This window comes from Panicum hallii, chromosome 9 (assembly GCF_002211085.1).
Source record: "Panicum hallii strain FIL2 chromosome 9, PHallii_v3.1, whole genome shotgun sequence".
NCBI classification, from domain to species: Eukaryota; Viridiplantae; Streptophyta; class Magnoliopsida; order Poales; family Poaceae; genus Panicum; species Panicum hallii.
In genome coordinates this window covers 54,417,542-54,557,216 of record NC_038050.1, presented here as the reverse complement: position 1 = coordinate 54,557,216, position 139,675 = coordinate 54,417,542, and the positions used below count along the sequence as shown (strand labels likewise).

The window sequence follows — 139,675 nt, the reverse complement described above, 5'->3', positions numbered from 1 at the left end:
AGAATTGAATTCAGAGTAGCTGACGGGTGGACCCGTCGCGTACCTGGCCCACGTGCGAGTGACCTTGAAATCAATTCCTCTGCCTGCAGTGCTAGCACAGAGGGGCCTCCGGAGAGGATTTCTATCCGTTCGATCGGCGTGGGCGTGGTAGCATGGCCGCATGACTTTTCCATGAGCACACGCCTCGTACACTACAGCGTTCCGTTCCGTTCCGTTTCGGAGGAAGCTAGCAGTCGAGAATGCGCTGTACTACTTGAATGTGTTTCGTGAAATTCTCTGTCCAGAACCTGTTGCTGTCGCTTCCGAGAGTGGGGTGCTGCAGGGAGCGAGCGTATCGGCACGACCCATATCGTACGCGGTGACCGGGACGGGATTTGTTACGTGCTACCCTCGGTCGTACCTGCTACGGATCGTCGAGAGCGGAGCGCCCCTCCTTTTGGTTGGGATGAGGGTGATCTGTGGATAGCATGTGACAGCGCGGCACGTCAAAAGCGCTCGAGAGCAGGGGTTGCGGCCTAGGCGACGGGAGCTGCTGCGACCTGCGAGCTCGTCCCATCCCGTCCCAACGGTTCCGCGCAGAGCGGCAGAGTCGCGGACAGGACGTGCCGGTCTTTGGTCTCTGTCTCTCTCTCTCTCTCTCTCTCTCTCTCTCTCTCTCTCTCTCTCGCGTGTGGAGAACTCACCTGCTACTGCTAGCCTGCATGCTGGTCGGAACGGCCTGAGCCGTGAACGCCAGACTGGCAGCTCCCACCCCCCTGCGCGTGGGCCCGGGGCGTTGACCTTGACCTGTGGGAGGAGGAAGTCCACGCTGGCGCTGGGGCGGACGGACGGACGTGGACGGATGGCATGGCAGTCGGCAAGATGGCATCGTGCTCGTCCGTTCGACCGTTCCTGCCTGACGTACCTGCGACGGCGATCGCGCACGGATACGACAGCCGCCGCGACGCTGGTTTTTGTTCTCTTCTCCTTCCTTTGGGTTTCTTTCCTTACGTCGAGATCTCTTCTCATTTGGAGATCGTAATAAGCTAGCCAGAGGTGCGCGCAACGTGCGGTACGGCACGGCACACTCGGCGCAAGCTCCGGCTCCGGCTCCGGGCACGCGTGCTCCATCAGCATAACTAAGGGCTCGTTCGGTTAGATCAGAACGAGGCCAGGAATCCTTCCAGAGAGTTGAAGCTTATATAAATTAGATAACAGTTCCGGCCTGGAATCCTTCCATCGAGTCATTCCTGGAGAACCGAACGGCTCCTAAGCAGGCTCCAGGCCGGACCCGATCGATTTCATTTGGTGCTGGTCCGACTTCCGAGCTCGATCACCAGAACAAAACTGCATGATTGCATGTACTGCGTACCAGCTCGCCCTGTGCATTAGTTACCCGCCAGTATCCAAACCATGCACACGCAGTCAGAACTTGAGACTCGCTCCACGCAAATGCAATGCATGATCTCACACTCAGTATGCAATCAAGGCGGTAATTAACTTTGCGCAGCCGATACGAAATTAAGGTAGTTTTTGCGCGGGGCCGTACCTGATCTCGGATTCGCACCGTTCTGCCACGTGTACGTGCGCGCGTGAGCAGGGCAAGCAGTCCGGCGTAAATGCGTGTGGCCCCACCGTTTTACTCACGCCACATGCGTGTGCGTGGTGACGCCGCCCGCCCCTCTCGTAAATGCGCTGCCTGCCTTTTGCGCTGGTAGGCACACGTACAATACATACATGCACGTACGGTACGCGCGTACGTCGTCAGCCGTATGCAGGGCCCCGGCTGCCGGCATGTACGCCCTGAAGGCCTGAAAGTTGAATGCGCATGTGTACGCGGCGCCGGGGTCTGGCCGGTGCTGGTGCGTCGTGCCGTCGTCATGGCAATGCCATCTCAAACAACCAATGCAGTACAGGATGGCAGGTGCCGCGCAGCCATCTCAAACAACCAATGCAGTACAGATGCAACATATGTTCCACAACAGATGCAAAACACCATTAGGATTCAGAAGACATCAGCAGCAAACACCATGACGCCAAATCGAAACAGGGTCCTCTGGGGATCACAGAAGAAAGGTGGATGGAAACCAGATGTTTATAGACCTGATAACAGGGAAAACCATGACATATTATAACTTGCTGATCTGCTTGAATTCTTATACATACAGCTGCACGGCAACACAAGATACATGACAGCGCAGCGATATGCTACTTGTTGCAACATAGTGTTACAATGTCAGCTAATGCAAGGTCACATCTAACTTGTTATGTAAAGCTGATGAATGTGCTCAAGACTTTATCAAGAACAAACGGAGCGGGCTAATTACAGTGGTTCCAAGATCTTTGAAGAGGCTGGGCTGGGCTCAGGTTCACAAAGATTCCACCTCCAAAGCCATATCCTCCTGAGTAAATTAGAACCAAAAGCCTAACAGCTAAGAAAAATCTACAACAATTACAGCAAAGTTTCTCTTTCCTCTAACAACCCCGCATTGTCGTCATCGGGATCAATCCATGAGTATAGTCCAGTGACAGAATAACACCATGCCCAAGTTCTACATTGCAGGCACCTCTGAAAATAAATGCAGCATTCCACATGATTAGCAACTGCGAGTAACAAATCAAACAGGTCTCAAAAGACACAGCAAAACTACTTACATGCTCACCGCAGCCAAGTCCCTGCTAAGTATCTCCTTCTGAGCCCTCATTGCCATGATAGTTGCTTGTATGTAGATCTTTCTGTGTCCCAACTGCCATCAGGTTCCTTCCTCTTTATTCCTACAACTGGCATTTGGTAAATTCTTCCTTGCTCCTCGGCAAAGCCATGTGGGGGTGTGATCAAATTTTGTCTAATTGGTAAAGGTGCCCGTTCATCCTTTCCTTCTAGATCTATACTTCCAGGGCCTGAGTTAAGATCAAGGCCCTGACTTTCCCACTTACGATTATTGTCGCGTCCACTGCTGCTGCTGCCCTCAGCAAGATTTATTGCATACTGCCTTGAATGATGGGCAGGTAATGCACCTGTTGGCCCAACAGGTGATGGAGAAATGGTTGGAAAATACGGTACTCCTGCAGGTGCAGAATTGGTAAATGTTGCTGATCCAATTGAAAATGACGGTGTTTGAAGGTGAACACTGGGAGGAAACGCGAATCCTGCATACTGATATGCAGGTGGATGAAAAACCATTGTTGGAGACGATGAAATAACTGGAGCCCGGCTGGGATCACCTCCAAATTGACCACTGTCAGCTGTAGGCGCAATAATCCTCTGGGTTCCAGGTGCTGCCTCAATAGGGTAAGGCTGTTCTCTAGAAGGCAAAAACGATTGTATTGGTACTGGACCACAAGGGTTGGCAGAGGCAAACCATGGTGATATATTACTCATGGCAGCATTATTCATCCTAACACCAGGAACTTGTGGTATGAATTGGATACTGCCTGTATTTTTAGTAGGTAGGTTCTTTGGTGTGGGTTCAGTGCTAGCATCATCAAGGCATGGTCCACTATTAAGATCAAAGTCTCTCGAGCTATTCTTGCCAGCATTAGAGAAGACTCCAGGTAACGATCTTGCTGGTAACAATGGGACTTCAACTCTGTGTGAAGCATTTGGTACAAATTGGCCATTGTCTGCAACTTCATCAGTTCTGTTCAGATCAAGCTCAATGCCAGCACTTCGTGAAGAGCCATCACGACTTCTGGTATTTCCAGATTCAGAACAAGTAGTCTGTGCAGAACTCTGTGGGACATCCTCCTCGAGAGCCTGGTCATCTGCAACATTCAAATCAAAGCCAAGCGTGGGACGAGACTGCTTCCCAGCAGCATGAGATACTGGAATGTCACGTGTGGTGATGGGCATATCCAAAACCTTCCTCGGTTCAGCAGGACGAAATGCACTTGTAGCTGCTGAACCTTTCCACCCGATCTCGGGCTTTGCTCTTAGTAGGTTTTCAGGAGGAACAAAGGGTCCTTTAGCTGGAGCAGCTACTGTTATTGGAGCTGGCTGCAGTCCACTTGTAATAGGTGAAGTGAATGGTGAAAGCCCAGGTAAATGGATCGCTGAGGTACATATAACAGGTGAGACAGCTGGCTCAGATTGATGCCCATCATCCCCAGGTATCCCTTCATTCAAGTCAAAGTCAAGCTTGGCTGTAGCATTTGACTTTGTGTGAGCGGCTAGAGAAGAACCCTCATCTGATGAGACTAGGTCTTCTTTTCCGTCCTCTTTTCCACACACACCATCACTGGATTTCTTTGAACTCTGCTTCGCACTATGCTCAATTAGCTGAGAATTAAGACCTTCAGATTTTACATGACTATTGGATTCACTGGAACTGTCTTTTGTTTCTTTCATTTCCTTAATCACATTTGCCACACCAAGTGGGGATGCTGCTTCAACTAGTTTGGTAACATCAGCCAAAGAGGAAATAGCATGTTCCTTCTTTTGATCCTCATTCCGCACTGTGCTACTATCGCCTACAGCATCAGCTTTCCTCACCTCTCCAGCCATCAAATCTAATTTGCCTGCAATACTGTCACGTCTATCAAAGGCTCCTGGGTGGTCTGATACACCAGGAAGCTGCTTATGATTACTTGACTTGAACAAACCCTGGTCTTGTTTATCAGCAGCAGACAATGAAGATTCCCCAGCAAGAATCGATCTTGAATTTCTATTGGAAACAACCAGGCTACACTGGCTGCCCAAGGCAGATTCAACAGCGCCGTCCTTGTCCGCACAGCCATCTTCAACTTTCCCAGGGACAGAACAGGCATCCAAATTTTCACCTGCAGATGAATTCATATTAGACATATTGGCAACTTTAGTATTAACAGAATGGCGCAAGCTCTGATCATGTTCACCTTTGGAATCGACTGAAGCAGGTTGAGAGTTACATTTGTTTGCACGCCCTTCATGGGTTTCAACTTTGGCTGAAGATCCAACTGCTTTAGGATCCGCTAGCTCAGGAGATGGCACAGTTTGGTGTTGCTCCTCCTTCACAACCAAACAAGCATCATTTTTCACTTCCTTCCCCACAATGACTTTCTTAGCATCTGTTGGCCCTGGATCCTGTGATGGATCCACATCACTTTCTACTTTAAACTTTCCAGTACTGTCACCCTCAAGGACCAATTTCTTTGCAGATGAACTTCTGGGGGAAGAAGATGGGGAAACCAATTCAGATTTAGATATTTCTCCTGCCACACTAGCAAGAAGATTCATAGCCGTGTCATCTCCAGCTTGCAAGGAATGACTAGCTTCAGAGTACTCAATCAGAGCGTTCATTGGGCTGAATGAGTTTCCCGCCCTGGTTTCACTTGAGCAGACACCTTTTTCATTCACATATGAACATGCCACGCGTGGTACATGTGCATCCTTAACAGAATCATCAGGTGTCCTGCTGTTGTCATCATCTAACATAGCACAGGGTGATTTATCACCTTCCTCAGAACCTGCAGCTTCTTTAATATCATTGCTGTGCCAAGACTCTGCATTAGCATCAGAAGGTAAATGAGGACGGGAACTTTCGGTCTTCATTTTCACTCTGCGATCAGTCTGCTCATGTCTATCTCCGACCACAGGAGATGAAGCTCTACCCCCAGTAACAGATGGGTCCTCGAAAGATCCCCCACTTGCACTTCTAGCAGGACTACGACCAGGATTTGGAAACCGAACAATCAATCTATGACTGTTTAAGTGATCAGATGGCATATCAACTCCTTTTTCAGAAGCCGTTTCAGTTTGAGATGATTTATCCTGCAGCAAAGATCGATCAAGGGAGACAGATCTTCCCGCGGAAGCTTCCTTCAGGTTTCCTGAAACAAGACCATTGTTTGCCCTTCGATGGCTCCACGAAGAACTTCCAGAAGGTTTACTTGCACCACCAGAAGCAGCAGTTGAACTTCTTGCATCCTTCGATGGCTCACTAGAGCATGACTGGCTGTTGTTCGGAGATTGGCTTGAGCTGCTGCTTTTCTCCTCTCTCACAGTAGGCAGCTCAGAACCACCAGTCCCACCAGTTGATTTGCAGGGCTGATCCTTCAAGTTGGTGGTGACATTTGTTGGTTGCACATGTTGTAATTTTGATGAGGTAGATACGACAGGACTCAACTTCGCAGCTGCATCTGTGCCCCCAGGTTTATCAGTCAAAACTTTTGACGATGAAACAGTGGGCACTGGATTTTTTGGACTGTTCTCACTTGAGCCACCTCGTTTGTTTCCAGCAATTGAAATTTCTTGCAAACCTGCTTTTCCTGACCAGGAGACAGCTTGACCTGAGACTAAAGGCTTCGCATCACTTGACTTCATTTCAGCATCCACACGTTTCTTCCAGTTCTCAACAAGACACTTGGCTTTCTTCTGAATGTCCAAATGTTTATGGCTGCGCAGATGATTGACAGATTTCCCAATACTACAGCTTTGCAATGCACTGAGATTAATAGGCAATTTAGCTAGTGCACGAAGCAGGGCCAAAAGAAGATCGTCAATAGGTTTATCTGCTTCTTTAGGACTACTCCCATCACCGGACTTCCCTTTGTGGGCCTCTTGAAGCCAACTGTCCAACATGGGAAGGCCCCTTGATTGCACAAATCTGCCAAGGCAATCAGAACTCTCAGTAGCAGCAATAACATCAACAAGTACAACCCGGCCAGCAAGGTCAATCTTTTGCTCAGTCCGATCAAGTTGCATAAGATGTACAAGCTTTTCAACTGCTTCTGCATTTGGAAGTCCACCTTTTTCTGTTATCTTTGCTACCTCGGACTTTATATCTTCCAAGTTAAAGCTTCCAGGCTCACTGTCATCGACCTTAACAAGACAATCACGATCCCACTTAGCTGACTCAATTCCCTGTTCACCTCTCTCTCTCTTCTTCCCTTTAGATAAACCACCATTCTGAGTACCATCCGGAGCGGCCTTCGGTTGTTGGGAAGCTGATGGTCCATTTAACCGCTTTGGAGAGCGTCCACCTGACTGCACCGCGGCACGCATTTCTAACCTTGTTCTGTGTAGAAGCCGATTTACTTCTTCCTGTCGTTCCTGGTCATAAATTTCATATGTGAAGCAGAATATATGAATGTATAATAGATAAAGACAGGAAAGAATTAATGAACCTACATTAATGTAGTCCTGGTCAGTAAGCCACCATAAGCACTTATTGTCTATATCGTATACACGCAAACATACAAATGAAGAAATTCCAGCTGGTAGCTCGACACCTTTACGTAAAAAGGCAACTTTGCAAGGATGCAGCAGGGAAACAGCAGATGTTTCGTCCTGGTGGAAAGAGTAGAAGATCTCGTTTGGTGCAGCGTTGAGTTGAATGCCCTTGTTAAGCTTCACATCGGCAGGTCTATAAAGCCAACTAACACGTAATTTCGGATAGCCTTCTTCTTTTTTCTCAATCCAACGTATCAATCCAATGAATGGAGGAACACCAACAGCCCGAAAAAGAGCACAATCGCCAACTCGAATCTCACGACCGTCCTGAAAATTAAAAAGTAATTTATTATCTGCTTGCCCAGCACAAAACATCGATCGTGTTGCTCCATTCTCTTATTAGTTTGGTGTACAACCTTGACAATTACAACCTCCCTGTGCGCATTACATTAGCAATCAAACAAGCAAATGGACAAACAACAGTAAATTATGTAATTGCAATGGAGACAAGCACAAGCAAGGTATGTATTGCATCATTTGCAGCAAGTAATGATACCACTGTAGCATGAAACTAAACAATTTGTTACCCCTTACACACGTATTCACTGGAAGGCACTTTTCCATGATCATTTGTTTAAAACAAAAGATTGAAATTCAGCAGCGGTCCTTAAACTTGTCCCACATTCTATTTTTTGCAAAGCAACCGCCGAAAAGGGCAGGGAGTTCCTGTTATTCACTATAGGTAGAAAAAGAATTGGCCCAGTTCATGAGGGAAACCGGGCCAAAGAACCATACAAGCGCGCAGTTTATTGAAGGAAAACCGGGTTCTCATCCAGTCCACACACTCTCAAATTGTATATTTGGGGCCTTTAACTTGTCCGGGTTTTAAGGTGGTCCGAAATAGCCCAAATGCTCATCCTAGAGCCAAAACCTCCATAATAACAATTCCTCATTCGTAAGCTCACAAGCCTGCATGCACTAATGCACACTGCTTGTACACAAAATTGATCAAAATTATAGAACTGCAGAACAGATTGATCCGTCGTGAACCCATAGGTTCAAAGGATTGAGCTTTTTGTTGTTTCAATCATTATATTTATATTAGTTCTTAAGCTTATAAATATCAAGTTTGATCTTGCTAAATCAATCATTTTTTGTACAATACTAGCTCGTTCGTTAATAACTCAATAAATGTTACTCCCTCAGGTCAGGTTAAGTTGACTGATAGAACTAATTGGAGGTCAATTTGGTTGTTCAAAACGTCAACTAAATCCACCAAGAGTACTATTAATGATGGCAGTTTCATCAAACCCCTTTCAAGTGATGGGGTAACGCTTTGTGAAACTTCAATTTTCTACTAGATGTATTGTGGCATTGGTTACAATAGAAATATGTAACAACTATATGTCATCCTAACTGTTCTTTCACCGATGGTTAAATTATGCTACTTAAATTTTGATAGTCTCAGCTGGATTGAAGTTTAACCCCAATACTTGTCTTTTTTTTAACAAATTCCTTAAATGTGACTTTCCACTAAATACTAGATGCAGGTATGATTCGCATGACCACCAAGCCACGCAGGGTAGCATGCCATGTAGGCACGCCAGCACTGATTTGGACGGGTTCGGACCTACCTGAAAACATGGGAGAAGTATAAAGTCACAAATATGCCATTCTGCCGGAGCTGCTACAGTTGCTTTAGCGGGAGCTGCTGTCGGTAGAGTTGGTGGAGCTTGATGAGAACGCAGGACAAGTTTAGGCGCTGATGATGAAATTCACTCAAAAAATTAAATATTTCTTTTCCACTCCTCAAACCAGTAAACCTTTTTTCGCAAGCATGCAAGCAAGGAGATCCTTACATATAGTATTCCAAGATTGATGATTTGGTAACAATTCACAGAATTCAATACAACCATGCCAAAAGGAACTCCATTTGACAATGTACATATTAGCATGTTTGCCGTTGCTAGTACGAAGTCGAAACTCAATATAGTTTACTCAACAAAAAACTTCATAACAAGTCTCAGCCTTTCGCTCCGGTACACCACCTAGGCTGGGAAATCTAGTGCAGAAACTTCATATAGCAGGTATTGCCCAAGTGGAAACGAAAAGGAGGAAAGATGATGATTTGATAAGGTTAGCATCCTCAGCTGGATTAAACCCGTGAAGGTTAGCAAGCGAATTCCCAAGCGATACCAAACAAAAAACGCACCTTTATAAACGAGTCGGGTGACACTGGGCGAGGGGAATCGACGAAGTCCTGCTTCCGCGCCGCCGATTCCGGCGGATAAGAAATCGTCCGAGACGGGGGAACAGATGAGCTGGAAGGGGAAGTAGGTGGTCCTTGTGCCGGTGGTGGTGGAGCTTCTGCCTCTACGCGAGCGGCTGGCCACATCAGCCGGAGACGCCGCCTCCTGCCGTCGCACCCCTCAGCGCCGCGCCACCCATGCATATCCGGCTCGCTGCATCTTCTCCAACGGCGGCGCCGATCCCTCCACCTCGCCGAGCTCCGGCGCTGCGCAGCGCCACCATCACCAGATCGCCGGCGGCAACCCTAGATCCGCGGGCCTCCGCTGTGCTCGCATCCGGAACGCCCGAATTCGCGTCCAATCGGCCGATTCAGGCGGACCGCCTCACCGGCGGGGCTCGAATCCGGCGGAATCGACGGGCTCCGGTCGGGGCCGATTGGGGATTTGGGGGGATTCCGGGGCTGGGTCAGCACATTTACAACGCGATGCGAAAGTTAAGGCACCATATGGAACACGGCTTGTGATATGACACCAGTTAGATTTTTTTATATTTTTTAAGAACCTTTTTATTTTAAATATTTTAATTCAGCCTATACCGGAATATACATTCCGTAAACCAACTATTTTAGTCATAGCGTCTGAAGGTTAACAAATTATACTACTATAGCAGGAATACAATCACTCAACCCATTTTATAAAATCTAATCTTGTCATGACAACCAAGATGGTGTGATAAAGATGGTGAAATAAAATGTGGCACGATACAATTTTTTCCCTCTCATACCTTAGATCGAAGTAGTAGTTTCATAAAATATAGTATGGTGAGCTAATATTAAATTATTAGAATAAATAGAAAGTGTTAAAATTACCCAGTTTTTGCACTAGTTAGCCAAAAATTAGCTGCGTGGTATTTTTGTGAGAAAAATAGAGGTTCTATCTTTTCCTAAAAATGAAGAGGTTCTAGCAATTGTTGGTGGAGAGTACCTCCGGAGCGGAGAAGCATCATAACAGATCCGAAGGATTACACCGACACGAATGGAACTAAGCAAGACCCCTTCGGAGTAGGGACACAATAAACTATTCTCTCGAAATCAACTGTACCGTCAGTTACATACCGTCAGTTATAGGGACATTTATAGGGGACTATTTACCTGCCCCTCCGTAATTACACCTTTTTCCCCTCAACGGCTATCTTCTTCTAATATTCCAGAGGTATACAATAATTTCCTCTCATAGCCCACTTTACAGCTCAGTACGCCCCATGACTAACTCCTGCGCAAGAGCCTTTGGCGCTCATCTTTCGGTATTCGTGCTTCGCCAGATCTCATCCGGCTGCGGTCCTCGAATCGTCCTTCTTCAGGGCTTCGCCTCTTGTTCCCTTTGGGGCGAACCCCTTCGGGGAAGCCACCGACGTCTCGCGCTCTTGGGTCGCCCGCCTGAGACATCTTTCTGGCCTTCGGGCTGGTGGCCTTCGGGCCTATCCGAGGGTGGCGTTCCCAATAGTAGCCCCTCGAGGAGGAGGGCTTTGCTTGCAAGACCCAAGTCCTCGACATCGACGCGTGCAACGCGGCGCGAAGCGCCACCCTTTGGAGATTGCCACGCAGCCTCGACCTGTGGAAAGATCCGAGGGAAAATCTAACAGCAAAACATTAGATTGGAAATAAAAATAAAAAAGGTAGCTGGGGGAAAAGACCAGAGAAGCCCCTCGTTTGCCCATGTAAACTTGCTGTCTTTTGATATGAGGGATATTCCTGCAAGAGCATTTTAGTCTTTACGCCGCAAAGGTGCGTCTTAGACTATATAAACCTCACACTCCGTCACGATCGCTATTCTTTTTGTTGCTTGACCCCCTTCGGAGTTCCCCGTCTCCCTAATGCCTCTGCTTCTCTCTTTCTTCGCGCCCTGTTGTTGCTGCACCGAAGCGCCACCTCCGCAACCACCCTTCAGCGCCGATGGCTCTCAAGGTAGATCGCCCGAGGCTTCTTCCCATGACCATCCTTGGGCCTAGCAGCATGACCGAAGGTTTGATCGCTAATATGGTGAGCTTGGGCATGCTCACCAAAGGCGCTGCTCGAGCTCCTCCACATGATGAGATCTCAGCCCATCCTGAAGATGACGAAGTCGTTGTCTTCCGCGACTTCTTCGTTGTGGGTCTTCGGTTCCCGGTGGACCCCGTGCTAGTGGAGGTTCCTCGTTTGTATGGTATGTACACTCATCAGGTGACGCCGAACTCGTTCGTTTGGTTGAACCTGTACTTCTGGTTGGTGAAGACTCTGCATTTCCAACTGTCTGCCGAAGGCTTCGCTTTCATTCATAAGGTTCACTTTCAACCGAAAGCTGTGCTCGCAACCAAGAACGCGAAGCTCAGTACGGTTGCTACAACTTTGTCTACCGCGACTTCGTCTTCTGTCCGGTGACGGCGTACAGAAAAAAATGGGAGGACTGGACTTGTTATTGGTTCTATCACAAAGTCCCTCTTGACTCCACCACCGAGACTCATCCCCTCGTGGTGAAGCAGATCCAGAACCTACCTTCAACGACCCCCAGTGTGAATGTTGAAGAATTCCCGGAGCATAGGGACTTGGTGGATAGGCTTCGCGAAGTGTCCAAAGTCTTCAACACTCACGTCACTATGGATGAGTTTGTCGCCTGCTGTTGTTGGCCCGTGTGACGCCCTGAAAAATTTCCGAGTCAAATTACGCGCTAAGACATGTTTGTTCGAAGCCTTTTCGTCGCCGAAGCCCGCTCAACCCGAAACCCTAATCCCCGAGCCGACACCGAATCCGGCCGCGGTCCCACTCCTCGCGCTGCGTGCGAGCGTCGCGCGCGCGTGGCCGATCGGCCACGGTCACCGCCGCGAATCCCGCCGGCACGCGTCATTCTCCTTTTTCATTTCTCCTCTTTTCCCCATTTTCTTTTCTTTCCCTTTCTCCTTTTCTCTTTCTCTTTTCCCATTTCTTTCTCCCCTTTTTCTTTTTCTATTTCTTCTCCCCTTCTCTTTTCCCTCCTCCCTTCTCCTCCCTTCTCTTCTCCCCTTTCCCCTGCTCCCGAGCACCGCCCGGCCTCCGGCTTCCGGGCCACGCCGCCCCCCTTCTTCCCTCGCGCACGTGCGCGCCTGCTCCTGGCCAGCCACACCCGCGCCGCGCACGCGCGCACGCCCTCGCGCCCTCGCGCCCTCACCCTGGCCGCGCACCGGCCCTGTCCGCGCCGCGCGCGGGCCTTGCCCCGGCCGTGCCGCGACGCACGCGCACGCGCAGCGCGTGGCCGTGCGCCACGCCGTGCCCCCCGTCGCCCGCACCCTGCCCCGGGCCCGCACCTCGCCGCGCCGTGCGCGCCCCCTCCCACGCGTGGCCGTGCTGCACGCCGAGCCGCCCGCCGCTGCCGCAACCCGCCCTCGCCGCTCGCACTGGCGCCTTGTGCTCGCACAGCCCTCCCCCACGTGCCCGACGACGCCTCGACGCCCACGCCCTCGCCGCACGCCGCGTCGCGACGCCAACAAACGGCCGAAGCGCCATTAATGGCGCTCCGCACCGGCCACCGTCGCGGCCGCCCCTCCACCACCTCATCCCGCCTATAAATAGGCCCCCGCCCCGCTCCCTCTTCCCCCACGGCCTCCACCGCCACCGCCCGCCGCCTTCCAAGCTCCCAGCGCCGCCGCGCCAAACCTCCAGAGCCGCCGCCGCCCGCTCCCGTCGACCGGCCTACTCACGCCGCCCCGGCCCGAGGTGAGGACGGGAATCAAATCCCCTCCTCTTCCTCTCCCTTTTCCCCCAATCCCGAGCCGCCGTCGAGCTCCGGGCCGCCGGAATCGGCCGGCGCCGAGCGCTCCCACCCCCTCCCCTGTTTCCCATGGGGAGAGGAGGAAGAAGGTGGCAAATTGCCACAAGACCCCCTGGCCTTTCCCTTTTTCTCTAAAATGAGGTCCCCCCTATTTACTCCCTTTTTGCAAAAGAAACCCTGCCCTTTCTAGCATTTCAAACCAAACCCCTCCATTACATAAACCTAAATATACCCGACACCCTTTAGCATACCCTGAGTATTTCTAGGGTTCGCAAATAGGCCCTTACTCCCTCTAGATAATTATGAATAAGCCCCTGGACCCCTGTTTAACCCCCGAACCCTCTTTAACTCGTCATTTTATGCGTCAAACGACCTCCGATCGACCTGAAACTTTACCACGCCATTTCTAGTATAGTTCCAACCATGCCATTACGAAACCACCCAAAAATATTACCCCTATCTCCGTAACTAAATTATTTCCGATTCAAGCTCAACGATGAAAGCTTTTAGTTCTTTCGCTTGATTGTGTGTTTGTTTGTTTGCGCCGTAGGACCCGGAGTGAACGAGGAAGGTCCCGACTGTGACCAAGCGAACGAGGACCAGTTCTGCGACCCCGAACCCGAGGGACAGTGCTTCGATCAGGACCTCCCGCAAGGATTTGATGATGGCAAGTTCAATCCCGCCCTTTGATGCATGTTTCTGTCCTAATTTTTATAAACACAACCCCGTGGCCTGTTTTATAAAATTGCATGGTTTTGCTTGCTGAAAACATGGTAGGATAGCCACCCTTGCTTATGATAACCATACCTTGACCACCTGGTTTTATAAAGAAAGTGTGTGTGTGGGAAGGGATAAAATGTGGTTTTGAAAGACGAGTCAGACGGGATGGATGGCATTCCGGTGTGAATTGCCGTTGGTATGCTCGTACCTGTGTGGTTGAGCGAGGAAGGGAGATATCCATCTTGTCACCTCTAAGGACCGAGTTGATGTGTCATCTCACCTAGCTTCCTGTCGTGCAAACCACTTGACCGTTGTATGGGCAACGGCTTAGCATAAATCCCACTAGTTAGTCTGATAGCCATCAGGACAGCTGAGAGCAACGGGTGATCAAGGAAAAGGGATAAGCTCTGTGTGACTTATGCCCCGGTTAAACCTCGGAGATAGGTCGAATGACCCCTTGATGGACCCCGTGGTGGCTAGTCAGGTCTAGCTAAGGTGGGTAATGGCTTTGTTGGGATCTGCACCGACACTAAGGTGTTCGTGCTGTGGTACCCCACCTGTGGGAAAAGTTGCACACCTCTGCAGAGTTAAAATCTATTCGAATAGCCGTGCCCACGGTATTGGGCAAGTTATGGTGTGGTCACATAACTAGTATTTCTCTCTGGGAATGGTTAGACTGGTGTGGGTTGTTTGGAAAAGTGTCCGGCAATTGTGCCGTGTGCTACGGCGGACGGGGTGTCCGGTAGCAGCTTAAAACTTGGATTCTGTGTGGATCAACACCATGTGCTCCTTGGTATTTAAAAACTTGTTTTGAAAATTATTTTAATCGAACCTTTGCATATAACCGAGTTTCCGTAAATGAACCCTGACCCTATCCTTGGACTGTCCTGTGCATTGATTTCTATTATAACCCCCCCCCCCCCCGTGAGTGTGATTGGACTTGCTGAGTACGTTTGTACTCACCCCATTATTACTTCTTACAGCAGAAGATCCAGACTACATCCCCGAAGACGTCGAGTAGGGTTTCATCCTACACCTAGTTTTGCCTGTGGTTAGGGCCACCGCCGGAGTTCCGCATGGCGCAAGACTCTGATGACCCTCTTTTCGTAGCCAGTGTAGTAGTGTGGGTTTTGGTTGTAATCTTCGCGATAGTGGCGCTTCACTGCCCATTACCACGTAGAGTTGTACGGTGATGTACCATCTGATGTAATAAAAGTGTTATCAGCCTCCTGGGACTGATAAAGTAACACTTTTAAGTCTTCCCTGATGGGGGGACGCTTCAGGTGGTATCAGAGCCGTAGGCTGGCCGTAGGACGTGACCCTAGGAGCGAGACCTTTTTTTAGGACCTAGGACGTGTTCTGATTTAGCTCTTCACTCACCACTGGTTCTTGCCTTGTTCCAGATGGCTGACAATGGATGGGTTGACGGAATCTGCCACGCAGAGCCTGGCCTTCCTAAGCTATTAATACTCAGCCTGGAATGCATCGGAGTTATGGAACCACCAGAGTATGCCTACCGAGAATACACCTCCAAGGGCACCCTTCGGTACGACATGATGGTCTTTGTAGGAAAAAGCACCCGCTACCCTGACGTGGACCCCTGGTTCATCTCCACCTCTGGCTTTCGCTTCCCTGACGCCTACCGAAAGGCCGCCCGTAAAGCCCTGCGACGACTGCGTGTGATCTACAAGCACCACCTTCAGCGGACTCCTATGGGATTTTTCCCACCTACTGAAGGAAGAGGACGCACTTGGATTTCCCGAATGAGAGGACTCGGAAGAGAAGAAGAAGACCTAGAAGATACGGTCTCCCACCTATCCATCTACCTTACCAGCTTGGATGAACTCTACCGCGAACAGGCGGCACAACTGAAGCAGCTAATCCATAGGGCAGAAAAGGCAACCCAGGAACTGGAGGAACAACAGATAAGAGCCGCACGCGCCGAGTATTCCTTAGCCGCTCTCCAAGCCCAGATGCAGGAATACAAAAGCCGCAGAGGAATAGGTGGATGGTTAGAGGAAGAGGAGGAACCCGAGGAAACCCATTGGGATAAAGGTACTCAGACCGAAGACGAGGTGATGGATCGGTGCCTCCCAATAAAGAAGCGCCCTATCAGAATCGAGGAAGAATCCCCATGATAGGAGTAGCACTCCAAGCTAGAACCCTACCCTAATAACCACGGAAACTGTACTCCCATGTTGCAATAATAAATATTATCTACTCCCTTTTATACCTGTGCTAGATTGTTTACCCTGTCCTTGTTTCAGATGGCTGAGGAAGGATGGACCCAGGGCAATTGCCAAGCTGCACCTGGCTTTCCCAGCCTTTTGATCAACGCCCTGGAAAGCCTTGGCGTTACGGAACGTCCAAGGTACTACAGCAGAGAGTACGAACACCATGGTACCCTCCGCTGCAGGGTGATCCTGGTCATCGCCAGGAGCAACCGCTACCCCGACATTCAGCCGTGGCGAGTGACTGCCACAGGGTTTAGGCACCAGGACACCTACCCCTTGACCGTCAGAAAAGCGCTCCGTTATTTATGCCGGATTTTTGAAGGACACCTCGCCGCCACACCAGTGAGGTTCTTCCCGCCGGCCATCAGAACCCCCGTTTGGGAAGCACGCATGAGAAGTCTGGAACGACGCCGCCATGAAGAAGGCCCTCTGTACCAAGTGGCTACTTATCTAGCCGCCTTGGACCAACTCTTCGATGAGCAAGCCAACCTCCTGAGGGAGCAGACCCATCGAGCCGAGCAAGCAGAGCTCACAGTGAGACTGCAACAGATCCAAGCCGCCCAAGCCGAGGCAAGGGCCGCAGCCGCTGTCAGCAGCGAAGCAGTCGCCCAAGAGAGCCTCAGGCAGGCCCGAGATCGGCGTATGCAGGAATGGACCCAAAGTGGAACACCAGTCCCCGCAATTGGAGAAGACCATGTTTTACTCGGGACACCCGTCATAGGATGGGGACCTCTCTTTGGAAACACACAAGCCCCACCCGAGAACCCTGAAAGTTCTGCTGCCACCGTTGAAAGGGATGCTGCAGTGCAACCCTTGACAGATGGGAATCCAGAGAACGGCGAGCAAGGATTACTCACACTCCCCGCCCCAGAAGAAGGCACGCCCCGCGAGTAAAATAACCGACGCCACCCTAGTGATGTGTCCCCAACCGCTTTTGCTTAAGTCGTGCCCTTAGGCCTGACCCCGGATGAGTAGTACGAGACCTAGTCTTACCCCTAAGCTGTACCCCCTTACAGTAATGAAGTTGTTTGTGCCTGTTGTTTGTGATGTTGTGTGCTGGTTTGTTGTGTGCTGCTTGTTTATGTGACTACTGGCAGAAGGTAGATTCTGCCTTATATATGAATTAAACAACTTAAACATCACATAATCGTAACCCCACTCTACCCAATCAACAGATGGCTCCCTGGAGCGTCGTGAGGGCCTCCCGTAGCCGGAACCCCGCAGCCGCTGGTGCCGAAGCGCAGCCTGTTGGACAAAATCTTCCTCAGGGAGAACAGGAAGTAAGCCAGAACCGAGGAGAAAATCAAGGAGGAGAGCAACTACCACCACCCCCACCCCTCGGAGACCTGGCACAGATAATCCACAACCAGACCCTCATACTAGAAACACTGGCCAATGCCCTCGTTAACCGGCAACCACGAGGGCAGAACATGAATGACAAGCTGATAGCCTTTCTGAGGACCAAGCCGCCCACCTTTGCCGGATCCTGCAACCCTTTGGATGCAGACGACTGGTTACGAGTATTTCAGAGGAAACTCGAACCGTTTGAATGCCAGGACCGAGACAAAGTCCTTCTGGCAGCCCACCAACTCACCGGAACCGCATTAGCCTGGTGGGAAAATTATTGTGCCGCAGCCGAGAATGCCTCTACCATCACTTGGGAGGAATTCGTGAGGGAGTTCCGCCGTTATCACATCCCTTCGGCAACCATGAAGCGCAAGGCGGATGAGTTCCGCGCACTGCAGCAAGGAAGCATGACGGTGGAGGAGTACACCCACCGGTTCATAGAGTTGGCCCGATATGCACCGAAAGAAGTGAACGACGATGACAAGAAACAAGACATGTTCAAAAAGGGACTAAACCCAGAGCTCCGGACCTTGCTTACCTCTCAGATCTATCCTGACTTCAATACCCTGATGAACAAGGCTATCCTTACGGAAAGGCCCAAAACCGAAGAGAGGAAGGATAACAAATGCAAATTCCTGGAAAGTAAGGCCCGCCAACAGGACTGTTTCCAAAAGCCGAGGAACTTCAGCTACACTGCACCGAGATCTCAGGCCCCAATGCAGTATAGGACTCAGTCTCAAGTGACAAGACCACGGGCCCCTAACACACAGCTTGGGAGCCAGAATACCATAGGGCCCCGCAGAGCAACGCAAGCCTGGTCGCCTCCAACAACAACAACGTTAGGGCCTGTTTCAACTGCCGTGAGACAGGGCATTTCATCGCCAATTGTCCTTAAGCCAAGAATAAGCCGGCTACCTCAGCCTTCTCCAACACGGTGAATGGACCCAGACCAGACCTGACCGGCGCCAACCGAGTACCCATCCGCAACAACGACAACAGTCAGCAGATGAAGCAGCCCCAGCAATCATTTGGACGAGCCCGCGTCAATCACATCGACGCGCAGGAGGCTCAAAGAGCTCAGGGCGTAGTACTCGGTGAGTACCTAGTCAACTCAGCTCTGGCAACAGTATCATTTGATTCTGGAGCGTCGCACTCGTTCATATCCTCAAGTTTTGTGGAACAACACCGAATACCTACAGTACTACTAAAAACACCCCTATTAACCCGGACGCCTGGAGGCAACATCAAATGTCAACTAGGTTGTCCACGGGTAAGGATCAATTTAAGTGGGGTAGAATTTCTAGCAGACTTGGTAGTACTTAAGGCTAGAGGAATAGACGTGATCCTTGGAATGGATTGGTTAAGCCAACACAATGGCCTCATCGGCTGTACTGACAGAGTGGTACGCCTAACAAACCCCGAAGGAGTACAAGTAATCTGCCATACCCGGGAAAGTGAGTCTAACCCAATGGTGTTTAGCATGGAAGCCAAGACCTTAGGAGGAGTCCCGGTAGTAAACGAATACCCAGATGTCTTCCCCGAAGAACTTCCCGGTATGCCCCCGGACAGAGATATAGAGTTCGTCATAGACCTTATCCCTAGAACCTCCCCTATAGCCAAGAGACCCTATAGGATGGCAGCCTCTGAGTTGACGGAATTAAAGAAGCAACTAGAAGAACTGCAACGAATTGGCTTCATCAGACCAAGCTCGTCGCCCTGGGGAGCCCCAGTTCTGTTTGTCAAGAAGAAAGATGGGAGTATGAGGTTGTGCGTAGATTATCGAGCACTGAACGAGGTTACCATTAAGAATAAGTATCCCCTCCCCAGGATTGATGACCTTTTCGATCAGCTAAAAGGAGCCAAATACTTTTCCAAGATCGACCCAAGGTCAGGATATTTTCAGCTCAAGATTAGAGAAAGTGACATCCCTAAGACAGCCTTTGTCACCCATTACGGGCAGTTCGAGTTTACCGTAATGTCCTTCGGACTAACCAATGCCCTTGCCTATTTTATGAACCTCATGAATAAAGTATTCATGGACGAGCTAGATAAGTTTGTCGTAGGTTTTATCGACGACATACTTGTCTACTCCAAGAGTATTCAGGAACATGAGCAACACCTGCGGGTAGTGTTGGAAAAGTTGAGAATACATAGGCTATATGCCAAGTTTAGCAAGTGTGAATTTTGGCTGGAGAGAGTAGCTTTTCTTGGTCACATTTTGACCGCGGAAGGCGTAGCAGTGGACCCAGAAAAGGTCGAAGCAGTTTCCAACTGGCAGCGACCGACTAATGTTAGTGAAATCAGAAGCTTTCTTGGATTAGCTGGGTACTATCAGAGATTTATTGAGGGATTCTCCAAGATAGCCCAACCCATGACGGAACTTCTTAAGAAGGAGAGGAAGTTCGCCTGGACAGAATCTTGTGAAAGAAGTTTTCAAGAACTAAAGCAAAGGTTGACAACCGCCCCAGTGCTGACCCTACCGGACATTCATCGGGATTTTGTCATCTATTGTGACGCATCCCGACAAGGATTAGGGTGTGTGCTGATGCAAGACGGGAAAGTCGTTGCATATGCCTCCCGCCAACTCAGGACTCATGAGCAGAACTATCCGACCCATGATCTGGAATTTGCAGCCGTAATGCATGCCCTGAAGATTTGGAGACATTACTTGATTGGAAATAAGTGTGAGATTTACACCGACCATAAGAGCCTGAAGTATATCTTCACCCAGCCGGATTTGAACTTAAGGCAAAAAAGATGGTTGGAGTTGGTCAAGGACTACAATTTGGAAATCCATTATCACCCCGGAAAAGCGAACGTGGTAGCCGATGCCTTAAGCCGGAAATCCTATGGGCCCAAAGATGACCATCTGCGCGAGGAAATGGCACGACTAAATGTGCACATTGTTCCTCAAGGTTCCAGCCATGTGCTGAACATCCAATCAACACTAGAGGATAGAATTAGAGAGGCTCAAAGCTCGGATCAGGAGTTAAAAAAGATATGCAAACAAACTGGAGAAAATAAAGCATCGGGTTTTAGAGTGGACGATAAGGGAACGTTATGGTACGAGAATAGGATTTGTGTACCCCAGAATGGAGACTTCCGGCGGATAATCATGGACGAAGCCCATAACTTGGCCTACTCCATCCACCCAGGATCCACCAAAATGTATATGGACATAAGGCAAAAATATTGGTGGAACAGGATGAAGGCGGATATCGCACGATTTGTGGCTCATTGTGATACTTGTCAAAGGATCAAGGCCGAACATCAAAAGCCAGCGGGACTATTGCAACCCCTACCCATTCCGGTTTGGAGATAGGATGAGATAGGAATGGACTTTATAGTGGGTCTACCTAGAACACAGAAGGGACACGATTCTATATGGGTGATAGTGGACCGACTCACTAAATCGGCTCATTTCATACCTGTAAGGACTAATTACGGTGGACAAAAGCTGGCAAAACTTTATGTGGAAAACATAATAAAGTTACATGGAGTGCCTAGCAGAATTGTCTCAGATAGAGGAACCCAATTCACCTCTAGGTTTTGGAAAAGCTTGCATCAAGCCATGGGCACCAAGTTAGATTTCAGCTCCGCATACCACCCACAGATGGATGGTCAAACTGAAAGGGTAAATCAGATTATGGAAGATATGCTGAGAGTATGCGTCCTGACCTATGGAAAGGATTGGGAGCAGAGTCTGCCTTATGCAGAGTTCTCGTATAACAATAGTTACCAAGCCAGCTTAGGCATGTCACCATTCGAAGCCCTCTATGGGAGAAAGTGCAAAACTCCCCTAATGTGGTCGGAGGTCGGAGAACGTGCCCTAGTGGGACCCGCACTTATAAAAGAAGCAGAAGAAAAAGTAGCGGAGATCCGCGAGAAGTTGAAAGCGGCTCAATCCCGACAAAAGAGCTACGCAGACAAGAAGAGGCGAGAAATAAGTTTTAACCCAGGGGATTTTGTTTATCTCAAGGTCTCACCTATTCGAGATACCCAAAGATTTCAAATACAAGGAAAACTAGCCCCTCGGTACGTGGGACCGTACCAAGTTCTGAAGAAAGTCGGAGCCGTAGCATACCGATTGGGGCTACCAAGAGAAATGGCAGATATACACCCAGTGTTTCATGTCTCGCAATTAAGAAGGTGTTTGAGAGTATCCGAGTAAGAACACGTGCCGGTGGAAACAATAGATCTGCAGCCGGATCTGCGATACCAGGAAGTACCGGTCAAGATCCTGGACACTGTCACTAGGAGGACAAGAAATTCTGAAGTACGGATATGCAGGGTTCAATGGAGCAGACACGGAGTAGAAGAAGCGACATGGGAACGCGAAGAGGCTCTAAAGAAGGAGTTTCCCCATCTATTTAGGAGCCAGCCGAATCTCGAGGACGAGATTCATTTTAAGTGGGGTAGGTTTGTGACGCCCTGAAAAATTTCCAAGTCAAATTACGCGCTAAGACATGTTTGTTCGAAGCCTTTTCGTCGCCGAAGCCCGCTCAACCCGAAACCCTAATCCCCGAGCCGACACCGAATCCGGCCGCGGTCCCACTCCTCCCGCTGCGTGCGAGCGTCGCGCGCGCGCGGCCGACCGGCCACGGTAACTGCTGCGAATCCCGCCGGCACGCATCATTCTCCTTTTTCATTTCTCCTCTTTTCCCCATTTTCTTTTCTTTCCCTTTCTCCTTTTCTCTTTCTCTTTTCCTATTTCTTTCTCCCCTTTTTCTTTTTCTATTTCTTCTCCCCTTCTCTTTTCCCTCCTCCCTTCTCCTCCCTTCTCTTCTCCCCTTTCCCCTGCTCCCGAGCACCGCCCGGCCTCCGGCTTCCGGGCCACGCCGCCCCCCTTCTTCCCTCGCGCACGCGCGCGCCTGCTCCTGGCCAGCCACACCCGTGCCGCGCACGCGCGCACGCCCGAGCGCCCTCACGCCCTCACCCTGGCCGCGCACCGGCCCTGTCCGCGCCGCGCGCGGGCCTTGCCCCCGCCGTGCCGCGACGCACGCGCACGTGCAGCGTGTGGCCGTGCGCCGCGCCGTGCCGCCCGTCGCCCGCACCCTGCCCCGGGCCCGCACCTCGCCGTGCCGTGCACGCATGGGCGCGCCCCCTCCCACACGTGGCCGTGCTGCACGCCGAGCCGCCCGCCGCTGCCGCAACCCGTCCTCGCCGCTCGCACCGGCGCCCTGTGCTCGCACAGCCATTCCCCACGTGCCCGACGACGCCTCGACGCCCACGCCCTCGCCGCACGCCGCGTCGCGACGCCAACAAACGGCCAAAGCGCCATTAATGGCGCTCCGCACCGGCCACCGTCGCGGCCGCCCCTCCACCGCCTCATCCCGCCTATAAATAGGCCCCCGCCCTGCTCCCTCTTCCCCCACGGCCTCCACCGCCACCGCCCGCCGCCTTCCAAGCTCCCAGCGCCGCCGTGCCAAACCTCCAGAGCCGCCGCCACCCGCTCCCGTCGACCGGCCTACTCACGCCGCCCCGGCCCGAGGTGAGGACGGGAATCAAATCCCCTCCTCTTCCTCTCCCTTTTCCCCCAATCCCGAGCCGCTGTCGAGCTCCGGGCCGCCGGAATCGGCCTGCGCCGAGCGCTCCCACCCCCTCCCCTGTTTCCCGTGGGGAGAGGAGGAAGAAGGTGGCAAATTGCCACAAGACCCCCTGGCCTTTCCCTTTTTCTCTAAAATGAGGCCCCCCCCGTATTTACTCCCTTTTTGCAAAAGAAACCCTGCCCTTTCTAGCATTTTAAACCAAACCCCTCCATTACATAAACCTAAATATACCCGACACCCTTTAGCATACCCTGAGTATTTCTAGGGTTCGCAAATAGGCCCTTACTCCCTCCAGATAATTACGAATAAACCCCTGGACCCCTGTTTAACCCTCAAACCCTCTTTAACTCGTCATTTTATGCGTCAAACGACCTCCGATCGACCTGAAACTTTACCATGCCATTTCTAGTATAGTTCCAACCATGCCATTACGAAACCACCCAAAAATATTACCCCTATCTCCGTAACTAAATTATTTCCGATTCAAGCTCAACGATGAAAGCTTTTAGTTCTTTCGCTTGATTGTGTGTTTGTTTGTTTGCGCCGTAGGACCCGGAGTGAACGAGGAAGGTCCCAACTGTGACCAAGCGAACGAGGACCAGTTCTGCGACTCCGAACCCGAGGGACAGTGCTTCGATCAGGACCTCCCGCAAGGATTTGATGATGGCAAGTTCAATCCCGCCCTTTGATGCATGTTTCTGTCCTAGTTTTTATAAACACAACCCCGTGGCCTGTTTTATAAAATTGCATGGTTTTGCTTGCTGAAAACATGGTAGGATAGCCACCCTTGCTTGTGATAACCATACCTTGACCACCTGGTTTTATAAAGAAAGTGTGTGTGTGTGGGAAGGGATAAAATGTGGTTTTGAAAGACGAGTCAGACGGGATGGATGGCATTCCGGTGTGAATTGCCGTTGGTATGCTCGTACCTGTGTGGTTGAGCGAGGAAGGGAGATATCCATCTTGTCACCCCTAAGGACCGAGTTGATGTGTCATCTCACCTAGCTTCCTGTCGTGCAAACCACTTGACCGTTGTATGGGCAACGGCTTAGCATAAATCCCACTAGTTAGTCTGATAGCCATCAGGAGAGCTGAGAGCAACGGGTGATCAAGGAAAAGGGATAAGCTCTGTGTGACTTATGCCCCGGTTAAACCTCGGAGATAGGTCGAATGACCCCTTGATGGACCCCGTGGTGGCTAGTCAGGTCTAGCTAAGGTGGGTAATGGCTTTGTTGGGATCTGCACCGACACTAAGGTGTTCGTGCTGTGGTACCCCACCTGTGGGAAAAGTTGCACACCTCTGCAGAGTTAAAATCTATTCGAATAGCCGTGCCCACGGTATTGGGCAAGTTATGGTGTGATCACATAACTAGTGTTTCTCTCTGGGAATGGTTAGACTGGTGTGGGTTGTTTGGAAAAGTGTCCGGCAATTGTGCCGTGTGCTACGGCGGACGGGGAGTCCGGTAGCAGCTTAAAACTTGGATCCTGTGTAGATCAACACCATGTGCTCCTTGGTATTTAAAAACTTGTTTTGAAAATTGTTTTAATCGAACCTTTGCATATAACTGAGTTTCCGTAAATGAACCCTGACCCTATCCTTGGACTGTCCTGTGCATTGATTTCTGTTATAACCCCCCCCTCCCGTGGGTGTGATTGGACTTGCTGAGTACGTTTGTACTCACCCCATTATTACTTCTTACAGCAGAAGATCCAGACTACATCCCCGAAGACGTCGAGTAGGGTTTCGTCCTGCACCCAGTCTTGCCTGTGGTTAGGGCCACCGCCGGAGTTCCGCATGGCGCAAGACTCTGATGACCCTCTTTTCGTAGCCAGTGTAGTAGTGTGGGTTTTGGTTGTAATCTTCGCGATAGTGGCGCTTCACTGCCCATTACCGCGTAGAGTTGTACGGTGATGTACCATCTGATGTAATAAAAGTGTTATCAGACTCCTGGGACTGATAAAGTAACACTTTTAAGTCTTCCCTGATGGGGGTACGCTTCAGCCCGCGAGGGACGGCAGGTTCGTGCTTTCTTGGAAGGAACCCGGCTCCGGACCGATTCCAATCCCATACTTTAGCTTGTCCTTTGGGTTGACTAAAGAAGGTGAATGGTCGCCCGAACATTCTCATTTTCATGTTTTCTTTTGCTTTGCTTTATTCTTACTAACGAAACCTTCGCTTTGAAGATGTTAAGCTTGGCTCCATTAAGCGCCATGCCGATGATATCCTCGGTCCTGAGACCACTACGGAATACAAACATATCAAGCAGAAGCTAGGCGGGACGCGCACGAACCACGTTTTCCAGTTCTTCAGGATCAATGCTCCCTCGTGGACTGCCGTTGTGAGTTACAAGAATGCCGAAGAGAATAAGAAAGGCAAGCTTCCGCCGATTGGCGCGAAAGCTTCTGAAGCTGGCGGTAGCAGTCTTGCTACGCCACGCCTCGAAAGACAGAAGAAACAAAAGAATGGAGTGAAATCTAGGGGGCGGGGGTCGCTTTGCGGAGACACTGTTCTCCATCTCTCCCCTCCAGTCTAAAGGGGATTCCAAGGATGCTGATGATGATATTCGGACTCCCATTGACACCGCACCCGTGTCTGCGGCGCCACCCCTTCCTGGCCGAAGGCCCATTGCTGTTAAGGTGAGTGCGTAGGAACCCGAGAGTGATGAAGAAGGAACCGGTCAAGTGGACATTGTTGACTCTTCGGCCTTGACTGTGAAGCCCCGCGAGACCGTTGCGTCGAGCCCCCAACCTTCCTATTCGCACTCTACGAGTTCTGGCTCGTCATCATCATCCGCCAGTAGTGGCGAAGGGGAAAGTCAGACCAATGCAGAGAAATATGCTGCGGCTGCTCGCACATCTCCTCGAGTTCCGACGGTAAATGAGGAGCTCGAAGGAAGCAGCAGTCAGTTTGAAAGCGATGCATTCTTCGTGAGCCAGGAAGACTGTTGATGCAAAAATCGAGCGGTGAACCCTACGTCGACAACACACGAAAGGCTTGGGAGATTCGCTTTACTCAGGAGCAGGTCCTGTATTTATTCCAGAGATGTGCGCGGGTGTGCCAGTCAATTTGACCTGCAATTGATAAGGGAAACATAAAACACATGAGCTGATAGGCGGTGAAGCCTTCGTGCTCACAGATGGAGTTCTTTGAATAAACACCATATACAAATAGATATTGAATATAATTATGTAGTGTAAATGACTAAATCAATTGTGGCACGTGCTACTGGCTATGTCAGCCGATAGGCTAATAAAGCATGATAAATAAATAATCAGCCATGTGCCCGATTCCATCATCTTGATGAGCATGAGCGGCTCATCGGCTGTCCAAACCATATCCACACAATTGATGATAATAAAGTATGAAAGCTATCAGCTAGAAAGCCGATAGGAAACGGAGCGCCGTTGAGCTCCTACTCCACTATGACTAGGGTCATAAGCCGATGAAGCTTAGACTAGTGTTACCACCAGTATTTCTAGATGAAACTACAACAATGCGCCCGGTAGTTGCAATCTAAAAACGCTGGCAGCAAGAGGTTAATCTAAACTTCACAAGCCGATGGATCTATCCATAATAGAACTTGATCCCAGCAGTACTTGAGAGGTAGCCGAGATTAATATGCAACAGGCCATTAAATGATCTATCATCTATTTCAACAGGATAAAAGCTAATTAAAGCAAACTAAACGGCGAGATGATAGATTAAAGGAGTATCAGCCGATGCAAGCTTAATCAAGGCTAGGATAATTGTGATTCTACCATATCTCGCAAGAGATCAAACGATGCAGCCTTACAAGACATGATAAATCTGATAACTAGTGAATACACTAGATCAAGATAAAAGCGATGCACTGTAAATCATAGATCTAACGTATACGATAACTTGCGAATAAAATAGATTATGGAAGAAGCGATGTGCCGCCAACCTAAAATCTATGTTACTCGATAACCGGTAGGTAAATCTAGGAAAAACCACAGCGATGCACCCGATAGTTAAAGCCTAAAATACCTGGTGACGGAAACTTGCAGCTTGCTGGAGATCGAAGTCGATGCAGCCCCGCTTGCTAGAAGACAACTCGTCGAGAAGCTACATTACTCCTCCTCCTAAGGTACCGTAATAGCGTGAAGCCGAAAAGGTAAAGTGAAAAGATAAATTGCGTTATATTGATCGAGAAATGATTGTTTATACCCTGAACTTCTCTAGACTTCTGCAGCCGAAAGGGCTCAAAGCTTCCTAATTACTAGACTCCTGGTAGGTCACGCCAACTGACTGATACAGATTATCCTAATTTAAAAAGGAAATCTACCTAGATACATTGACTCTTACTTCCCCTACGTAGTCTTTACTAATTAAGCTTCTTTCTCCCTTGAATATGTTTCGGCCAAGGCAATTGGATTAGGAAATAGTTCATTCCCAGCAGGCCGAACATCACCACGTGGCTGCATATGTGCTTCCTATCTTTCAAGGTTACGCGCACCCTTTCTTGCACGTATTACCATAAATGGACTTCTTTATTCTGATCACCTTCATGTATGTACGCTGGCCTTATCCTCCTGTGTGATCATCACGTACTACTTCATGTTCGTGTCGACTTGCTTTGTTAATTCTAATCCTTTCCAATTGCCAGCCGATAGACAAATCTCGGTCCAGGTACTCATTGTATTTGACACTTCTTGAACAGCATCATTGAAGGAAATATGTTGATCAACCACGTGTCTCCATCAGCTTCACCACATCGGCACATGACAGCCGGCTCTCCTCCAATCAAGATTTGTAGCGTCAAAGGCTCTTGAAGACCAAAGGCAACAGCGCTATTGCAGTGTCAAAGGTTCTTGAAGCCCAGCTTAAAAATTCTCAGGCGGAACTTGCGGCAGCTACCGAAGGGCGCCAGAAAGTTAAGGGTAAATATAATGTCCTTTGCAATGCTCTTGTTACCGCTGTGGAAACGATGCTTCGTGAGATGCCAACCTTTATGACTGCCTACGGGCTCACCGCTTCGGATCTTTCTACCGAAAGTCTGGACATGAATCAATTTTTTGACTGGCTTCGGACTTGTCTTGCCATGCTGGACGCGAGGAGTAAGCTATATGGAGATCTGAGCGCCGTTGTCACAGCGCGCATTTTGGCAGCTTCGGTGTGCAATATTTTGCCCACCGAAGCTGACAGTCCTCAAACTATCTCAAAGGCGCAACTTCACACTCTTCGTTCGGATGGGAAGAAGCTGTTCGTCCCGAGAACCTTCTCCGCTGCCGAAGAATATTGCCAAAAATTTTATTAAATCTTTTTTCAAGGATTAAGGTGCTGAGCTGGTTAGGCGTGAAGGGCTTCGCATCCGTGAACAGGTATGAATGTGTCTTTAGTTGTGCTCCATTTGTTAGCTTTGTGTTAAGTATTGACAAACGATGTCCTTCGTGCAGCTGCAAAAGAAGACGGAAACTTGCGCCGAAGACCACCTTCAAGAACATGGTCGTCTTACGTCCGAACCGGAGGCCTCACACCCTGTGGGAACAGAAGGGCCTCTCAACACGGAGACCGGACTAAATCAGGATGAGGCGGCACCTGATGATGGTGCCAACAGTGCTGACGCTTCGGTACACGCTGGAGAGGTGTGAGAAATTGATGGAACATCTAATGTTTGTTTGAATGGAGTTATAATATTCTTTTGATTCTAATTCCTTCGGCCTTGCGCAGGACCCTGCGTCGGAATCTGCGTGGGTTACCGAAGGTATTTTGCCTGTCACTGTGAATCGCGACGACTTCCACATGACTGGTGAAACTTGGGCCAAATTTCATGCTACGCATCCTTCCGTCACTTTTGTCGATTTTTGGGTCTCAAACTTCGTAGTTACGAGAAACGCAACTGTGCTGCGAAGGCCATTTTTACCGAATTTGAACGTGATCCCGTTAGACGCGCGAAGATCTTAGCTGATCGTGCACTCCGCTGTGAAATCCGAAGAATAAAAAATAACTCATCTGTGCCATATAGTTTGCCCGAGGGTTAAAGGAACCGAAACTGGAGCCCATGGATAACGAAACCAGCTCTTTGGAGTTCACGTATCGTTTTCGACGATGAGTGCAGAAATAAATATTTGGTTCCCTGACTCAGCTCTATGTTTAGGTGCAGGGATGCCTTCGGAGGACACCCTTCGTTGGATGTTCAAGGGTATATTTGATGTTGCTGTTCGAGAAGTGATAGACGAACTTGACCATATTATTTTCGACGAAAAATATTGACTTGCATTGTAATACTGTGTTTAGTGTAGCTGTCACAAGGGGCCTTTGTTATTTGTGTGATGCCCTTTGTTGTAATAAACTTTGCATTTTTGTACGTACTGTATCACCTCGTTTGTCGCATACGCCTTCAATGGACTGTCAACATGATTAAGTACAGTACTGCTGCAAAGCGCCACCCTCCTCTGCTTAACTATGGTGCAAGGTAGTCGACGTTTCTTTTAATTGAAGAGGCATCAGCTTTCAATCATTCGAACACCCTCGGCTGTTTACTCAAATAAAGGCTTCGTTCTTGTTTATACGAATGTCTTTAGCTTTTGGGTTCCAATTGTTGGTTCGGTGCTTCGACACCGTGATTGAGTATAAAGAAGAAAAAGAGCGAAGCGCCACCCCCCTCTGCTTGATCATGGTACCAGAGCAACGAAGGTGTCTGTTCTTCCTGATTCTGCGAATTGCTTCGGCATTTTTGCACGAGAAGGCTTCATCTTTAATTTTGCGAATGCCTTCGGCATTTTAGCACGAGAGGGCTACGTCTTTAATTTTGCGAATGCCTTCTGTGTTTTAGCACGAGAGGGCTTCGTCTTTAATTTTGTGAAGTGAGGCTAAGAGGGCGTCTTGTGCTCACTTATTTCCTAGCATCAATCGTATACTGCGCGCCAATAACAACCCCTCTTCGAATAAGTGGGTAGTTGCTTCGGCAACTTCACCCCCTTGGGTACGCATTTTTCTTGGGGGATCCTTTTTTATATTTCACAGGGGATTACATACGGCCACCTCGTTAAAAACCTCACACCTTCGGTGACTTTGATGGCCACCATGAAGTCTTCCCCGTGAGAAAAAGAGCACGGGTCCTTGGATACATCTCTTTGGTACAAAAGGTGGTAGAAGAAAAAACAAAATACAAAAAATTCTCCTACGAGCCCCTTCGGTTATCATTCCTCCGGTGGCTCTTACATTTTTCATATACAAAGTATTTTTGAAGCATCTCCTTGTTCCAAGAGTATGGGTCATTGACCCCATCAAGCGTTTGAAGTCTGCAGGCCTCCGGCCTTGACATCTCCGTTACCAGGAACGGTCCTTCCCACTTACTGTTCATATTGTTCTACATTTTGCCCTTCGGAAGTCGACGAAGGACAAGATCGCCTTCCTTTATTTCTCTTGGCTTCACTTTCTTGTTCTTCCACCTTCGGGTTTCATCTTGATACTTGTTTAGGTTCGCGCTGCTTGCAACTTCACTGTTTCGATTGTATCCACTGTTGGTGCCATGTCTTCATGCTTAACGTTCTCCGTTCTCCAAGAACGAAACTTAATCTCTTCGGGTGTCATGGCCTCTTCGCCATACAATAGCTTGAAAGGTGAAGACTGCGTTGTTCTTGATTTGATAGTGTTATGCGACCAGATGACCTTCGGCAACTTATCTACCCACTTGCCTCTCAGCTGCTCCATGATGTTCTTCTTGATGCCTGTGAAAATAATGCCATTGGCCCTCTCAACTACTCCGTTGGATTGCGGGTGGTACACCTAAGCAAAACATAGCTTCGTCCCCAACTGTTCACAAAAACTTATGAATGCCGCCCAATCGAACTGCTTGCCATTGTCAACTGTTACTTCCCTTGGGACTCCGAAGCTGTCGGTATTTTACTGCTACGCCCACCGAGGGATACCCCAAGGTGGTGAGTTTGTAGGTAGGGTGTCGCTGAGATCAGGAACTCGAAGGTGCAAAGAAACACAAGGTTTTAGACAGGTTCGGGCCGTTGAGAGTGTAATACCCTACGTCCTGTGTGGTTTGTATTGTCTTTGATGATGATTCTCCCCGAGAGGGTCCCTGTCTGCCCTTATATAGTCTAGGGGGACAGGTTTACATGGAAGTTCTAGTTGGATACAAACCCAGAAGTCCTACCTAGTACTTCTCGGGTAGTTTCCTACCGTGTCCGACTAGTTTCACTACTGTACGAGTAATCCTACTGCATTACGAGCAGTTACAACAGATGTAGAGCGTGGGCCATGTCCCATCCCGTATCCTAGGAGAAGTGTGCCACGTGGACAGTCCCGTGTGCCCGGGTCTGACAAGCCCCCGAGCTCTTCATAGCCGAGTACTGCAGTCGTCCGCGTACTTCTAAAATCATCTTCGAGTTCTCCCAAATTTTGTCCTGAAGGTGTCCTTCGAGTACTTCCTTGGCTGCATCGAGGCTGTGAGGTGCTCATGCCCCAAATAGTTGTCCAGTCTTCTTTATATGGGTGCGATTAAATTCGCACTCCATATGGAGTAGCCTCCAAGCCTTAGGTTGACTCGTAGAATCAGGCTGAGGATCAATTTAACCTTGAGTCTTCTGTCCTTATCTTTCAGCGGATTTGAAAAATAAGTCGCTGATGATACGTGTCCCGCAGCCCCCAAGCCTTACATCGAAATCTCTAAGTTTTGGAATAAAGGGTCCAAAGAGTCGTGGCATGCAATATATGATAGTAAAGATTTGACGGTGAACATGGGCAAATTAGTGTAGTAAATTTGAAATCCTCTTTTTTCAGGATGAGTTCCGTGAAAAAATGGTTAAACAAATGACATCCCAAAAAACACCCAAAATTACCTCTCAAATCAACTTTTGTGCCCTGAGCCAATGACTAAGTAAGTGCTCTAGATAATAAATTGAACAAACCTCTTATTTCGGAATAAAATCTCTGAAATAATGGTTAACAAATATCTACCCAAGATAACTCTTAAAAAGCCTCTTGGATTGGGTATTGTCGAGTAGGGGTACAATGTCCAGTGTTGAAACATGAGAGCTGTCCGTTGAGGCACGCTGAGTGCCTTGTCTCATCAAACCCCCGAGCCAGGTGCCAGATGACTAGCATAAAGTAGTCATAGTAGAACGGTGGTGCTAGCCCCCGAGCCCAGGCATTGGGCAAGTAGCCGCTAGAGCTTGAACTGTCGATGAAGCTATCTAGTCGGAGTCGGTCCCGACTAGGATTGTAGTCAAAACAAGTAGTCGAAGTAGTCGAACATGTGCAAAGCTAGTCGTAAACTAGTGAACTTCTTATCAGGGGAGCGAGGCTCCTTCAATAACATAGTGTACAAGTTGAAAACAAGTAACATGTTACTGGAAATAAGGGAGCGAGGCCCCTTCAGCAAACTTGCGTGTAGTACCGGTCGTAAACCAGTAAAACAACGTTGTACTGGAAATATGAGCGCAAAGGTCCTTCAGTAACCCCAGAGACTAGTCGAAAACTAGTAATTAGTTACTGGAAGTATGGAGAGAGGCCCCTTCAGCAAACTTGCGCGTAGTACCAGTCGTAAACCGGTAAAATGGAGTTGTAGTGGAAGTATCCATCTCCAGGCATCAATAAAAGATGTCCTCAGTTGATCAAGGATGAAAACGACGTAGATGCTCAATATTCCAAGAATTTGATACCTCCTGACCATCAGGGTACTGTAAGCGATAAGATCCAGGGTCCGTAACCTTGTGCACAATAAAAGATCCTCCCACCGTGAATTAAGCTTATGTAGCCCAGTATCATCCTGGATTCATCGAAGAACCATATCTCCAACACTGTAAGAGCGTCGTTGAACGTCTCTCGTGGTGACGACGAACTCCTTGTAAGTAGCTGGCCGACTAGAACAATACGTTGCATCGGATTTCCTCTGCTAAGTCAAACTCGAGATGTCTTGCAGTATCATCCTTGCCTTCTTCAAATATTTCCAGTTGTGGAGACTTCCACATCATATCAGCTGGTAATATAGCTTCCGACCCGTATAGCTTTGCTTGGTTGTGTGCGAAGCCCCCAGGCTACTGATGAGATCTCATTAATCCACTTGCTGCACTTTTTGTTGTTCTCGTCGTAGAGTCTTTTCTTTAATCCATCAAGAATCAAGCCGTTGGTGTGCTCAACCTGGCCATTGGCCCGCGGATGAGCCACCAAAACATATTTGACTTCAATAGAGCTGCATTCACAAAAATCCTAGAACTGATGCGAGTGGACATTAGATCCCAAATCTGTGATGATGGTGTTGGGGAAGCCAAAGTGGTGTAAGATGTCACAGATAAAAGTAACCACTCGATCCGCAATGAGCGTTGCGATTGGTTTATACTCGATCCACTTGGTAAACTTATCGATGGCCATCAACACGTGTGTGAAACCTCCTGGTGCAGTTGTTAAGGGCCCTATCATATCCAGGCCCCAGCATGCAAACGGCCATGAAGGTGGTATGGTGATGAGGTTATGAGTCGGAACACGGGGCTGTTTGCTAGAGAATTGGCAGTTGGTGCACCGGCGAACGAGTGCTTCGGCATCTGCCAAAGCAGTCGGCCAGTAGAAACCAGATTGAAACGCCTTGCCGACTAGTGTGCGAGAAGCTGCGTGGTTCCCGCACACGCTTTCGTGAATCTCTCGGAGTATCTCTTTACCCTCCTCCATGCTGACACACTTCATGAGTATGCATCATGCTGATCCACGCACAGATTGCCCCCAGCTAGAACATACCCTTTGCTGCGCCATAGGATGCGAGTAGCTTCAGTGCTTTTTGGTCGACGCTAGGGGGTAGTTTGTGCTGCTGGATGTAGTCGATGAAGGCCACCCTCCAGTCGACCTCGATCGTCAAGACCTCTCGGTCAGGTTTCTTGGGACCCTAAGTGATGGAACTTGAGTCTGGTGCTCTGATGGAAGGATGATGCAACTCGTGAACAAAAACTCCCGGTGTGACATTAGCTCGATCAAAACCCAGTTTGGAGAGCACATCCGCGCCCACATTGTTGTCTCGAACCACATGGTGAATTTTCAGCCCCGAGAACTTTTGCTCGAGCTTGCATATTTCCATAATGTAGGTGTCCATGGTGTCCTTGTGATGTCCCACTCCTTGTTGACTTGTTGAACCACCAGTAAGGAGTCACCGTAGATGAGTAGTCGCTTGATGCCCAAGGAGACTTTTAGGCGTAGCCCGTGCAATAATTCCTCATACTTGGCTTCGTTGTTGGAGACCTTGAATAGTATTTAAAGCACGTACTTGAGTTGTTCTCCTCTTGGGCTGATGAAAAGTACTACCGCACCACCACCACCGGGCTTGAGTGAGCCGTCAAAGTACATGACCCAATGCTCTGGCCGGTTGGTTGGGGCTTCCACTTGGTTTTTTCAACACTCCACCATGAAATCGACTAGTGCCTGTGACTTGATGGCTGTCTGGGGTTTGAAGTCGAGTGTAAGGGCTCCCAGCTCCATGGCCCACTTGGAGATGTGCCCGGTAGCGTCCCGATTGTGGAGGATATCCGCCAATGCGAAGTGGGAGATCACCAGGATATTGCATGCATCGAAGTAGTGGCGAAGTTTTCTGGAAGTGATGAGTATGCCATAAAGTATTTTCTGAATCGTTGGGTAACGAACCTTAGATTCAGACAGGACTTTGCTGATGAAGTAAATTAGTCACTACACCCTGAAGGCGTGGCCTTCTTCCTGTCGTTCCACTATGATTGCCGTACTGATGACGTGAGTAGTTGTGGCGATGTAGAGTAGCAGGTTTTCACCTGGTTGGGGAGCCGTCAGGATGGGTGGTGACTACAAGTGGTGCTTGAGATCTTGCAGCGTCTGGTTTGCCTCCTCGGTCCATTTGAACTTGTCGTGGAGCTTGAGAAATTTGAAGAAGGGTTGTCCCCTTTCTCCAAGTCGGGAGATGAATCGATTCAACGCTGCCATGCGGCCTGTGAGCTTCTGGACGTCCTTGATCATTCTTGGAGTGTCCATGGCTGTGATGGCATTGATCTTCTCCGGGTTTGCTTCAATTCCTTGGTGGCTAACAAAGAACCCAAGTAATTTTTCTTGTGGCACACTAAAGACGCACTTCGTCGAGTTAAGCTTCCATCAAAACCGTCGCAAGCTGTTGAATGTCTCCTCGAGTTCAGTGGTGAACTTGTTGTGGGATCTGGTCTTGATGACCACGTCATCCACGTAAGCTTCAACTTTGCGGTGTAGCTAGTTCGCGAGGCATAGTTGGATGGCCCGTTGGTAGGTGGCTGTTGCGTTCTTCAACCCGAATGACATTGTAGTGTAAGCGTATGCTCCAAAGGGGTTGATGAACGCCATTTTGATCTGATCTTCCTCTTTGAGAGCTATCTGTTGCTAGCCCGAGTAGCAGTCGAGGAAGGAGAGCAAGACGCAACCAGCCGTAGAGTTGATGACTTGGTCGATGCGTGGGAGCGCGAAGGGGTCCTTCGGGCAGTGCTTATTGAGATCAGTATAATCCACACACATCCTCCATTCATTATTATTCTTTTTCAATACAAGTATAGGGTTAGCTAACCATTTGGGGTGGTACACTTCTTTAATAAAACCAGCCGCGAGTAGTTTTCCTAGCTCTTTCTTGATGGCCTCCCTCTTGTTGGGGGCAAAGCATCGTAGTCGTTGCTTCTTCGGATGGGCTTTAGGGTTGACTTTTAGGCAATGCTCAATCAACTCCTTGGGCACCTCTGGCATATCCGCTGGATTCCATGCGAATATGTCCCGGTTAGCCCTAAGGAAGTTGATGAGCACGCTTTCCTATTTGTCGCCTAAGCCGCCCCCGATCAAAGCAGTCTTGGACGGATTGCCCTCTTGCAGCTGGATGGCCTTGATGCCGACGTTGCTAGGGTTGGGTTTAACCCTCGACTAGCTGGGCCGCTGGTTGGAGATCTCCATCTCTGTGTTGGTCAGTTTCAGCGCGGCAGCGAGTACTTCTGCAGACGGCTTCGGCACGCGTGAAGTCGTGGCGTACTCGATCGCCTCCTGGTCGCAGTCGTACAACTTCTTCAGGTCGCCACAGAGTGTGAGTGCGCCTGTCTTGCCTGGCATATTGAGTAGCAGGTAGACATAGTGGGGCACGACCATGAATTTGGCTAGTGCCGGTCTGCCAAGGATGGCATGGTATGACGAGTCGAAATCCTCCACCTCAAACTTGCTGTACTCGGTGCGGTAGTTGTCTTTCGTCCCAAAGGTGACTGGCAGGACCACTGACCCGAGTGTGTAGCTGCGTTACCCAGGACGATGCTGTAGAAAGGGGCTTTGCTGGGAGTGAGCATGTTGGAGATGTCCAGTCCCATTTTCTTCAGAGTACTCATGCAAAGCGAGTTGAGGCCGCTCCTGCCGTCGATGAGTACTCGGGTGAGATGTAAGCCCACCACGACAGGGTCTAGGACGAGAGGGAATTTTCCCGGCTCAGAGAAGCTGGTCCATTGATCATCCCTGGAAAAGGAGATCAGGACCTCGCTGTATCTCAGAGGCCTTGTCGTGGCCGGCTCCACAGAGAGTATTTCGCGCAGGGTTAACTGCTGCGCGCGCTTGGAAAGGAATCCAACGTCTCCGCTGAAGATGATGTTGATGATGTTCTTCGAATCCTGGAAGTCTTGAGCCCCGACTTGTCACCTCCTTCATCGTCCTCCTTGTCCTTTCGCTTTCCTGCTTGAGGGAGGGGTGGTGCATTGAGTGATTTGCGGATGGTGACGCACTCGAAGAGCGTGTGCCGCGACTTCAGGCATATCAGCTATTGTTTGTGCATGACTTTCTCATATTCTGAGTCATTGTTCCCCGACTTCTTGCCACGCGGGTTGCGCTCGACAGCCACGACCTCATGGCCTGACTTGCGCTTTCGGGTATTCCCCGAGTTGTTCCGCTGGCTTTTGTCGAAGTGGCCGTTGCCATTGCCTTGCTTGTCATGGTTGCGCTTGGGGAAGCAGTCATTTTTCTCGTCCTCCTGGTCAGCCCACCGTGCCATCATGTCACACAGCTCCATGGCAGTAGTCGGGTGGTTGTGACCGAAGTCGTGGTACGTGTTCTTCGAGAAGAGACCATTTTGGAAGCAACGAATGACATCCTCATCGGCGATGTTGGCGATGGTGGCACGCGTCTCAAAGAAACAGCGTGTGTAGGACCTCAGGGTCTCGTTCATCTCTTGCTTCACCTGGGACAGGTCGTGGCGAGTGCCTGCCCTGATCATGGATCCCTGGAAGTTGTCGATGAAGGCCCGCTTGAGGTCCTCCCACGAGCCGATGGAGTTTGGCTTGAGGTTTTCAAGCCACGTGAGGGGCGTGGACTCCAGAGCCACAGGGAAGTAGAGAGCTTTTGTAGAGTTGGATCCTCTGAAACTTCAATAGCAATGGAGTAGCATCAAATCCACTAGCGTGGGTCCTGCTTACCGTCGTACTTGGGATTCCGACTGGTTTGAAGTCTTTGGATAGGACTTGTCGGTGATGCTGGTGGTGATGGCGGGGAAGCGGTCACTGTCGTTGTTGTCGTGGCGCCTGCTGGTACGGTCCCTTCTCCTCGCTTCAATGACAAGCTGCGCGTCGCGGCCTTCATTAATCTTCCACCTGAGGTCGATCGTGGGGGCGTCGTGAAGGTTGGCCTCGAGTGGATCTTGGCCGTGATGCCTTGCCCCATGCTAGTTGCAAGTGGGTTGTTGTACTTCTTGTTCATTGTTGCCACGCGCGGACGGGTGGCCCTTGTTGCGCTGGTTGTTGTCGTTCCTCTGGCTACCGGGGCCTCCTCCAGGGGTGCGACTGACTAGCGTGGTATCACCATGGCGCTCAGAACTCGAGGGTTGATTCCGAGTGGAAGATACTGGATGTTGCCCGTCGAGTTGCACGAGCGCGCGCTGGGTCAAGTACTGCAGCCTTTGTATTTGAGGATTGGATGGGAGTTGTTGAGATAGGAGTGCTGCTTCTGCGATGGCGCCAATCGACGTACGGTACTCGCGATCCGCGACTGCTGCAAAAGCGTTGTTGAGATTCCTTGGTTCGCGGGCACGTGGTGTTGTTTACCTGCCGGATCCTTCGGTGCTCCTCGTCTTCATCTTGAGGAGCATCACCTGTGGGCTCGTCAGCTGAGATGTCCGCGAGTTGTTTGTTGCCGTACTGGGGGTCCAGCTCGTCGTCCTCCGCATTGCAAAGGGAGACCATGCAGACTTGACGATCCGGCGAGTGGTTAGCCCTAAGGCTGTACTCAAGTAGCTCTGTGCTACTTTCTCCTTCTTCTGTAATGGGAGAAAGGGGTCTACCCTCCTGGAAGAGTAGTTCCTGCGTGAAGGCCACAAGGTGAGATTCGTAATTGAGTAGTTCGAAGGGCTCAAAGCCCTTCCAGTACACGAAACGTCCTTGAGGTGTTGATGTGATGGTTAAACCTAGAAGGCTGCCCGAAAATGTTTCGGTGTGGCCGTCGGGTGGCAAGTGGTTTTCAAGGGCGGGGGCTGCCGGACAAGCGGTGACTCTCTCATCTCCGAGTCCTTTTTGGGTACGGCTTGAAGGTGTAGTACTGCGTGGGGAGTACGGTGGAGTCTGAGTGGGCGTCAAAAACGGTGGCCGCTCGACAAACGGTGGTGCCCACATCCAAGTTGGAGAGGGATTTAGATCGTGAGGTCTTTTCAGATCATTTTGAATCCGACCCGAATAGATCTATGCGTCACGAGTGGAAGTCGCGTTGAAAACGGACATCTTTTTTATCTGCTGGGCCAGATCGGGAAGCAACATATCGTCGAGGTTGTCGATGAAGTCATCGAGATCGCTGCTTGGAGTTGATGAAGAAGCTTCCGACTCCTTGGAGTTGGCTAGGTGACTGTTGAAGCCACCCAAACCGTTGGCGACGCAGATCCAGGAGCCGAAGATGAAGGTTGTGCCCTCATAGAGCACAACGCTGGTGAAGTTGAAGGATGCCATCGAATTCTCCGGTGGATGCTCGATGAACACCCCTACCTGGCGCACCAGCTGTCGATGTTTTACCGCCACACCCACCGAGGGATACCCCTGAGGTGGTGAATTTGTAGGTAGGATGCCGCCGAGATCAGGAACTCGAAGATGCAAAGGAACGCAAGGTTTTAGATAGGTTCGGGCCGCTTAGAGCGTAATACCCTACGTTCTGTGTGGTTTGTATTGCCTTTGATGATGATTCTCCCCGAGAGGATCCCTGTCCGCCCTTATATAGTCTGGGGGGGACAGGTTTACATGGAAGTTCTAGTCGGATACAAGCCCAGGAGTCCTACCCGAATACTTCTCGGGTAGTTTCCTACCGTGTCCGACTAGTCTAACTACTCTACGAGTAATCCTACTGCATTACGAGTAATTACAATAGTTGTAGGGCGTGGGCCATGTCCCATCCCGTATCCTGGGAGAAGTGTGCCACGTGGACAGTCCCATGTGCCCGGATCTAATAGAAGCGGCACACGATGTTCTACTAGAAGAATTTTTGCAAGGCTCCGGCTGTGATATCTCGAAGGGGCTTTGCCTCCACTCACTTGGTAAACTATTCCACTGCCACGATTGCATACTTGTAATTTCCTGGAGCCATTGGCAAAGGGCCAGCAATGTCAATGCCCCAACGTGCGAGTGGCCAGACCGGTGGTATGAGATTGACTTCGTCTAGGGAGAACTTCCTGTAGTGAACATGTTTTTGACTGTTTGGGCATGTTCTGACCACTTCGTCTGCATCAGCTACTAGCGAAGGCCAATAGAAACCCTCTCTGAATGCTTTTTCCTACCAAAGCTCTTGTGCCAATGTGAGAGGAGCACATGCCTGAGTGAATTTCATTGAGAAGTTGCTTGCCTTCGTCCTGGATATGCATTTGAGGAGTGGTGCACACACCCCCTTTCGATATAGGCCTTCACTGATGATGGTGTCGTTTCTGGCCCGAAGGGCCATCTTTTTTCTTCCTTCTCATCTTCAGGAATGAAATGTCCTCGGAGAAATGCAACTATGGTTGTTCTCCAATCCTCACTGGTGATTGCATTCACAAATTTTACTAGAGCTTCATCATTGTGAATGGAGCCATGTTTCAATGTCTCAAAGAAAACATCTGGTGGTAGTGGATTTTTCTATGTTGCTGCCTTCGCCATGCACGTGTTCGTCTGCATCAGCTATAGTGAAATCTTAGTCTAGTTGTGCTCCGTATAGCAGTTATTGTCCAAGCAGTAACAAAGATAATAATTATTCAACAAAAGTAGCATGTTCAAATCCACTAAATCTCGTCAAGGTTACCTAGAGAATTCCAAAGTGATTCCCAACAAAGACGCACCTTTATAAAGGAGCCAGGTGACACTGGGCAGGGAGAATCGACGCCTTCCTGCTCCCGTGCAGCCGCCGTTGCTAGCAGATAAGAAGTCGTCCGATGTGGAAGAACAGATGAACGGGAAGGAGAAGTAGTTGGTCCTTGTGCCGGTGACGGTGGAGCTTTTGCCTCTACATGTGTGGCTGGCCACAAGGGCCGAACGAGATGCTGCCTCCTGCCGCCGCTCCCCTCACCGCCACACCACCCATGCATAGCCAGCTCGCTATATCTTCCATGCTCCCGCCGCCGATCCCTCCTCCTCGCAAGCTCCGGCGCCGTGACACACCACCATCACCAGATCACAGGGAGCAACCTAGATCAATGGGCCTCTGCTCTTCGCGGATTTGGAACATACAAATTCGCATCAAATCGACCGATTCAGGCGAACCGCCTTGACGGTGGGGGCCTCGAATCCGATGGAATCGATGGGGCTCCGGCCACGGGCGGGCATGGTTGGGGATTGGGAGAATTAGGGGGTTGGGTGAGGAGGGGTTTGGTAGCGATCCGAGGTGGGGTGGAGGAGGGGTGTTAAAATCCTAACCCAATTCTGGAAACTTAGCATGGAATTAGAGGCCAATCACACGAAATGGAGCAGAATTAGGGGGCTCGGGGAAGGAGGGAGGAAGAACACGAGAGATAGTGGTGTAGAATTTGTCTATTTCTTTCGTTGATGGCCACAACAGCAAGCTAGAAGTATCTATTCGGTTACAATATTAGGCTCAGCCCAACTCAATTCAAAGCCCATGGGTCACATGCATTTGACCGAGACTTGCTGCTATGCTAGGCCTGACGTTATCCTCTTTTACACTCACACTGCCATCATTTTTTTTAACACTACTTTGCACTATGCTCACTTTGTGGAGATTTGATACCTTCAAATTTTACATTAGTATTGGATTCACTGGAACCGACTTTTGATTCTTTCTTCTTCTTACTCACATTAGCCACACCAAGTGGGGATGCTGCTGCTACAGATAGTTTGCGAACATCAGCCAAATTAGAAGAAGCATGTCCCATCTTTTCATCCTCTTTCTACATTGCGCTACTATCTCCAACAGCATCAGCCTTTTTCACATCTCCAGTCTTGCCAGCGATAATGTCGTGTCTATCAAAGGCTCTTGGGTGGTCAGATACACACAAAAGCTGCTTGTGATTAGTTGACTTTAACAAAACCCTGGTCTTGTTTATCAGCAGCAGACAATGAAGATTCCCTAGCAAGGGTCGATCTTGAATTTCTACTGGAAACAGTTAAGCTACATTGGCTGCCAAATGCAGATTCATCAGGGCCATCATTATCTGCAACCATCTTCAACTTTACCAGGGATAGTAAAGGCATCCCGATTTCACCTGCAGATGAATCCATATTAGACATATTGGCAACTTTAGTATTAACTGAATGGCACAAGTTCTGTTCATGTTCACCTTTGGAATCAACTGAAGCAGGTTGAGAGTTACATTTATTCGCACATGTTGATGGTCCTTAAGTATAAAATTCGACCGTCAACATCTGCATCATTCAATGCTAAATAACCACCAAACATAGGGATAGCGATTTAACTCTAACTATTTCCACAAGCTTTGGTTAGTTATGATATGTAGGCACCCATGAATAAATACCAAGGGAAAACATGCAGAAGACACAACAGAAATGCACAGAAGACCGCATCCTACATCAGACTTACAAAAAGGGCCCACATGGCAAGGCACACCGACGTTCAAAGGTGGCAAACAGACAATATCTAGAAGAGGACCCACCTATCAGCCAGCAACTCGAAGGCGGTGCCAAAGTGGGCCACCAGGGGGTCGGCGGACCCCCTAGGTCAGCCGAACCTAGCCTGGCTCCCGTCCAGGTGCACCTTGGCGGAAAGATCAATATTATCCTCTTGAAGTCGGTTTGCCATGTTTTCAAGTATAACTCCGCGCGGGAACCGCCCTTGGAGAGTATAAAAGGAGAAGAAGAGCCCTCTCACAAGACACACCACAAGAGAAGATAAGAGCTCCACACCAAGGCGAAGCCCTACCTCCGTAGTGCTTAGAAAATAGGGAGAGAGTGAGGGGTAGTTTTGGGGAAGTGCCGGCCTGTCGGCACTCTTCCCCGGCTTTGTATCTTGACGGATGCTTCCTTTCTTAAGTAAGTAGTCGTGATCTCCTATGGTAATGAGTCTCTTGGTTAAGTAAGTTTTACTCTTTACTTGCTTACGGGATCATTGTCCGCTCTTGAGCGGTTGTTTCTAGCTTAAGGACTTGATTTTTAAGACGGAGTCTGGCCGGAGCAAGACGCAATAATCGATAGCATAGACGTGGTGTCTAGGCCTGAAGTTACCTTTCTTTGCTACCCTTCCCCACAGTCTGTCGGGGTAGACGGCAGGTGGTGACAGTCCTGTCCGTCCCTTGTAGTCCCCCACGTTCGGATTGGACTAGAGCTAATAGCTGGATACGCTTGGCAGACTAGGTGTAAGCCGGTGCTCGAAGTAAGCAAATAGAGGTTGAACCTATCTTGAGCCATAGGAATCCTCTCTATCCTTGCCTACTTTACTCTTGTTTGTCCTTGGATGAAGTGGTTCGAAGGCTAGTAACTCCGTTCCCCGTGGAAATATGATACCCTTCGATACTCACGGGTGAAGTGCTACAGTAGTATCTCCATGCGCTTGCGGATTATTCTGTATATGTTAAGAAATACCAACAAGCATTTTTGTTTAAGAAATGCGTGTTGGTGCTAAGAAACGCCAACAGCACACACTTCATGGATTTCAACTTTGGCGGAAGATCCAACTATTTAGAATCCGCTACCTCATTAAAAAATTATGCATCTAAAAAAGCTAAAACCATCTATAATTTAGAATGAAGGGAGTGCATATTAGCATAGCATGTTAACAAGCACAACCAACGCATCAGTTACTCAACACGATTTCCCTGATACATTTCAGCCTACTGGCTCCAATTTCCCAGCTACAGTGAAATCTAGTCTAGTTATACTTCATATAGCAGTTATTGTTCCAGCAGTAACAAAGATAATAACGATTTAACAAAAGTAGCATGTTCAAATCCACTAAATCTCGTCAAGGTTACCTAACAAATTCCAAAGCGATTCCCAACAAAGACGCACCTTTATAAAGGAGCCAAGTGACACTAGGCGGGAAGAATCAACGCGCTCCTTCTCCCGTGCAGCCGCCGCTGCTTGGGATAAGAAGTCGTCTAAGGCGGCAGAATAGATGAATGGGAAGGAGAAGTAGTTGGTCCTTGTGCCGGTGATGGTGGAGCTTCTGCCTCTACGCGTGCAACTGGCCACATGAGCTGAACGAGACACCGCCTCCTACCGTCGCACCCCTCATCGCCGCACCACCCATGCATAGCCGGCTCGCTTATCTTCCACGCTGCCACTGCCGATCCCTCCTCCTTGCCGAGCTCCGGCGCCTCGGCGCACCACCATCACCAGATCATAAGGAGCAACCTAGATCCATGGGCCTCTGCTCTTTGCGCATCTGGAACATGCAAATTCGCATCGAATTGGCCGATTCAGGCGAACCGCCTCAATGGCGGGGCCTCAAATCCGATGGAATCGATGGGGCTCCGGCTGTAGGCTGGCACGGTTGTGGATTGGGAGTTTTAGGGGTTGGGGTCAGCGGAGTGGGCTGGGTGAGTAGGGGTTTGGTATCGATCCGAGGTGGGGTGGAGCAGGGATGTTAAAATTCTAACCCGATTCTGGAAACTCAGCATGGATTAGAGGTCAATCACACGAATTGAAGCAGAAGGAGGGAGGAAGAAGAACACGAGAGATAGAGGTGTAGGATTTGTCTATTTCTTTCATTGATGGCCACAGCCCAACTCAATTCGAAGCCCATGGGCCACATGCTGACCAAGACTTGCTGCTATGCTAGGCTTGACGTTACCCATCCGGTCGTCCCACGTATATGAGAGCGAGCTCATGAAATTGAAGGAAAACAACACGTCTTCACTCGGGAGTCGTGAAGAAAAGACATAAGAACGAAAAGGACACCTGTTTATTAGAAAAGAGGAATTGCGGATAAAGAAATTGATGTGTAAATAATGGTCTTTTTTTACGCTTGCAAATAATGGCATTTTGGGTCATATTAGCCATCTTAATTTACCCTCGTCGTAGAATAACGGCTACCAAGTATGGACCTGGCCCATTGGTATGCGGGCCTATTCGCAATTAGTATCAAGTGCTAGTGACTACAAGTCCCTATGTAAAAGAACAGAGGAGACTTGTCAAACAATAGATAGAACAAGCAACACATTATGGATTCGTCATCTTATTGCGGGATAACTATGAGCAAGTTTGTTTTTTGCGTTTTCAGCTGCAGCGGTGAGAAATGCAAAGAATCCCACCGAACGCATCGGTGGAAAGAGCTTCAACGGGTGCGGGTTTTTAACAACGTGATGTGAACACTGAGACGCGATATAGTATTTGCTTCTGCATGACGTGTATCCGTATGAAGCACTTGTACGCACTGCTGCTACGTACAATGACATTATCGTAAAGTGGGGTGTTTCTTATTATGATGAAACTTACTCAAATTTGAAGCTCGGTCTTAAAGGTATGAGCACTTGCATTTTCGCTTAATTGGCCTAGTATCTCGTTAGGATTTGTGTGCATGCATTCATAATGGTGACCGGTGAGTATACGTGTGTGTATATGAATATTCGTGTTGTAATGTATTTCACAAGAAAGAAAGTAATATTGCAGTCCACACGCTTGGAAGGGAGCAACAACTACAAAGCGGCCCATAATATGGGACACTATCATCGACCTCTAGCCCTATCCCCTCTTGTGTGCAGCCAATCCTAAATGTTGAGCTAGGGCTTCTCTGGTAGGGGAATGACATAAAAGTGGGCCCTTGGACGACATGCATACGGTGTTTAGCGTCCTTGTCAACAGGGTAGCTATGGTGGGACATGGAGATCGTCAATGCACTCACGAAGGAGACGGGGAGTGTTATGATGACTTCCTGATATTGCCAGTTTAAGGCAACAACGGATTTGACAGCGTGGTTCTAAAAGTACATCTAGACTCCTATGTGGGTTTTGGTGGACTGAATGGTAAAAGGGTTAAAGAGGCTAATGTGTTTAAAAAGGTGCATGCATGATCATGTGTTTAGTCCCACTGAAATTTTGTAAAGTGATGTGGTTCAAATATGATAAGGACCATGGGCTCAAACGAAGTATAAACAATTGGTTTGTTCTATGAAACTTGCATTTATGAAGAATTGGCAAGCGAAAGTACGAAGATACAGGATTGGGAGTGATTTGTCTACGAGGCAGCATACCATGGAGAAGGGCGAGCAAGAGGCTTGGTAACAAGTAACATATACAGTGGAGAAGAAGCGAGAATTTGATATGTCAAGGGACCTATATAAAGATAAAAGTAATCTCATATTCGAAGGCATCAACTGTTCTGATTATGTGGAGAATAATATTGATCACATTTGTTGATTTAGTCCAAAGTCACTAGATGAAGGTTGATTTGCTCAAGAAAATAAGTCAAAAGATGGTTGGAATCCTCGTGAACTGATAACAATCAATTATGGCATGTTGAAGACTCGCAAAGCTAAAATTATTGAGTTGTGTACTTTTTTATCTTAATTGTAGATATGTCATACTATCAAGAGGGATGCAATATGTGGTTCGCTAATAGTCTTTACTCAAGGTTTCCTATGTAAAATGTTGAGATACAGCTGAAAGGATCAAGATGCCTAAGAGAGAAGGTGAATTAGGCTTCTAAAAATTTTATCTTTATTCTATTAAGATATATTTCATGGTGGATTCAATAGTACTAATTTGAAGTTGAAGATATTGATATTATTTTAAATTTGACTTAGATAAAACTAAAATAACAAGTAATTATTTCATTTTTGCAAAATAAAATGGTAAATAAATTGGAATGGAACAAGTATTCCAGATTAATTTGCAGCTGCCATGCCAAGAATATATTCCTAGATAGAGACCTCACACGTCAGCCAGCCCACTCCACGATAACCTCAGTTTTCATTGAGCTATTAGATCATTCTTAGCATAAGTTTCACTTCATTATTTCCAATGCTGCCATCTCATATAGAATTGGATGAAACCCTAAATGAAATCATCTGTACAAGCACAGTTTCATCATTTGTTATTTCTTAAGGTACATGAGCTTCTTACAAACAGTGTACACAAGATTTTATCTATACTCTATACCACAAATAAAAAGAACTGTTTAGGTCTGCCACCCCGTGGTCCCTCCCCGGCGGGTAAAAAAAACACGCACCCCACACCTCCCTCGACCCCACTCGCGAGCCGAGCAGTTTCCAGCTCGCGCTCGCCGAAGCCGCCGCTCCGGCGTCCCCCATGCGCTCGGCGCCGCCGCCGCCGCTCGCGCCTCTCACCCCCATTCGCGAGGCGCCTTCACCGTCACCCCCAGTCGAGTCTCTCTCTCCCCGTTCGCTGGCTCGCCTTCACCCGCGGTCTCTCCCCCCGCTCGCCTCTCCCCGGCTCGCCGGCTCGCCTTCACTCCGGCCTCGCGAGCCGCCTCCGCGCCGCCAACGAAGGCTCCTTCGCGCCGACGACGAGCAGGGGGGCACGCTGCTCTCTCCCAACCCGCGGGCGGCTCCGGGCTCCCCGGCGTCGTCGTTTCCGCGAGCCACCTCCGCTCCGCCGACGAAGGCCCGCCGCGCCTCTCTCCCCCAACCCCCCGCCGGCCCTCGCTCTCCGGCGTCGCGAGGTGCCACACCCCCAACCTGCGGCCGCGGCCCTCGCTCTCCGGCCTCGCGTGGTCTTCCACGTCGCCGAGCACGCCGGGGTCACGCTGGCGGGGCTGATCGCAGATGGCCGGAACCTCTCGCGGTTCCTGCGGAACGAGTGTATCAACCACTCCGAGGCGCCGCTACCCGTCTCCAGGCTCGCGCTCAGGCTCGCCGACAAGGCGCAGGTCCGTTCCTCCCGATGCGCATCTCGATCGTGATCCCTTTTTCGTTATGGGAACCTGCATAGATAGTGAAAAGTTATGATTGCCGTACGAGTCAGGATCTGATGTGCCGTCTCCTGATGCTCTTCATGTCTGTCTGAAGTCTGAACTTCTCCCTCCCCATCTTCACCTGGTGACTTAATATGTCATTCTGATTGTAGTTGAGGACTTTGCTAGGTATGGTCCTGTGTGTGTTCACGACTCCAGGTCGAGAGGTGCTTAACTGCTTAAATCCAACTGCAGACATCAGCTAGATGTGGTATTAGGCTTTGCTAATGTTGTTGAATTTGGTAAGGTCATTAACATGAAGCTTGCTTGGCAAAGAGGCTCAGGTGTCTTGACCCTCTGAATGAGCTCAAATATGTAGCCAGCAAGGTCCTGTGCAAAGGCAATAACATTCAATTCTCCCTTAAGCGCCAAGTTTTGTACACCTTGATAGTTAATTAACATGCTCGGTTGGCCTCTGAAGGTTAGCCCTGATGTGTTGATCTTGTTTAGTAAATTACCTTAAGAGTAGCACTGTAGAAGATGTCCTGAGACGCTCTAGAATGGACTATTTTTTGACCTGAGCTACATGCCTAGGATATTGTTTCTGTTCTAAAGTTCTATTTACAATGAATGTTCAAAAAGTTATTGTTTTGGATTTGGCTGGAAGTTACTACTACAGTATTCATGCCTCTATTCGAATGCCATATCTATGAAGCAATCTATATTGATAGATAGCCAGCTCTTCCTAGAGTACTATGGATTGACATAGAAAAAATTCTAACATCCAGAAATAGGTTGATTATTGGAGCAATCAAACAATATCAAGTGTGACAGTAGTTAACATTATACAATCTTCTCTGATAGATGACATGAGTAGTTCCTTTTACTATCAGCTCACAATCAAATGGCAGCAACAAATACTTTTCTAATTTTATATCTGAGGACGCCATTTGCAGTTTTCCTTATTGCCATTTTGTCGAGCAGCTCGAGGTTGTCCAGAAATATGCCTTTGTTGTTGAAATCATCGTGCAGCAAAGCTCCGTAGAACAGCATGACGGTAGAAGAGGTGCAATGACTGGGTGTAGTAAGTCTCCTTGAACACGAGCAGCAGCGCATGAGAGAGGTTAAATGCACAACAATCTGTTACACCAAATTGTTGGAGTGTTGGACACCAGATTTTCTTCGTAGGGGGATGACGGTGCGCTGGAGAGCTAAAAGCTGCGGGAGAATGAGCGTATGGTATCCAGCCTCATCTGATTCGAGTATGCGACGCATACTGCACGGCAGCTCCATGGACCCTGCCAGCGCGAAACGACCACGCACACTACTGTTTACAAATAATTTTAGGATATGTTAAGTTATTTTTTCTGCTGCTTGTTCTAAAATGGTGTGTATTTGGCAAACCTATGGTCTTACTGTACTATAATGATGGCATATATGCTGTTGCCTTGCAATGGCCTTTATAGCGGCAAATCCCAATTCAGCACCACATAATCAACAATCCAATATCTATTTATATGAGTATACTCCCTGTTATGTTTCATATGCTCATTTTTTTTCTTTATCATCCTTTTGCACTTATTCACAATGAACTACCTGAACTTGCTTGCAACATGTCTGTATGGTTTCTTCAGAAAGTAGCATACTTGCATATAGGTGAGCAATTTAAGCCTGATGCTATATTCAGGCTATTGCATATTTTCACTTATTGCAGGAGGCGATAGGAGTGCAATTTGTTCTTTTGGTTTTATTGTGCAAGTCTTTCAAACAAATTAAAGGATTATTTCTGCTGTTTTGATTACACAATTGAGTAAATGCCTCTGCTCAACTTTGTCATGGTCAACATTATGTTCTCGAGTCCAATAATTCTGAAACTTGAGAGTTTAATATGTACCCCTTTTCCTCTTTTATTTTCCCCCGGAAGTGCCTTGTTCTCTCAATGCCATGATGCAGTTACATGGCATTGTTGACATTTGTGACATGAGAACACTAGCTGCATGAAGTATTTGTCACAACCAAGCTGTATTCTCTGAAATAGTTTGAGATTTCAGTATTTCATGGTTAAGCGGTAAAATGATATGTGTATTAGCAGATTTGGTAAATTTAAATACCCTTTTTCAAACAAAAGGAAAAGTCCCCTGCTTTTGAAGAAAGCATACAGGGTTTTTTGTACAACTGTCCAACTGGGGATGACAGTTTTAAGTAATGCACCAAGTGCTGCGATACTTCAGCCTGCTAATTGATATTAAAAAACAGACAATTAAATGTGAATTAGGGTTCACATTAGGTCCATTGGATAGAAAGTGTTACCTGCAACCCTAAATCAAATGTGTGTGAACCTAAGAAGCTGAAAGTTTGCTGTTATTTTATCAGCATACTGCAAGTCAGAGACTAACATGTTCAGTGATTGGACTATTGCTAGGGAGGGCACGCAGAAAATGATGCTGGACGTGATAACCGCGTGAGGGAAAAATCATCTTCATCTTGATCTTTTCAGGTAATTTGTCTTTCCTCGTGCTCCTTACTCCCTGCTTGATCCATAGTTGTATATATATATGGAAAACATTCAGAATTATCAAATAGCAAGCAGAACATGTTTGCACATGTTGTGAACAACCAAGCAACACATTCAGCGGCCTGCAGTTACCATGAGAAGATATTATCCGGAAGTCTCATCAGTTGTTAGGTTTGGATAGTTAGTTGATAATTCTTATCAGATGTTTCTGTGTAGTGCTTAATCCCTGGATTGGGGGTGAATTAATTAGGATAAGATGGCAAGACTTATTTCTGCACACTTTTAAGTCAGTGTTTCAGCTCAATTTTGGTTATCAGGCAGCATGTCAGTGATTTTAATGCAAACGGATGGATAGTTTAGATTTAGTTCGGTAGAGTTTTTCATATGATCTGCTCTCATTTGTCTACTGTACTGCTTGTCCTGCCTTCGCATATGCATGTTTTGCACTATGATATGTTTCTGTCAGCTTCATTGCAGCATAGGTGCCATGCCCTTTTTCCCCTCAATTCAGTATGACAGGCAGGATGCAGGTTATTTTGATGCAAATGATTTGATAACTTAAATTCAGTTCGGAAGAGTTTTTCAAGTGATTTGTTCACATTTATCTGCTATACTGTGTATCTTGCCATCCTATATGCGTGTTTTGCTCTCCGAGAAGTTTCTGATAGCTGAATAATTAGTGTAGGATACATGCCATGCCTTTATTCTTGAAATTGAAAGTTCAAGGTTTCTATTTATTTAGCTTCTCCTATTGTGCTATATATCTGTAGTCCACCACGGTGTAGTTAATAACATATTTAAAAATTGAGTGTATGCAGAATTGAATGTTTGTAGAATCGTTCTTGACTGGCAGTTTACTATTTGAGAATATTTGTGTAGTGGTACATCAGGATTGCACATATTTGAATGAAGTTCAGTTCTGAATCAATTAGTGCAATAGTACAGAATCATCCTATGCCTGTTTTATGAGTTTTTGACATGTTTTTCCATGATAATTCCTATGCTTGTTTTTTGAGCTCTACATGTTTTCCCATGATAGATCATGACTAAATATTATTTATATTAAAAAAAACTTGCAGTTTGTGCTGAGTTCTTTGATTCATGGCTTATCTGTTTTCTTTTACTCATGCCTTCTGCTGGTTGCAGCTCGGTAAATTGTCATGGTCTAAGTAATCCTTTGATACATTTGATATTATATCAGGCACTTTGAACTGAATGTGCCACAGTCTATATTTTTCATGAAAATGACTGGTGTATGGCATTTGCAGCTCTTAACAAGGACTGGCCCATCACATTACATCCAGATATTGGAGGAGCAACTACTGTAAGTTTACTACAGTAATAAAAACCTTATGGTTCAAGCAAAGTCATTAAAATATTTGCATCTTTAGCGCTCATTGTGCTTGGTTGTTATGTATTTATCAGAACCATAAAAAGGATCCCATGGAAACAAATCGTTCTTGCACTCCATTTGGAGATTTGACAAACCACACTAATGGAGTTAACTTTTCAATAAACATGATATGGCGGATTGATTGCATTAGAAAAATAGATGCACTTAGCATATAGGTTGTGCTATTTACAACGCAGGGGCTGAGAGTGTACCCAATTCACTGTCGGCAAACAATAATAATAAGCAACGTAAGCGGGAAAGGGAAAGAGCAAGGTATGCAACAATGTCTCAGGAAGAGAAGAATGCAAAAAATCAGAGGAGACGTGAAGCGCGTCAGAAAAAAAGGTGCTGGATGCATTACATATTTCTGGTGCTACAGTCAAACTGAGGAAGGAGTCTGGTCATTGGATGCATTACATGCATTTTTTCCTTTCTTTTTTGTTGTCCTTTTGTAGTTATTCAGTTCATGTTGTTGTGTGGAAGTAACAGCACTAATGCAGATAAAAGCTCTTTTAACTTAGTGTGTGGCAGGATAGCAACAAAATAGCTCATATGTAGGAACTGCTTTGATGTTCTGTTGTTGTGGTTGTATCAGCAATAAAATGGCTTCTTTGCCTTCCGCTAGATTAAGTTTTGGTTGCATGCTAATTCGTGGGGAATCTCAGGATGCCGATCATAAGCCCCTTGCATCATTTTCACCTCCAAATTTAGGGTGTTTTGTGCTATAGGCCTTCGTCAGTTTGGATGTCACTCATTCATTTCTGTGTAATCAGTTCATCTCCACTTCCATATGCCCGCTTCATTTATTTCTTGGCCATCCAGATATTTTGCAGCTCCTGACCAATGACCAGACTCTAGAGCAATTAGTTGCACCTTTTAATACTTCAATCTGCTTCATGCCATGAACTTATGTATTTTTACTTGTATTTACTATAGTGCGCGGCTAACTTTGGTTTTTGATTATGTGTGGTTTACAGAATATCAGAATCCAATGGAAACAAATGGTTCTCCTGCTCCATTTGGCGATTTGACAAACCACACTAATGGAGGTAACTAATGAATACACATGATACAAGGGATTACTTGAATTAAAAATATAGACGCACTGACTATATACGTTCTGCTATTTAAACTGCAGGGGCTGAGAGTGAATCCAATTTACAGTCAGCAAACAATAGTACTGAGCATCGTAAGCGGGAAAGGGAAAGAACAAGGTATGCAACAATGTCTCAGGAAGAGAAGAATGTAAGAAATCTGAGGAACTGTGAAGTGCGTCAGAAAAATAAAGATGCTAGATGCATGTCATTTTTGTGGTGTTACAGATACATTACATGTAATCTGGATGGGTCAATATTTCAGGGTTGTTGCAAATTAGCTGGATCTTTTAATACTTTGATTTGCTTCGTAACATTAACTCATGTATATCTACTTTGGTTTTGGAGTTTGTGTGGTTCTCATAATATCAGGAAAAGAATACCATGCCAATTAGAGTTTCTGGAACTCTATTTGATGGTGCAATTTTTAGTTGGACTTTTACTACCTTTTGTTCTTATATTTGTACAAACTATTTGTAGAGGACTCTGGTGCATTGAACGATGAAAATGTTGATCCTGATAAAAGTAATGACCGCTTCCATATCAACAATTCATATCAACCTCTCGATGCTGACAATCATGACCAATCCTTCCAATCACCAGATCTAGGTGACAAGCGTGCTGCCGAACTGTCTCCTGAAGTCTCTGGTAAAACCAGAAAAAACCTTGATTCTGTATCTCATATTATGACAAGAAAGTCAAAGAGCACGTATCAAAGAGAGTGGTACAAAAGACTGACCCCAGAGCAAAAGAAAGCTAGAAATCAGCGCGAGAAGATGGCATGGTTGGAGGGGAAGAGAGTGCAAAAGAAGACGAAATGAGTCGAGAAATAACAGACTGCACCCACGCTCCATCGCCATGGAGAATCCACGTTATATCCCTAAAAGTTTGCATCCAACTAAGAATAGTGCAGAAGTAAGCGCTGCTGATTGGACTATACCCGAGTTGACCAGGATGCCAGTCTACATACAACTACTTGAAGAACACGCACCTGATCTCGAGGCTCCAGATTTGCTTGCTGGCCGCTTAACCCATAGGCATCATGTCACACACGGAGAAAGACATTCATTATTAACGCGTCGGAATTGACAGTTTGCGTCAAACATGGCAAGAAAAGTCAGTCGGACAGTACAGGAAGATCAAGGCATTTATGAAGATAACGAAGAAGAAGAGAGTTTATCACAACCCCCGACTCAATCAGATGTTATTAATAATAGTAGTTATAGTTACTACATAATTTATATTGATACGTCTATTATAACTTAAAATCTACCTTAATCAGAAATCGTGTTATATGTTTCACATATAGTCTTGATCAGAACCAACCAAAATATGCAGCGGCTCCAACATGTACAAATGTTATAGATGATGGTAATTTCCTTATATTAAAATATTATTTGGTACACCCATGATGCCATCCATTTCATTGACTTGTGTGCCTACCTCACAGCCGAGGATGATTGTGATGAGGACGTGATATTTGAGGAGGACGAAGAAGAGTTTGAAGGATACCTCTTCGCAAGCCAAGGTACTTATATGAAGATAAATTCCAAGATGCTTTCATATCATCACTAACTATGTCTAACATGTTACTGTTTAAATACTCCACTTTAGATGATGAAACCGAAGAGGAAGTCATACTCAACGATGCAGATGATGACTCTGGTTCTATCCCAGATGTACCAGATCCATATGATGCAATGTATGCTAATACATGTTGAGAACTGCCCACATTGCAATGCCAAGAAGTTTGAGTCAGAGCCCCCTGGATGCTGTTGTCGCAGTGGGAAGATTAAGCTATCTACACCTGATACACCACCCGAGCTCATGAGGCTGTGGTCAAGTTCAGATGCTGATGCTAGGCACTTTCGTGCGAATATCCGATATTTCAATGGGCATTTCTCATTCACTTCACTGTATTGTTAGCTCGAATGTGTCACCACCAATATAAGGACCGCTGGGGTATACACATTTCGTGCGCATGGCCAAATTTACCATAACATTAGATCATTTGGTAAAGATGGTATGGAGCCTAGACACCTTGAACTTTACTTCTACGATGACGACCCCAGGCTTGAGTATCGGTACCACAAGTGCCGGGAAAAGAGCTTAGAGATGGATAGGGAGGTGATTCAGAAGTTGGTCAACATCATGCGTGGCAACTCGTACTCTGAACATCTTAGGAGTATGGGGCAGAATGACAATCTTGTAGACTATCACATGGCATTGAACCTTGACCAGCGATTAGACCAGAGAACATATAACATACCGATCATATCAGAACTAGCCGTTGTATGGATAGAAGGGAGCGAACGTCGAGGTCAATTTGAGCATAGTGTTGTCCTGCATGGGAAGGATAAGTCTATACATGGCATCCTGTCATATCATGGGTGCTACAACGCACTTTCGTACCCTCTGTTCTTCCCAAGAGGTGAACTTGGGTGGCACAACATGATTCCAAAGGCTCGTGTTACTATGGAAGAAGTAATCGTCGCTCGTGAGATACGCAGGCAACATGCTCAGGGTAATAGTGATGATGATCTAGGTAATTTGTTTTGACGTAACTCATGCAGTGCACCTCGTAGAACGTACAATCATGCTCACTAATACAATGTTCTTGTATGTATAGGAATGCTGGAAATACATGTGTGTCTGTACGTGATTACTACTGCTACAAATTTTAGATGCGGCTAGGAATATTTAACACAATACTGCATGGCAAGCATCTTTTCGAGCAGTTTGCTGTGGACACATACACCAAGATCGAGAGCTCTCGTTTAGACTACATTCGTAACAACCAGGATGAGATAAGGGATGATCTAAACCAAGGTCTTGTTGACATCCTTCATGCTGGCAAGGGTTGAGGAGATGTAGTTGGCAAGCGTACTGTGCTAGGTACGTCATTTATTGGAGGCTCTCGGGATATGAGGCGGCGGTACATGGACGCTATGGCATTGGTGTGGAAGTATGGAAGACCTAATATATTTCTAATGATGAACTGCAACCCTAATTGGGATGAGATCAAGAGTGAACTTTACCCAGACACCACAAGATCGCCTACATCTCGTTACCCAGGTCTTCAAGGCAAAACTTGAGGAACTGAAGATAAGGTTGCTCAAAGATAACATCCTTGGAGAGGTCCAAGCCTATGTATATGTTGTTGAGTTCAAGAAGAGGGGATTACCGCATGCCTATTGGCTGCTTAATGCACAGGAATTTCAAACTCATGTGCCCCGAGCAGTATGACCTTCTTATATTAGCCGAGCTACCAAATAAGAAGAAGTACCCGGAGCTGTACAAGATGGTCACCAAGCATATGATGCATGGCCCATGCGGTTTGCTAAATATGAATTGCCTATGCACGAAGGGTCGTTGTTCATGCAAGAACCGTTACCCACGCCCTTTCTGCAAGGCCACCTCACAGGGCAAGGATTCTTATCCCATTTATAGGTGACGTGATGACGGGCGTAAGGAAAAAATTTGGGGCCATGAGCTGGACAATCAATGGGTTGTCCCTTACAACCCCTACCTACTGCGGTTGTTCAACTGCCACATCAATGTTGAGGCATGCGGGAGCATTAAGTTTGTGAAATATTTGTTCAAATACATACAAGGGATATGACCGGGCGTCCGTGGCTGTGAGGGAGGCCGACAAGGCAGATGAAAAAGAAACATCGATGAGATCAAGCAGTATAGGGACACCAGGTGGGTTACTCCTCCAGAAGTGTTGTGGAGGATATATGGCTTTGACTTGAGTAAGGTCCATCCACCTGTAAAGCAATTGCAGCTTCATCTACCCGACATGCACATGGTCTCATTCCATCAACGCCAGAATATCAAAGACGTGGTTAACCGTCCAGGGGCCGAACAGTCAATGCTAACGGCATACTTCAAGGCAAATAGGTTACACGAGAATGCACATGGAATCCTCTACCATGACTTTCCTGAGTATTTTACTTGGCAATCTAATGGAAAATTCTGGCAATGGAGAAAATATGAAAACCGTAGCTAAATTGGTAGAATTGTCTCGGCTCATCCGGCTGAAGGTGAATGCTACTATCTCCGGGTTCTCTTAAACCACATCACCGGTGCTACATCATATCAGCATCTAAGGATGGTGGATGGTGTGATCTAGCTGACATTCTGAGAAGCCACAGAAAAAAGGGGCCTGATCGAAGAAGACACCACACTTGATGATTGCCTTACAGAAGCCACACTGTATCAGATGCCATCATCACTACAGAGGCTATTTGCAATAATTTTGGTAGTCTGCAAGCCAAGTGATGTGTTCGGACTGTGGCAGAAACATCTAGATGCAATGTTAGAGGACTATCGGTGCAACTGTCCTTCCTCAGCGGCCATGGAACAAATGGTGCTAATTGACCTTAGAAATATGTTGCAATCGATGGAGAAGGATATAAGGTCATTCCCTCTACCAGATATCGATGACACCTATGACATAGCAAGTGGTATCCCACGTGAGATTTTTTGAGAAGGCAAGCATCGAACCAGGTGTGGATGATGTGGCTCTATCCAAGTCCTTAAACGACGAGCAGAGGACTGCATATGATGAGATCATGTCTGCTATTGACACGGACAAAGGCGGCTTATTCTTTGTGGATGGACCTGGTGGTACTGGAAAGACTTTTCTTTACAGGGCACTGTTCGCTAAAGTACACAGTGAGAACAAGCTTGATGTGGCGATAGTTACATCTGGTGTTGCCACCTCCATCATGCTTGGTGGAAGAACTGCCCACTCACGCTTCAAAATACCCCTTACTATTGAGGATGGTGGATGCTGTAGCTTCACAAAACAAAGTGGTACTGCCAAGCTGCTACGAACAACATCTCTTATAATTTTGGATGAGGCTATTATAACAAAGAGACAAGCGGTGGAGACTCTTGACAAAAGCTTGAGGGATATAATGGATCAGTCGGAGCTGCCGTTTGGTGGAAAGACTATTGTTTTTGGTGGAGGGTCGAGGGCTCAGATAGTCGATGCTTCGCTACGGAGGTCATACTTTTGGGATTCTATGCAGCCCTTAAAGCTGGTGCGCAACATGAGGGCACAGAGCGACCCATAGTTTGCAGATTATCTCTTGCACGTCGATGGTGGGATAAAGGAGGTCAATGGTGATGGTGATATCCGTCTCCCGGATGATATTTGCGTGCCTTATACCAGAGATGGTAAAGATCTTGATAGATTGATTGAATGCATATTTCCAAGACTGAACGAAAACATGGCAAGCAAAGACTACATCCCTTCGAGGGTGATTTTGTCAACACGAAATGAGCGGGTGGATATGATTAATATGAAGATGATCAGTTGCTTCTGAGGGGATGAGATGGTTTACCATAGCTTTGACTCTGCAGTTGATGATCCGCATAACTACTACCCCCCGGAGTTTCTTAACACCTTGACCTCGAATGGTCTACCTCCACACGTGCTAAAGCTCAAGATCAGTTGTCCAATCGTATTGCTTAGGAATATCGACCCTGCGAACGAACTATGCAATAGAACAAGATTGGTGGTACGGGGATTTCGGAAGAACACAATCAACGCAGCAATTGTATTGGGGCTGCATGCTGGAAAGCGGGTTTTCTTCCCTCAGGCTCGGATACCCTTATGTCCATCCCATGATGATATGTTCCTATTCCAGTTCAAGAGGAAGCAATTTCCTATTAGGCTCAGCTTTGCCATGACGGTTACCAAGGCACAAGGGCAAACTATTCCCAATGTGGGTGTATACTTGCCCGAACCCGTGTTCTCACATGATCAGTTGTACGTTGCGCTATCTAGAGCAACCACCAAATCAAACATCAAGATCATCGCACTCCCACCTAATGCTGAGGAAGACGACGAAGAAGATAAAAAGAAGGATAAGAAGAACTCCAAGAAGAAGGACAAGAAAAAACCCAGTGTGAAGGAGAAGAAAAAAATATCTGATAACGAGAAGAAAAAGACACTGACAAGAAACGGTACATACACCAAGAGGTCCTAACATTATAGATGAGATAATATATTCATCTTTACAACATATATTATATTTGTTTAATTGTTTTACTCTATACAATATGATTGATAGGAAAGCTGCCGAAGGTATTTGTCGGAGGATTTCTCCAGCCGGGTGGCGGAATGCACCCGCCTAATCCTAGTTTAGGATGAGTTTGGGGAAGCCTAGGAACGCTTGATCAAAGGGTGGAAGAACACGGAAAGGACACGGAGATTTTAGAGTGGTTCAGGCCGCCGGGGCGTAAAACCCTATGTCCACTGTGTGTTGTATTGCTTGTGAGCTTGGAAAAAGCCTAAGGGAGCCTTCTGAGAACCTGAGAGAACCTTGGGAGCTCTGGACCTTGTGTTCTAACGCGCGCGCTCTCCCTTTTATAGGCTCAAGGGGAGTGCGTACACTGAGCGAGGCCCCGACAGGTGGGACTAGCTGTATATTAAATAATATACACACTGAAGCCTTTAATGCGACAGATACGGAGATCTTACACTCCAGCTCCTTCCTGTAGTCCTCGATCGAGAAGTTGACGTGCGTATCAACAACCAGGGTATGGTTATGTGCCGCCTTACCGGCACAGTGCCTGCTGTCAGTGACATGCACAATGGAAGACGTGCTGTCACTGTTGGGTTGATTCCCGCTGACAGGCGAAGGGGCTATGTTGACCCGCTGCGCCCTAGCTTCCGCGCACGCTGTGGCAGCGCACGCCTCAGCTCTCCTGCAGCAGATCATGATTACCCTTTGCTCACGTGCGCGGCGCTGTGTTGTGACTACACACCGCCCGCCTGCGTACACAGTGTGGTGATGCGATGCGCCGCCTCGGTAACAGGCGGGCTTACCGTGGTTTCAGCATACCTACCCAACGTGTCAGTGGGCAGCCCACGTCCTGTCACGGGCACGCACAGCCCACCTACCCGCATTTAATACGGTAGTTGGGCTGGCTTCCCGCAGAAGGCTGGCTGCCACCGAACACGTGGCAGGGCTGGCTTAGCGGCCGCTTCCCCAGGGGCACGCGGCGGCACCGGACCTCTTCCCCGGCGGGAAGGGAGGTCCGGGTCGCCAAGGCTGGCACAGGCGTGCAGGCCCCCTGGGGGTCCGGCTTCCACACGTAGGGGCCCGGACCACCCCGCGGTGGACCGGGCTGGCGGTGGCCGTTCCTGTGCGTCTTGTCCTCGTGGGCACGTGGAGGCGCCGGATCTGCTAGAGCACGGGGGAGGTCCGGAGACCGTGACCCCAGCTGTCAGGCCCGGGCCGTACGCCCCGTCACCCAAAGGCTTAGTGCGAGGTTACGGATAACCTCGCGCCCCTTGGGTTGGACACACTAGCAGGAGGTACCCTGTCTCTATGTACCGACAGTATTCTACGGGCTACATGGTTCTGCAGTACATGTCTACGTAGAAGAGTACTGAAAGCACAGAAATTTTTACGGTGAGTATACTACTTTACGTAAAAAATATTTTATTGTCTTTAATTGTTTCTATCAATCACATATGGATGTATATTTATGTGTCTGAATTGTTCACAGCGTACAATGCTCAGAACTTCATCAATTTGTTGGCATCAAACGCAAATTGTTATCAAAAACTACTTCCTGCAATCTTAAAAGATTATCTTAGCCGCATCATTGGAAGGAATATAAATTAGAATTTCTTATACATTTATTTGCATATTTAGTTGACCTTGGTGACAATGGTGTACTTATAGGTTTGATTTATCTTAATACTTTTTGTAACCACAACATTATATATGATGAATACTGTTATTTGTTGGTAGATTTACATCTTTTACACTTAATTTTTTACCTCCCGTAGCAACGTACGGTCATTCAACTAGTCTCCATAAAATTCATTTCACCTCTCTTCATTATTTTTTATCATATCACTAAAAACACTAATATGATACCCCTTCTATTCCGAATTGTAAATTATTTTGGTAATTCTAGATATATAGAGTATGTCTCACATAGTAAAATCTACGTATCTAGATTTGCCAAAATCAAAATGAACTATAATTTAAAATACAATTTGAAAAAAGAGGATCCTTTAATTAATGCTGATAGAACTTTCAAATACAATGACCTTGAATAAAATAAATAAGATGGCTACTTACACGCGACAGGCTCCCGCGATAGTCTTGTCGTCTCGAGACCTTTCAATTATTACGATCGCGGGCAGAGGCACGGCGGAGCCATCGCCCATCGGCATCCATCCACATCAATCCGTCCCGCTCGTCAAGCAGGCAGTCGTTGGGTCCGTCCGTCCATCGAGCTGACGGCCACATCAGCGCACGAGAGACCTTCACCACCACGGTACCCACGTCCTGTCTCCACCCTGCACACGTAGTGTCCATGGATGCTCGCCGACTCATCCACATCCCAGCCAAAAGACGCCAGCTATCCACATACACCTGCCTTTGTGGCTGGGATTGGTGCACGATGAAAATCGCTAGTGACGCGTAGCACGCTGCACGCCCGGTTAATAACAGCCACATAATGACCTGTATGCTTTTTATATACTTAATGACCTGTATGTTGCATAGCATGATGATAAGTAACGATACCAAGACTTGGACAGGCACTTGTTAAAAGGGCTCGTTTGGTTGTAACCTGGGGGAGAAGGTGTCTGATTTAACTTTAAGAGAGCTGCCTGTGAAGGTGTGCCTCGCCCTTGTTATTTGGTGGGGGTCCTCAACACAAAAAAAGCCTGATGCCTGGGCCAGGATGCCAATTACCAATCGGTAAAGACTTCAGATTGGCCAGCCGTAAATTAATAACTTGGAACAGGATGCAGACTAAAGATGTTATCCTCTCAGCACAGCATGCCTCATCCTTCTCGTAGGATTACGTGCACCACTATAGTAGCTTTTCCATTACGAATATGTGTTTGGACCTTTGTATCACTCACGTCAACACATGCAAGTTAATTATTTCAAAAATAGTATGGTCGTACGGAAAGCTAATATTACAGCCTGGCGTAAATTGCCCTTACTAATTAGGCCTCTTTTGGAAGAAAAAAAAGAATATTGGAGAAATTTTAGAGGATTTGAATCCTATAGGAATTTTTTTCCCATGAAGCCCTTTTCCGAAATAAATGATTAAATTTTTACTATTTCTATAAAAATTCCTATGGAATGGCTGGACCTCATGGAAAGTTTCCTTTGTATCACTCTCACCTTACCAAATTCTTGTGTTCTTCTATGCAACTTCCAACTGGCCATTCCACGATTTTCCTATGTTTCTTCATTCCATATAATTGAACTTACAATAATATTCAATTCCTATGTTGTTTTTCTATTCTTGTATTTAAAAATCCGGCGTTCCAATTAAAACCGTAGCGTTACGGTATGTTTGATTTGGACCCTGGGAAAGCAGCATGGCTCAGGCAGCAGTCCCATGTGTTGGATTTGGTGACCTAGTGCTGAATGGTGCCGGCGGGCAAACAACCAAACAAGCCTGTAATTGTTTTCCCCCTCTTGTTTTCAGACGCCCTGCCAGGGAAGTGGAGGGGCTGCACAAGAAGACTACATAATCCATAAAACATGCACAACTATCTTTACAAAAGAAATACCCAACTAAATACATGTTTGAAAATGGATTTATAATTGATAAATAGCCAACAATTTTGAGATTAACTTAGGCTAAAACTATTGTAGGGCACTACACATTGGTGGCATTTGCCGCTCGACGCTCAACTTTCTCTATTTAGCTATATGACACCGCAAAACCATGACAGTTTGCCACAGGACATCGGGACCATCTTATATGTACTTCCTAATGAACTTGCAAATATACTTACAGCTTATATGGCTGTCCTAACTGGAATTGATTCTCTCTGAAAGCTCCAGTTGTTTTGCACAGATGCACCGACTTCAAAATGAACTTGCAAATATTTAGCAACGGAAAATGGATAACCGAAATAAATGAGCAAGATCATAAGATAGTAAAAGTAGCTGAAAGAGTACCACGTGAGGGTGAGATATCAGCTCCAAATTCGTAACAGCTAAGCAACATCTGAGAAGCACATCAGTGGCAACATCAGTGCCAAAGCAATCCACGGGAAGCATCACCACAACACCAGGGTCATGTCACAATAATCTTGAGAGCGACACACTGATTAATTATTTGTAGCAGGCACAAGAAACTTGCATCGCTCCAACCAACTGATAGGGGCATATGCCCGTTATTTGTAGCAGCAAGTAACAAGGTGAAAAGAAGAAAATAAGAGGGACAAAGAGAGCGTCGCTAGAACATGATGTAAACCAGATGTCGGATACCACAGAAACAGCAACAAATTATAACTTTGCTGATCTGCTGGAATTCTTATACATACAGCTGCACGGCAACACAAGATACATGACGGCGCAAGTCGTCATGCTAGTCGCTGCACCAGTGCAGCAGTGCTTACATGGTCAGCTGAAGTAACGCTTCCCCGACAAAGTACCAAGTCACATCTAAATTTTTATGTAAAGCTGCAGCATGTGCTCAACAGTTTATCACCAACAAACAGAGCGGACGGTCTAATTACAGCGGCTCCAGAGCTCAGGTTCACAAAGATTCCACCTCCAAAGCCATATCCTCCTGAGTAAATTAGAACCAAAAGCCTAACAGCTAAGAAAAATCTACAACAATTACAGCAAAGTTTTTCTTTCCTCTCACAACCCCGCATTATCTTCATTGGGATCAATCCATGAGTATAGTCCAGCGACAGAAGAACACATGCCCTAAGTTCTACATTGCAGGCACCTCTGAAAATAAATGCACCATTCCACATGATTAGCAACTGTGAGTAACAAATCAAACAGGTCTCAAAAGTCAAAATAAAACTACTTACATGCTCACCACAGCCAAGTCGCTGCTAAGTCATCTCCTTCTGAGCCCTTATTGCCAAGATAGTTGCTTGTATGTAGATCTTTCTGTGTCCCAACTGCCATCAGGTTCCTTTCTCTTTGTTCCTACAACTGGCAATTGGTGGTAAATTCTTCCTTGCTCCTCTGCAAAGCCATGTGGGGGTGTGATCAAATTTTGTCTAATTGGTAAAGGTGCCCGTTCATCCTTTCCTTCTAGATCTATACTTCCAGGGCCTGAGTTAAGATCAAGGCCCTGACTTTCCCATTTACGATTATTGTCACGTCCACTGCTGCTGCTGCCCTCAGCAAGATTTATTGCATACTGCCTTGAATGATGGGCAGGTAATGCACCTGTTGGCCCAACGAGTGAGGGAGAAATGGTTGGAAAATATGGTACTCCTGCAGGTGCAGAATTGGCAAATGTTGCTGTTCCAATTGAAAATGCCGGTGTTTGAAGGTGAACACTGGGAGGAAATGGGAATCCTGCGTACTGATATGCAGGTGGATGAAAAACCATTGCTGGAGACGATGAAATAACTGGAGCCCTGCTGGGATCACCTCCAAATTGACCAGTGTCAGCTGTAGGCGCAATAATCCTCTGTGTTCCAGGTGCAGCCTCAATTGGGTAAGGCTGTTCCCTAGAAGGCAAAAACGATTGTATTGGTACTGGACCACAAGGGTTGGCAGAGGCAAACCATGGTGATATATTACTCATGGCAGCATTATTCATCCTAACACCAGGAACTTGTGGTATGAATTGAATACTGCCTGTATTTTTAGTAGGTAGGTTCTTTGGTGTGGGTTCAGTGCTAGCATCATCAAGGCATGGTCCACTATTAAGATCAAAGTCCCTCGAGCTATTCGTGCCAGCATTAGAGAAGACTCCAGGTAACGATCTTGCTGGCAACAATGGGACTTCAACTCTGTGTGAAGCATTTGGTACAAATTGGCCATTGTCTGCAACTTCATCAGCTCTGTTCAGATCAAGCTCAATGCCAGCACTTCGTGAAGAGCCATCACGACTTCTGGTATTTCCAGATTCAGAACAAGTAGTCTGTGCAGAACTCTGTGGGACATCCTCCTCGAGAGCCTGGTCATCTGCAACATTCAAATCAAATCCAAGGGTGGGACGAGGCTGCTTCCCAGAAGCATGAGATACTGGAATGTCACGTGTGGTGATGGGCATATCCAAAACCTTCCTCGGTTCAGCAGGACGAAATGCACTTGTAGCTGCTGAACCTTTCCACCCGATCTCAGGCTTTGCTCTCAGTAGGTTTTCAGGAGGAACAAAGGGTCCTTTAGCTGGAGCAGCTACTGTTATTGGAGCTGGCTGCAGTCCACTTGTAATAGGTGAAGTGAATGGTGAAAGCCCAGGTAAATGGATCGCTGAGGTACATATAACAGGTGAGACAGCTGGCTCAGATTGATGCCCATCATCCCCAGGTATCCCTTCATTCAAGTCAAAGTCAAGCTTGGCTGTAGCATTTGACTTTGTGTGAGCAGCTAGAGAAGAACCCTCATCTGATGAGACTAGGTCTTCTTTTCCATCCTCTTTTCCACTCACACCATCACTGGATTTCATTGAACTCTGCTTCGCACTATGCTCACTTCGCTGAGAATTAAGACCTTCAGATTTTACATGACTATTTGATTCACTGGAACTGTCTTTTGTTTCTTTCATCTCCTTAATCACATTTGCCACACCAAGTGGGGATGCTGTTTCAACTAGTTTGGTAACATCAGCCAAAGAGGAAATAGCATGTTCCTTCTTTTGATCCTCATTCTGCACTGTGCTACTATCGCCTACAGCATCAGCCTTTTTCACCTCTGCAGCCATCAAATCTAATTTGCCTGACATAGTGTCACGTCTATCAAAGGCTCCTGGCTGGTCTGGTACACCCGGAAGCTGCTTATGATTACTTGACTTTAACAAACCCTGGTCTTGTTTATCAGCAGCAGACAATGAAGATTCCCCAGCAAGGACAGATCTTGAATTTCTATTGGAAACAACAAGGCTACACTGGCTGCCCAAGGCAGATTCAACAGCGCCGTCCTTGTCTGCACAGCCATCTTCAACTTTCCCAGGGACAGAACAGGCATCCAGATTTTCACCTGCAGATGAATTCATATTAGACATATTGGCAACTTTAGTATTAACAGAATGGCGCAATTTCTGATCATGTTCACCTTTGGAATCAACTGAAGCAGGTTGAGAGTTACATTTGTTTGCACGCCCTTCATGGCTTTCAACTTTGGCTGAAGATCCAACTGCTTTAGGATCTGCTAGCTCAGGAGATGGCACAGTTTGGTGTTGCTCCTCCTTCACAACCAAACAAGCATCATTTTTCACTTCCTTCCCCACAATGACTTTCTTAGCATCTATTGGCCCTGGATCCTGTGATGGACCCACATCACTTTCTACTTTAAACTTTCCAGAACTGTCACCCTCACGGACCAATTTCTTTGCAGATGAACTTCTGGGGGAAGAAGATGGGGAAACCAATTCAGATTTAGATATTTCTCCTGCCACACTAGCAAGAAGATTCATAGCCGTGTCATCTCCAGCTTGCAAGGAATGACTAGCTTCAGAGTACTTAATTTCAATCAGAGTGTTCATTGGGCTCAATGAGTTTCCCACCCTGGTTTCACTTGAGCAGACACCTTTTTCATTCATATATGAACATGCAACTCGTGGTACATGTGCATCCTTAACAGAATCATCAGGTGTCCTGCTGTTGTCATCATCTACCATAGCACACGGCGATTTATCACCTTCGTCGGAACCTGCAGCTACTTTAATATCATTGCTGTGCCAGGACTCTGCATTAGCATCAGAAGGTAAATGAGGCCGGGAACTTTCAGTCTTCATTTTCACTCTGCGATCAGTCTGCTCATGTCTATCTCCGACCACAGGAGATGAAGCTCTACCCCCAGTAACAGATGGGTCCTCGAAAGATCCTCCACTTGCACTTCTAGCAGGACTACGAACAGGATTTGGAAAGCGAACAATCAACCTATGATTGTTTCCATGATCAGATGGCATATCAACTCCTTTTTCAGAAGCCGTTCCAGTTTGAGATGATTTATCCTGCAGCAAAGATCGATCAAGGGAGACAGATCTTCCCACGGAAGCTTCCTTAAGGTTCCCTGAAACAAGACCATTGTTTGCCCTTCGATGGCTCCGCGAAGAACTTCCAGAAGGTTTACTAGCACCACCAGAAGCAGCAGTTGAACTTCTCGCGTCCTTCGATGGCTCACTAGAGCATGACTGGCTGTTGTTCGGCGATTGGCTTGAGCTGCTGCTTTTCTCCTCTCTCACAGTAGGCAGCTCGGAACCACCAGTCCCACCAGTTGATTTGCAGGGCTGGTCCTTCAAGTTTGTGGCAACATTTGTTGGTTGCACATGTTGTAATTTTGATGAGGCAGATACCACAGGACTCAACTTGGCAGCTGCATCTGTGCCCCCAGGTTTATCAGTCGAAACTTTTGACGATGAAACAGTGGGCACTGGATTTTTTGGACTGTTCTCACTTGAGCCACCTCGTTTGTTTCCAGCATTTGAAATTTCTTGGAAACCTGCTTTTCCTGACCAGGAAACAGATTGACCTGAAACTAAAGGCTTCGCATCACTTGACTTCATTTCAGCATCCACACGCTTCTTCCAATTCTCAACAAGACACTTGGCTTTCTTCTGAATGTCCAAATTTTTATGGCTGCGCAGATGATTGACAGATTTCCCAATACTACAGCTTTGCAATGCACTGAGATTAATAGGCAATTTAGCTAGTGCACGAAGCAGGGCCAAGAGAAGATCGTCAATTGGTTTATCTGCTTCTTTAGGACTACTCCCATCACCGGACTTCCCTTTGTGGGCCTCTTGAAGCCAACTGTCCAACACCGGAAGGCCCCTTGATTGCACAAATCTGCCAAGGCAATCAGGACTCTCAGTAGCAGCAATAACATCAGCAAGTACAACCCGGCCAGCAAGGTCTATCTTTTGCTCAGTCCGATCAAGTTGCATAAGATGTACAAGCTTTTCAACTGCTTCTACATTTGGAAGTCCACCTTTTTCGGTTATCTTTGCTACCTCGGACTTTATATCTTCCAAGTTAAAGCTTCCAGGTTCACTGTCGTCGACCTTAACAAGACGATCCCGATCCCGCTTAGCTGGCTCAATTCCCTGTTCACCTCTATCTCTCTTCTTCCCTTTAGATAAACCACCATTCTGCGTACCATCCGGAGCGGCCTTCGGTTGTTGGGAAGCTGATGGACCATTTAACCGCTTTGGAGAGCGTCCACCTGACTGCACCGCGGCACGCATTTCTAACCTTGTTCTGTGTAGAAGCCGATTTACTTCTTCCTGCCGTTCCTGGCCATAAATTTCATATGTGAAGCAGTATATATGAATGTATAATAGATAAAAACAGGAAGAATTAATGAACCTACATTAATGTAGTCCCGGTCAGTAAGCCACCATAAGCACTTGTTGTCAATATCGTATACACGCCAACATACAAATGAAGAAATCCCAGCTGGTAGCTCGACACCTTTACGTAAAAAGGCAACTTTGCAAGGATGCAGCAGGGAAACAGCAGATGTTTCGTCCTGGTGGAAAGAGTAGAAGATCTCGTTTGGTGCAGCGTTGAGTTGAATGCCCTTGTTAAGCTTCACGTCGGCAGGTCTATAAAGCCAACTAACGCGTAATTTTGGATAGCCTTCTTCTTTTTTCTCAATCCAACGTATCAATCCAATGAATGGAGGAACATCAACAGCCCGAAAAAGAGCACAATCGCCAACTCGAATCTCGCGCCCGTCCTGAAAATTAAAAAATAATTCATTATCTGTTTGCCCAGCACAAAACATCGTTCATGTTGCTCCATTCTCTTGTCAGTTTGGTGTACAACCTTGAGAATTACAACCTCCCTGTGCGCATTACATTAGCAATCAAACAAGCAATGAATAAACAACAGTAAAATGTGTAATTGCAATGGAGACCAGCACAAGCAAGGTATATATTGCATCATTTGCAGCAAGTAATGGTACCACTGTAGCATGAAACTAAACAATTTGTTACCCCTTACACACGTATTCACTGGAAGGCACTTTTCCATAATCATTTGTTTAAAACAAAAGAGTGAATTTCAGCAGCGGTCCTTAAACTTGTCCCACATTCTCTATAGGTAGAAAAAGAATCGATCCAGTTCATGAGGGAAACCAGGCCAAAAAAACCATACAGGTGTGCAGTTTATTGAAGTAAATCCGGGTTCTCATCCAGTCCACAAACTCTCAAATTGTATATTTGGGGCCTTTAACTTGTCCGGGTTTTCAGGTGGTCCGAGACCAAATGCTTAGCCAAAACCACCATAATAACAATTCCTCATTCGTAAGCCCACAAACCTGCATGCACTAATGCACACTGCTTGTACACAAAATTGATCAAAAATATAGAACTGCAGAACAGATCGATACCTTGTGAACCCATATAGGTTCAAAGGATTGAGGTCTGTGTGTTTCAATCATTATCTTTATATTAATTCTTAAGCTTATGAAGATCAAGTTTGATCTTGCTAAATCAATCATTTTTTTTGTACAATACTAGCTCGTTTGTTAATAATTTAATAAATATTACTCTCTTAGGTCAGGTTAACTTGACTTGATAGAACTAATTGGCGGTCAATTTGGTTGTCCAAAACGTCAACTAAATCCGCCCAGAGTATTATTAATGATGGCAGTTTCATCAAACCCTTTTCAAGTGATGGGGTAACGCTTTGTGAAACTTCAATTTTCTACTAGATGTATTGCGACATGGTTACAATAGAAATATGTAACTCCTATATGTCATCCTAACTGTTTTTTTCAATGATGGCTAAATTATGCTATTTAAATTTTGATAGTCTCATCATTCAAATTTGTACCCTCACAGTTGAAATCCTAGATCCGCCACGGCCCGAATACTTGGTTTTTTTTCAACGAATTCCTTAAATGTGACTTTCCACTAAATACCAGATGCATGTATGATTCGCGTGACCACCAAGCCACACAGGGTAGCATGCCATGTAGACACGCCAGCACTGATTTGGACGGGTTCGGACCTACCTGAAAACATGGGAGAAGTATAAAACCACAAATATGCCATTCGGACGGAGCTGCTACAATTGCTTTAGCGGGAGCTGCTGTCGGTAGAGTTGGTGGAGCTTGACGAGAACAAAGGACAAGTTTAGGGGCTGATGATGAATTCACTCAAAAAATAGTTCTTTTCCACTCCTCAAACCAGCAAACCTTTTTTTTCGCAAGCATGCAAGCAAGGGGATCCTTACATATGGTATGCCAAGATTGTCGATTTGATAACAATTCACAGAATTCAATACAATCATGCCAAAAGGAACTCCATTTAACAATGTACATATTAGCATGTTTGCCGTTGCTAGTGACGTCGAAACTCAATATAGTTTACTCAACATAAAACTTCATGACACGTCTCAGCCTATCGCTCCAGTACACCACCAGCTAGGCAGGGAAATCTAGTGTAGATACTTCATATAGCAGGTATTGCCCAAGTGGAAACAAAAAACGAGGAAAGATGGTGATTTGATAAGGCTAGCACTCTCAGCCGGATTAAACCCGTGAAGGTTAGCAAGCAAATTCCCAAGCGAAACCCAACAAAAAAACGCACCTTTATAAACGAGTCGGGTGACACTGGACGAGGGGAATCGACGAAGTCCTGCTTCCGCGCCGCCGATTCCGGCGGATAAGAAGTCGTCCGAGACGGAGGAACAGATGAGCTGGAAGGGGAAGTAGGTAGTCCTTGTGCCGGTGGGGGTGGAGCTTCTGCCTCTACGCGAGCGGCTGGCCACATGAGCCGGACGAGACGCCGCCTCCTGCCGTCGCACTCCTCAGCGCCGCGCCACCCATGCATATCCGGCTCGCTGCATCTTCTCCAACGGCAGCGCCAATCCCTCCTCCTCGCCGAGCTCCGGCGCCGCGCAGCGCCACCATCACCAGATCGCCGGCGGCAACCCTAGGCCCTCCGAAACCCTAGATCCGCGGGCCTCCGCTGTGCTCGCATCCGGAACGCCCGAATTCGCGTCCAATCGGCCGATTCAGGCGGACCGCCTCACCGGCGGGGCTCGAATCCGGCGGAATCGACGGGCTCCGGTCGGGGCCGATTGGGGATTTCGGGGATTTCGGGGCTGGGTCAGCGGAGCGGGGCTGGGCTGGGCGCGGGGTGCTGGGCTCGATCCGAGGTGGGGTGGAGGAGGAGAGAGAAATTTTCGGCGATTCGAGGGGGGGAGAGAGATCGCGGCAGGGCAGGGGGGCAGGGGCAGAGCGCAGCAGAGACGGCGAGCGAGGCGGGTCGAGAGGTGGGGAGAGAGAAGGGATGATGTCTCGTCTCGTCCCGTCCCGTCCCGTCCCGTCCTTGCAGAGAGGAGAGGAAAGCAAGGAGGGGCAATCTCGACCATGCACAGTGACCGCAGGCGCAGGGGAGCTTCTGTGCGGGTCTGCGCGGCGCCGTTGGTTACCATGTGAAGTCGGTGCCCATTTACATCACGCGATGCGAAAGTCAAGGCACCATATCGAACACGGCTCGTGATATGACACCAGTTGGATTTTTTATTATTTTTATGAACCTTTTTATTTTAAATATTTTAATTCTGGCAACACCGGAATATACATTCATTTGTGTAAACCAACTATTTTGGTCATGGTCGCGTGGAGGGTAGCAAACTATCACTCCACCCATTTTATGAAATCTGATTTTGTCATGGCAACCACGATTGCTTGATAAAGATGGTGAAAATAAAATGTGTCATAATGCGATTTTTTTCCTCTCTTACCCCCTTGTCAATGATGTGATCAAAGTAGTTAGTTCCAGAAAATATAGCATGGTAAGCTAATTTTAAATTACTAGAAGAAATAGAAAGTGTTAAAATTACCTAGCTTTTGCACTCTAGTTAGCCAAAAATTAGTTGTGTTATATTTTGTGAGAAAAATAGAGGGTCTATCTTTCTCCCAAAAATAAAGAGGTTCTAGCAATTACTCGGAAAATAAAAGTATAATCCTGAGTAATTAGTATGTGATATGACTATAATAATATCCACATTCAAGTGATTTTTCAACTATTAATGAATATATTGATGAGCTCAAAGGGGAATAAATGGAAATATGTATATGAAGATTTTGCCCAATGATACTTTTCCATTGAGCCAAAAAGTGCCAACGTTGGTCAATAACTACACATATGATTTAGAATCTTGACGGGTTATTAGGTCCTTTAGTCTTTGCATATTTGTAACAATATGGGTTTATTTTCTATTTTTAGCATTTTGGTGAAGGCATATAGGAACGATCATGTTCAAGCTATCTCACTTGTACGGTTTTTACATGGAGCTTAAGAGCCGAGACACAAAGTAGAGTGAGACAAAACATTCAAAATGTACGTTAAAAAGAAGCAAGTGCACTCCTTTTTTAAGTAAAAAAAACTAGTAAACAGCTAGTTTTTTTATAGCTTCTTAGCACCCGTATTACCAAGCACTCCATGCTTACTTCAAGCTCCATCGGTTGATTTGCACTTTTTTCGAAGCTCCAGTCTTCCTTGACTCCAATAACATTAGGAAATGGGATTTTCAACATAGTGTTGCAAGTTTAAAAGAAAATTCATAAGGAATAGTAGATTGGCCAGCTAGAACTAGCAAGTGTAGGAACTGGACGGATGACAAGGTGACGTTGACATCACTGATCGCAGAAGGAAGGTAAAAGGACTACCAGTTAGAAGTGTCAGGCGGTGGTATCATATCTTGTGGGCTTAGCGCGTGCAGCAGATCTCGTTAGCCACTGGCATGGAGCCACCAAAGATGAGGAGAGGGTTAGGTTGGTAGCTGTGCAAATTCTTGTTGCAAAGACGAGGAAAGGGTTATGGTGGTAGCTGTGCAAGTTTTTGTTGCGAAGAATGAGGGGAGGAGCTAAGAGTCAAGATGCACGCTGAGTCCTACATATCTAAAAAGAACATCGAGCGCTGGCTGGAGGTAAATGAAAGCCGCACTAAAAAGTGAAGTTACCATGCAGCACCATATTTATGGGTAGGCAATTGTTTTTTGAGAGAACACTCAAAATCTTATTCGTGTATTTGTCCAGATGCTCTACGTGTGCAGATGAAAACAGCTCTGACAAATCGAGGATGGTGAGCGGCACGAGCGGTCGAATGCATTTTGTTTCTCTTGTTCCTTCCTTTTCTGGAGGGAAAGAGCCTGCTGCATTGACACCAGATGTTGGCTCCTTAAAAGAAAAAGAAAACAAACAGATGGGCGTCGCCCCGTCGGCCCAACGGAAGGACACACAAGTTCTAGCCCATCGATTAACGAAGCCCACAGAGAGAGAAGCCCAAATAGTGTGAGCCCCACGTTTCAGAAGGAGAAGCCTTCTGCAACCCCCACCTTATTTATTTTATTTTTAATTATTTTTTATTCACCCGATACAATAGTTTTTCTTTTTTTTCTCTCTCTGCGGGCTTTTTGTGATAGGGAGCGAGGCAGCGAGGCGGCACCCCGGCCCGGACGCGCCCCCCACCCTCCTCCCTCCGGACTCTTCCCACCTCCACCCCAATCCGTTTCCACCTCTAATACGGCACGCCACGTCGCCACGGCACGGTTCGGCTCGGCCCGGCGCGGCGCCCCCCCCCCCCCCGATGGCGCTCGCCTCCGCCACTACCGCCGCCGCCACGGCCTCCTCCCCCTCCCGCTTCGTCCGCCGCTTCTCTTCTTCCCCACCTCCTCCCTCGCTCCTCCCGCTTGCCGCGCGCCCAGGAGCCGGGAGCTCCCCGCGCGCCTGCAGCTACCACCGGTTCGTGGTGCAATGGAAGGGCCGGGCGCGAGCGCTCCTCGGGGGAATCTCGGACGCCGGCGCCAGCGAGAGCGACGACGATGAGGAGGACGCCCTGCGAGAGGGCCAGCGGGAGGGCGAGGGCGAGCCCGCCGTCGAGCCCGCCGCGGCGGCCGCCGAGCTTGAGCGATGGGACGTGCTCGGCCTCGGCCAGGCCATGGTGCGCGCATCTTCTTCTTCCCCTTCTTGTAATGTTTCTTGTTATTAGTACGATTGCGGAATTAACAGGTATTGTTGACGTCAAGTTGCAAGAAGGAAGTAGCTGCACCCAAAACAAACTTGGGTGATTACACAGTAGAAATTTAGAATATTAGGTGGTTAGGATAGACACTCGTGGTGGCTGTTTGGTACTTGCCTCTCAAGTTATGACTGGTATGTTTCGTGACAATAACGGCTCAGTGTGCAACATTCAAACATCAGTTGTTTCCAATCTGTATTTTATCTGCCAAATATGCTAGATAGAACTTCTAAAGTGTAGTTCAACATTCTGCCAGTAAGGATGTGAATGCTGATTTGCGATTGGTTTGTGGGGCAAACAGGTTGATTTCTCGGGGATGGTGGACGACGAGTTCCTCGAGAGATTGGGCATAGAGAAGGGCACGAGGAAGGTTGTAAACCATGAGGAGAGAGGACGGGTCTTGCGTGCCATGGATGGGTGCAGCTACAAGGCTGCAGCCGGAGGCTCCCTGTCCAACTCACTTGTGGCACTGGCCAGGCTTGGAAGTAGCCAGTCTGCTGGCTACCCTGAGCTTAAAATTGCGATGGCTGGCAGTGTGGGCAGCGACCCACTAGGTAGTTTTTACAGGTAATTTACTAATTTGACACTATTTTTGTTGCATCTGATGCTGATGTCCTATTTCTGCACAAAGCCTTTAGAGCATTGGCTGACATTGTGTTTTTTGTTCAATCACGCAATTAGGGCGAAATTGCGTCGTGCTAATGTGCATTTCTTGTCTAAGCCGGTCAAAGATGGGACTACCGGAACTGTCATTGTTCTAACAACGCTAGATGCACAGCGAACTATGCTTGCGTATCAGGTCAGTTCCTTTGCTGACAGCTCATCTATTTCTGAACTTGGTAGATATACTCCAATTTACACTTTGCTTATGCTATGCCTTCACATGCCTCCTACTTTATTTAGATACCTCAGGGTAACAACTTGTGTCTCGAAATTAAACAGTTCAGTGTCTGGCTTCTTATAAGTCTTATTGTACCTGAACCATATGCATATTGATGCGCACTTCATCAAGTGAAGTTTCCATATTTATTTTGTCGTGGCACTGTTTGTAGTATGAATTTGGAAGCAAGAACCACCGTAAGATTTAATTATATATCCTTTAGTCAGCATGTATTTTGGCTAAGTATAATTCATTGGCCAATCATCTAGATATGCTGCTGCACCTGCAATTAAAATATGCCCTAACAACACCATGCACTTTGTGTCTTTGCAGGGTACTTCGTCAACTCTGAGTTATGATTCAGACTTGGCCGATTTAGTGTCCAAATCAAATGTACTAATTGTGGAAGGTTATCTATTTGAGCTGCCTCACACAATTGAAGCTATCAAGCAAGCGTGTGAAGATGCTCACAAGAATGGTGCACTCATTGCTGTTACAGCATCAGATGTATCATGCATCAAGCGTTGCTACAATGATTTTTGGTAAGACTAGCCTCCTTTCAAAGGATTTCCTGTTAGTTTCACAGCTTGCGACCACCTGGGCCCAGTTACATTCTCAAATCTCCACGAGCAATCTTTAACTTGCTTCCATTGATAGTGCATGTCCACTCTAAAAAGACGAGTGCTACGCACCTAAAGTCACCTTAATGGGCTACACAAAGACCTCCTTATTCTATATCTGGTCATATCACTGAAAGTAGCAATAGAATCTTAGAGCATATTGTTCATTGATTAGTACCATTAAATTAAGTGTTGCTTACGGTTTCCAAACTCATTATTATTTTTTTACCAAATGCATCTATACTATGGCCTCACTGTATAACACTAATGACCATGAACCAATCCATTTTCAGGGATATTGTAGGCAACTATGCTGACATACTGTTCGCCAATGCCAACGAAGCAAGGGCGTTCTGCGAGCTACCCTCAACAGACAGCCCCATGTCAGCCACAAGATACTTAAGCCACTCTGTTCCCCTAGTATCTGTGACCGATGGCGTGCACGGCTCCTACATTGGGGTGAAAGGTGAAGCAATATACATCCCTCCACCACCCTGCATACCCGTGGACACCTGTGGCGCCGGCGATGCATACGCTTCTGGGATTCTGTATGGCATCCTCCGGGGTGCTTCAGACCTGAAAGGCATCGGCTTGCTGGCCTCACAGGTAGCTGCTGTTGTCGTCGAGCAGCAAGGCACGCGCCTACGGGTTCAGGATGCTGATAGACTGGCTGAGTGTTTCGCTCATCACCTGGATAGCTTGGAGTTCTGTTCAGATGTTTGAATATGACGTTGCAAACATCTGATTGTTTCTGGTTTAGTCCAAACCCTAGACATATATTTGTACATACAATCCCTCCCCTTTTTAGTAGGTCTAGTACATTTGTTCAGGGCAGGCAGCCGAGCTGGAAAAGGCCTGCGAGCTCATCTGGTGTCCCTTACCATCATTGCCCATAATTGGAATTAAACAGATTTCATTGGATATGGAAAATGCAGTGGTATAGTTCATGCTTTTTTGTTCAAATGGATTAGATGAATGCTATGTTGGCCTTTAGGTCAGTAAACAAGAATCTGCATTCCGCCGAACCCGCAGTGATTGAGACTATGAAATTGCAGTGGTGCAATCCGGCCTTGTTGGATCGGATTCGACCTCGTTCGGTCAAACATCGCCATCGCACGCGAAAGGTTGCTATATTTGATATCTCTAGGCTTTAGCACTGGTTGGTTCACCTAAAGCAGCAAATCCCCCCTGTGCTTGTTCTCATTGATGCTCTAACTTTGTTTTGTTTCTATCGATCGAGTTTTTTATGGATAAAGAAAAGAAAATCAGTGTAGATGCTGCTTGCAGCACACGCAGCCTTTGACACTGGAGAGTGAGAGTGGAGGGACTAAAGAATCAAGAGAGCAAGGAAGCTACGCAACATGTCATGGTTGAAAGCCTCCCATTTTCGACGGAACGGGAACGGTTGATATTTGGCGTCCGGGCTCGACGTTAGTTTTCCACGGAGTCCAAGTAAACAATCTTTGAGGAATCACCAAGCAACTATACATGTACGTTTGGTGATGGATCGGAGTCAGATCAAGATGCTGCTATACATCTCAAAATCTAATAGAACCAATGAACTCAGACGGTTAGCGTTGTGATCTATTTAAATCCTCAAGTAATGAGGGGTTTGCACCATGAGCCTGTGATGCAATTGAAAATCTATTTAAATCTATAATTTAAAGTTGGAGACAAACACGAGCAAATTTCATTTTCAGCAATAGTACAAGAACAGCAAGGACTGAAGACGTAGATACCCACACTCCCGGGGGCAAAATCGTCCATAGAAAAGGGAAAACCCGCACAGGCAAAAGCCCACGCCAAGGGGGTGATTGAGAGAGAGAAAAAAACAGACGCATCGCTCGCTTCCTCCTTCCAACCTCCTCTCTTACCCACACCGCCCGATTCCCGAGGCGGTCGCCGGCCCCCGCCGTTGCCCCCCACCCGCGCGGGAAACGACGTAGCCCGCCGCGGCAGGCTCCCCCCGGCGATCGGTAGGATGGTGGTGGCCACGGAGGAAATGGCGGTCTACTGCTTCGACACCCTCGTCGCCCACTTCACCGGCGACCAGCCGCCGACCCCCGCCTTCGAGGACGGCAACCAGTAAGCCCCCGCCCTCCGCGATCGAGCGCGGGCCGCGCTGCCCCCGCAGTAAGCAGGGGTTTTTCACGGCGATTCCGATGTGGGGTTCCGGTCAATTCGTGGTAGATTTGGGCAAAAGGCGGCCTTGGTAGATTTGGTTCGGCTGGGCTCGTGTGGTAACTGGTTCCCCATCTGATTTGATTGATCACTTGTTGGTCCCAGCGATTGCAGTATCTGATCATATCGCGTGCCGCTAGTTTCAGTTGCATAGCAGAGGGGAACCGTAGTAGCCACACTACGTGCCTCGCCTCTCGCCTTTCAGTACAGTGCAGGTTTCTACCTCTTGTAATTATCTGTCCGAGAGTATGGGAGGACAAGGAATCTCACTGCTGCACAGCTGGTCCTTTTTAACCATGTAATCTGTAGTGCTTATCAAGGCTGTCCAGCTGTTATATTGTAGATTTGTAGTCTCGAATAAAGGTATTGTTCTTCTAGCATACAATGGCTGAACTCATTTGGTCAATTTTTGTAACTTCAGCCCATTGTTTGTGACCTGGAAGAAGGCTACCAATGGTTCAGAACCACGCCTCCGGGGATGCATAGGAACCTTGGAGCCCCGTCAAATTGTCAGTGGCTTTAAGGACTACGCACTAACTAGGTAACTCTGGTTTTCTTACTGAATTGTCTAAAACATTTGGTGGACTTGTGCTAGTAAGTAAAGCAGTTGTGCATTTCGTATTGAGTAATGTTTAGACATATGTTAAGCTTGGTATCCTCTTGTAGTGCCCTGAGGGACCGCCGCTTTCCCCCGATACAATCAAAGGAACTGCCAACCTTGGAGTGCACAGTATCTATACTGACTGATTATGAAACTGCAGAGGGCTACCTCGATTGGGAGGTTTACTTCCACACACTGTTCTCAGATATTACTTTCCTTTCTGCATGTTCAGCTGCACTCACTCAACATTAGGTATTATTGTTTCACCAACTTTTACAAAGTCATTTTCTTTCTTGTGAATGCAGGTTGGAAAGCATGGTTTAATCATTGAATTTACAGACCCAGACTATAACATAAGACGCAGTGCAACCTATTTACCTGAGGTTGCTAGCCATGAAGGTGAATTGATTATTTTCCATCTATCTAATGCACGCATTTTGATTTTACGTAGAAATTTGTTATGTACGTATGAACACCATCTTTCAGATTCATATGGCTGAAATACAATCTAATGAGCAATGAAGATTAAATAAAAATTTAGCCAGTGCATTTCCCATCTGTATAAACAATCTGTAACTTGAGGCTTAATGGTTTCTGGCAGGATGGGGACACATAGATACTATTGATACGCTGATGAAGAAGGCAGGTTACCATGGTGCCATCACTGAATCCTTGAGGAAGAAACTCCGTGTCACCCGCTACCAGAGCACCCTGTACACCATGCCCTACGGTGAATATGTTGCATATGTCAAGAAGAATAGAGGTGCACCCCCGACAATTAACGGGGTGCCTGTAGTTAATGGCTTCAAGCCAGGCCATTGATTTATCCATATTGCAAAAAGCTGAAAGAACTGTTTATAATTTATCTAGGAGCAATTGGGGATGATAGCTTGTTTGAAAAATTCCCACCCCTCACAGCTCATTGATCTAGCAGACTAGCACCATCTCATTCCAAGGAAAGGGGGGCGCCATACCAACATGTCCCCAAGAATAATGTCTTCCTGTGATGGATGGTGCTTATGTATCTTTGAATACTTCATGTGCTTCAACAAGTGCAAATTGTCTGGTGAAATTAATTCATTCGAGGTGGTCATTCCTATTAACCTGTTGTTTGCCTCAATTCATAGTCTTCTTTTTATCTGATCCTGCACCAATGTCTATATGTAATCAGAACAAAATATAGAAGCAACTTACAGTGACGGTCTGTAGCATGGCAATGCCCTCCTGTTCCTTTCCATTTCAAGCAGCTGGAAGCAGGCACATCGCACAAAGAACAGTAGCACTGTATTGCGCAGAACAGTCGATGTACATGTGAATGTTATGGATGCCTGCCAAGAGATTTAGGAAAAGATGCAGGGGATGAATGATCAGATTACCTTGCCGCAAACGCTCTCATGAGGGGTCTTGTCAAACGGGAAATTACCACACAAGTGCCTTGGATGAGGAAAGTCTCTCAATGCCACCTATTTGATTCGCCATCACCAATAAGATGTTAAAGATTTAAGTATGACGTGTATTTGCGATGAAACCATGGAAGATGAAACGATTACAAGAAGTTATAATCTTGCATGGTATCGATTCGAAGAACATTAGATAGTTTAACACGGCGATTGTTCACATTGTGGGCATACTTAATACTGAATACACATTGCGGACTTTGGTAGAATCATGCAAGAGATCAAACGCTCACGGGCGGAACCTATTCTCAGACTACAACGACGTCCTCGTCATCTTCCTCGTCAAATATCCTTCTCTTAGGGGACATCTCAAGGCAGTGGTCATATGAATCTTCTTCAGCACCTTCAAGGGCAATGTCACCAACAGGTCCACACTTCACCACCGGTTTTTCAGGAACGACTTCGACACCCATGCTGTCAACTGGTTCGAGCTTTACCACTAGCTTGCCAGGAACAATGTTGACATCGTCGAAATCGATCTCATCTTTGTCTCCGCGGAAAAATTGGCCGTCCTTCTGATTATCGCCATGGAGTTTGGCAGAAGGCTTGATAATCGCAAACCTGTCCACATCAATCTCGACATTAAGGAGACTCATTTCATTTTCGCCGATCTTGTAGGGGTTGTCGATGCAATCACCAGCAGCAACATGTTTACCCAACGCTTTCGCGAAGCCCTCCGGTTGATCCCCTTCGACTTTAACGATCTACAGGTCATGACAGGAAAGATATTGTGGCACTTTGTGATTGGGTCACAGATGACTTTACAGTCTTTCAGAGTGCAAAAATTTCCTTGGATATCGGTTTTAAACTTTACCAAGGAGCTAGAAAGTTAACAAAACGAAGCATTGTCTACTCCAAAGGGATGCCTACGACATAGCAGTAGTAATCATTGTTGTACAAACTTTTAAGAATAATCGTTCTACAAACTTTTAACCTCCAGGTAGATTTAATGGTGAAGAAAAAGGAACAAGGGATTAGAAAGGGCTAACCTTCCCTTTTGCGGCGACAAGAATCACATCATCAGTTTCCTTCAGATTCAGCTTCTTCGCGAACTCCGCAGGGTCTATCTCTACGCAGTCGTCGTCATCACTTGTAACATCAGGCTGCTCTTCGACATCTACTATCTTCACCATTTTTTCCTGTCAGGCCTTTTCCCGTGTCCACTTCGATGGGAAGAGAACCACAGAACATGCCCGTTTATATAAGCAGATGGCAGCGAAACTGATTCATCTCTCCAATAAAAACAGGCTGCAGAATTCGAAGTGGCATACCAGGCAACGAGGAGCCTCACGTGAGAAACCAAGGGGCGCACAGATACTCATAAATGCAAGCCACTTAAAACAATTATGGGCACTGCGATATCTTGAAGAATTTGCAGGTCCCAAGGGGTTAAAGTAAACGTACGGCAATTGAAGGGAACAACTCAGAAACCAGAAGGTGCATAGATGATGGAATTTGATTTAACACAAGACTGATGCTACTGCGTTGATGTTTTGCTTATATTACGCCTATCATTCAGTTTGTGATAGGCGGTACACGGACGCACTAAACATTTGGGACAGGATCTATTGCCGATACTAACCCTCTGTACAAGTTGCTGCAAAATAACTTTCCTATCAGAACAAGCTGACGAATGCTTGCAAAATGCCAATTGCCAGACCTAGAGTCAGGATCAATTTAACTAGGCCAATTGCGTTGCCTGTTTCATCATCAATCTCATAGTCTTCCACTTCTTGTCCTTATCTGAAGCATGGCAGTGCCCTTCAAGACCCTTCCAGGAGACACATGGGGCAGCGATATCGCACACATAGCAGAAACACTGCAAACAAGATGAGCACAGTATCAGCCAAATCTGATGTATGAATGGCAGTAATGCAACTCTAACATTGTGGGGTTTCCGATAGCAATAAAAATCCTTATTGCCATTTTGAGTTCTGGAAGGAGGGCAAAGTTACCTTATTGCTATTTTGAGTTCTGGAAACAGGGCAAAATTACCTTGCCACAATAACACATCAAGTACTAGAAAAGGTAGTAATGCATCTCAGTTCTTATCCAGATAAACAACCAAAATACACAAGACCATACTGAGCTAAGGCCTAAAGCAACATGGTAATCTAGTCCACTCAACCATGCTAGTCGAATAATCAATTCTAGAATACTGTTACTGGCATGGCAAACCAACAGGTATGTCTTTCACATGCAACTTGGGAAACTAATTAACTGATCACCATACATCAAATAACTGCTTATGATGATTCGGACAAACCTTCAATTTTCTTCCTTGAACTTAAAACGAAGCTACATTAATTAATTCATATAGAAAAGAACTGTGCTAAAATGCCATCATAATAGTGCTTGCTACTGCTCACAAGACCCATCTAACTTGTGACAAGCAAAGATCTGCAAATGGTTTCATTTTCATACCTTGAACATAAATGAATAATGCAAGCATGCACACTGTACGCCTATGCTGTCAGCAACCTCCGCTAAGTACGAGTATAATGTTGTAAATATCATTAGATTCTTAGTGATCTCATAGCATTTCATTTTATCTTCTTGTTCGAAGCACAGCAGTGCTTTCCAGGAGCCTTCAAAAGCACACATGGACAATGATGTAGCATCAGGACTCTGCTACTAAAGATGAACACTATTTGGTGGCATTCTGATAAGTGATCAGTCTTAGTGGTATTGCAACTGTAAATTGTGGAACATCCAGTAACAGGCAATAATTTATCATTTGGGACTTGGGAACTAAGCAAAGCCACAGGTTTATATGGTGTTGGGATTTACCATAATAACACACGAGTTTGTCTATTGGAATCCAAATAGTTACAAAAAGTGAAACACGGTGCAATGAGATAAATGAACATGATAAATGGGTGCCTTTTGACGAGAAGATGGAATAGCAAGTTCTTGCAACCAACTTTTATAGACATGAAAATCGTAAATGTATGTTTCACTTTGCAACTTTAGCAACTAATTTGCATGTCACAGTATACCAAACAGTTTGTCATAGTATGATATTTACAAAAAGCTTTATTTTAATCTCCGGACTTAATGAACAATGTGCACAATAAGCCTAGCCAGTCTGTAAAATATCACGAGCAAGGTGTGGTAAGCTTGGACAGCTGGACCGACAGTACCTTGTCACAGTGACGCTCATGAGACGTAGTGCTAAATGGGTTCTTGGCGCAAGCAGACCTCGGATGTGGGTAATCTCTGCACGCTACCTGCAATATCACAAGACCGCGCATTTCAGATGGACGGCTCTCCCTTTCAACAGCACATCGGAAAGATCGCACATTTCAGATCGACGCCTCGCGTCGCGCCACCACCCAAACAAAAACGAAAAACAGAGACCGTGTTCTGGAGTCCTGTCGCGCGCGTACCTTGCCCCGTTCGGCGACGACCGCGATTTCGTCATTGGCGGCGGCGGGGGAGGGCGCCAGCTTGGTGGTGGTTGAGAAAGGATCCTCAGAGAGAATCTGGCATTCCTCGTCGAGTCGCCGCTTCTGCTGCGGGGTCCACATTTCGATCTCGTCGTCGAGGACGAGCGGCGCGGCCCTCTTCCGCCCCTTCTTCTTGGAGCCACTGCCCCCCTTGGGGCCTACCCCCACGGAGGCGTCGGGGAAAGACGGGATTTCGATCACAACCGGCGGCGACGCCTCCGCCGCGGGGACCTTCGCGGCCGTATCCGCCGCCCCCGCGAACGCCGATCTCTTGGCCTTGGCGGCCGTCGCCGCCGTCGGGGCATTGGCCTTGGCCCTGGCCGCGGGCGCGGTCGCGGGCGTCGACCGCTTGACCTTGGCCATGGGGAGGGGGGGCTCGGGCCGAAACCCTAGACGGCGGGGGGCGGTTGCGATCAGGTTGGGGAACGTTGGGTTCGGCGGGCGAGCCAAGAGGAAGAAGAGGGAGGGTTTTGAGTTTTTCGATTCGAAAGGCGTAGCGCCCGAACCGAATGGCGGCACGTCTGACTGACGCGTGGGCCCGGGAGCTCGGGACCGTTAGGAGGAGGCGGCATTCTGACTTGTGGAACCCACGCAGTGGTTGGGCCTTCCGGTCAAGCTCGGGTAATTTGGGCCTAGAGCAATTGCATGGATCGGGCCCTATTGCACACATGTCTGTATTGCAGCCTAGCTCTAATCGGGGGCTTGTCAAGCCATGCCCGAGTAGCATGCCGAGCTTGAGCTGACATGAACTGTTAGCAGCTAACTCATTTTTCAAAAAGGGAGTGATGACTCTACAACAATCGAGTAAAAATTATCTTACTATCAGTAAATTTTTAATCGAATGAAATGATGGCACGTGGGATTGGCCAGTTGGCAAATCTGAGTGAGGAGAAACTAAAAATCATTCGGTTTGCCTAATCACTTCAATTGCGTCAGCCGAATAATGAAAAAGACGGAAACAGAAACCAAAGTACCAATCATATCATAGATGTCACTTTGGTTACTGAAGAATGACGAGAAAGCATAAGGTACAAGAATGATCAGGTCTATAATCACAGCATGTAATCACAAATAATAAATCGAACATACCTTTTTTAACCCAGTACACAAACAGACGCTTCTCACACACATACATGCATATACAATTAACCCTACAAATGCACATGCAATAGAGCATCTCGGAAAAACTAAGCTGCCAGATCTTGAGATTTAAAAAAATCACCATAAGTATCTCGCTATCAACAGGCAAGTTGCGTACAACAAAAGAATATCACAATTAGTACTTAGAATAAAATCTAGGAAAAACACGAGCACATATGCTAAATCAACGGCTCAAACATGAAACATAACGAACCAAGATATGCTCGGTTCACAAATCAAAACATACCTCAGAATAGAAAACATTACAAAATCTTCCATTAATTTGATCTGGTCCAAGAAATTACATCACAAAACAAAAATAATCAAGCACTTCAAATTGAATTTTGAGAATGATTACACATATATCAATATTTCAAAAAGAAAATATGAAACACTGAAATATGTTGCATCTTGGCATTCAGAAAATCTAAAGGTATCAAAAATATATTACACGACAACTTAGTTTCAAAATGGATCAAAAAAGTTTATTGATTCAAAATTGACAAAACAAGAACAACAGAAAAAAACCTTCTCAGAGACTTTCCTTGCGTGAAACTCTTTTTTTTTAAAAAAAACATAACAATCCTCAGGTAAGAATATGAAGATGACATGAAGGGGATGAAGGAACTTACAGGGACAGCGGTGAACAAAAATTAACAAATACATAAGGGCGGCTTGTCCAGCCAGTGAGTGTGCATGCCAAGCGCGTAGCAGCAGCATCTGCTGACCCCCGCAACATTTCCACGCGGTACTACGGCCAGATCCCTGCGATGGCCACATGAAGTTAGAATATCTTCAAGAGTGCTCAAATCAAGTTGTAAAAATCTAATTTAGGCACCAAACACAAAAAAATGTTGCTCCTGTTGAGAATATTAGCGGATGCAATATTAAATTTTGTATAAAATAAATCATAATTAACACATGAACTAGCATACATAAGTCTAACATACTAGTAAGCATAAACAGCATAGCCAGAAACTCAAAATACATGCTTAAAAAACAGATTAGATCACAGAAACGTACTGATCTTTGGCTGGAGGATTGACGACGACGAACCGCCGCTGTTGGAGGCGACAAAGGCGGTTGGCCCATGAGGCGACGGAGTTGGATGGAAGACGCGCCGTAGTGAAGATCTTGAGCAGGCGCGCAAAAGCGCTTCCAAAAACCTTATTCGCCCTCTCCGTGCAGGATCCCAAAGGCGAAGAGTTCCGGAGACCTGCTCTCCCGTTCGTCGGTGCACGCCGGCGCTTGGGATGGAGAAGACTACGGTGGTGGCATAGCAACGAGAAGAGGCAAAATCCTAGATTTTTGTGTGTGTTTGGTGGAGACCGATGAGTCATATATATGGGAAGTCAAACCGACCTCGCGTTGCGATGGGGATCTAAACCGATTAGGTTTAGAGTTTAGACTTCCATATCTTGCAGACTTACGGACCAAGTCACAAAAAATACGCCCCCGCAAGGCGAGAGGTTAGATTTCGACGGACCATTCATTCATGTAGGTGCCGCGTGCCCGCACCCGCGCCCGGCCTGGCCCGACCCGGCCAGACGAGGCGTGGTGTGCGCGTGTGTGTGGTGGTTTATCTTCCCTTCTTCGTCACATAGTTTGGAGGAGTGGAGACAACCTTCATATTTATGTTGGTCATCTCACTCCTCCGCTAGTAAGGTGAGACTAAATTTATACCACTTTCTCTTGCACACATGGGCTTTTAAGATTTATTAGAATTTCTGAATTAGTTAATGGGCCAAGCCTACTAAAATTCCAACAATCCTCCACCACATCTTAAATGCCTATTTAGAGTTTTGCCTGTTCTTATCACTGTTTGATATACTGGTATTTCGGCAGAGACTGTTAAGTTGAAGTTCTTCAAGTTACGCTTATTCACAATTTGACAATAGACTATGCCTTGAATTGCTAGTTTTCTGCGAGCGAGTTTCACTCAAAGTCATAACCAGTACATGACTGCTAGTAGCCTACCCCGCGGGTGGAGCATATACATCGTACTTCCTGATCTCTTCGTGAGCTTGCTAGAGATCATCCAAATCTCATAAACTGCGACGTTTAACAATCAGCCTCATATAGATATGTTCTTTAAAGAATGCTTGGTAGGACAACAACTTTGCTTATCAAAGCCAATAGAAACGCATTAAGATATATAGACAACCTACCTTATAGAGAGTATTGCATCTTCATTTAGAGAGGGTTAAAAAGAAAAATTACTCTCCTCAGTTAACCAATAGCTTGTTCTTCTTAGATCCTAGTTCACGGGATCTCCGATCATATAGGTTGGGTTACTACTATGGCAACCTATATAGGTCTCGTACCCTTCTCCCTGGATGCATTTTCAATCACATTCCGCGAAAGCCTTTGTAAAGAGATCTTCCAGGTTTTTCTTTGTTGAGATATAAGTCACACTTATCACTCCTGAGTTTCTCAACTTTCTGATTGATTTCAGTCGTCTCTTGACGTGTCTTGGTGACTTCGCATTATCCTTAGCACTGTTAATCTTGACTATCACTGTTTGATTGTCACAGTTCATAAGGATAGCCGACACTGGTTTTTCAACCACAGGCGAGTCCATCAAGAGCTCACGCAACCACTCTGCTTCAACGGTGGCTGTGTCTAAAGCAGTAAGTTCTACTTCCATGTTTGACCTCATCAAAATGGTGTGTTTGCAAGACCTGCATGATATCGCACCACCTTCAAGGGTAAACACATACCCACTGGTGGCATAAAGCTCATCTGCATCAGAAATCCAGTTCGAATCACTATATCCCTCTAGCGTAGCGGGATGCCTAGAATAGTGAATTTCATAGCTCATAGTATCTATCAAGTAGCGCATAACCCTATCAAGTGCATGCCAATGAACCCGGGTTTGACATGAACCTGCTTAATTTGCTCACAACAAAAGATATATCAGGTCTCGTTGCGCTAGCTAAGTACGTGAGTGAACCAATAATCTGAGTACCTCAATTGATTCTTAGCAATTTTCTTGTTCTTGCGGAGTATCACATTGGGATCATAAGGTGTTGGAGATGGCTTGCTACCCATGTAACTGAAACGGTTCAAAATTTTCGAATTATGACAAAGTAATCTCATTCTCATCCTTAATAAGCTTGATATTGAGGATCACATCAATTTCTCCTAGATCTTTCATATCAAAACTCTTTGACAAGAAAGACTTGACATCATTAATCACCTCAATATTTGTGCCAAAAATCAGTATGTCATCCACATACAGGCATAACATAACTCCTTGGCCCCCACTATGCCGATGTACACACATCTATCAGCCTCGTTAATGACAAAACCAACAGAAGTTAAGGTTCTGTCGAACTTCTCATGCCATTGCTTAGGTGCTTGTTTAATACCATACAAAGTGTCAAATAAGTCTTCTCATTCCTTTTATGTGTAAGCTTTGGCAACAAGCCGAACCGTTAATTTCCAGGTCCCATTGAATAGAATCGAGTCCATCTCATTATGAACAGTTTTCTTTCCAATCATCAGCGTCGCGAGATAGTGAAATCATTAGCAAATGAGTTTAGAAGTCGACGGACCATTCACGCAGGTGCCGCGCCTTGCCCCGTCCCGCCCCACCCAAGCCCGCATGCGCGCGCGTGTGGTGTTTGATCTTCCCTCCTCCATCGTATAACTTGGAGGAGTGAAGACAACCTCCATATTTATATTGGTTATCCCACTCCTCTACTAGTAAGATAGAACTAAATTTGTACCACTTTCTCTTGTACACATAGATCTTTAAGATTTATTAAAATTTCTAAATTAGTTAATGGGCCAAGCCCACTAAAATTCCAGAAGCTCCAACAGCTGCCTAATAATGGTGCCATAATTCTCGCACGCCCAAAACCAGCGGCAGATCGAGCCAAATTTTCGCCGGTCCTTTGCGCTTCCGATCACGGAGATCGATGGAGAGAATGCCTCTCCGTCCGTGCGCGCCACCTTTCTTTTTCCTTCCTTGTTTGCGTGCCGCAGGCTGCTGTGAAGATCGCAGGGCTTGCACCTGCCCTCCTTCGTTGGCCTGGCGCGCCGCTGGCGGTCATCGAGACCTCCAGGTAAGATGCAGATTCGTGACGAGACCGGATTAGTTCGGCAGCTTTGAGGCGAGCCGGCTCCGCTCTGCACCTTGCAGCCATTGCTCGCCGATCACCATCGTCGGCCCCTGCTTGTGCTTGATGTTCGTCTGGCGCTGGGATGATGTCCTGCACGGCTGCACATTCTGCGTTGCTGCCCCAGAATGCTTGGCCTGGGGAAAAGAGACAGCAGGGAAGAGAGGAGAGAAGGAAATAAAAGAAGTGGATGATAGAATGGATAATGTGGCAGCGGTTAATATATTTTAGCAACTAATTTTTTGGGAACTGTTGGATGCAGAAGTCTTTTTTCCTCCCAATATTTTTTTGGCAAGATTCAAAAATCAGATTTTTGGGATTTAATTTTTGAGACACTTTTGGAGCTGCTCTTAGTGGGCCACGAGCACACGCTGCTAGGGATCACATTGGAAGCCAGAATCAACAACATGGTGCTGCAAAAAAAATGAAAATCGATTGACAGAGAAAATAATATTCACTCGAGTGATTGTTAGGAATTACGTTTCAAAAACCAAAAACCTTCGGTAATAGACAGACACACAGGATCCGCCTATCTAGCGCTAGTAGGTGGTTTGTAGCTTAATTTTAGCAGAGGATTAGACTCAGCCATATTAATCAGAATATGTGGCATATTAAAACAAATATTTATTTTGCAAAGGACTTAAACAAATAATTTGGTATTATTATGCACCCAAGGGCATCCAAGGATTGTTCTAGGCGCAGCCTATCACCGTCATTTGAAATAGAGGCTAAATGATTATTTTTTCACGTAACATGGTACATACATGGACATTTACATAAATGATATGGGCTACGGAAAGATATTAAATATCCCACTTGAACAAATATGAGGAACTAGAATTTGAACACTGATCCGCTAGTTCTTCCTCAAGAACACTAAGAACACTAGCCAGCTGCACTAAGGCAGCTTCGACGTTTATATAAATAAACACATAATTACCATATGAACATCCCCAAGAAATTGATGAAGCTACTACACATACTTCGTTGTTGTTGACCTGCAAGAATAATTAGCAGTACTAGTACCAAGCCAAAAAACTGAAATGCAAGTGGCCAGGGTCGCAAGATTCGTTTCGTTGTCGGGAGCGACTTGAAAATGCGTAGCTTTGGTAACTTCTAGTGTTGTTACATTAAGAAAAATGAGAACGGCGTCAGCTCTGCCGTGCCTTTGCGTCTGATGGCGAGAGGGTGCAAAAGAAGTATTGTTAGGTGTTTAACAAATTAACGATGCGGTGTGGAAGTACCTCTTAACCTAGTTTAGTGTACGAGTTTGTACTGTATGTCGAAGTTATGAGAAACTCTGATGAACTCGACACGCCCTCTCGGTCAAATCTGGCTACATCAGCCAGAAACCCTTTTGAAGGGCACGGGCAAAGAAAGCCTTGGAGGTGGAGGGCAAAGAGGTGTGAAAGGCCACTGGTATTTGACGGCGGGGTTCTGCTGACCTCCAAAGGTCAGCTCAGGACCAGGTTGGCTCAGCGGCAGCAGCAATTGTGGGCTTGGGTAGGGTATGGGGGGACCACCCACACAGATCGCAGCGAGCAGAGAGCAGGATACTCCTGCCAGCCTCGGTACGTGTACAGCGGCAGATGGTGATGGGAAAACCGTAGCAGACCGATCGGATGAGTCGATCACGCAATGCAACAGTCAGGCAGGCGGGATCACAGCTCAGATGCAGATGCGTAACTAAGCTGCATGGGGCGTCCATCCATACATTCATCTGACCTAAGTTGAACTACTTAGCCTCCGTTTCAATACCGGACTAAACTTTAGCCCCATCACATCGGATGATTAAAAATATTAAATATAGATTAATTATAAACTAATTGCATAAATAAAATCTAATTTACGAGAAAAATCTATTAAGCCTAATTAATTCATGATTTGTAAATATACGCTAATAATGAATTAATTAGTCTTCATTTATACAATTGTTTTATAGTTAATTCATGTTTAGTCTCTCTAATTGGCATCCAAACATTCAATGTGACCCCGACTAAAAATTAGTCCTTAGATCCAAACAGCCCCTCACAAACTGAGCGTAGCTTAGTTGATAATTTTTTTAAAAAATATGTTCATTCAAGTTCTCGACTCTACAAAGGTGTTCATATTTTTTGAATTTATTTTAGCATTTATCTAGTACTATTCTTTTAGTAGTAGATGATGTACTCATCGATAGCGACGTACCTGTGGATCAATTCCAAAATCTGCCAGCTCAATCTTCTGAAGGTGCTTATAGAGTTAGAATTGTGTATGCATATTCATAGAGGTGGACGTGGGTGTTATGAGTGTCTAACTATATTTTTCAAAAAAAAATGCATATAGTACTATGCACATGCTATACAAGTACATCCACTCGTTCCTTCATTGTAGTTGCAGTACTTTTACTAGCGCTTTGGACGGTAATTCTGCACACGAGCCCTGAAAGTGTAGAGGATAAAAGCCAAGCAGCATTAACGAACAATATATCCTCTCAGTTCTAAATTATAGATTATTTTATTTTTTCTTGATTTGTAACTTTTTATACACACATGCATATAGATATGCCTAGATACATAATAAAAATTATGTATTCTTTTGATCAATAATAAATATGTATCTAAAAAAATCAAAACAATTTATAATTTGAACAGCGATATTTAGAATAGATTAATTTGTTCTAATAGCTTATTTTAAACATCATATATATTTATTATTTAAAGATATATTTAAATATATATGTATCTATTTAAAGGTAACGGATACGTTTAAAAAAAATCAGAGGGGGTACGTACACTGAGTTATCAACTAGTATTTCTTGAACTAGTTTTCCCGATAAAAGAAGTGTCGCTTTTGACATCACCCTGCGCCGTGCAAGAAATAATGAAAGCAAGCATAAACTTTTGGCCAAGTTGGCTGAAAAACGGTGACGATATCACGATTTGAATGTGTTATCCGATATGCTCTGCTTGGCCTCCAAGTCGCAACTGTCCTTGCTACCAAAGTCTCGCTGCGGGGCCTGCGCGTGCCAGGCATGTGTTGGTGGCCTCCCGCTCGGCTCCTGGCTGGATCTTCTTTCAGGCAGGCCCACCCCAGAATTAGCGGCACGCTGATTGGAGAGCCCGGGGGGCCCACATGCTCGTATCCGGAACGAAAGCGTCTGCTCCGGCCCCACCCCATCATCCCACGGGCGACGGTCGCTTCGCTTCCCCCAATCATTTCGCGATAGCATTATTATTCTAGCAAGTTAAAACAACAATTTCTGACAAGCCTAGAACATCTCTTTTAGATAAAACGACGCTTTCAAAGTTAAGATGACTAGTGACTCAAAAGTTTGTCTTGTGAACTCATGGTGATAATCACGACTACATACTAATGACTCGTCACTGGTTCAACAAAGCCCAAGAGGCATTAACAGCTCACCCTCAGGTTAGAAAACTGGAAATGGTGCAAAAAGGCTAGCACCGTGTTTGCAAACTTGCTAACTTTCCTAATTTACAGCTCACATTGCTTCACCACGTCCACGATCTTTAATGCCAGAAAAAAATTATGCAATTGCTGTTTTTCTTGTATAACTTAACATTGCTACTTTGACAAAATCATGACCCTTTATGCTAGAGAACTAGCAATCATGTCATTACCACTAAAGAAACCATCATTTTAACAAACTGTCGACCCTTGTGCCCGAGAACAGCCAATTGTTGCAGCTAAAACATCTGTTCCCGTCCGTTGTTTCATCGCATGCCGAGCTGTCGATGACGCAGTCCTTCCACTGCCTCGATCGGCGACTCCACCCTCGGGCAGGTAAAGATGGCCATGGAGCACCCTTGGGTCGAAGCGGCGTCGCACCACCTGATCCATGCAACAAATTAGGATCGATGGATCAAGCCAACCGCTGCCGCTGTTATGGTCCATATGACCTGATGGTTCTCGTGGATCGACCCTACTGTACGCTGTGCGAGTGCGGCGCTGGTTCGTCGCTGACTCGTTAGCCTCCCGTTGCTCTGAGATAATTACTTCGCATGGAGACGAAACGTACAACGTTTTGCTTCTGGGACGAGAGAGAGAGAGAGGGAGAGGGAGTCATGTAAGGATAGGGATGGCAATTTAACCCGCGGGTTCGGGTTATCCGCGGGTACCCGACCCGACGGGCACGGGTCTGGGTACGTATTTTGACCCGTGGGTCTTACCCGAACCCGACCCGCGAAAAAATCGGGTCGGGCGCGGGTCTTAATTCCCTCCCGCGGGTAACCCATCGGGTAACCGAATTCAGCCCATATTTAGATTTGGCCCAGCTCAGTAAAAACACTAACTCTCACAGCACCACTCCACCTCCAGTCCTCCACCACCCACCCCACTACCAGACCACCCGTCACCCAGCCCACCCTCCCCGTGACCCCGTCCCAGGCCGTCGCCCGGCGCCCAGGCCGCCGCCCCCTGCCCCGGCGGCCCGGCCGCTCGGCGCCTGCCGCCTCGGCCGCCGCCTCCTGCCCCGGCCGCCGCCCGCCGCCCAGGCCGCCGCCTCCGGCCCCGGCCGCCGCCCGCCTCCCCGGCCACCCGGTGCCCGCCGCCCAGGCCGCCGCCTCCTGCCCCGACCGCCGCCCAGGCCGCCGCCTTCTGCCTCGGCCGCCGCTCGCCTCCCCGGCCACCCGGCCCCCGCCGCCCAGGCCGCCGCCTCCTGCCCCGACCGCCGCCCACCGCCCCGGCCGCTCGACGCCACCGCCCAGGCCGCCGCCCCGGCCGGCCGGCGCAGCCGCCGCCCACTCGCCCAGGGCGCCGCCCGCCGCCCCGGCCGCCAGGGGTCGCTGTTTTTTAAAACCCGACGGGTACCCGAAACCCGCCCGAAACCCGACAGGTTCGGGCATGGGTACGAGATTTTACCCGCGGGTACGCTCGCGGGCGGGTATGAGCTGTGGCCGCTGGTACGCTCACGGGCGGGTGTTTGCTCTACCCGACCCGAACCCGACCCGTTGCCATCCCTATGTAAGGAGCCAAGGAGAGAGAGTCATGCTAGCATGCAGCAACCACTACAAGGAGCAGCGCGCCAGCACCTGCCACCGGAGGTCATTCCTCGGACAGCAACAAACAAAGCGGCTCCTTCGCCTTGCGTTAGGCGCCGCCACTGCAAGGGGATGGAAGGGGGCGGATAGATCCACTTAAACCTATAGTTATCATGGTTCTAATCCGTCGCACCGGCATCATTTCACTGGTTGGATTAGAGGTCCATTAAATTTACTTTTATGAAGCGGTTCAACAAACCACCGAATCGATTCGAACCACGCCCATCTTTAGCGGCAGGGGCGAGAGCTGGCGCTCCCCACCGGTGGCCGGCGGTCCTAGGCCCCTAGCCAATCCTTGGAGTGGATTTGCATAGCAAGACATCAACAGTTCAATGGTTGTGCACATATGCAGTGGATTTTCTGGCATCAATTGCATAGCCGTTTTCTCGGCGTAGTTACCTGAATCTTGATACCAAAATTAATTTGATTGTGGGTGCATGCAACAGGCATTCCTTGCCCCTTGGGTTCATACAGTTCTTCGGCCTCACGATGGTGCATCTTGGCCATCCGGTTGATCTGAATGTTTGGAACGTCTCTTGGTGAACTAATATACTTAATATTATTATGTCAGGCAACTGGTTATTTCTTTTAATGCATAGTTGAGGAGAACGGAGAATACCATGTGTTATTCACTAGGATTTTTAAATCATGCTTAGCTTCAATTTTATAATTATTTGCTAATTTTTTTATTAAATGTTACAGATTGTATATTAGAGTATTGGCTGGGCATATCCTAAATTAAAATCCTAGATCTGCCAATGCTTGCTAGGTTTTTAACTACCAACTCACAATATCTCTCCCATAATTATGACGACGATAAAGGCATTTGCTTAATCAACTTTCGCAGCTTAAACATTCACTTAACTTATTGTTTTGAGCCATCAAAAATTAACAAAGAAGCCCTAAAGATATCGATGGATTTTACCATTTAAATGGCCATATAGCTTTAATAAACTCTCTTGTTTCTTCAAGTCATTGAAATAACCAAATCAAAAAGCACTAAAGACACTAGTCTTTTCGTGGCTTAAACTGTTGCAACTTTAAGGAACTCCCTTATTTTTGAGACACTAAATTATAGACAATCCTCAGCATTTGTGACTTAAAGGTTGCAACTTTAACAAACTTTATTTATTTACACTAAAATTACCATAGAACCACTATAGAAATTGATGATTCTTGCGGCTTTAAGGGACACAATGTTAGCAAGTTCATTTGTTTTTAGGCTATTAAGATTACCAAAGAACCCCTATAAAGTTTGAAGCCTATTGCAACTTAAATTTTTATTATAAACGTTGACAAGGAAACACACAAAAAATACTGAAGATTATACTATAAACAAGTCAAAGCTCCGACTAGAGGGTTTGTTTTTACTAACTAGGAAAAACTAACATATCTGTTTATTTGGTTCCCTCGCTATGTCACTCACACTAATTGATTGAAATTAGAATATTTGTTTTACATACTCAAACGTACTGAACAATCCTTTGCAGCTTAAAAATGGCGCTCCCACTACTAAATAAATGTCACTCTTGTGACTAAAATAGTGGTTAGTACCCCAGAAATAGAAAATAGTTATCTCTTTAAGGGTTGCCACTATATATAACAAGGTTGCGGTGAGTATGCTCGAATCTGACGATCCCTTTAAAAGCCTCATGGTGAATACACTAGAAAATGAAAGTCTTTTATGACCTAAAAGGTCAAAAGTTTACAAAGTTGTTTGTTTTGAGCCATAAAATTAATAAAGAGACCCAAAGGTTTTTTGACCTAAATGGTGGCAACTTTAACAAACTTGCATGTTTTTGAGCTATCGAAATTAACAAAGGAATATATTTACTTTGTTTTTGAGCCATTGGAACTTACAAAAAAGCCCTAAAAAGCTGATGGATTTATGGACTCAAATGCTTGCAGCTTTAGCGAACTCCCTTGCTTTCAAGCCATTATAAATAACAAATCCGTACATAAACTTATGGCTTTTGTGCCTTAAATTTCTACTATAATAGTAGCTCCCTCAATTTCCTTTTTTATAAGATATGCACACTTTTGTTGAAGCCTCATAGTCTTAAAATAACAATTAGCCTCACATGATACAAATATTGTTATATAAGAAATAACATCATTAGATTCACATTTGGAAAATACTTACTTATGGTGATTATTTTATGCTTCAAATAAGAAAATAAAGAGTCAAAGTCTGGTTTTGAAATAGAGGGACTAAAAAACACCTCAAGAAACCATAAGACACTTAACTTACAAAAATTTCCACTAAAAAAAAGGCAAACTCGGAGTAGAGGGCTTTTACCGTTAAGGAAAGAAAATAATTTTGCTTATATGTCCCCTTCACTGTTACTCATATTGTTACTTATGGATTAGTAATAAACATGCATTTTATAAAGTCAACAAGCTCAACAACTATTCTCTACTGCTCAAAAATAGCTTCCACTTAGATAAATGTCACTTATGGCTAAAATTAGCCGTGAACATGAACTAATAATCACTTTAACGACCATACATGATGTACACACAATAACATGGGCGGATCCCCAACGTGAGGGTCCAGCCCCAGCCACCCCCCCCACCCCCTAGCATTGGTGGCCCCTCCCCATCTTTTGCACCATGGGATGGAGCTTAAGGGGTGTTTGGAGGTTTAAGAAGGAGGAATCAACCCCCACCCCACCCCAAACCCTAACCCACATATATTTTTATTTTCTGGATCCACCCCTCTTACTTTTTAGCCTAAAATATCTTTAACAGACTTGTTTGATTTTGAGTTATGAGAATGACAAAGAATAATGAAAATATAGAAAATAAAAACTTTTATAGCTTAAATGGGGTGAACTTTAACAAACTCCATTGTTTTCGAGTCATTGTTGACGGCTCTTAAATGCCAAATCCAAGACCATCAACTCTTGCATAAACACATAAAAGTTTAGCATCAACATTAGTGGTAGGGGTTATTACTAACAAATTTCACAAGTGTTGGTGAATATTTGTATGCAGGTGCATTAGAGGAGAAAACACACCTCAAGAGCAAGGAAACACACTCTCAATCTAAGGCAACACCTTTCCGGCAAATCAGACGCAAGCACACGGATTGGAGGTCACACATTAGGGGTTAAACTGCCTAAACTTACCCCCAAACACCCTATACCCACTTGGGGGCCAACCTAGCAGCCTTCCGGATGAATAGCGGCCGAACCGACCTTGGCGCCACCGACCTCCCCCTTCCATGTGTAGCTCCCTCATTGGTCCTCGATGGCGGTTCTGAGTGAAAGCACCTCAATTCCCGGCCGAAGACACCATGGGATATATCTATAAATAGTAGAGAAGAGGGGTAAAAATTGAGACACACTATCCAAGAGAGCCTTGAGCCTCATTCCAAAGGTAAAGCCTTGCCTAGCTTGTGTTTAAGTAGGGAGAGAGTGAGGGGGTTGTTCAGGGGAAGTGCCGAGCCTATCATCACTTTTCTCCAACTTGTATCTCTACGGATGCTCGTTTCTTTTGGTACGAAGTAAATTTGTATTCGTAGTTCCTTTCTTGCATAGTAGTTGAGGAGATCAGTTCTCTTGCTTGTGGGTTCGTCGCTCTGTATTTATAAAAAGTGCTGTATTTTGCTACAAGGATCCAAACATAGTTAGACTATGGTAGTAGCAGTAGTGTAAACGTGGTGTCTAGTTTAAGAGTTATCCTTCGTTTGCCTTATATCCCACGGGTTGCTAGAGGTAGGCCGTAAGTGGTGACAGCTCTATCGGTGCTCTGTAACCCTCCACATTCGGATAATGTTGGCCGGAGTCACCTGACAGACCAGGAGTAAGCCGGTGCCCGAAGCGATTATTTTGCCCAAAAGATCGACCTTTTAACTCATGTATATTGCTACCTTAGAAATTCTCTCTACCCTCGCCACCTATCCTAGTGTGTCCTTCGACCGACTAAAATAAACGTTAGTGTACACATATTCCCTCACATTCTATAACCTTTAGAATAGTCTGAGATACTCTGAGGTGAAAGCTACAACGATATCCGTGTGCTTGAGGATCTATTCGCACATCACTAAAATACCCAACAGTCATTAAGATTATCAAAGTACCATTATAAAAAATAACAACTTTTGCAAAAACTATCATAGATTTGATGAAATTTGCTTGTTTTTTGTCCATGAAAAGTACCCAAGAACCCCTATAGTAATTGATGGCTTTTGTGCCTTAAATAATCAACAATTTACCAAACTCACTTGTCTAACGGCTTAATCGATTCTTTCTAACACTCATTTGTTTTCGAACCACTAGAATTATCAAATAACCCTACAAAGCCGATGACTTCTGTAGCTGAAATGGTTGCATCTTTCGCAAACTCACTCGCTTTCATGGATATAAATTTAACAAAAACGCTTCTGCAGTTTAAATAGCTCAAGAGGTTAAAGTTGGCAAAGAAGTTTTTTGCGGAGATGTTAACAAGTTAAAGAGGACCTCTTATAGCTTAAATAATCATACATTAAAGTTGAACATTTTACGGCTTAAACAGCGCTAAAGTTCACATGGCGACCTTGGACAAAAGTCGATTACTACAGTTGTAGAGCTCTCAGTTTGAACAAAATCTCCTTTTCTGGCCAATAAAATAATAAAAACCTACAGATAGCTGCAGATTACAAAACAAGACTAGCCAATTCAAAAGAACAAGCATCCAAAATCCAAAAGGAGAACAGCATATAACATATAAAAAACTCTACTATAAAAGGCAAAGCCCGGAGTGGAGGGATGGTAGAGCTAGGAGAAGAATTCGACCCTCCTCTTTCGGAGGAGGGAGAAAGAGGAGAGAGGGTGTGAACTGAAGGCAAAGCGAAGCAAAGTGAAGGGCGAGGTAAGCAAGACGGCAAGAGGTAGAAAGCCCAAATCCCAATTCCCCATCTCGCTCCCCGTGTATTAAATATACTCGCGCTCCAGCTCACTGGTTCTGCTCTCCGGCCCTCCCTCCCCTTCCCAAATCACCCCACCCCAGCGAATCCAATCGAGCCCAAGGCGATGGAGCAGCAGGGCGCGGGCGCGGACGGCGAGGTGCCGGCGGGGCTGGGGCTGACGGCGGCGGAGTACGAGCAGCTGCGGTCGACGGTGGAAGCGCACCACCGCTACGCCGTGGGGGCCGGCCAATGCTCCTCCCTGCTGGCGCAGCGCATCCACGCACCGCCGTCCGCTGTCTGGGCCATCGTCCGCCGCTTCGACTGCCCGCAGGTGTACAAGCACTTCATCCGCAGCTGCGCGCTCCGCCCGGACCCTGAAGCCGGCGACGCGCTCCGCCCCGGCCGCCTCCGCGAGGTCAGCGTCATCTCCGGCCTCCCCGCCAGCACCAGCACCGAGCGCCTCGACCTCCTCGACGACGCCTCCAGGGTCTTCGGCTTCTCCATCACCGGCGGCGAGCACCGCCTCCGCAACTACCGCTCCGTCACCACCGTCAACGAGCTCGCGGGCCCCGGGATCTGCACCGTCGTGCTCGAGTCCTACGTCGTCGACGTCCCCGACGGAAACACCGAGGACGACACCCGCCTCTTCGCCGACACCGTCATCAGGCTCAACCTCCAGAAGCTCAAATCCGTCGCCGAGGCCAACGCAGCCGCCGCCGCCACCAACTTCGTCCCTCCGCCGGAGCCGGCGGAGTAGCGGCGGCCGGAATGAGCAAGTGAAGAAAGCAACAGCAAGTTTTGGGCATTTCTGTAATTTCGCTTCATTGGGAAGGGTTTCTCTGAATTGAATCTGATCATGGATGGACTCGGACAGGACAAGGGGGGATCAGCTTGAATTAGGTGTCATTGCAAGGGTGCTGCTACGTGTAATAATCTCCCTTTCTTCTGCTGGATTCCTTCCGTTCTTACTTATTCCGGAATTTGGTTAATTTCAGCTTTATGTGATTGGAATGATTCCTTAGGAATTGCAGCTTCTCATATGTCTTTGCATTGCATATTGCCATTCTGTGTTCAACGGCATTGCATATTTGCATGTGGCTATCTTCATTAATGTGATCCATGCATAGTTTGATCCTCATAGATTGGCAAAGTACAAATGCAAGAGGAGCACTACTGAACCACAGATTAATTGTGTTCATTATGTAGTTCCATTCATTTCTTAGCAGTTGTTGACTGGTGATGACTATGCATGGTTACATGCTGTGGTAGCTACTGAATTTTTTGAATTGTTTGAGAATGCATGGATCACTGTAGTGTTCAATTCTCTTTCAGTTTTTGCCAAGATTCTAGATGAGCTGGTAGCCTGGTTCTGTATTTTGTGCAGGCACCTTGGAGCTGGAGTTTTCATTACCTTGTAGGGGTACTAGCATCATATTTTTGAGTAAATCTCAGGTTGCTCCAGCTTAGCAGTACTTGAGGAAATAGCAAGTGTCATCGATTCCTTAGATTGTACTGGTACTATATTTGATGATTTGTCTTGAGATGCTCGTTTAAGTATTATGGCTGGCAGAATGTTTGTCTCTTCTTGCCATATTTTGCTGCGACGTGTACACTGTACAGTACTCCTTCCAAGGCCAGTGTTTTGGAACAAGCGTCAGATGTGCTATGGCGACGCTTGTTTTGTTTTTCATGGAATGGATATCACCATCTTTTTGTTGCAGTTCCCGAGCAGTTTTTATTTGTATCAGATCAGTGTAGTGTGGTGAATGTATACACATTTTCTGGTGCTTTGCTTGAGCTTGGCATGGTCATGATCTTGTGCCGATTGGGTTGTTAAACTGTAGTTAAAACAAAAGGAGTAATCTTCATACTTGCTTGCACCTTTCTGGACCCGTCTGAGTGACATGATCCTTAAATTGATTCTTGTTTGAACGACATGATCGTTGAATTATTATTATTATTATTTGTAAAATTCTTTCCTTTGGAAGGTTTTACGAAACTTGTGCTGTCCCTTGTCAAGTTTGTAACTATTTCTTGTAAAGTTCTTTTGTTCTGAAGGCCGCCGCACCTTCGAGAAGCCATATCTTGCAATTCCTTGGAAAAGCGATGGAAGATTCAGACAGCGAAGGGGGGGAAGCATGTAAGATGCTCACAAAACCAATGGGCATTTCCTTTTCTATTCTGCCACACAAGACCATATCAGAGGGGTACTTGCCACAAGTGAAAAATCGAAGAGATTCCCGGGAGCAATGGCACTGCACAAGTGACCGGAAATAAAGCCTAGGGCGCTTTGGGATGACGAGTATTTTTATTTAGGTGCTCCACTTCCATCTCACCAATCCCCTTTGCTTCATCAACAATTCGGCATCACCAAAAGTTTATGGGCAATCAGCAGTGTCTTCTCATAGCCTTTTTCCCATCTTTCTTGCCAATTCAATCCCATCACCAACTGGTTTAGATTCCTTCTGCTTTGCAGCCACAACTGAAATAAAAAGCTGGTGGAAAATCCACATATCCCTGGATAATATTAATGGGCTCTGATCATATGCTTTTGCTCCAAAAATAAAAAAAAGAAGAAGTGGTCCCTAGATCAACAACAAGAAACCTAGCGTCCCGGTGGTGAAATTGGTCGAGACTCTCATCAGACATTCAGACCTGATGAGATCAATCTTGGCTTGTCCAAACGAAAGGAAGCCTAAAAAGGATCCACCACATTCTATCTCATAATACACATTTCCTGAAAACAAAAGTCGTGATCCATATCCGAGTCTTCATAGGCTGACTTTGAAACGCGGCCATTTTCTTGTAACCACAAATTCACTGAAACACAAGTCCAGCACTTCCAATCTATTATAAAAAAAATTGCAGCATAATTTCTTATTTTTTACATGGCAGAAGCTGAGGTGTACTGCTGGCTGCCGTGCCGTCGGAGATGATGAGAGAGAGAATTAAAAATCTTGGAAGCAGTTGCACCCACATGGCGCTGTCTTTGGGACACTGACCTCCCCTCATCAACTTGCTCAACTTGCCCTAATAATCAAACAAGAAAAGACTCTTCTGCTCTGGGACTAGGCATGGCTGGCCAGGATACCATCATATCAAGCTCAACTCATACCATTAAATATTTCCCCAAAGTCCAACAGCTAGTGGTCACTAGATCACATCATCAGGAAAAAAAAATCTTCAAACTTTAGTCTGAAAATTTAGCTTGTGGCCAGGATGCAGACAAAGCTGCAGAGGCAAAAAAATAGTTGGGGTGAGAGAGGCTCGAACTCTCGACCTCAGGATCACTCACGTTTAGCTATGAGACCTACGCGCTAGCCAACTGCGCCACCACCCCGTTGGTGTAAAACGTCTTTTCTCATGTGATATAACCAATGGTGGAGTTACTCAGGCCGAAATCATAAAGTCAACATCACAAACTTAACAACAGATTACACTACAACCGTGAGAGATCAGAATCATTAGCTCCGAAATTTTGGGACAGATGCTGTGCACCGTCACGGCCAACGCAAAGTCGCTAAATGCACGCATCAGCAGGACCTTACCAGCTTCATTAAATTTCAAGGCAAGCCTCATCAGCTTCATAAATCCCATGGCGCCAAAGCGAAGGCATGAGCGAATTAGCTCCAATCCAAGTGATATTAATGCAGATTACTCGTAAATAAAATTTTATTTTACAAATGAATTGCACTTCCGACGTGATCATCGTCGCCATCAAGACATGGATCGGTAGGGGAAAAAAATCAGAAGGAACTGAAAACGGGCGAGATCGATCACCCTAGCGCGGACCTGGTCATCTCGTACGCCAAGAAGCAGGCGGCGTTGGCCGGCACGCTGCGTGCCATGGCGGGGCAGAAGCCCTTGTACAGGCCGTTCACGCCGTCGGCGGCGAGGATCTTCCTGAAGGCGTCCACGGAACCCGAGTACTTGGGGTTCTTGTAGTCGTCCACCTGGAGAGGACGCTCTTGACGACGTCGGTGGGGTACACGGAGCCCCAGAAGGAGGCGCCGGCGAGCCCGCCCGCCACGATCATCGAGCCCCGGCCGAGCTGCGACGTGTCCTGCCCGCCGGCGATGACCTGCTTGGTCGCCTCGTACATGCCGAACATGACGGCGTTGCCGGGCACCTCGCGCGCCAGCGTCGGGAAGAGGCCCTTGAAGAGCCCGCGCGTGCCGCCCTCCGACCTGAGCACGTGCTTCTCGACATCAATCGGGCCGCCGTATTTCACGGCCCCCGCCGGGGCAGCGACGGTGCCTGTGGCTGCAGCGACGCCTCCGGCGACGGATGCAGCGGCGGCAGGGGCAGGGGCAGCTGTCGCCAAGGCGCTCTGGGCTTGCAACCTGACACGACACCAGCATGGGAGGATCAGTGCTCCGGCTCATGTTCGCTGGCTACCTCAGCTCATTTTCATACGAAATTACGCGGCTTCTTGTTAATGTAATAATGTTTATGGAATGGCATTATGTAAGAACAGCATAAACAACACGGTGTCAGAAACTGACCTGCACTTGATGAGCTCGGTGGGGCACGCCAGGAATGAGACGGCAACTCCCGCGCCGGCGCCGGCAACGAGCTGCTGGCCGACGGTGAGCGGCACGCCTGGCTCGGAGCACAGCACGGCCTCCATCTGGCCCCTGACGGTGAAGAGGATAGCGTTTAAGGCGGCGACGGTGGCGAGCGGCGCGCCCATGCCCTTGTAGAGGCCCCGGGGCCCCTCGGCGGCCAGCGTCTGCCTGACAGCATCGGCGGCGCCGGCGTAGCGGGGCGGCTGGCCGGGCGGCGGCGTGGGCTGGCTCTGCAGCTTCACCTTGATGGTGTCGAACGGGTGGCCCACCACCAGCTGCGCCGCGCCGCCCACCGTGCCGGCCGCCAGGTCCTTGGCCGCGTCACCCATCTGCGCCCGCACACGGTTTGCAAGTTTCAGTGGGAGCTGCTGAATGACAGACTCCGCTCGGCACTCATTTTCAGTGGTTTTCTTGTGCGTCAGTTCTCTCTTTCACGTGTTTAGGCTGAGTAAACACATGACACGGTTGAAGAAATGCGAAGGTGACGTTCACAACTGCCACCGGCGGATCCAACGCCGGCGACCACGCCGCCGACTCACTCACTCAATCCATCCACGACCATCTTATTAAGCTTGCTTATTGAACAATCTCACATTGCAGCGAAAAGTTCCCCCTTTTTTCCCTAAAAATGCTTGCAATTGTACAGTTCTGGGTTGCACTTGCAAGGCGTGCCTGTGTTTCCATCCTGAGTAGCTATGGAAGATGCAGCAGCTCCAGCCTCCAGCCGTGCCAGCAGAAGGAATGGCAATGGCACTGGAGTGCAGCCAATCAACCGAGCGCCGATCTTGTTATCTCGTACGCCACGAACGTAGCAGCATTGGCAGGGACGCTGCGCGCCATGGCCGGTCCGAACCCCTTGTACAGGCCCTTCACGCCATCGGCCGCCACGATCTTCCTCAGCGCGTCCAGGGACCCCGAGTACCGCGGGTTCTTGTAGTCGTCCACCTGGATCACGCTCTTCACCACGTCCGTCGGGTACACCGACAGCCACAAGGCAGCGCCGGCGAGGCCGCCAGCCAGGATCTGGGATCCCCGGCCGAGGTTCGACGTGTCAGGGCCGCCGGCGAGGTACTGCTTCGTGGCCTCATACACGCCAAACATCACCGCGTTGCCGGGGACCTCACGGCCCAGCGTTGGCACCAAGCCCTTGAAGAGACCTCTCGCGCCGGCGTCCCGGACGACGTGCTTTGCCACATCGATCGGGCCTTTGGGTACAGCCACGCCGGAGGCGGCGGCTGCCTCAGCTAAGGAACTCTGGGCTTGCAACCTGCAACAGGGGAAGCTATCTCAGAAGCAGTAAAACTGTAAAATGGCATGGCCAAAAGTGTTAATTTCTTAACATTCTCTTTTAGGAGAAATACTACATCCGTCCCAAATTTAAGAGAGATACTACATCCATCCCAATTACAATTCATTTTGATTTTTCTAGATACATATATTTTGCTATACACCTAGATTTACACTATGTGTAAAAACTATGTATCTAAAAAAGTCAAAACGAATTGTAATTTGGGACGAAGGGAGTAGATCTGAGAAACGTAAAATGCACAAGAGATGCCTGCACAGTCCTTGAATGTAATCTGAACCAAGGTCTGTTCTACATGAGTATGTCTTGTATGAACTCGTTTGCAAACAGAAAAGCTATTTGTATTGGCAATAATAAATTTCCAGCAGCCCAATTTTATGACCTTTGGTAAAGAGCACAAGCCATGAAGGAAATTAATACAAACAGACTTACATGGAGGATGCTAATCCAATGCAGTTAGGCATGGTACAATGCAAGTGAGTATGGCAAATAGTTTTGCATGTATGATTTCTAACATCTGCAGGAATTCACATTCCATAAAGAACGGATAATTAGCACTTTACCACATCGATTCCAATTGAACATTGAAGTGACGAACAGAAATGAAGAAGATGGCTAACATGCCTACATGGTATGATGCATGTAGGATGAACAGAGAAACACTGCCTGTCTGAAAAGATTACTCAAAGAATGCAAGATGCACAAATGAAAGCACAGCTCCTGCATTTTTTTTCTTCTCGAAAACGCAGGTGAACTGCGTTTCACTTCATTAAGAGAACAGCTCCTGCATTTGATTAGGATCACAATCAATTCTGCATGACTATGTCTAGTGCTAATGTGCTGAAAACATTTGAGGAGACATAACATGCACAACAGTTGACAGCACAGCTCCTGAAATCTGAATGTAATTTGAATCACCATGCATTTTACATGAGCCTGACTAGCGGGAAATCTATTTGCAAACTGAAAATAAGCACACAAATAATTTTTATTTGTGTTGACACTAGACATAAATAGTTTTTCCAGCTGTCTCATGAATTAGGGCATTATTCACAGCAGATGTTTATGCTAATGTAAATTGCCATGATATGGTGCTAGTGAGTTAAGCTGAAAAACACTGGATGCTTGGCAATTTAGTTCTTGGCTGCATTATGTCGACCATCCACAGGAACAAATATCATATTATCATGTATTCTGCATGAGTTTAGTTTGCAGGAACTTCATTTGTAAGCTGAACAGCACAAGCTACAGAAAAGATTTGACTGAGTTTGTTCATGGTAATACAAACACACGGATACTCTTTAGTTGTTCAATCTTAAGCTGCATAGGAAATTCTCAATAGACTTGATTAAATCAAGGATATGCTGTAGCGTTAATTTGATGTTGCATGCTGCAAGTGAGATGAACTGGGATGCATGGATATTCAGTATCTGACATGTATGATGTCTAACATCCGCAGGAAAGTTTCATAGAAGGCCAACTACATTAACCACAAGGAGTCAAAGTTAACATGCAAAACCAGACCGATCGAACATTCACCATTCGAGCGAACAACAAAGCGATGTAAAAATTGGCCTGGCTCCACTGACCTGCACTTGATGAGCTCGGTGGGGCACGCCAGGAACGAGACGGCGACTCCCGCGCCGGCGCCGGCAACAACCTGCTGGCCGACAGTGAGCGGCGCGCCTGGCGCGGAGCGCAGCACGGCCTCCATCTGGCCCCTGACGGTGAACAAGAGAGCATTGAATGCCGCAACAGTGGCTAGAGGTGCCCCCATTCCCTTGTACAAGCCCCTCGGTCCTTCAGCCGCAATCGTCTGCTTAACAGCATCGATGGCGCCTGCATACTTGGGGAGCTGCCCAGGAGCAGGGGTTGGCTGGCTCTGAAGCTTCACCTTGATGGTGTCGAATGGGTGCCCAACAAACAGGTTGGCAGCCCCTCCTACGGTCCCGGCTGTCAAGTCCTTCACAACGTCCCCCATCTGCTAAATGCAGCAAAAATCAGTTTCATTTAATTCATTTTGCCAGTAAAGATTCATGGCAGAATTTTGCATCAAGCACCGGCTGTCTGAATGGTAACTAAGAACCAAGCCAAGCCGATAAGTAAAATAACAATCAACGTACCAAAGAATTCTACACTGGCATATTGACCCTACTACAGAAAAACAAGTCAGCTTGGCTTTTCAAAGGAACAAACAAACAGAACAGGGACGCTTTTCCCAGTCTGCACTCACCTGGTGACTAAGTGAGAATTCATGCACGTGTGTGGCTCGACGTGCTGTTTTCCAAACGGCTTATGCACCTACGGCTTCGCACCAGAAAAGACCCTTGACGTAGGAACATCTGCGAGGGTAGGCAGAACAACTTCGTTCTGATAAAGAGAACATGTAGATGTTCAGGCATTGTAACTGAACAGCACAATCCACTACCCGGCGAACCCTTTCCGCAACGAGCAGTATCTCAGCTTCACAGGGGAGGCACATCAGGTTCTAGCAGCCCAGAGGTGAAGAACAGATTGCTTTGCGAGGTACAAAGGAAACTAAAAGAAAAACATTTGGGCTGATTCATGCTACCATCTGATAAAAATCTGCAGTCGACGAATCCCGAATCGGAGAGGGAGGGAGGGAGGGAGGGAGGGAGAGAGAGAGAGAGCACCAGCAATACCCATACACAACCAAATGCACGTATTGGTGTGGGTCTGACAACGAGCAAGGTAATCGGCAGGGGAACAATCCTTACTTGTGCAAGGAGAGGAGTGGCGCGGCCGCCAGCGGCGGCCGATGCCGGCAATGTAGGCGGAGCCCGGTGTAGATGCCTCCTCTTCCGCACCCAACGATTCGACTCGACTCCACCCACGTACCACTGAACTGAGCTGGCGGCTCCCCGCGCACCAACCAGAGCGGCGACTTGGAGTACTAAAAAGCACGGGGATATTCCACTCCCAAACAAACAAAAAGAAAACAATATGCAGAAAGAGAGGGAATAAAATTCAGGCTGCGAGGGGGACAAGGGCACAAGGCCAATGGTGGGCTGTGCAAAGGAAGACGAGCTGACGAGGGCCACTCGCCACCAGACGCCACAACCCAAAAAAGCAAAGGCCACCAGGCCCACCACACCAGCACCAGCACCACCGCTCCAACGCCATCGGATCGATGTCGGATGGGCAATCCACTCCAGGCAAACCATTATATTAAGCTTGCTTATTAAACAATCTCACCATTGCAGCGAAAAGTTCCCTCTTTTTTCTCCCTAAAAATGCTTGCAATTGTACAGTTCTGGGTTGCACTTGCAAGGCGTGCCTGTGTTTCCATCCTGAGTAGCTATGCAAGATGCAGCAGCTCCAGCCATTCCAGCAGAAGAAACGGCAATGGCACTGGAGTCACAGCAGATCAACCTAGAGCCGATCTTGTTATCTCGTACGCCACGAACGTAGCAGCATTGGCAGGGACGCTGCGGGCCATGGCCGGTCCGAACCCCTTGTACAGACCCTTCACGCCATCAGCCGCCACTATCTTCCTCAGCGCGTCCAGGGACCCCGAGTACCGTGGATTCTTGTAGTCGTCCACCTGGATCACGCTCTTCACCACGTCCGTCGGGTACACCGACAGCCAGAAGGCAGCGCCGGCGAGGCCACCAGCCAGGATCTGGGATCCCCTGCCAAGGTTCGACGTGTCGGGGCCGCCGGCGAGGTACTGCTTCGCGGCCTCATACACGCCAAACATCAACGCGTTGCCGGGGATCTCACGGCCCATCGTTGGTACCAGGCCCTTGAAGAGACCTCTTGCGCCAGCATCCCGGACGACATGTTTTGCCACATCGATCGGGCCTTTGGGTAGAGCTACGCCGGAGGCGGCGGCTGCCTCAGCTAAGGAACTCTGCGCTTGCAACCTGCAACATGGAAGCTATCTCAGAAGCAGTAAAATGGCATGGCTAAAAGTGTTAATTTATTAACATTCTCTTTAGATATAGATCTCAGAAAATGTAAAATGCACAAGAGATGCCTGCACAGCTTTTGAATGTCATCTGGACCAAGGTCTGTTCTACATGAGTACGTCTTGTAGGAACTAATTTGCAAACAGAAAAGCTATTTGTATTGACACAAATAAATTTCCAGCAGTCCAATTTTATGACCTTTGGTAAAGAGCACAAGTCATGAAGGAAATTAATACTAACAGACTTACATGGAGGACGCTAATCTAATGCAGTTAGGCATGGTACAATGCAAGTGAGTATGGCAAATAGTTTTGCATGTATGATTTCTACCATCTGCAGGAATGCACATTCCATAAAGAACGGATAATTAGTACTTTAACACATCGATTCCAATTGAACATTGAAGTGAAGAACAGAAATGAAGAAGATGGCTAACATGCCTACATGGTATGATGCAAGTAGGATGAACAGAGAAACACTGCCTGTCTGAAAAGATTACTCAAAGAATGTAAATGCACAAATGATAGCACAGCTCCTGTATTTTTTTTCTCTCGAAAACGCATGAGAATTGTGTTTCATTTCATTAAGAGAACAGCACCAGCATTTGATTTGGATCACAATCAATTCTGCATGACTATGTCTAGCATTAATGTGCGGAAAAGATTTGAGGAGATACAACATGCACAGCAGTTGACAGCACAGCTCCTGAAATCTGAATGTAATTTGAATCACCATGCATTTTACATGAGCCTGACTAGCAGGAGATCTATTTGCAAACTGAAAAGAAGCACACAAATAATTTTTAGTTTGTGCTGACAGTAGACATAAATAGTTTTTTCAGCTTCTCTTAATCTCTTATGAATTAGAGCATTATTCACAGCAGATGTTTATGCTAATGTAAAACATGATATGGTGCCAGTGAGTTAAGCTGAGAAACACTGGATGCTTGGCAATTTAGTTCCTGACTGCAGGATGTCTAACATCCACAGGAAAGTGCATTAACTAGAAGGACAGATTTCATATTATCATGTATTCTGCATGAGTCTAGTTTGCAGGAACTTCATTTGTAAGCTGAATAGAACAAGCCAGAGAAAAGATATGACTGAGTTTATTTGTTCATGCTCACACAAATACATGAATACTCTTAGTTGTTCAATCTTAAGCTGCGTAGGAAATTCTCAATAGACATGATTTAATTGAGGATGCTGTAGCATTAATTTGATGTTGTATGATGCAAGTGAGATGAACTGGGATGCATGGATACTCAGTATCTGACATGTATGATGTCTAACATCTGCAGGAAAGTTTCATAGAAGGGCAACTATATTTACCACAAGAAGTAAAAGTTAACATGCAAAACCGGACCGTCCAAACATTCACCATTCAAGTGAACAACAAAGCGATGTAAAATATGGCCTGGCTCCACTGACCTGCACTTGATCAGTTCTGTCGGACATGCCAAGAATGAGACTGCAAGTCCAGCACCACCACCAGCGACAACCTGCTGCTTCACAGTCAGCGGTGCACCAGGTTCTGACCTCAGGATAGCCTCCATCTGCCCCCTCACGCTGAACAAGAGAGCATTGAATGCCGCAACAGTGGCTAGAGGTGCCCCCATTCCCTTGTACAAGCCCCTTGGTCCTTCAGCTGAAATCGTCTGCTTAACAGCATCGATGGCGCCTGCATACTTGGGGAGCTGTCCAGGAGCAGGGGTGGGCTGGCTCTGAAGCTTCACCTTGATGGTGTCGAACGGGTGCCCAACAACCAGGTTGGCAGCCCCTCCTACGGTTCCGGCTGTCAAGTCCTTCACAACGTCCCCCATCTGCTAAATGCAACAAAATTCAGTTCCATTTAATTCAATTTGCCAGTAACTATGAGAAAAACTATAAATGACTCGATGCAAGAAAAGATTCATGGCAGAATTTTGCATCAAGCACCGGTTGTCTGGATGGTAACTGAGAACAAGCTAAGCCAAGCCGATAAGCCAAACAACAATCAACGTACTGAAGAATTCTACCCTGGCATATTGACCCTACTACAGGAAAACAAGTCAGCTTGGCTTTTCAAAGAACAAACAAACAGAACAGAACAGAACAGAACAGGTCAGCTGATTGGTTCATAGTCTAGAAATTTACAATGTGGCAACCATCAATAGAGATGCCAAAGAAAATTACACCGTGGCATGAACGCTCGCCACTTTTGGCAGGACAGGGGTACAGAACCCTTTCCTGCAGAAGCGTTAATGGTGAACCATCAGAATCCTCAGGCACATGAGGCCATCAGGGATGAGGACATTCCCTGGCTGGCTGGCTTAAAGACAGAAGGGAAAAAACAGTGGTCTGTGAAGTCGAGAATCCAACAATCCCGCCTCACCGCTCGGCAGTAGGCCACGATCCAAACCTCACGAACACACCGAATCCGGAGGCACCTACTGTACAAATGACGACACGGCGCAGCGAATCGCAGGGCGCCCTTTGCCGCCGCCGCCGACGAACGGAAACAGCAGCAACGCAGCACGCGCACGCGACACGACACGACAACTAACCGGAGGGGATACAAAATGATCGGGGCGGACGAAGCCGCCGCGGACCCAGACCCAGCGCGGGGCGGGGGCACGGTACGAGGAGGGGACCGAACCCGAGCGATCCGACGAGCAATGCGGCCGGGCGAAAGAGCGCGGGGCGTGCGGAGGAGGAGGGGGGAGGAGCGGTGCGGGCGGATCACCTTGGGGTCGGGGCCGGGGGCCGGGGGCCGGGCGCCGGGGGTGGAGGTAGTGGGCGCCGCCGCCGCCCGGTGCCGCCTGGGGGGCCTCCTGCTTGGGTTGGTCCGATTTCGATTCGAATCGCGGGCGCCGATTGATCGGGGGGGGATTCGGGGGCGTCTGCCGGGCCAATCCAAAAGGTCAGCGTTGGTTCACGGGGTCCGTTGCGTCGGGTTCCCTCCTGCTCCGGGCGGGCGAGCCGGAGTATATAGGCAGCCGGCAGCAGGAGTGGGCGCAGAGTCACACCTCCACCTCCACCTTCTTCACCAGCGATGCGACCAATCCAGCTCGCGTCGCGTCCAGAGCATCACGCGGCAGCCAATCCGGCGGCGGAGAGCGGGAGGGGGAAAACAACTCGGACGGGGTTGGTGGGTGCCCCGTGAACGGGGTGGGTTGGTGGATGCGGACGGGAACCAGGCCTCCATGTCCATCCAGGCACCACCACACGCGCTCGCGTCTCACCTGATCAAGCACACCACCGCGCCGCGCGTGGTCTTGAGTTCTTGACGCACACGATCGGGTCAGATCAGATCGCACATGGAGAAACAGAAACCGGCAAATAAAGATATCTAGCATGGCCACCTACTGGATGCCCCCATACTGACAGGAATCGGTGCCCGACTTGGTTGGGCAACTCCCCTCGGTGGCACGGCAAGATAAAAGGGGGAAAAAAGTTTGCATCTCTTCAGCTCACGTCCTCACCCTTGTGCTTTCGCGATTTGACTTGGGCGTCACACCTCGCACGGGCCGGAGCCCCTCCCCAATCCAGTCAGCAATTTAATCCTAATCCATCGTGTGATGGTAATCCAATCCGTCCCCAGATGGTGGAGTTTGGTGTGGCTTCAGCATGCCTCCCCTTTGGTTCGCGGTGGCACGCCGCGCGGCACACACCACTGCGCGTGTCCCGGCCAAATTGCTACCAAGTGTGCAGGATCAGGATTAGAAAAAGAGTATTGGTGTTAGAAAAAAAGAGAGCATACACTGACTAGCCTGGAAACATGGAAGCGAAACGAATTCAAATTCCGGGCCTTCCCCCCATGGCGCTGCTGCTACTCATCAAGGGGGACTTATGAAAGGAAGTCTGCAACGGAGAGATGAGAGATAGGAGTATACAATTATATCGGACACGCTAGACTGCAACCACGAACCAAAACCAAACTCCACCTCACACCACCTTTTCAGTTTACAAAAGTATCAGCTGGGACCCAGTGCTGACGCGCACTTTAGAAAGGGCAGAGATGAGCTACCATGACGAATCATAATATCAGATGGCGCACACCGAGTCACCCACCACCGCAACACAAAGTAGGGCTAGATAACAGCCGGCCGCTGCCAGTTCCGTACATCGACCGACCACTTGCTCATCCGTTAGGAGCAGTGGCGGAATTTAAAGGGTGGATAAATATATAGAATAGAATAATCAATTTTATGTTTAAATTTTCAGATGAAGCTTAACTTCATCTCTAAACTTCCAAACGACTATTTCAGTGTTCAAATTTCTCCATCAGTCTCAATTGAATCTTTTATCCTATATGACATGTTAGCACACCTTGTCACGTCTAGTCAACTATGGTTCATAAAAAATTAACATTTCTATAAATTTGGTCATTATAAAAATTTCATCTTGACGAAACTAAAATAATGTACGGTTTTTATAGAAGGAAGTTGATCTAAATATATTTATTATACACGTACAAAAATTCCTTAAGTATATGTGAATCAATATATGTTGCTGCTACACAAATAGAAATATTTGGATGCTGATATGGTATGCTAACGTGGTCAGATATGTAGAACGAAGTATTAAATTAAGTTGCATGCGGAAATAGTCGTTTTAAAAGTTTAGGTATGAAGTTAACCTTCGACTAAAAGTTCGGGAACGAAGTAGGCTATTCTGCTAAAGAAAAACCAATCTTTTAATTAATTTTGCATTGATTTTCTATAAAAATTTTTTCTAACATCGTTAACTAATTATATACTATGCATTGATTTTCTATTTTTATGGAGGCAAATTCCCCCACTGGGCGCGAGCACGACGCGCGGGATGAAGGTCCTGACGCCGACATACGTCGCTGCAACGTGTTCCTCGCCGTAGGCCAGCAGGGAGGGCCATTTATACGGTCCACGTATACGGTTCGGAACTCAGCAGAGGAGTAGCACGCGGGGTCGCGTGGATCGCGTTCCAGCTGCCATCCAGTTGTCGGGGCACCAACAATTGGCCACCAACGAAGAAAACAAAGGGCCATCTTATAAATTTTTAATAACCAGTACTAATAAATATTGTATCTTCTATTCGCATGAGTTGCAAAGTTAAGCATTAAACTTTAGCATTCTCATATTTAATGCTAAAGTTTAGTACACTTTATTAGCACCTCTGTTTGGATAAATTAGTGCTAAAGTTTAGCAATTTTGGATATAGCACTTGGATCCAAACATCCTTTTAGTATACTGTACAGTCCAACGTGGTTGCTAATGCTACATAACCTACCTACACCGCACACGTGGTGCACGGGTACTCCGTACGTACTACTAGTGTTCAGTGCAGCGAGCCAGACGGGATAGCGGCCCTGTTTGGCACAGCTGAAACTTGTTCAGAAGCCAGCTGGTAACTAGCTGGCCAGAGAAGTAGCTTGTTAAAGAAGTAGCTGGTCACATAAGTTAAATGTTTGGCAGACTGCTTATTGAATGGGCTGAAATCCTATCAGAAGTGAGAAATGACTGAAATACCCTTATTGTTTACTGAATACATGTATTTCTTATGTACATATATATATATATATATTTTTACAACAAAATAACAATAGAATTATTAACAACACAAATATATCATACAATTAATCATAAATTACTCTTAAATAAGATAATGATAACTTAATTATAAATTAGATAACATAATTTTAAATTAGATAATAGAGTGTCATTACATCATTTTTTTGCGCAAATTACATTATCAATATCCTCCAGCCAATGCTTGCGCAATAGCATCTCGTACATCTCTCATATTTTCCTCATCACCAACATAACTAGTAGTAGTTCCCGCATCCCCATCAACATATGTCTCATCAGATGCAAGTGTATCAAAATTATTATCATTCAAATTGCTATCTCTAATAAATTTGTGCAACGCCATGCAAGCAATTATAATCTTTGCTTGCTTCTCCATTGAGCAGCTCGGCATTTTTAAAAGAATGCGCCATTTCATTTTGAGCACCCCAAATGAACGCTCAATAACATTTCTAAGCGATGAGTGAGCATGGTTGAACAACTCCTTCAACCCAATTGGTTGGCCAGCATTTTAAAATTCTGTGATGTGGTACCTTTGACCTTTATAAGGTGCTAGATAGCCCTTTCTATTTGGGTAACCTGAGTCAACAAGATAGTACTTCCCGTCGGGAGGATGTGGAAAATTATTTTTGTATTTATTGAATACAGTGTCCCTCCATATGCGAGTATCATGAGCGGACCCAGGCCATCCCACTACCATAAATGTGAACCTCATATCAAAATCACGAACAGCCATAACATTCTAACTGCAATATCCATATCGATTCATATGCACTGCCTACTCAGATGGTGGAACAATGACTTCAATATGTGTTCCATCTATTGCACCTATGCAATTTCTGAAATTCTGAAATGAGGCCAGGATCTATGCTCTCGGATTTTTGGATGCACCACAGCAAAAGTCTCATCTATGGGTTTGATATTTTTGGCAGCCAAAAGATTCACAGCTTCTAAGACATCATTGAACCTCCTGCTCACAGTTTCTAAAGAATGTGAAAAAATATGCTTTGCTTGCCGAAGTGATTGAGGTGCATCACACATCCATAAGAACATACCAAGTGCTTCTATCAAGCACATCTCATCTGAGGATATCAAACTATAATTGTTAACTAATTTCTCATGCAAGTTATAGAACACTAACCTTTCCATTCTGAACATGTTATAGCAGCTCTCTTCATTATTGAGTTGCCTCTGAACAAATTGATAACCTGATTCTTCTGGTACTTTTCTTGGCTTCTTTTCAGATGAAGATATCCCACAATCAAGCATTGCATAAGCTGCTATTGCTGCTGCTTCATACATCCAACCACTTGATTCACTTGAATTACTTGCCATTTCAGAATCATTAGACTCACTTGAAGTGAAAGCCATCTGTATAGATAATTGAAAGCCATATGTTAAAGTTCAAAATTCAAAACTGCTTCAGCATACAACACACTAAATTAAAGGTACAATACAAATGATAATTTGAAAATACAATACGCTAGTAATCTCTAGCGTTTCTTCCTCTCCCCCCAAGTCCTCTTGAGTCATGCAAGCTTCCCTTCAGGGGTTTTAAGAGTGACAAACACATCTCTAGATTCCTTTTTGATGAGGAGTTACGTAGCATAAAAATCTTCATCACTTCCTTCACATGCCCCAGCTTTAATGACTAATTGCAATATTTCTGCTATCTCTTGCCTAACATGATCAGTGGGTGAAGAAGTTGCAGAGCTTGAACTAGTTTTCTCCACAAATGAGTCCACAAAACGCTTGAACTGCATATCTCTAGAATTTTTTTCCCCTTCTTTGGAGATTTATAAGTAGCACCTCTTTTCGCAGGTTGTTTTTCAGCAGGACTTGGATGTACCTCTTGGACATCATCACTACCATTATCCTTATCATTACAATTTCCATTTCCATTACCATTACCAGCTGACCCCTCTCCTGCACCTGGAGCCACAGCATTTGCATTGGTGCAGGACGCACCACTAAACATGATTTCAACATCTTCTTCATTATCCAAAGGGGCAAATCTAAAATTTTTGCACAACGGCATGGCCTGAAACACAAAAACTCTATAAGTTTATGTTATCATAAAATAACATAATGAGATATACAACAAAATCAAATACAAGGTTGCTTACATCAATTTTTTCTTCCCACCAATCATCACTAGCCGCAATTATACCGGTCTTTGGGTCTCTTCCCAATCCAGACGCACTAAGAAGTAGTGTCTTCCATGTGGTAAAATCAGCTTTCAATGCATCCCATCGGTTTTTCATATGAACATGGGTGTAATTCCTACCCGTCCGTTCATTGAATTGGCTAATAAGGTTGGCGTAACCTTTGTTGTTCAAACAACCTTGTGGTCTGTTATTTGCCAAGACTTGTTCCACACATATCTCATTAAAAAATTTTACGGCATTTGTCGGTGTTTAATCGGCTGCCCACCGAGGGATATACCCAAGGTGGTAAGTTTTGGGTGAGGAGATGCCGAGATCAGGAGCTCGAAGGTGCAAAGAACACAAAGCTTAGACAGGTTCGGGCCGCAAAGCGCGTAACACCCTACGTCCTGTATGGTGGTTTGTATTGCCTTTTGTGTAGAATGACCTAGAGATCATCCGTTTTGAGAGGGGTCCCTGACCTCCCTTATATATCCGAGAGGTCAAGGTTACAAAGATACTAACCAACACCAGCTGAGGAATCGTACCAGAACATATCTCGAGTAGATTCCCTCTGTATCGGTTAGCTCTATCTCCTATTCAAACGGGATAAATAAGAGATAAACGAGATAAATAAGAGATAAGACAGACTTAATCTCTTAAACTACGTTATGTACCCAGTCCCATGGCCCCGGGTCTGACAAGCCCCCGAGCTCTCGTAGCTGAGTACTGCAGGCTTATCGAGTACTTTCGGAGCAGTCTTCGACTTCTTCTAGAGTTTCGTCTTGAAGTCCTTCTTCGAGTACTTGCTTATCTGCATCGAAGCTATGAGGTGCTCATGCCCCGAATTTTTATTTTCAACATGGCATGCGATTTGAAAAATCGCACTCCATATGGAGTAGCCCTCGAGCCTTAGGTTGAATCGGAGAATCAGGCTGAGGGTCCCATTTGTCTGTAATCCTCTTTATCCATCAAAGAAATTTGAAAAATAAGTAGTCGATGCCACGTACCCCGCAGCCCCCGAGTCTTAAATCCAAATCCCACAAATACGGAGATAAGGATCTAAAAACCGTGGCATGCAGGCTAAAAATGATGACTTGAAAAATTACCAAAATGATGATACTCTTGATGGAAACTAGATCATCAACCCGAAAAACCCCTTTTTTCGGGCTAACTGGCCCTGAAAAAATGATTAATCGAATATTTAATCCAAACAGTTCACCAAATGACCTCTCATATTCGGAATATTCCCAAAAAACGACCCTTGAACTTCGGAACAGTAACTTTTTCCCACCCCGCTGGTTATTTAACCCCGCAACAACAGTAGGGAAAAAACTGTGCTTTCAATCCGCATTTTGCCAAGAACCGCCAAAATCCCCAAACAGAGCCAAACGCCGCCGCCACCTCTTCGCAGAAATCCTCCCCCTCCAATCTCCCCGCCCCTCTCCCCGCAGCCCCCGAGCATCTCGTGGCCAGCGAATTGGAGATGACGCCCAAGAAAGCAGAGATCGAAGGGAAGAAGAAGGAGGCGCAGCCTTCGACCGCGGAGTGGACACACAGTAAGTGCTCCCTCAACCATCTTAAGAACCTGGTTTCCGAGGGGTTGCTGCAAGAAAAGAACCTTGTCAATTGGCGCCCCTCGTACCGTCAACCTTTTCCCATGGAAAATGTTGACGAAATCGTCACATTTCTCCACTTCGCCGAACGGGGGTTGGCCCTCCCCTCTTTTTCCTTCTTCCGAGGCCTTCTGTATTACTACGGGCTTGAGCTTCATCATCTCAACCCAAATTCTATTTGCCACATTTCAATTTTCATCTATTACTGCGAGGCTTTTCTTGGAATCGAACCCCACTGGGATCTTTTCCGCTTCCTCTTCCACCTCAAACCACAGCCCACCTCCAAGAATCTTTCCGTTGTGGGGGGCGCCGGCATCCAACTGCGTCAGCAGGCCGGCGATACATATCTGACCTACAAATTCCCCTCCAACCTTCCTGGATGGAAAAACCATTGGTTTTACATCGAGAACCATGCTCCCCACCTCCCGACGAAGTCAAACAGACCACCTGTAGTGAGGGGAGAGTGGAATCTTGAACCCTCCGGCGGGGAGATGGATCAGGTCAAAGAGCTGCTGGACATCATAGAAGCACAGAAGAAGAAGGGAGTGACCGGCGCATCCGTCATGTTCGCATTTTACAAACGCCGCGTCCAACCCATCCAGCAGCGCCATCGCCTGGGATTCGAGTACACGGGCCCCGCTGATCCTTCTCGCATGTGCACAGAGGATTTGCCAGATGAAGCCGTGCTCCAGCGAGTTCAGCGGGTGCTGCTAGACGTGGACGCCGTGCCGTACGTGCCCACATTGTTTTCCGCATGAAATCCGCCCAAACCAGTAAGTATTCGAATTCTTTTTTGCCGAAGATAACCTCTGTTACTCCGTTACTTAACTGAAGAACCTTCTGCAGGGACACACGAAGCTGTACCGCAGCTACCCGCCGCGACCTGACATCCCCTAACCAGACCACCTCCTCCCCACTGCCGTCGTTGAAGCCAAGAGGGCTCGCTTTGCTGCAGCTCAACGCAGCAGCGAGTCCACCGAAGGCGTGAGCTCGCAGGCGGGGGAAGGAGTCGAAGGAGAAGCGCGCTGGGACAACTCCTCCGAGCAAAGCGTGGAGTTCGCTTTGTCGCTGGTGCCGCAAGGCCATCGACTGGTGCGCAAACGCAAGGCGCAGGAACTCGAATCCACCGGGTAAGAGTCTACTGGTTTGTTGTAATGCGGTACCTTAATGCTGAGTTGTACTTATGACATCCTCCTGTAGTCCTTCCGCGTCCTCCGACCGGGCCGAGCCCGAAGAAGAAAGGACGAGCCCCGCGGCCGCCGCCGCCGTCACCATCGCCGTGGTGGGGATCGCGCCACAAGCTGGTGAAACCCCGCCGCCAGCAACGGGGACGCCGCGTCGGGCCGTGCGGATGAAGAAAGCCATTAAGAAGAAATCTGTACTGTAAGTCTGCCTCTGGTTGCACAGCAAACGATTTGATCTTTTGACCTATGTATTGACTAACTTCAACTTTATTAGTGCTGCAAGCGCCGCGGACCTCCAGCTGACGCCAGCTTCGGCTACCCCCGCCCCCGGGTCCCCACCCGGGAGGAATCATCAAGTGCTGGGCCTGTCGCTGCTGCGTTTGCCCCCGAGGCCTTGGCCCTAGAAGGATCAGCGCCTGCGGAGCCAACCCCCGGGACAGACGCGACGCTGCCCGTCCTGCCGCCGCCTGAGCTCCGACAAGTCGAGGTCGGGGCCAGTGGCGAGAAACAAGTCGAGACCCCTAGCGCCGCTCCCACGGATGGCGCAGGTGAGCATCTGACCGCCCCGGCCGGCTACCGGGATCTGCATGCTGTGTGCTGAGAACATATGTGATTGCAGGTGCGCAGCAGCTGACTACTGAAGAGGTCGCGGCGGCCTCCGGGGGACCCGCTGAGTTGCTGCTGGCCGGGTCTGGTGGCCAAGACGCCGTCGCCACCGGCTCGGCAGATGACCTGCTGCTGACGAACGACAATGTAGAAAACCTCAAGAAGGCGCATGACTTTACCATGGTAAGACCTGAGAGCCTTTCTGCCAGTGGCTATATCGTGTTGCTAATCTGGATTTCCCCTTGTTTATGCAGAGTGTGATCGCCCACTCCCAGAGGCAGGTGGAAGAATTGAAGATTCTTGCCCGCAACCGCAAGGAACTCGCTGCCCTAAGGAAGCGCCTTGACGATGAGAAGACGGAGAACGTTCATCTTGAGAAGGTCAATGCCGAGCTCCAACGACAACTCGAGGAGCAGAAGAAGGAGCTCGAGGCACATAAGGAGCAGCTCAAGGAGCAAAAGAAGGCGCACCAAGGTAAACCATTGCTTCCCTCGGGTACTTGCACTATATGACTCGACCTGGGTTCTGAAAAGCTGTCCACCACAGAGCTTAGGAGAATCTTAACCAGTAAAGAAGAGCTACTTACTGACGTGAAGAACCTGCTCTATCGCCATACAGATGACATCGAGAGGCTGCAGAAGGTGATCGGCGACACTGAACAACAGTTCGTCGACAGCCTTCAGCGAATCAAGATGATGGGCGAAGAACTTGAAGGCCTCAGGGGGCCGCCCGGGAGCTGGTGGACGTGGTGGATCCACCAGAAGAAGGAGAAGCAAACCCCCGGCCCCTGCTAGAGCGTCTCCACGAGGCCCCCAAGAAAGTGATGAAGATCCTGTCCGAGGCACCTGTCACGTGCATCAACAACGCCCTCGCAATCGTGAAGTCCTTCCTGCCAAGCGCAAAGCTGGAGATATTTGCTCAAGGCATGGCGGCAGACTGCACCGAGGAGCAATTCGACAGATACCTCCTAGAGGCTCAGCCTGTATCAGAACACATAGTTCAGAGTGTAATACAGGATTAGGATAATGAAACAAGTATTCACTTCCTTATATATATGGTTTCTTTTGATGGCTCTACTTGTGTATGTGCCTAGGCTGAATTGGTATCCAGGCTTACAAGGCGTAAGTAGTAGACACTACCCTTGGTGCAACGACCCTAAAGGTAGCTATGGCTCCATGTAGGAACTTGTCTAACAAGTTGACTACAACCCGAACTCGTGGGTCTAAAACTGTTAGGAAAGAACGCGAGCATCGTCGCGCAATTGCCAGGCTTTTAAGGCAAAGCTACCCCGAGTGCATCGACTCTGGACGTAGTCGGGGTTGCTCCTCATAGGGGCGCGCTCCGTAAGTTATATAGGACCCGGACGGACGGATCGGACTTGCTGGAAGCGAATGCGGGCGTCGCCGCTGGTATGCCATGTTCTTGGCCGGGACGAGACTACTCTGGGTGCAACCACGCAGGATGTAGTCGAAGAAGCTCTTTGCACGAGCTCATCCAACAAACTGGGAATAAACTAGTCGAACGGGTTGGTTATGTTGGGAAAAATGCGACTGCTGTCACGTGCAACCATCCAAGGTCGCGGCGGAAATCGATATGTAGAGGAGTTAGATGGAGCCGAGGGTTCCGTCAGAGAATGAAGTCGAAAGGATATGAACGTGGCCAAAGCCCCCGTAATATTCACGACAAGAAGTCGATTTATATAAGTGTTTGCACGTGACCGCGGCCATCGTGCGCGTAAGAGGGAATGTACAACTGGAATCTTGTGGCTCATAGCCTCAAAATTGATTCGAGGAAACAAAATCTTCTAAGCCCCCGGGGATTCAGCTATCACCGGGCCTCGTCGTATGGGTAGAACTTGCGCAGGTTCTGAATGTTCCAGGAGTTCGGGACATCCTGACCCTCAGGATATTGTAGCCGATTAGACCCTGGCCTTGTAACTTGCTTGACGACGAACGGGCCCTCCCACCTTGACTTGAGATTGTGTAGGCCAGATTCGTCCTGAATGCGACGCAAGACCAAATCGCCAACACTGAAGGACCGCTCCCTGACGTTGCGATCATGATATCGCCGGATCCCCTGCAGGTACCGAGCTGACTGAACAAGAGCAGTGCAACGAGCTTCTTCCATAGAATCGAGCTCGAACTGCCTCGCCTCGTCCGCCACGCCTTCATTGTACAGTTCGACCCTTGAGACTTCCACATGATATCGGCTGGTAAAATAGCTTCAGATCCATATACGAGGAAGAAAGGTGTTTGTCCTGTGACATGTGGCAGCTCATTCACCCATTTGCCTCCCTTCTTGCTGTTTTCATCATAAAGTCTCTTCTTGAGGCCGTCAATTATCAAGCCATTCGCCCTTTCGACTTGTCCATTGGCGCTTGGGTGTGCGACCGAGACATATTTAACTTCGATGCAAGCATTCTCGCAGAACTCCCAGAATTGGTTTGCGTGAAGTTTGATCCTAAGTCCGTGATGATGGTGTTGGGGAAGCCGAAACGATGCAAAATATCTGAGATAAAGTCGACGACCTGATCTGGCGTGAGCCTGGCTATCGGCTTGTACTCAATCCACTTAGTAAACTTGTCGATAGCCATCAGAACGTGGGTGAAACCGCCTGGCGCCATCATGAAGGGCCCAATCATGTTGAGGCTCCAACAAGCAAAAGGCCAGGATGGCGGTATAGTGATGAGGCTATGTGCTGGAACATGAGTTTGTTTGCCGAAGAATTGACAATTTTGGCACCTGCGCACAAGATCTTCCGCGTCAGTCAATGCAGTGGGCCACCAGAAACCGGTCCTGTATGCTTTCCCCACTAGCGTTCTTGAAGCCGCATGGTTTCCGCAGACGCCCTCGTGGATCTCCCGCAGTATGTCGTAACCATCTTCCTTTGTGACGCACTTCATGAGAACTCTTGACCGAGCGCCAGGCCGATAAAGCTTGCCGTCGACCAAGACGAAACCCTTGCTCCTTCGCAGGACACGTGCCGCCTCCGCGCTCTTGGCGTCAATTCCCGCTGGTAGCCTTTGATATCGAATGAAGTCGATAAAAGCCGCTCGCCAGTCCTCCCCTAGCACCATAACCTCTCGATCGGGTTGTTGGGGACCCGCGTCGATGGTTACCTGCGGAGAAGACTTGATGGATGGCTGCTTGAGCTCCTGGACGAAGACTCTCGGCGGGACCTGAGCACGTGTGGACCCAAGTTTGGACAGAATAACCGCGCCAACATTGTGCTCCTGCAATACATGGTGAACCTTCAAGCAGGAGAAGTTGCTTTCCAACTTGCGCACATCCTGAACATAAGCATCCATCGTCTTCCTGTTGCAGTCCCATTCCTTGTTGACCTATTGAACAACAAGAAGGAAATCGCCATATACAAGTAGTCGCTTGATCCCTAGGGATATCGCCAAACGAAGCCCGTGAAGCAAGGCTTCATACTCGACTTCATTGTTGGATACCACCCACAGGATCTGAAGGACATATTTCAATTGTTCACCTCGTGCAGAAATAAGCAGAACACCAGCACCACCGCCGTCGAGCTTGAGGGACCCATCAAAGTACATGGTCCAGTGCTCTGGCATGTCCACTGGAGTGGGGACTTGATTCTCCCTCCATTCAGCCATGAAGTCGACTAGAGCCTGTGACTTGATTGCAGTGCGTGGCTTGAAGTCGATTGACAAAGCGCCCAGTTCCACTGCCCACTTGGATATGCGCCCTGTGGCATCTTGATTATGAAGAATATCCCCCAACGGGAAATTCGTGATCACAGTAATCTTGTACTCGTTGAAGTAATGGTGTAGCTTTCGTGATGTGATTAAGATTGCATATAAAAGCTTTTGAACAGCTGAATACCGTACCTTGGATTCGGAGAGGACCTCGCTGATGAAGTAGACAGGCCTCTGCACTCCAAATGCATGGCCTTCCTCGCTTCGCTCAACTACAATGGCACTGCTGACAATATGAGTTGTTGCCGCAATGTAAAGTAGTAGATCCTCCCCTGGCAACGGTGCAGTAAGGATCGGAAGTGACTGAAGATGATGTTTCAGATCCTGCAAGGCCCGTTTGGCCTCCTCCGTCCATTGGAACTTATCTTGGCATTTCAGGAGCTCGAAGAAAGGTTGTCCTCTCTCCCCGAGTCGGGAGATGAACCTGTTCAGGGCCGCCATACAACCTGTTAACTTCTGCACATCCTTGATTGTGGCCGGAGCCTCCATATCAGTGATGGCCATGATCTTTACAGGGTTGGCTTCGATGTCCCGGTTGCTGACGATGAACCTGAGCAATTTCCCTGAAGGTACTCCAAAAACGCACTTGGTGGGATTAAGTTTCCACCAGAGTCTGCGCAGACTGCTAAATGTTTCCTCCAAATCTGCTATCAAGTCGTTGGACGCCCTGGTCTTGACGACGACGTCGTCCACATAAGCCTCAACATTCCGGTGCAGCTGATCCGCGAAACACATCTGGATCGCACGCTGATAGGTTGCTCCAGCGTTCTTCAACCTGAAGGATATTGTTTTGTATGCGTAAGTCCCGTACGGGGTGATGAATGCAGTCTTGATTTGGTCCTCCTCCTTAAGCGCAATCTGATGATAACCTGAATAACAATCAAGAAAACAAAGAAGGACACAACCAGCCGTCGAATTGACAACTTGGTCAATGCGCGGCAGCCCAAAATGGTCCTTTGGGCAGTGCTTGTTGAGATCAGTGTAGTCGACACACATTCTCCATTCATTATTCTTTTTCTTTACAAGAACGGAATTCGCTACCCACTCTGGATGGATTACTTCTTTAATGAATCTAGCCGCGAGAAGTTTAGCAATCTCCCGTTTAATGGCCTCACGCTTATCGTGGGCAAACCTTCGCAGGCGTTGCTTTTTAGGCGTAACCTTCGGGTGTACATTCAAAGCATGCTCGATCAACTCCCTGGGCACCCCTGGCATATCCGCTGGTTTCCACGCGAATATATCTCGGTTAGCCCGTAGGAAGCTGACGAGCGCGAGTTTCTATTTGTCACCTTGTAAGGATCGATGGACCAAGAGGGGGGGTGAATTGGGCCTTTTTCAATTTCTAAAAGAAAGTAAAGCAACCTTAACCTATGCAATGCTAGTAAGGCACCAATTCACCAACTGGATGACTAAGCTACCTACACAAGCTAAGAGAGATAAAAAGAGGAGTAAAGCCTAGCAAGGTAGAGCAAAGTTATGATCTCTAAGTCAAGCACATGAATAAATTGCATGAAAGAAAATGCTTGAATCAAGAGAGCGGACAAGAGATGACCGGATTTTTTCCCGTGGTATCGATGTGTTGGCACACACCCCTAATCCACGTTGTGACACTCACAAAGAGTCTTGTCACCTCCCAAGTCACCGAGACGAGGGCGCTCACTAAGAGTCTCCGTTCACCATCCCGGCGTGGTGGAGATCAAGCCACGTACAATCTTCTTCTCCGAGCTCCCACAATCGTTGGCAAGCTCCGCGAGAAACACCTCGATCACAAAGATCGCCTAGGTGATGCCAATCACCAAGAGTAACAAGCTAAAGCCTTCACTTGAGTAAGAACCGATCACCAAGAACGGATGCACACAAGCTTCTCTCTACTCAAGTCCTTAATCTTGCTTCTTGATTGATTGAATGAACAAGTATGTGAAATGATGAAGCTCAAGGTGGCTCTTGACTATAGTATGAGTGTTTGGATGTTGCCTAGTGTCAAGAGTAGCAAAATGACCCATTGGAGGGGTATATATAGGCAGCTCACACGAATAGAGCTGTTGGAGAAAAGCTGCCAGAAAACTACGTAGCGCCGGTTAATCCGACGTACCTCCAATAGTCATCGTCGGTTTAACCGATGAATGTAAACTGCCCCTTCTGAAAACTAGTCATTACAACTTGGGCAGATTAACCGACGTATCATCGGTTTAACTGGTGAGTGTAGTTGTCCACTGATCAACTGAAAAACCAAGTCTCTGGACAACTGCACCGACGTTAACTCAAACCTGTCGTCGGTTTAACCGGTGAGTACAACTTCTGAAATCCTTGGAAAAACCAACTCTGGACTAATGCACCGACGTTAAATTCAAACACGTCGGTTTAACCGGTGTATTGACTTGTCCAGACTCTGCTGACTTCGTTTAACCGACGTATAGAAAATTGAGATCGTCGGTTAAACCGATGTTAAAGATTTTTTCTGATTTTGCCTTTTCTGATTTGAGTCTTGAATGAAATCCAAATATTCTTGAGATATGAGTTGAGAACCACTTTTTTGAACTTCTAGAAACCTGAGTGACCATCGTGTGCATCCATTTTCAAATGACCATGTCCATGCTCAAGTTACTTAGCCTTAACCCCTCTTAATAGTGCGATCACTACAAAACTATAAAACCTATACTAACCTAAGTATCCTTCTCATCCTTATGACACTTAGGACTAGAAAGATCCTTAGTCTTGACATATAATTGAGTTGAATGCCAAGATCGCTTTTTTTGAATAACGAAAATTAGGGGCCTCTTTTGACATATGACCAAATGAGCGATAATGATCTATTAAGCTGCACAAACTCATTAGTCACAATAATGGTTGTTATTAATCACCGAAACATACCTTGAGGGCCTAGATGCTTACACACCTAAGCCCGCACCGATGACAGCGGTCTTAGATGAATCTCCCTCCTGAAGCTGGATCATCTTGAGGGCCACGTCATCAGTTGACTGGATGCTCGACTTGCTGGCCTTCTTGGAAGGAATCTCTAGCCCGGATTGGGAAAGCTGCTGCGCAGCCGCGAGTACTTCTCCCAAAGCATCTGGCACGCAAGTAGTCGAAACATACTGGATCGCCTCCTGATTGCAATCATATGACTTCTTAAAGTCGCCACGGAGGGTGAGTACTCCACTGAGTTCTGGCATCTTAAGAAGCAGATAGACGTAATGCGGCACTGCCATGAACTTGGCGAGTGCCGGACGACCCAATATGGCATGGTAAGAAGATTCGAAGTTAGCCACTTCGAATTTGATGAATTCGGTACGATAGTTTTCCCGCGTGCCGAAGGTGACTGGGAGGACCACCGTACCAAGCGGGTGTGCCGCGTTACCTGGGATGATGCTGTAAAAGGGGGACTTGCTGGGAATCAGCATGTCCTTGAAATCCAGGCCAATTTTCTTCAGAGTGCTGACGAAAATGAGATTGAGCCCGCTCCCGCCATCGATGAGGACCTTGGTGAGCTTAACCTCCGCCACCACAGGATCCAGGACCAAGGGGAATTTATCGGGCTCCGAAAAGCTCGTCCACTGGTCGTCGCGAGAGAATGAGATGGGGACCTCCGACCAACGGAGTGGTCGTGGTACCGCCGGCTCAATAGACAGAATCTCCCGGAGGAGCAACTTCTGGTCCCGCCTGGAACCAAATTCCTCATCTCCACCGAAGATGACGTTGATGACCTTCGAGGCGTCTTGAAACTTCGGGTTGTGCCCTTGATCCTCGTCATCCTCGGGTTCTTTGTCCGCAGGCTTCTTGTTCTTCTTGCCACCACTGGAGTTGCTGAACGTCCTCCGAAGGTGGTAACAGTCAATGGCGGCATGATTGGCACCTGGGTGCCAAGGGCACTTCTTCTGCAGGAGCTTCTCAAACTCCTCCTGCGTCGTCGACTTCTTGCCCCACGAAGGACGATCGATAGCCGCGATGACATCATCTGGCTTTCGTTTCCGGGGCGGACTCGAAAAGTCCAGCTGGCCTTTGTCGTTGCGGTTGTCGTTTGGGCGCAGTAGATTGCTATCTTGACACCGCGGGAACCGCTTCCGCATCTTCTCCTCCTATTCGGACCAATCATGCATCATATCACGAAGGCCCGCAACAGTCTTCGGCCTGTTCCGCCCGAAATCCCTGTAGATGCCCGGGTCGGTGATGCCGTTGTAGAAACAATCGATGATGTCGTCCTCCGAGATGTTGGCGACGGTGGCGCGAACATCGAAGAAGCGACGTGTGTAGGACCGCAGGAGCTCATTACGTTCCTGTTTACACTGAGCAAGATCGTGACGAGTACCTGCACGAGCAATCGCTCCCTGGAAGTTGTCGACGAAGACCTTCTTAAGGCGCTCCCAGGAGTCGATTGAGTTGTTGCTGAGGCTTTCCAACCAAGTAAGCGGTGCAGGGTCCAAAGCCATCGGGAAGTAGATGACTTTGGTGATATTTGACCCCCTGCAACCTCAATGGCCGTGGAGTAGCAACGGAGCCACTGCTGAGGAGCTTGCTTGCCGTCGTACTTGGTAATGCCGATCGGTTTGAAGCCCTCCGGATACTTGTAGCTGCTAAAACGAGCAGAAAAAGCAGGGAATCGGTCGCTACAGCCAGTACCTTCATTTTCGACTTCTTCGCGGACCTTGCGCCTGGAGGAGATCACTGTCCGCGCGTCGCGACCTTCGTTGATGTGCTGGCGCAGGTCCTCTGGAGAAGGTCGATGATTGGCCTGCCGCGGATGACCCCCTTGCGGTGGCTGCTGCCTCCCGCCAGGAGCCTGGCTCCCGCGAGCGTTGTCGTTGCTGAGCTGGTGTCGAGGACGGCCGCCAGCCGTTCGGCTGTGAGCCTGACTTCGACTCTCACCCATGCGCTCCTCCCTGATGGTGGACGCCGGGTTGTGCTGATCCAGCTGGATCCAAGCCCTCTGCGTGTAAAGAAGTGCTTGACGCACTTCCGGATCGTGGCTGTGCTCGAGGATGGCCGTTACCCTGGCGATATTAGCCACCGGAGTCCTGAAACCCCGCTCTCTTACGGCGACAAACTCAGGGTCAAGCTTGCGATGCTTTGAATGTACACCCGAAGGCTACGCCTAAAAAGCAACGCCTGCGAAGGTTTGCCCACGATAAGCGTGAGGCCATTAAACGGGAGATTGCTAAACTTCTCGTGGCTGGATTCATTAAAGAAGTAATCCATCCAGAGTGCATAGCGAATCCCGTTCTTGTAAAGAAAAAGAACAATGAATGGAGAATGTGTGTCGACTACACTGATCTCAACAAGCACTGCCCAAAGGACCATTTTGGACTGCCGCGTATTGACCAAGTTGTTGATTCGACGGCTGGTTGTGTCCTTCTCTGTTTTCTTGATTGTTATTCAGGTTATCATCAGATCGCGCTTAAGGAGGAGGACCAAATCAAGACTGCATTCATCACCCCGTTCGGGACTTACACCTATAAAACAATGTCCTTCGGGTTGAAGAACGTAGGAGCAACCTATCAGCGTGTGATCCAGATGTGTTTCGCGGATCAGCTGCATCGGAATGTTGAGACTTATGTGGACGACGTCGTCATCAATACCAGGGCGTCCAACGACTTGATAGTAGATTTGGAGGAAACATTTAGCAGTCTGCGCAGATTTCGGTGGAAACTCAATCCGACCAAGTGCGTTTTTGGAGTACCTTCAGGGAAATTGCTCGGGTTCATCGTCAGCAACCGGGGCATCGAAGCCAACCCTGTAAAGATCACGGCCATCTCTGATATGGAGGCTCCGGCCACAATCAAGGATGTGCAGAAGTTAACAGGTTGTATGGCGGCCCTGAACAGGTTCATCTCCCAACTCGGGGAGAGAGGACTACCTTTGTTCAAGCTCCTGAAACGCCAAGATAAGTTCCAATGGACGGTGGAGGCCAAGCGGGCCTTGCAGGATCTGAAACATCATCTCCAGTCACCTCCGATCCTTACAGCACCATTGCCAGGGGAGGATCTACTACTTTACATTGCGGTAACAACTTATGCCATGCGTTTGGAGTGCAGAGGCCTTCTACTTCGTCAGCGAGGTCCTCTCCGAATCCAAGGTACGGTATCCAGCTGTTCAAAAGCTTTTATATGCAGTCTTAATCACATCAAGAAAACTACGCCATTACTTCGACGAGTACAAGATTACTGTGATCACGGATTTCCCGTTGGGGGATATTCTTCATAATCAAGATGCCACGGGGCGCATATCCAAGTGGGCAGTGGAACTGGGGGCTTTGTCAATCGACTTCAAGCCACGCACTGCAATTAAGTCACAGGCTCTAGTCAACTTCATGGCTGAATGGAGGGAGAATCAAGTCCCCACTCCAGTAGACAAGCCAGAGCACTGGACCATGTACTTTGATGGGTCCCTCAAGCTCAACGGCGGCGGCGCTGGTGTTCTGCTTATTTCTCCGCGAGGTGAACAATTGAAATATGTCCTTCAGATCCTGTGGGCGGTATCCAACAATGAAGCTGAGTATGAAGCCTTGCTTCATGGGCTTCATTTGGCGATATCACTAGGGATCAAGCGACTACTTGTATATGGTGATTCCCTTCTTGTTGTTCAACAGGTCAACAAGGAATGGGACTGCAACAAGGAGATGATGGATGCTTATGTACAAGAAGTGTGCAAGTTGGAAAGCAACTTCTTCGGCTTGGAGGTTCACCATGTATTGCGGGAGCACAATGTTGGCGCGGATATCCTGTCCAAACTGGGGTCCACACGCGCTCAGGTCCCGCCGGGAGTCTTCGTCCAGGAGCTCAAGAAGCCATCCATCAAGTCTTCTCCGCAGGTAACCATCAACGCGGGTTCCCAACAACCCGATCGAGAGGTTATGGTGCTAGGGGAGGACTGGCGAGAGGTTTTTATTGACTTCATTCGAGATCAAAGGCTACCAGCGGGAATTGACGCCAAGAGCGCGGAGGACGCACGCATCCTGCGAAGGAGCAAGGGTTTCGTCCTGGTCGACGGCAAGCTTTATCAGCGTGGCGCTCGGTCAGGAGTTCTCATGAAGTGTGTCACAAAGGAAGATGGTTACGACATACTGCGGGAGATCCACGAGGGCATCTGCAGAAACCATGCGGCTTCAAGAACGCTGGTGGGGAAAGCATACAGGGCCGGTTTTCGGTAGCCCACTGCAGTTACCGACGCGGAAGATCTTGTGCGCAGGTGCCAAAATTGTCAATTCTTTGGCAAACAGACTCATGTTCTAGCCCATAGCCTCATCACTATACCGCCATCATGGCCTTTTGCTTGTTGGAGCCTCGACATGATCGGGCCCTTCACAACGGCGCCGAGCGGTTTCACCCATATTCTGGTGGCTATCGACAAGTTTACTAAGTGGATTGAGTACAAGCCGATAGCCAAGCTCACGCCAGATCGGGTCGTCGACTTCATCTCAGATATTTTGCATCGTTTCGGCTTCCCCAACACCATCATCACGGACCTGGGATCAAACTTCACGGCAAACCAATTCTGGGAGTTCTGCGAGAATGCTTGCATCGAAGTTAAATATGTCTCGGTCGCACACCCAAGAGCCAATGGACAAGTCGAAAGGGCGAACGGCCTAATAATTGACGGCCTCAAGAAGAGACTTTATGATGAAAACAGTAAGAAGGGAGGCAAATGGGTGCATGAGCTGCCACATGTCGTCTGGGGGCTTCGGACTCAGCCGTCCAAAGCCATAGGACAAACACCTTTCTTCCTTGTATATGGATCTGAAGCTATTTTACTAGCCGATATCATGTGGAAGTCTCCAAGGGTCGAACTGTACAATGAAGGCGAGGCGGACGAGGCGAGGCAGTTAGAGCTCGATTCTGTGGAGGAAGCTCGCTGCACCACTCTTGTTCAGTCAGCTCGGTACCTGCAGGGGATCCGGCGATATCATGATCGCAACGTCAGGGAGCGGTCATTCAGTGTTGGCGATTTGGTCTTGCGTCGCATTCAGGACGAATCTGGCCTACACAAGCTCAACTCAAGGTAGGAGGGCCCGTTCGTCGTCAAGCAAGTTACAAGGCCAGGGTCTTATCGGCTACAATATCCTGAGGGTCAGGATGTCCCGAACTCCTGGAACATTCAGAACCTGCGCAAGTTCTACCCATAAGACGAGGCCCGGTGATAGTTGAATCCCCGGGGGCTTAGAAGATTTTGTTTCCTCGAATCAATTTGGAGGCTATGAGCCACAAGATTCCAGTTGTACATTCCCTCCTACGCGCACGATGGCCACGGTCACGTGCAAACACTTATATCAATCGACTTCTTGTCGTGAATATTACGGGGGCTTTGGCCACGTTCATATCCTTTCGACTTCATTCTCTGACGGAACCCTCGGCCCCGTCTAACTCCCCTACATATCGATTTCCGCCGCGACCTTGGATGGTCACACGCGACAGCAGTCGCATTTTTCCCAACATAACCGACCCGTTCGACTGGTTTATTCCTAGTTTGTTGGATGAGCTCGTGCAAAGAGCTGCTTCGACTACATCCTGCGTGGTTGCACCCAGAGTAGTCTCGTCCTGGCCAAGAGCATGGCATACCAGCGGCGACGCCCGCATTCGCTTCCAGCAAGTCCGATCCGTCCGTCCGGGTCCTATATAACTTGCGGAGCGCGCTCCTATGAGGAGCAACCCCGTCTATGTCCAGAGTCGATGCACTCAGGGTAGTTTTGCCTTAAAGCCTGGCAATTGCGAGACGATGCTCGCGTTCTTTCCTAACAGGTTTAGACCCACGAGTTCGGGTTGTGGTCAACTTGTTACACGAGTTCCTACATGGAGCTATGGCTACCTTTAGGGTCGTTGCACCCAGGGTAGTGTCCACTACTTATGCCTTGTAAGCCTGGATACCAATTCAGCCTAGGCACATACACAAGCGAATACTTGTTTTCACTACCCTAATCTTGCATTACACTTTGAACTATGCGTTCTGATATAGGTTGGGCCTCTACGAGGTATTTGTCGAATTGCTCCTCGGTACAGTCCGCCGCCATGCCTTGGGCAAATATCTCCAGCTTCGCGCTCGGCAGGAAGGACTTCACAATTGCGAGGGCGTTGTTGACGCACGTGACAGGTGCCTCAGAAAGGAACTCCATCACTTTCTTTGGGGCCTCGCGGAGACACTCTAGCAGGGGCCGGGGGCTTGCTTCGCCTTCTTCTGGTGGATTCACCACGTCCACCAGCTCCCGGGCGGCCCCCCTGATGCTCTCGAGTTCTTCGCCCAGCGTCTTGATTTGCTGAAGGCTGTCGACGAACTGTTGCTCAGTGTCGCCAATCACCTTCTGCAGCTGCTCGACATCATTTGTACGGCGATTGAGCAGGTTCTTCACGTCAGTAAGTAGCTCTTCTTTACTGGTTAAGATTCTCCTAAGCTCTGTGGTGGAAAACTTTTCAGAACCCAGGTTGAGTCATACACTGCAAGTACCCGAGGGGAGCAATGGTTTACCTTGGTGCGCCCTCTTTTGCTCCCTGAGCTGCTCCTTATGTGCCTCGAGCTCCTTCTTCTGCTCCTCGAGTTGTTGCTGGAGCTCGGCGTTGACCTTCTCAACATGTACGTTTTCCGTCTTCTCGTCGTCAAGGCGCTTCCTCAGGGCAGCGAGTTACTTGCGGTCGCGGGCAAGGGTCTTCAATTCCTTTGCCTGCTTCCGGGAGTGAGCGATCACACTCTGCATAAAAAGGGGAAATCCAGATTAGCAACTCGATATAGCCACTAGCAGAAAGGCTCTCAGGTCTTACCATGGTGAAGTCATGCGCCTTCTTGAGGTTCTCTACATTGTTGTCCGTCAGCAGCAGGTCATCTGCCGGGTCGGTGGCGATGGCATGTTGGCCACCAGACCCGGCCAACAGCAACTCAGCGGGTCTCCCAAAGGCTCCCGCGACTTCTTCAGTAGTCAGCCGCTGCGCAGCTGCAATCACATATGTTCTCAGCATACAGAATGCAGATCCCGGTAACTTGCCGGGACGGTCAAATGCTCACCTGCGCCATCCGTGGGAGCGGCGCTAGGGGTATCGACTTGTTTCTCGCCACTGGCCCCGACCTCGACTTGTCGGAGCTCAGGTGGCGGCAGGTTGGGTAGCGTTGCGTCTGCCCCAAGGGTTGGCTCCGCGGGCGCTGACCCTTCTGGGGCCGATGTCTTGGGGGCTGACGCAGCGGCGACTGGCCCAGCACTCGATGATTCCTCCCGGGTCAAGAACCCGGGGGCGGGGGTAGCTGAAGCTGGCGTCAGCTGGAGGTCCGTGGCACTTGCAGCACTAATGAAGTCGAAGTTAGTCAACACATAGGTCGAAAGATCAAATCATTTGCTGTGCAACCAGAGGCAGACTTACAGTACAGATTTCTTCTTAATGGCTTTCTTCATCCGCACGGCCTGACGCGGCGTCCCCGTTGCTGGTGGCGGGGTTTCACCAGCTTGTGGCGCAGTCCCCGCCACGGCGATGGTGACGGCGGCGGCGGCCGCGGGGCTCGTCCTTTCTTCTTCGGGCTCGGCCCGGGCGGAGGACGCGGAAGGACTACAGGAGGATGTCGTAAGTACAACTCAGCATTAAGGTACCGCATTACAACAAACCAGTAGGCTCATACCTGGTGGTTTCGAGTTCCTGTGCCTTGCATTTGCGCACCAGTCGACGGCCTTGCGGCACCAGTGGCATAGCGCCGGTCAACTCCACGCTTTGCTCGGAGGAGTCATCCCGGCGCGCTTGTCCTTCGGCTCCTTCCCCTGCCTGCGAGCTCACGCCCTCGGTGGATTCGCTGCTGCGTTGAGCTGCAGCAAGGCGAGCCCTCTTGGCTTCAACGGCGGCAGTGGGGAGGAGGTGGTCTGGTCCGGGGATGTCAGGTCGCGGCGGGTAGCTGCGATACAGCTCCGTGTGTGCCTGCAGGAGGTTCTTCAATTAAGTAACGGAGTAACAGAGGTTATCCTCAGCAAAAAAGAAGTCAAATACTTACTGGTTTGGGCGGATTTCGTGCGGAAAACAATGTGGGCACGTACGGCACGGCGTCCACGTCTAGCAGCACCCGCTGAACTCGCTGGAGCACGGCTTCATCTGGCAAATCTTCTGCGCACATGCGAGAAGGATCAGCGGGGCCTGTGTACTCGAATCCCAAGCGATGGCGCTGCTGGATGGGTTGGACGCGGCGTTTGTAAAATGCGAACATGACGGAGGCGCCGGTCACTCCCTTCTTCTTCTGTGCCTCTATGACGTCCAGCAGCTCCTTGACCTGGTCCATCTCCCCGCCGGAGGGTTCGAGATTCCACTCTCCCCTCACTACAGGTGGTCTGTTTGACTTCGTCGGGAGGTGGGGAGCATGGTTCTCGATGTAAAACCAATGGTTCTTCCATCCAGGAAGGTTGGAGGGGAATTTGTATGTGAGATATTTATCGTCGGCCTGCTGACACAGTTGGATGCCGGCGCCCCCCACAACGGAAAGATTCTTGGAGGTGGGCTGTGGTTTGAGGCGGAAGAGGAAGCAGAAAAGATCCCAGTGGGGTTCGATTCCAAGAAAAGCCTCGCAGTAATAGATGAAAATTGAAATGTGGCAAATAGAATTTGGGTTGAGATGATGAAGCTCAAGCCCGTAGTAATACAGAAGGCCTCAGAAGAAGGAACAAGAGGGGAGGGCCAACCCCCGTTCGGCAAAATGGAGAAATGTGACGATTTCGTCAACATTTTCCATGGGAAAAGGTTCACGGTAAGAGGGGCGCCAGTTGACAAGGTTCTTTTCTTGCAGCAACCCCTCGGAAACTAGGTTCTTAAGATGGTTGAGAGAGCACTTACTGTGTGTCCACTCCGCGGTCGAAGGCTGCGCCTCCTTCTTCTTCCCCTCGATCTCTGCTTTCTTGGGCGCCATCTCCTATTCGCTGGCCACGAGATGCTCAGGGGCTGCGGGGAGAGGGGCCGGGAGGTTGGAAGGGGAGGATTTCTGCGGAGAGGTGGCGGCGGCATTTGGCTCTGTTTGGGGATTTTGGCGGTTCTTGGCAAAATGCAGATTGAAAGCACAGTTTTTTCCCACTGTTGTCGCAGGGTTAAATAACCAGCGGGGTGGGGAAAAGTTACTGTTCCGAAGTTCAAGGGTCGTTTTTTGGGAATATTCTGAAGATGAGAGGTTATTTGGTGGACTGTTTGGATTAAAAATCCGATTAATCATTTTTTCAGGGCTAGTTAGCCCGAAAAAAGGGGTTTTTCGGGTTGATAGTCTAGTTTCCATCATTTGTATCATCACTTTGGTAATTTTTCGAGTCATCATTTTTAGCCTGCATGCCATGGCTCTTAGATCCTTATCTCCATATTTGTGGGATTTGGATTTAAGGCTCGGGGGCTGCGGGGTACGTGGCATCGACTACTTATTTTTTAAATTTAAAAAGTAAGGAGGATTACAGACTAATGTGACCCTCAGTCTGATTCTTTGATTCAACCTAAAACTCGGGGGCTACTCCATATGGAGTGCGATTTTTAAATCGCACACCGTAACAAGAATTCGAGGCAGGAGCACCTCTGTAACGCCCTGAAAATCCACCAAATTAAAACACGCGCTGGGGTGCTTCGTTTAGAAATCACCCGACGTCAAAACCCTAACCCTAACCAGGCCACTGTCCCGTCCTGCACCGCTCGGTAGCTTATCGACGCGCGCGACCGCTTTCCTCGATTAGCGCCGGCGCGATTCAGCGCGCGAATGCCGCGCACGCGTGGCCGACCAGCCGTGGCCGCCGCCGCGATTGGCGCCGACGCGTTTCTTTTTCCCCCCCTCGCCGATCTCCTCGCGCAGCGTGCGCGCACCGCGAATCCCGCCGCACGCGAACGACGCACGCGCGCGGCCGACCGACCGCGGTCGCCTCCGCGATCGGCGCCGACGCGCCCCTCCCTTTCTCTCTCTCTCCTTTCTCTTTCTCCTTTTCTCTTCCTCTATTTCTTTTCTTTTCTTTCCCTTTTTTTTTCCCCTCTCTTTCTTTTCCTTCTCCCTTTCTTCTTTTCCCTCCCTTCTTCTTCTCCTTCTCCTCTTCCCTGCTCCCGAGCGCCGCCCTCCTGCTCGGCACTGGGCCTCGGCCCCTCCTCCCTCGTGCACGCACGCGCGCGTGCCCGTGCACCCCTGCCGCGCCACCGCGCCAGCCCCTGCCCGGCCGCGCCGTGACGCACAGCCGCGCCGCGCCACGCCCCCTGGCCGTGCGCCGTGCCGTGCCGAGCCACGGCCCTGGCCTGCGCACGCCACACGCGCCCGCGCGCGCGTGTGCCGCGTGCCGCGCCGCCCGCCGTGCGACGCGTCGCCTGCGCGCGCTCTGTTTCCCCCGCGTGGCGCGCCGCCCGCCATGCCGCACGCCGCCTGCACGCGCACGCCGAGCTGCGACGACGCGCCGCCCGCCGTGCCGTGTCCTGCCCCCGCTGTGCCGCCCCTGTGCCCGCACACCGCCGCCCGGCCCCCCCACGTGCACGGCTGTGCACGGCCGCGCCCCCGCCGCAAGCCACGGGCGCCATTAATGGCCGCCCGTGGAGCCGCCCCCCGGCCACCGCCTCCCCGTGCCGCTCGGCCGCCTATAAGTAGGCCGGCCGCGGCCTCTCACCCCCCTCAAGCCTCCACCGTCGCCCCTGCCTCTTCCCCGCGCTCCACCGCTGCCCCCGCCGAGCCGCACGGCCGCCGCCGCCTGCCCCACGCCGACCCGCCGCCTCGCGCAGCCCCCGCCCGAGGTGAGCCCCAAAAGGGAACCCCCTCTTCCTCCTCTCCCTTTTCCCCCACACGCCCGAGCCGATTAGGCCCTAGGGCCGCCGGATTTGGGGCCGGCCGAGCTCTCCCCATCCCCCTCTGTTTCACATGGTGAGGGGAGGAAGAAGAAGGGCAGTTTTGCCCTTAGCCCCCTCCTCTTTTCCCCATTCGGTTAAGAACCCTCCCACCTTTGTAAGTTTTGCAGAAAAGCCCATGGTTGCTATTCCCTTTCAAACCAAACCCCTCCACCATGTGAACTCATTTTCGAATAGGCCCCCCCCCACACTTTTCACTGCCCCTAGTATTTCTAGGATTAGCAAATAAGCCCTCACCCCCTTTTGATAATTACGAACAAGTCCCTGGACCCCCCGTTTAAACCCTGAAACCACCTTTAGCGCGTCATTTTATGTGCGAAACGACCTCCGATCGACCCGAAACTTTACCACGCCCTTTCTAGTATAGTTTTAATCATGCCATTAAGAAACCACCCAAAGATATCATCCCTAACTCCGTAACTAAATTATTTCCGATTCAAGCTCAACGATAAAAGCTTTTAGTTCCTTCGCTTGATCGTGTGTCTGTTTGTTTGCGTCGTAGGACACGGAGTGAACGACGAGGTTCCCGACCGCGACCAAGCAACTGAGGACCAGTACTGCGACCCCGAACCCGAAGGACAGTGCTTCGATCAGGACTTCCCGCAAGGGTTTGACGATGGCAAGTTCAATTCCGCCCTTTGATGCATGTTTTTGTCCTAGTTTTTATAAACACAACCCGATGGCCTGTTTTATAAAATTGCATGGTTTTGCGTGCCGTAACCATGGTAGGATAGCCACCCTTGCTGTGACAACCATACCTTGACCACCTGATTTTATAAAGAAAATGCGTGTGTGTGGGAAAGGGTAAAATGTGGATTTGAGAAACGAGTCGGACGGGATGGATGGCATTTCTGTGTGAATTGCCGTTGGTGTGCTCGTACCTGTGTGGTTGAGCGTGGAGGGGAGATATCCATCTTGTCACCCCTAAGGACCGAGTTGATGTGACATCTCACCTAGCTTCTTGTAGTGCGAACCACTTGACCGTTGTATGGGCAACGGCTTAGCATAAACCCCACTAGTTAGCCTGATAGCCATCAGGAGAGCTGAGAGCAACGGGTGATCAAGGAGAAGGGATAAGCTCTGTGTGACTTATGCCCCGGTTGAACCTCGGAGATAGGTCGAACGACCCCTTGATGGAGCCCGTGGTGGCAAGTCAGGTCTAGCTAAGGTGGGTAATGGCTTTGTTGGGATCCGCACCGGCACTAAGGTTGTTCGTGTTGTGGTACCCCGCCTGTGGGTAAAGTTGCACACCTCTGCAGAGTTAAAATCTATTCGAATAGCCGGGCCCACGGTATTGGGCAAGTTACGGTGTGGTCACATAACTAGTGTTTCTCTCTGGGAATGGATGGGCTGGTGTGAGTTGTTTGGAAAGTGTCCGGCAGTAGTGCCGTGTGCTACGGCGGACGGGGAGTCCAGTAGCAGTTTAAAACTTGGATCCTGTGTGGATCGACACCGTGTGCCTTTTAGTATTAGAAAACCCGTTTTGAAAGTTGTTTTTGAGCAAACCTTGCACACAACTGAGTTTTCCGTAAATGAACTATAACCTTATCCTTGAATTATCCTGTGCATTAAATTCTGTTATACCCCCTTCGTGGGTGTGATTGGACTTGCTGAGTACGTTTGTACTCACCCCTTCTTACTTTTACAGTGGAAGACCCAGACTACGTCCCCGAAGACAACGAGTAGGGTTTCGTCCTGCACCCAGTCTTGCCTGTGGTTGAGGCCACCGTTGGATTCCGCATGGCGCAAGACTCTGATGATTCTCTTTTCGTAGCCAGTGTAGTAGTGTGGGTTCTGGTTGTAATCCTCGCGATAGTGGCGCTTCACTGCCCATTACCGCGTAGAGTTGTACGGTGATGTACCGTCTGATGTAATAAAAGTGTTATCAGCCTCCTGGGACTGATAAATCAACACTTTTAAGTCTTCCCTGATGGGGGGACGCTTCAACCTCATAGCTTCGATGCAGCCAAGCAAGTACTCGAAGGAGGACTTCAAGGCGAAGCTTCAGAAGAAGTCGAAGACTACTTCGAAAGTACTCGATAAGCCTGCAGTATTCAGCTACGAAGAGCTCGGAGGCTTGTCAGACCCGGGGCCACCGGGCTGGGCACATAACGTAGTTTAAAGGGGTTTAAGAGATTAAGTTTTCCTTATCTCTTATTCATCTCGTTTATCTCTTATTTATCCCGTTTAAATAGGAGACAAGGCTAACCGATACAGGGGGAATCTACTCGAGATATGTTCTGGTACGATTCCTTAGCTGGTGTTGGTTAGTATCTTTGTAACTCTGACCTCTCGGATATATAAGGGAGGATAGGGACCCCTCTCAAAAACAAGATCATTAGGTCATTCTACACCAAAGGCAATACAAACCACCATACAGGACGTAGGGTGTTACGCATCTTGCGGCCCGAACCTGTCTAAGCTTTGTGTTCCTTGTACCTTCGAGTTTCTGATCTCGGCGTCTCCTCACCCAAAACTTACCACCTTGGATATATCCCTCGGTGGGCAGCCGGTTAAACACCGACACTTAGTACTCGTTATTAGCTCCACTTTGGTTCCTATAATTTTTGTTTTATCCTTTCCTCTTGTCCCCTGTTGTGTGATTTCACATACCTCTCTTGTTCTTAGTTACTGGGCAGACCTCCTGCTTGTTGGCTTAATTTTAAAAAACAAAAGAAGTCAAACCACATCAGGTGTGTTTCCCCAACCGGCTCAGTCTCTTGAAGGTGCTCATAGAGGTATGATTGCGTACGTGTGTGCATAGGGATGAGTGTATGTACGTATATATGAGCGTCTGCATCTGTCTTGTGTTTAAAAAATCAATGATTCTCCATTTGAGATAAAAATTAAAATCCTTTCAATTTTGGCAAGTCACTGAATCGCTACTGTGAAGAATTCCTGACTATTTCATGGGAACAAATTCATGTTAGAAGTATATTTCTTTTCCAATATTTTTCTATTAGGGATTCTCTTGTTCCTTTTATTGAGCATAATGATGCGAATGGGGCACCTGTGAAGGTGCAAGGAGTGGAATTTGAAGCAAAATTGAGGCTGTTGCCATTGGTTGCCTATGACATGGTGCTAGGAGTGGATTGGTTGAATGCTCAGCTGGGAAATGGATCTTTAATGAAAGGGTATTTACATCGTTAAAAACATACTCCATACCTAGTTTACATATCATTGCCTAGTGGGAATGATGGAATTCCCATGCTGGAGGAGATTTCAAAATATTCTTTGGTGGACATCTGTTGGGACCGTACCAAGTTACGTAGTGTTTGCTATTTTGTTCCAGGCTTGCTCGATTTTTCTAGATACATAGTATTTGTTATGTGCCTGGATATTGATATATCCAAATATATAGAAAAATATCAAGTATCTAAAAAGACTAAAACAACATCTAATTTAGCACGGAGAGAGTAACAAAATATGTACTAAATTAGGATATCCACATTCGATAAATATTAGAGTCGGGTCGCCCACTATTTTTCAGCATTGAAATAATTAATCTTAATATCCGGGCCAGCCTGATTTTTTTTGGGCCTGCAAAACGAGTGTCATGCCTGGCCCTAAATGAGCATCGGGCCAGCTTATCTGTCGGGCTCGGACCATGCTCTTGTACTCGGGTCTGCCGCAATGACTATCGTAGTAGAAATAGCAAGTATGGCGGCGCTTTTAG

At 47.7% G+C, this 139,675-nt stretch overlaps 11 protein-coding genes, 1 long non-coding RNA gene, 1 other non-coding gene and 1 pseudogene across 23 annotated transcripts; 5 read left to right on the top strand and 9 right to left on the bottom strand.

The window, feature by feature from the left end:
• Positions 1–2,073: 2,073 nt before the first annotated feature.
• LOC112877519 lies at positions 2,074–9,882 on the bottom strand. Of its 3 annotated transcripts, XM_025941840.1 has the most exons (5): positions 9,342–9,882; positions 7,088–7,456; positions 4,834–7,009; positions 2,635–4,758; positions 2,074–2,548 (listed from the first exon to the last, which is right to left on the bottom strand). In XM_025941840.1, exons 1-4 carry the CDS (start codon positions 9,579–9,581, stop codon positions 2,681–2,683), a joined length of 4,863 nt encoding a protein of 1,620 aa, XP_025797625.1. In that variant the 5' UTR covers positions 9,582–9,882; the 3' UTR covers positions 2,074–2,548; positions 2,635–2,680. The 3 variants fall into 3 exon arrangements, with proteins under 3 accessions (XP_025797625.1, XP_025797626.1, XP_025797627.1); XM_025941841.1 differs by lacking the exon at positions 7,088–7,456 and having other exon boundaries at positions 9,342–9,881; XM_025941842.1 differs by lacking the exon at positions 9,342–9,882 and having other exon boundaries at positions 7,189–7,329.
• Positions 9,883–40,948: 31,066 nt separating this feature from the next.
• LOC112876191 lies at positions 40,949–43,862 on the bottom strand. The gene is made up of 2 exons (XR_003225270.1): positions 43,397–43,862; positions 40,949–41,637 (listed from the first exon to the last, which is right to left on the bottom strand). It is a non-coding gene; the product is annotated as an uncharacterized LOC112876191 (long non-coding RNA).
• A 2,702-nt stretch (positions 43,863–46,564) lies between these two features.
• Positions 46,565–52,746, top strand: LOC112873151. Its single transcript, XM_025936169.1, has 7 exons — positions 46,565–47,215; positions 49,662–49,736; positions 50,221–50,284; positions 51,023–51,078; positions 51,345–51,492; positions 52,125–52,196; positions 52,286–52,746. Exons 3-7 carry the CDS (start codon positions 50,242–50,244, stop codon positions 52,744–52,746), a joined length of 780 nt encoding a protein of 259 aa, XP_025791954.1. The 5' UTR covers positions 46,565–47,215; positions 49,662–49,736; positions 50,221–50,241.
• Positions 52,747–56,818: 4,072 nt separating this feature from the next.
• LOC112873150 (ATP-dependent DNA helicase PIF3-like) lies at positions 56,819–57,325 on the top strand. The gene has a single exon (XM_025936168.1). It carries the CDS (start codon positions 56,819–56,821, stop codon positions 57,323–57,325), a length of 507 nt encoding a protein of 168 aa, XP_025791953.1.
• A 5,169-nt stretch (positions 57,326–62,494) lies between these two features.
• Positions 62,495–70,472, bottom strand: LOC112874605. 2 transcript variants are annotated; one of them, XM_025938034.1, is made up of 5 exons: positions 69,765–70,472; positions 67,538–67,906; positions 65,279–67,460; positions 63,084–65,203; positions 62,495–62,989 (listed from the first exon to the last, which is right to left on the bottom strand). In XM_025938034.1, the coding sequence occupies exons 1-4, from the start codon at positions 70,005–70,007 to the stop codon at positions 63,123–63,125; spliced, it is 4,875 nt and encodes a 1,624-aa protein (XP_025793819.1). In that variant the 5' UTR covers positions 70,008–70,472; the 3' UTR covers positions 62,495–62,989; positions 63,084–63,122. The 2 variants fall into 2 exon arrangements, with proteins under 2 accessions (XP_025793819.1, XP_025793818.1); XM_025938033.1 differs by having other exon boundaries at positions 63,076–65,203; positions 69,765–70,468.
• A 2,240-nt stretch (positions 70,473–72,712) lies between these two features.
• LOC112874606 (uncharacterized sugar kinase slr0537) lies at positions 72,713–75,657 on the top strand. Its single transcript, XM_025938036.1, has 5 exons — positions 72,713–73,127; positions 73,507–73,772; positions 73,887–74,004; positions 74,419–74,627; positions 74,999–75,657. The coding sequence occupies exons 1-5, from the start codon at positions 72,774–72,776 to the stop codon at positions 75,426–75,428; spliced, it is 1,377 nt and encodes a 458-aa protein (XP_025793821.1). The 5' UTR covers positions 72,713–72,773; the 3' UTR covers positions 75,429–75,657.
• Positions 75,658–76,513: 856 nt separating this feature from the next.
• Positions 76,514–78,590, top strand: LOC112875330 (uncharacterized protein At2g38710). Its single transcript, XM_025939144.1, has 5 exons — positions 76,514–76,790; positions 77,308–77,427; positions 77,553–77,667; positions 77,793–77,886; positions 78,089–78,590. The coding sequence occupies exons 1-5, from the start codon at positions 76,687–76,689 to the stop codon at positions 78,307–78,309; spliced, it is 654 nt and encodes a 217-aa protein (XP_025794929.1). The 5' UTR covers positions 76,514–76,686; the 3' UTR covers positions 78,310–78,590.
• Positions 78,591–80,365: 1,775 nt separating this feature from the next.
• Positions 80,366–82,756, bottom strand: LOC112878107. The gene is made up of 3 exons (XM_025942511.1): positions 82,334–82,756; positions 82,088–82,174; positions 80,366–80,763 (listed from the first exon to the last, which is right to left on the bottom strand). The coding sequence occupies exons 1-3, from the start codon at positions 82,754–82,756 to the stop codon at positions 80,626–80,628; spliced, it is 648 nt and encodes a 215-aa protein (XP_025798296.1). The 3' UTR covers positions 80,366–80,625.
• A 14,705-nt stretch (positions 82,757–97,461) lies between these two features.
• On the top strand, positions 97,462–98,627 carry LOC112872988 (abscisic acid receptor PYL10-like). Of its 2 annotated transcripts, none has more exons than XM_025936020.1 (2): positions 97,462–97,569; positions 97,689–98,627. In XM_025936020.1, the coding sequence occupies exon 2, from the start codon at positions 97,712–97,714 to the stop codon at positions 98,342–98,344; it is 633 nt and encodes a 210-aa protein (XP_025791805.1). In that variant the 5' UTR covers positions 97,462–97,569; positions 97,689–97,711; the 3' UTR covers positions 98,345–98,627. The 2 variants fall into 2 exon arrangements, with proteins under 2 accessions (XP_025791805.1, XP_025791806.1); XM_025936021.1 differs by having other exon boundaries at positions 97,463–97,550.
• A 2,212-nt stretch (positions 98,628–100,839) lies between these two features.
• TRNAM-CAU lies at positions 100,840–100,927 on the bottom strand. Its single transcript is given in 2 exon segments — positions 100,840–100,875; positions 100,890–100,927. It is a non-coding gene; the product is annotated as a tRNA-Met (tRNA).
• A 283-nt stretch (positions 100,928–101,210) lies between these two features.
• LOC112874638 (mitochondrial carnitine/acylcarnitine carrier-like protein) lies at positions 101,211–102,542 on the bottom strand. Its single transcript, XM_025938084.1, is given in 3 exon segments — positions 101,211–101,546; positions 101,549–101,930; positions 102,093–102,542. Coding segments are annotated over 3 exon segments (957 nt in total). The 5' UTR covers positions 102,485–102,542; the 3' UTR covers positions 101,211–101,363.
• A 156-nt stretch (positions 102,543–102,698) lies between these two features.
• LOC112874636 (mitochondrial carnitine/acylcarnitine carrier-like protein) lies at positions 102,699–106,363 on the bottom strand. Of its 6 annotated transcripts, none has more exons than XM_025938080.1 (4): positions 106,200–106,363; positions 105,695–105,803; positions 105,051–105,445; positions 102,699–103,422 (listed from the first exon to the last, which is right to left on the bottom strand). In XM_025938080.1, the coding sequence occupies exons 3-4, from the start codon at positions 105,440–105,442 to the stop codon at positions 102,924–102,926; spliced, it is 891 nt and encodes a 296-aa protein (XP_025793865.1). In that variant the 5' UTR covers positions 105,443–105,445; positions 105,695–105,803; positions 106,200–106,363; the 3' UTR covers positions 102,699–102,923. The 6 variants fall into 6 exon arrangements, with proteins under 6 accessions (XP_025793865.1, XP_025793866.1, XP_025793860.1 ...); XM_025938081.1 differs by lacking the exon at positions 106,200–106,363 and adding an exon at positions 105,890–106,139; XM_025938077.1 differs by having other exon boundaries at positions 102,722–103,422; positions 105,051–105,442.
• A 252-nt stretch (positions 106,364–106,615) lies between these two features.
• Positions 106,616–110,745, bottom strand: LOC112874637 (mitochondrial carnitine/acylcarnitine carrier-like protein). Of its 2 annotated transcripts, none has more exons than XM_025938082.1 (3): positions 110,617–110,745; positions 108,824–109,215; positions 106,616–107,348 (listed from the first exon to the last, which is right to left on the bottom strand). In XM_025938082.1, the coding sequence occupies exons 1-3, from the start codon at positions 110,728–110,730 to the stop codon at positions 106,850–106,852; spliced, it is 1,005 nt and encodes a 334-aa protein (XP_025793867.1). In that variant the 5' UTR covers positions 110,731–110,745; the 3' UTR covers positions 106,616–106,849. The 2 variants fall into 2 exon arrangements, with proteins under 2 accessions (XP_025793867.1, XP_025793868.1); XM_025938083.1 differs by lacking the exon at positions 110,617–110,745 and adding an exon at positions 110,118–110,528.
• A 2,359-nt stretch (positions 110,746–113,104) lies between these two features.
• LOC112873149 lies at positions 113,105–115,202 on the bottom strand (annotated as a pseudogene).
• Between the last annotated feature and the right edge of the window lie 24,473 nt (positions 115,203–139,675).

What these genes read in the sequence shown, in the direction of transcription:
- LOC112874636 (XM_025938080.1), bottom strand. Translation starts at nt 105,442, where the DNA reads ATGGGGGACGTTGTGAAGGACTTGACAGCCGGGACCGTAGGAGGGGCT. An exon ending in ACCGAGCTCATCAAGTGCAG is followed by an intron (nt 103,423 to 105,050) that starts GTCAGTGGAGCC and finishes CCCCTGTTGCAG; the next exon opens with GTTGCAAGCCCAGAGTTCCT.
- LOC112874605 (XM_025938034.1), bottom strand. Translation starts at nt 70,007, where the DNA reads ATGCATGGGTGGCGCGGCGCTGAGGAGTGCGACGGCAGGAGGCGGCGT. An exon ending in CACCCGACTCGTTTATAAAG is followed by an intron (nt 67,907 to 69,764) that starts GTGCGTTTTTTT and finishes TTTAATTTTCAG; the next exon opens with GACGGGCGCGAGATTCGAGT. An exon ending in TGCTTCAGTTGATTCCAAAG is followed by an intron (nt 65,204 to 65,278) that starts GTGAACATGATC and finishes ATTCATCTGCAG; the next exon opens with GTGAAAATCTGGATGCCTGT.
- LOC112874606 (XM_025938036.1), top strand. Translation starts at nt 72,774, where the DNA reads ATGGCGCTCGCCTCCGCCACTACCGCCGCCGCCACGGCCTCCTCCCCC. An exon ending in GAACTATGCTTGCGTATCAG is followed by an intron (nt 74,005 to 74,418) that starts GTCAGTTCCTTT and finishes GTGTCTTTGCAG; the next exon opens with GGTACTTCGTCAACTCTGAG. An exon ending in CGTTGCTACAATGATTTTTG is followed by an intron (nt 74,628 to 74,998) that starts GTAAGACTAGCC and finishes ATCCATTTTCAG; the next exon opens with GGATATTGTAGGCAACTATG.
- LOC112873151 (XM_025936169.1), top strand. Translation starts at nt 50,242, where the DNA reads ATGCCCTTTTTCCCCTCAATTCAGTATGACAGGCAGGATGCAG. An exon ending in GTATGACAGGCAGGATGCAG is followed by an intron (nt 50,285 to 51,022) that starts GTTATTTTGATG and finishes TGGCATTTGCAG; the next exon opens with CTCTTAACAAGGACTGGCCC. An exon ending in ATATTGGAGGAGCAACTACT is followed by an intron (nt 51,079 to 51,344) that starts GTAAGTTTACTA and finishes TTTACAACGCAG; the next exon opens with GGGCTGAGAGTGTACCCAAT.
- LOC112875330 (XM_025939144.1), top strand. Translation starts at nt 76,687, where the DNA reads ATGGTGGTGGCCACGGAGGAAATGGCGGTCTACTGCTTCGACACCCTC. An exon ending in GCCTTCGAGGACGGCAACCA is followed by an intron (nt 76,791 to 77,307) that starts GTAAGCCCCCGC and finishes TTGTAACTTCAG; the next exon opens with CCCATTGTTTGTGACCTGGA. An exon ending in AGGGCTACCTCGATTGGGAG is followed by an intron (nt 77,668 to 77,792) that starts GTTTACTTCCAC and finishes TTGTGAATGCAG; the next exon opens with GTTGGAAAGCATGGTTTAAT.
- LOC112878107 (XM_025942511.1), bottom strand. Translation starts at nt 82,756, where the DNA reads ATGGCCAAGGTCAAGCGGTCGACGCCCGCGACCGCGCCCGCGGCCAGG. An exon ending in TCGTCGCCGAACGGGGCAAG is followed by an intron (nt 82,175 to 82,333) that starts GTACGCGCGCGA and finishes GTGATATTGCAG; the next exon opens with GTAGCGTGCAGAGATTACCC. An exon ending in ATGAGCGTCACTGTGACAAG is followed by an intron (nt 80,764 to 82,087) that starts GTACTGTCGGTC and finishes TCTTGTTTGCAG; the next exon opens with TGTTTCTGCTATGTGTGCGA.
- LOC112874637 (XM_025938082.1), bottom strand. Translation starts at nt 110,730, where the DNA reads ATGCTAGATATCTTTATTTGCCGGTTTCTGTTTCTCCATGTGCGATCT. An exon ending in GCGGTGGTGTGCTTGATCAG is followed by an intron (nt 109,216 to 110,616) that starts GTGAGACGCGAG and finishes TGCATTTAGCAG; the next exon opens with ATGGGGGACGTTGTGAAGGA. An exon ending in ACAGAACTGATCAAGTGCAG is followed by an intron (nt 107,349 to 108,823) that starts GTCAGTGGAGCC and finishes TCCATGTTGCAG; the next exon opens with GTTGCAAGCGCAGAGTTCCT.
- LOC112877519 (XM_025941840.1), bottom strand. Translation starts at nt 9,581, where the DNA reads ATGCATGGGTGGCGCGGCGCTGAGGGGTGCGACGGCAGGAGGCGGCGT. An exon ending in CTGACCAGGACTACATTAAT is followed by an intron (nt 7,010 to 7,087) that starts GTAGGTTCATTA and finishes ATTTATGACCAG; the next exon opens with GAACGACAGGAAGAAGTAAA. An exon ending in TGCTTCAGTCGATTCCAAAG is followed by an intron (nt 4,759 to 4,833) that starts GTGAACATGATC and finishes ATTCATCTGCAG; the next exon opens with GTGAAAATTTGGATGCCTGT.
- LOC112872988 (XM_025936020.1), top strand. Translation starts at nt 97,712, where the DNA reads ATGGAGCAGCAGGGCGCGGGCGCGGACGGCGAGGTGCCGGCGGGGCTG.
- LOC112873150 (XM_025936168.1), top strand. Translation starts at nt 56,819, where the DNA reads ATGTCTGCTATTGACACGGACAAAGGCGGCTTATTCTTTGTGGATGGA.